The 142864-nt window shown below is 48.1% G+C and overlaps 3 protein-coding genes across 4 annotated transcripts in view; 1 reads left to right on the forward strand and 2 right to left on the reverse strand.

Annotated features, from left to right (window-relative positions):
• The window catches only part of PLCL1 (phospholipase C like 1 (inactive)), a 313880-nt gene extending 304821 nt beyond the window's left edge, over positions 1-9059 (forward strand). Inside the window, exon 6 of the mRNA XM_060256945.1 lies at positions 8330-9059. Within this exon, the coding sequence (XP_060112928.1) occupies positions 8330-8512 (183 nt within the window). The 3' untranslated portion in view covers positions 8513-9059. The remainder of the gene's footprint in view (positions 1-8329) is intronic.
• Positions 9060-60211: 51152 nt separating this feature from the next.
• Positions 60212-108217, reverse strand: MYL1 (myosin light chain 1). Of its 2 annotated transcripts, none has more exons than XM_060257406.1 (7): positions 108089-108217; positions 76615-76642; positions 68704-68847; positions 67405-67578; positions 65241-65318; positions 63340-63398; positions 60212-60629 (listed from the first exon to the last, which is right to left on the reverse strand). In XM_060257406.1, exons 1-6 carry the CDS (start codon positions 108200-108202, stop codon positions 63370-63372), a joined length of 567 nt encoding a protein of 188 aa, XP_060113389.1. In that variant the 5' UTR covers positions 108203-108217; the 3' UTR covers positions 60212-60629; positions 63340-63369. The 2 variants fall into 2 exon arrangements, with proteins under 2 accessions (XP_060113389.1, XP_060113390.1); XM_060257407.1 differs by lacking the exons at positions 76615-76642; positions 108089-108217 and adding exons at positions 76913-76937; positions 77859-77878.
• Positions 108218-128382: 20165 nt separating this feature from the next.
• The window catches only part of LANCL1 (LanC like glutathione S-transferase 1), a 14709-nt gene continuing 227 nt past the window's right edge, over positions 128383-142864 (reverse strand). The window contains exons 2-6 of the mRNA XM_060257309.1: positions 138822-138968; positions 137997-138179; positions 137354-137530; positions 131357-131429; positions 128383-129676 (exon numbers count right to left, since the gene is read on the reverse strand). Of these exons, the coding sequence (XP_060113292.1) occupies positions 129600-129676; positions 131357-131429; positions 137354-137530; positions 137997-138179; positions 138822-138968 (657 nt within the window). The 3' untranslated portion in view covers positions 128383-129599. The remainder of the gene's footprint in view (positions 129677-131356; positions 131430-137353; positions 137531-137996; positions 138180-138821; positions 138969-142864) is intronic.

Below are 142864 nucleotides of genomic sequence, written 5' to 3' on the forward strand. Positions count from 1 at the left end.
CTGACGTAACAGAGGAGCTCTCAAACTGAAGGCAGTGTGGCAGCATTTTAGGGAAGTGGCATCCTCCTGATGTTCTGTAGCACTTAAAGAGAATTGTTTTCTATTCCTGCGTCGTGACTGAATCCTGACAGCTGTCATGTTAGAACCATCAGCTAACAGGCATCCACTGCTTTTCGTCAGTGATGCAATTGCTTTTCCATCTGTCTACCCATGACATTTCGCTTTGATCAACATAGGGGTATATGAACGACTCGTAAACATCTATAATTGCCAATTATTTTTCCTGCATGAGGCCCAGGTAATTTGAGGCTACAGTGCTGGTAGCGTCAAAATTAAGGGACTTGGCGGTGCTGGCATCAGCAGAATTGTGCCCTTCTAAGTCTGTTGAAGTCACTGAGTGCAGATGTGTGTAACTCTGCTAAGGATGGTAGAATCATAGAATTGGAAGGGACCTCCAGGGCCATCTAGTCCAACCCCCTGCACAATGCAGGAAACTCACAAAAAGCTCCCCCTAAATTCACCGGATCCTTATTGCTGTCAGATGGCCATCCAGCCTCTGTTTTAAAACCTCCAAGGAAGGAGAGCCCACCAACTCCCAAGGAGGAAGCCTGTTCCACTGAGGAGCCACTCTAAACTCACAAACACCTCCCCCTAAATTCACAGGATCTTCATTGCTGTCAGATGGCCATCTAGCCTCTGCTTAAAAACCTCCAAGGAAGGAGAGCCCACCACCTCCCGAGGAGGAAGCCTGTTGCACTGAGGAACCACTCTAAACTCACAACCCCCTCCCCCTAAATTCACAGGATCCTCATTGCTGTCAGATGGCCATCTAGCCTCTGTTTGAAAACCTCCAAGGAAGGAGAGCCCACCAACTCCCAAGGAGGAAGCCTGTTCCACTAAGGAACCGCTCTAAACTCACAAACACCTCCCCCTAAATTCACAGGATCTTAATTGCTGTCAGATGGCCATCCAGCCTCTGTTTAAAAACCTCCAAGGAAGGAGAGCCCACCACCTCCCAAGGAGGAAGCCTGTTCCACTAGTGGTCAGGAAGTTCTTCCTAATGTTGAGTTGGAAACTCTTTTTGATTTAATTTCAACCCATTGGTTCTGGTCCTACCTTCTGGGGCCACAGAAAACAATTCCACACCATCCTCTATATGACAGCCCTTCAAGTACTTGAAGATGGTGATCATATCACCTCTCAGCCGCCTCCTCTCCAGGCTAAACATCCCCAGTTCCATCAGCCTTTCTTCATAGGACTTGGTCTCCAGACCCCTCAAGGCATTATTAAGGTGACTTCAGACAGCCTTCCAAAATGGGGGTTGCCAACCTGGTGGTGACGAGTGAACTGATCTCCAGTCCAGACTACAACTGATTTCCAGGAGAATATGGCCGCTTTGGAAGGTGGACTCTATGGCATTATACTCCATTGAATTACCTCCTCTCCCTAGGCTCCTCAGACTTCAATTCTCCACATATCACTCCCAAATCTCCAGGTATCTTCTAACCCGGAGCTGGCAGCCCTATCCAAAATGTCAACGCTTGAGAGAGTGTGGGGGATTCTAACTTTTTCCCTCACTACGTCCCGATCTGGTACGAAGAATTTTATGCCCTCCCTGAGATTTTATAGTTAGTGTGCCCTCACTGTTCGGTTCTGCTAAGACACAGTTTTGGTGTAGTGGTTAAGGGCGGCAGACTAATCCGGAGAACAGTTCGATTCCCCCCCCCCCTTCACGTGAAATCGGCTGAGTGGCCTTGGGTCAGCCACAAGTTCTGTCAGAGCTCTCTCAGTCCCACCTACCTCACAGAGTGTCTGTTGTGGGAAGAGGAAGGGAAGATGATTGTAAGCTGTCCGGAGAGAATGAAGGGTAGGGCATAAATCCAGTCTTCTCCTCCTCCTCCTCTTCCATTGACATGTCTGAGTGTGTGTTCCTGGAACAAAACCCCATGCATTGAATTTTGACACATTTGAATCAACACACAGGTTTCGTGCCAGTTCCTGTACGGCAGTGTGTCCAGTTGTGAAGCTTCTGCAATTATGTGTTTCCAGGGAGCCAAGGGTGGGATGGGGCCTTGGGAATGTTCAGTCTGGAGAAGAGGAGATTGAAGGGGGACAGGATATTTAGAGGAGGGCAAGGAGCTGTTCCACTTGGCAGCAGAGGACAGGGCCTGAAGCAAAGGGCTCAGATTACAAGCAGATATCTCCCTTGTCCCTTTCATTGAACAAGGGAGATATCTGGTGTTTTCTGGTTGCTTATTCTTTCTCAAAGAGCCCCGTGGCGCAGAGTGTTAAAGCTGCAGTACTGCAGTCCTAAGCTCTGCTCACGACCTGAGTTCGATCCCCAGCGGAAGCTGGGTTTTCAGGTAGCTGGCTCGAGGTTGACTCAGCCTTCCATCCTTCCGAGGTGGGTCAAATGAGTCCCCAGCTTGCTGGGGGGAAAGTGTAGACGACTGGGGAAGGCAATGGCAAACCACCCCCGTAAAAAGCAGAAAGGTACCAGCTGGATATTAGGGGGAGGAAATTTACAGTCAAAATAGTTCCGAGGTGGGACCAGCTGCGGGGGAAGGTGGGGAGCTCCCCTTCACTGACTGGGCGATTATTTGTTGGAGGTGCTTTAGGCTGATCATGCGTGGAGCAGGGAGGGTTGGACCGGATGGTCTGTATGGCCCTTTCCAACTCTATGATTCTCTGGGATGCGGCTGAAGGGTAGAGCCTCTGCTTGGCATCCAGCAGGTCTCTGGTCCAATCCCCGGCATCTTCGGTTCAAAGAACCAGGCAGCAGGTGATGTGGAAAGGCCACAGCGGAGGACGGCTGCCAGTCTGAGTAAGCAATACCTCGATGGGCTGAGGGCAGATTTGCAGGTGGCTGAGATGAGTCCCCATACCGAGGAAGGGGCTACCATCTCACCATGGCCCCTCAGTTGACTGGGGGGACTCCTTGTTTAGCAGAATGGTGAAATGTGAGACTGGATGTCCTGGGGCCCGATGCAATCTTGGATCAAACGGGTGTTCCCATCTGCTTTCGCCCGCAAGCGTTGTTTACTGGTGCCAAGCCTTCCCTGCTTCCATTGTCTGCAGGCTTGTTTACCCGGACTGAAATGATGCCATGAATGCGGAAATACAGGGCATGTTTCTGCGGAGAGAGGCACACTTGGTCCCCGGGGGTCAAATGTTTCCGGGAGATGATGATGGCAGCTTGCTAGTGGATGCCGATAACGTCATACTATGTAATACGAGAGACTCTAATGATGCGTGTTGGCTGGTCTAGTCATTGGTGCTTACCAGTCATCTGCCTGAGATTTGATCACCATCGTCGAGTACTTGAAGGGCTGTCGTATAGAGGATGGAGTGGCTTTCTGTTGCTCCAGAAGGTTGGACCCGAAGTAACGAGTTGAAAATAGAAAAGTTTTTGCCTAAAAATTATGAAGAGCTTCCTGACAGTTAGAGTGGTTCCTGACAGAGCCAGTTTGGGGTAGTTGTTTAAGTGCACAGACTCTAATCTGGGAGAACCGGGTTTGATTCCCCACTCCTCCACTTGCAGCTGCTGCAATGGCCTTGGGTTAGCCCTTGCTCTTGTACGAGTTGTCCTTGAAAGAGCAGCTGCTGTAAGAACTCTCTCAGCCCCACCTACCTTACAGAGTATCTGTTGTGTGTGTGTGGGGGGGGGGGGGAGGAAGGTAAAGGAGACTGTGACAGCTCTAAGATTCAGAGTATAGGGCGGGATGTAAATCCAATATCATCATCTTCTCCTTCTCCTTCTCCTTCTCCTCCTCCTTCTTCTCCTTCTCCTTCTCCTCCTCCTCCTTCTCCTTCACCTCCTTCTCCTCCTTCTCCTTCTCCTTCTTCCACAATAGAACAGGCTTCCTAGGGAGGTGGTGGGTTCTGGAGGTTTTTAAGCAGATGCTAGATGGCCAATTCTGAATCTGTGAACTTAGGCTCAGAGTCCCTTGCATAGTGCAGACGGCCAAGTGCTCCTCACAGACAAGGCATCCATATTGAACCGGTGGTCGGAGTATTTTCAGGTTCTCTTCAGTGCCAACCGCGTAGTTCAAGATTCAGCAATCCACCTCACCCCACTTCAACCGGTGAAAACAGAGTTGGATGAGATCCCCACCCTAGAAGAGACTGTTAAAGCCATCAAGCAACTGAAAAGTGGCAAAGCAGCAGGAGTTGATGGAATTCCACCAGAGATCTGGAAGCATGGGGGCACAGTACTACATAGCTCACTTCACAAAGTACTTGTCACCTGCTGGGAACAAGGCAAATTACCACAGGACTTTCGCGATGCAATCATCATCACCCTATACAAGAACAAAGGGGAAAAGTCAGACTGCTCCAACTACCGGGGGATAACCCTGCTCTCCATCGCAGGCAAAATCCTTGCCAGAATACTCCTGAACAGACTGGTGCCCACCATTGCAGAAGAACTCCTCCCAGAGAGCCAGTGCGGCTTCAGAGCTAACAGGAGCACCACCGACATGGTATTTGTTCTCAGGCAGCTCCAAGAGAAATGCAGGGAACAGAACAAGGCTCTGTATGTGACTTTTGTCGACCTTACCAAAGCTTTCGATACCGTTAGCAGGAAAGGCCTGTGGCAAATCTTGGAACGTTTAGGATGTCCCCCCAAGGTTCCTCAGCATGCTCATCCAGCTACACGAAGACCAGCGAGGCCAAGTCAGACACTGCAACGACCTCTCGGAGCCTTCCAATAGGCACAGGTGTAAAGCAAGGCTGCGTTCTCGCGCCAACTCTCTTTACGATCTTCTTTAGCATGATGCTTCAAAGAGCCGCAGTAGATCTAGATGAGGACGATGGTGTCTACATCCGCTATCGCACCGATGGCAGCCTGTTCAACCTGAGGCGACTAAAGGCACACTCCAAGACAATGGAAAAACTCATCCGAGAGCTACTGTTTGCTGATGATGCTGCACTCGTCTCCACTCGGTATCAGCTCTGCAGCATATGACGTCCTGCTTTGCAGAAGGCTGCCAAGCTATTCGGCCTAGAAGTTAGTCTGAAGAAGACAGAAGTTCTCCACCAGCCTGCACCCCAGAAAGATTATCACCCTCCCTGCATCACTGTGGGTGAATCAGTTCTGAAGACAGTCCAGCAGTTCAGCTACCTGGGGTGCATCATCTCCTCAGATGCCAAGATCGACAAGGAGATTGACAACAGGCTGGCAAAGGCAAACCGTGCATTTGGCCGACTGCACAAAAGAGTGTGGAGCAACAAGCATCTGAAAAAAGGCACAAAGATCAATGTTTACAAAGCGGTTGTGATGACAACCCTCATCTACGGCTCTGAATCGTGGTTTTATACCGTCATCACCTGCGACTCCTTGAGCGCTTTCATCAGCGCTGCCTTCGCACCATCCTCAACATCCACTGGAGTGACTTTGTGACCAACACTGAAGTCCTCAAGCGGGCGGAGGTTACCAGCATCGAGGCACTGCTGTTGAAGACGCAGCTGCGCTGGGCAGGGCATATTTCTAGGATGGAAAACCACCGCCTTCCCAAGATTGCCCTGTATGGCGAACTCTCCACCGGCCATCGAAATAGAGGGGCACCAAAGAAGAGGTACAAGGACTCCTTGAAGAAATTCCTTAGCACCTGTCACATCAACCATCACCAGTGGTCTGACCTAGCCTCAGATCGCAAAGCATGGAGGCACACCATCCACCAGGCTGTCTCTTCCTTTGAGAACGCACGCATAGCTGGTCTTGAGGACAAAAGGAGATTGAGGAAGAATCGCACTGCTACAGGACCAACCCTAAATCAGACTTTTCCCTGCAGCCGCTGTGGCCGGACCTGCCTTTCCCACATTGGTCTTGTCAGCCACCAGCGAGCCTGCAGCAAACGTGGACTATTGCACCCTTCTTAAATCTTCGTTCGCGAAGCCAAGCCGAGAGAGAGAGAGAGAGAGAGAGAGAGAGAGAGAGAGAGAACTTAGGCAGTTTAGGAGAGAGAGGGCAGGAAGGGAGGAGCCACTGATCGGCTCTCATGGCCTGAGGTAATGCTGATTGCCATTTTGGGGTCAGGAAGGAATTTTCCTCTAGGCCAGATGGGCCGAGATCCTGGTGGTTTTTGGCCTTCCTCTGGGCATAGAATAGAACCCCGTGGCGCAGAGTGTTAAAGCTGCAGTCCTGCAGTCCTAAGCTCTGCTCACGACCTGAGTTCGATCCCTGGCGGAAGCTGTGTTTTCAGGGAGCCGGTTCCAGGTTGACTCAGCCTTCCATCCTTCCGAGGTCGATCAAATGAGTCCCCAGCTTGCTGGGGGGAAAGTGTAGATGACTGGGGAAGGCAATGGCAAACCACCCCGTAAAAAGTCTGCCGTGGAAACCTTGTGAGAGCAATGCCATCCCTGAGTTGGAAACGACTGGTGCTTGCACGGGGGACCTTTCCTTTTTCCTGGGCATAGAACAGGGGTCACTGGGGGGGGGGGGGGCGGAGGAAGTAGTGGATTTCCTGCTTTGTGTGAGAGACTGGTCTTACATGACCTTTAAGGTCCCTTTCAGCTCTATGTTTCTCAAAAGATTTTAGCTACACAAACCTGTTTCTCCCCCAGACAGTAGCACTCTGCAGACTGCCTAGCAGATCCTCAGTCCACTGATCCATTGTTCACTCACTTTTAAGGGTACGTATCAGTCACTGGGTTTGCGTCACTTTCTGTAGGGCACAGAGGAAACTTCAAGAGGCATAAACAGTTCTTTTGAGTGCCTCGTAATACACCAGATGTGACAGCCCACCCTGGCACCTCTCATCTGCTGCAGTGTCTGGTGCTTCTTGTGAAAATTCGAGGGGGGGGGGAATGTTCGGAGAGCTGCCAGATTTTGCCTCTTGCTGCCCGAACAGAAGTGAGTAGCAGGCCCTCCCTGAAAGGGATGTGACGAGAGGTCAGTGGTCTTGTGCACCTTTGTGATTGTTGGAGGGAGTCACTCCGCATGCCTGGACATTGGGGGATGCTACGTCACTCTAAGAGTGTACGGGTGTCACCTCCCTTTCTCACAATACAAGAACTCGTGGGCATTGAATGAAATCGCTGAGCAGTCAAGTTAGAACGGAAAAAAGGAAGTATTTCTTCACCCGAAGGGGCGATTAACACATGGAATTCACTGCTGCAGGAGGTGGTGGCGGCTGCAAGCATAGATGGCGTCAAGTGGGGATTGGATCAATATCCGGAGCAGAGCTCCATCAGTGGCTATAAGCTGCAGCTTATTGTTGGAACTGTCTGGGGCAGTGATGCTCTGTATTCTTGGTGCTTGGGGAGGGGCAAAGTGGGAGGGCTTCTAGTGTCCTGGCCCCACTGATGGCACCTGGGGGTTTTGGTCACTCTGTGACACAGAGTGTTGGATTGGATGGGCCATTGGGCTGATCCAGCATGGCTTCTCTTACGTTCTTCTGATGCCTCTCTTTGTCTTAACCTGGGAGCTACCCTCTGACCTTTTCCCCCTCTCCCCCTTTGCCCTCTCATTCTTTTCAGATGGCCTTCCATGAAGACACACGTCTCTGCAGTTCTCTCCTGTAGAGGCAGTGTCCTCATACTCCCAGATATATGATTCTGGACAAGCTGGCCATTTCTGACAGGGAAAGTACTCTTTCGTTTTGGCTTTTCTCTGTCCTTTCGATTGCAACCAGAATGTGAACTGGGTCTAGTTGAATAAATTTAAGTTTACCTTTTTTTTTTTTTTGCAAATATACTTCTTGTAAGATTCATTTACTGCACTCAGTCTCAAGCTTCTATGACCTGGGCAAAGCTCTGCTGTATTAACCGAATAGCGCAATAATGCCGATGTCACCAAAAACATAACTTGAATTGGGTGAGAAGGGAAGCCAGTCCTACTTTACGCTTCAGAGGGCATAATACTCTTCTCTTCTCTGGGAGCCAGTTTGGTGTCGTGGTTAAGTGCATGGACTCTTATCTGGGAGAACCGGGTTTGATTCCCCACTCCTCCACTTGCACCTGCTGGGATGGCCTTGGGTCAGCCATTGCTCTCGCAGGAGTTGTCCTTGAAAGAGCCAGTCTGGTGCAGTGGTTAAGCGTACGAACTCTTATTTGGGAGAACCGGGTTTGATTCCCCACTCCTCCATTCACAGCTGCTGGAATGGCCTTGGGTCAGCCATAGCTCTGGTAGGAGTTGTCCTTGAAAAGGCAGCTTCTGTGAGAGCTCTCTCAGCCCAACCCACCTCACAGGGTGTCCATCATGGGGGAGGAAGATAAAGGAGATTGTGAACCACTCCGAGAGTCTGTGATTCGGAGTGGAGGGCAGGATGTAAATCCAATACCGTCTTCTTCTTCTCCTGCCTGATTGCTTGTTGTTGTCTGCCTTTAGGGACAAGGTGATCTACTGAAGAACGCCAAGAATGAAGCCCTGGAGAACATGAAGCAGATCCAGCTGGCCTGTTTGGCATGTGGACTGAGCAGAACGGGCAGCGGGAGCGCAGACACCAAGTCCAAGCGTTGCCTTGAGGCGATCGAAGAAAAGGAGACGGGAGACGAGAACGGCAGGCTGTGAACAAAGCCAGCGTCGTCTGCCATGGCGTGTATTTCAGTAGTCCCAAATTATTTTTTTAAAGCCTTTTGAAAACAAGATCACACTAGAATATGCCCTCTTCAGGCTGCTGGCAGTATTAAAAATCCTTACAACGCCAGTGTTCTCTTGCCGTTCATTTATCTAAGTTTAAACTCTCTAGCAGTGATATTTCTAACAAAGCCACCCTCTCCATGTGTCAGTCTGTGTTGGGGAGATCTTGCCAAAGGTCTGTTGTTTCATCCTGAGCCTTATTTCCTTATTTATTCTTTTGTCATCCTTGGTCAGATTTTTAAAAAATCATCCTGAAGCTTTTGAGAGAGTCCAGAACGCATCGGTTTTACGCTCCCGTGTAACAGGTCGATGTTTGAATGGCATGTTGTAATGCGGCGTTCCAATTCAAATGCTATTGTATAGATTTTACCAGCAAAGAAAAAAAAAGAAAAGAACCCCTGCCGTCTTTTATTGGACGGGATTAATAATGGATTCCTCGGCATAGTAGGCATAATAAATAATTGATTTGTGCATTAAATTAAGTGGATGAAATATTCAACAGCCGGAATTTGGGAAGGATCACAATTGGAATTCTGGTGAATCCGCGTCTCTCTCCCTCCCTCTCCCCAATCATGACCCGAAATGCATTTATGGGATACATATTAATGGTAGAGAACAGGTGAAAATTTCATTCTAGGAAGAATTTGAGCTATGTACAATGCACATAGCAAAGGACTGAGAGATTTTCATCTCTGGTCCTGAAGCGTGAACTATTGAGTCCTTGTCAGCCGCGACAGCGGTACGAAGGTGATCTTTCGCGATTGTGGAGTATTTCCTGGTGCTGTTATTGGAAGACAGCTGATGCACATGCCTCCAGAAGACTTTGCTCTGTTTTTCTTTTTACATGCAAATGATCCCGCCTAACGGAAAGGACTGCTTCTCCCATTTCTGTGCCTCAAGACGCCCTCTGCTGAGTTAAACGTTGTGTGCCTGAAAAGACAAGAAAAAGTAGCGCGGGAACTGCTGTTCACTCAGAAGAAAGACTTTGTGAATTGTTGGCCTCTTAGCACTCTTGCAGTTCTCGAGCCTCCCATCTTAACCTTAAGTATTGTAAACCTCTTGGCATTTGTTTCATGTATCCTCACAGATTACCGCAACCATTTTATCCATGTCCTTAATGCATAAAAGAATCCTTAGTCTTATAATGAAGGCCAGAGAGCCTCATTTGATTATGCCCCAGGGCAAGTTTGCATGACCAAAGTGAGTTGGGTTGAGCTGATTGGGGTTGACCAGGGCCCTTGACTGTGTTGTCAGATGACCTCTTAATAATACGACGCAGGGCTGCATTTGGTTCGAGAAGCGCCGTGAATCTTGAGGGTGCTGCATTAAAACGAATTTCCCACACCCGTGCAAAAGAGTGGTTCGGTTTGCAATACAGTAAATACAGGCCGCTTGTACTCGTGATGAATCAGTTGTGGGACTACTCCAGAGTGAAGAATAACAACACACTCACTCTGTGCAGAAAATAATTTTCAGTATAATCCACAGTGTGCATCTTCTATAAACTCTGAGCCAATGCAGTGATACAGACAGAAAAACATCCTATCATAAAAGAACCGGTCCAGTTTCGTTTCAGGAAAATCCTTCTTCAAGGGACCGTCTTTTACACTTATGGGTTCAGCAGTGTTGAAGTGCCAAAATTCATTTCCTGGCTTTCCAAATTAATACTTAATCTGAATTCTCTTCTTGGAACGCCACTGCCAGTCAAAATCCTTCAGCGTTTGATAGCGTTCCCATTTTGGCACTTCAGCACTACTGAACCCATAAGTGTAAAAGATGGTCCCTTGAAGAAGGATTTTCCCGAAACGAAATTGGAACGGTTCTTTTATTATTCATTGGACTAAAGTTAAATGATGCATGGTTCTTTGGACAGTAGACGTATTGTGCATAGGACGTTTTTTTGTCTGTATCATTGCATTGCTCATAGCTTATAGAAGAATACACATTGTGAATTGTACTGAAAATTATTTTCTGCACCGAGTGAGTGTGTTGTTATTCTTCAGTTTTGTTTACCGCCATGGTCCCGATCTTCGCTGATGTGGGACTATTCTAGGGCACAACAGAGCTCACCCCAGTCTGCTCAAACGCCATTGTCGACGCATCGCTTTGATTGTCTGAATTGGACCACAAGTGTAATGTATTGGAAATCTGAAGCTGGCGCAACAGAATTATTAAGACATTTGACAGCAGAAAAACTGATTGGCTTCCGGGAGCTATCAGTATTGCTTTCTACAACATCACGTGGAAATGGTAAAGATAGAACCGCTGCATTCTGCTACTGTCTAGGGACTAAATATTCATGCAGAAGGTGGAGATCAGCTACAAAAAAAAAATATATATTCTTGTTTCCCACCCTGCGGTGTCCAGCTTCAGTAGTCTTAAACAGTATCCTGAGATTTCAATCTTTCCAATGCTTGAATATGTATTTGCGTTACCTCTACTAGAAATGAGTGTTCTGTGGATAGAAGAGACTATATTTATTTAAAGCATTGCTTTTATTTTGAAAAGCTACTTTTTAAATTTATTTGATTAACAAATGTGCTGGTTTTTTTCTCTCAACTTAACAAAGAAGTGAATTGTTGAAAAGTTTGACAAACCTATATGCATTAAGTTATTTTTTTCCCCTTAACACTATTCTGTCCATGTCGCACATTTTCTGAGAGTAAAGCTATAGACAAAAATACGCTTTCACCCAGGTTTAACTCAGTCAATGGCTATTTGTTTTAAATGGGAAGTTTAAAAACTACTGGCAACAGCAATTCATTTAGGGAGAAAAAACTATTTTGAGTTTGGAAGGTTTCCCCTTTCCTCCCCTCTCCACACGATCCCAATCAGAGAGAGGTAAGTGGTAAAAACCAGGGCTTTTTTCCTGGGGGAAGGTGGCGGAATGGAGTTACAAAACTCCTTAGTAGAAACAAAATTCTTTTAAAAAGTTTACGAGTTCATGAGGAGCACCGGAAAAGCATGATATGATGATGGTGATATTGGATTTATATCCCACCCTGTACTCTGAATCTCAGAGTCAGAGCGGTCACAATCTCCTTTACCTTCCCCCCCACCCCCACGACACCCTCTGTGAGATGGGTGGGGCTGAGAGAGCTCTCCCAGAAGCTGTTCTTTCGACAACTCTGCGAGAGCTATGGCTGACCCAAGGCCATTCCAGCAGCTGCAAGTGGAGGAGTGGGGAATCAAACCTGGTTCTCCCAGATAAGAGTCCGCACAGTTAACCACTAAACCAGACTGGCTCTTCTGACATCACAAAATATTAAAATAAAAATTTAAAAAATAAGATTTAAACATGGCGATGCCCAGTAGTGGCTGTGAGCCAGTGGGGAAACAGCTAGACAGTGCAGGGGACTAGTTGCTTGCCCATATGATTGCTATTTCCTCCAGTGAGTGTGAAAGGGATTTTCCCAGAGGAAACTGATCGTCACTCAAGAAAGTAGAGGAAAGTCTGTAGTGCATGAGAAACGATATTGTTTCAAATAAGAATAAGAAGCCATGTTGGATCAGGCCGGTGACCCATCCAGTCCAACACTCTGTGTCACATAAGAATATAAGAGAAGCCATGTTGGATCAGGCCGGTGACCCATCCAGTCCAACACTCTGTGTCGCATAAGAATATAAGAGAAGCCATGTTGGATCAGGCCGGTGACCCATCCAGTCCAACACTCTGTGTCGCATAAGAATATAAGAGAAGCCATGTTGGATCAGGCCAGTAGCCCATCCAGTCCAATACTCTGTGTCACATGAGAACATAAGAGAAGCCATGTTGGATCAGGCCGGTGACTAGGGTGGCCAGACCGTCCCGGTCTCCCGGGACATTCCCGGATCTGGCCACCCAATCCCGGATCCCGGGCTCCCTATACCGGGACCATTAAAGGTCCCGGTTTAGGCAGCCCAGGAGCCGGTGGGCCGCGGGCGCGGGCGGGGAAGGCGGGGAGTGAGGGAGGGAGCGTCCCTGCGCCTGCGCAGGGCCCCTGCGCACGCGCAGGGACGCTCCCTCCCTCACTCCCCGCCTTCCCCGCCCGCGCGCGGGGCCGGCAGCGGTGGGGGAGGCCTCTCCGCGGCCTCCGCTGGTCGCTGGGGGCCTTCCAGAGTGTATGGAAGGCCCCCAGCGACCAGCGGAGGCCGCGGGGAGGCCGCGGAGCACCCGGCGCTGGTCCGGGAAGGCCTTCCAGAGCCTCTGGAAGGCCTTCCCGGACCAGCGCCGGCCAGCGAAGGCCTCCCCGCGGCCTCCGCTGGTCGCTGGGGGCCTTCCAGAGTGTCTGGAAGGCCCCCAGCGACCAGCGGAGGCCGCGGGGAGGCCGCGGAGCACCCGGCGCTGGTCCGGGAAGGCCTTCCAGAGCCTCTGGAAGGCCTTCCCGGACCAGCACCGGCCAGCGAAGGCCTCCCCGCGGCCTCCGCTGGTCGCTGGGGGCCTTCCAGAGTGTCTGGAAGGCCCCCAGCGACCAGCGGAGGCCGCGGGGAGGCCGCGGAGCACCCGGCGCTGGTCCGGGAAGGCCTTCCAGAGCCTCTGGAAGGCCTTCCCGGGCCAGCGCCGGCCAGCGAAGGCCTCCCCGCGGCCTCCGCTGGTCGCTGGGGGCCTTCCAGAGTGTCTGGAAGGCCCCCAGCGACCAGCGGAGGCCGCGGGGAGGCCGCGGAGCACCCGGCGCTGGTCCGGGAAGGCCTTCCAGAGCCTCTGGAAGGCCTTCCCGGGCCAGCGCCGGCCAGCGAAGGCCTCCCCGCGGCCTCCGCTGGTCGCTGGGGGCCTTCCAGAGTGTCTGGAAGGCCCCCAGCGACCAGCGGAGGCCGCGGGGAGGCCGCGGAGCACCCGGCGCTGGTCCAGGAAGGCCTTCCAGAGCCTCTGGAAGGCCTTCCCGGGCCAGCGCCGGCCAGCGAAGGCCTCCCCGCGGCCTCCGCTGGTCGCTGGGGGCCTTCCAGAGTGTCTGGAAGGCCCCCAGCGACCAGCGGAGGCCGCGGGGAGGCCGCGGAGCACCCGGCGCTGGTCCGGGAAGGCCTTCCAGAGGCTCTGGAAGGCCTTCCCGGGCCAGCGCCGGCCAAGGAAGGCCTCTCCGACGCCTCCCTGGCCTCGCCGCCGCCCCCGCCGCTGGACTCGCCGCCGCCGGACCCGCCGCCGCCGCCCGACCCGCCGCCGCCCGACTCGCCGCCGACCGCCACCGCAGGTAAGGGGGCCGAAAGCGGGGGGGGGGGGGCGGCCTTCCTTTCTTCCCTCCCTCTTCCCTTCTTTCCTTTCTTCCTCCCTTCCTTCCCTCCCTTCCTTCCCTCCCTCCCTTCCCTTCCTTCCTTCCCTCCCTCCCTCCTCCCTTCCTTCCTTTCTTTCTTCCTTCCCTCCCTCCCTTCCTTCCTTCCTTCCTTCCTTCCTTCCTTCCTTCCTTCCTTCCTTCCTTCCTTCCTTCCTTCCTCCCTTCCCTTCCCTTCCCTCCTCCCTTCCCTCCTCCCTTCCCTCCTCCCTTCCCTCCTCCCTTCCCTCCCTCCTCCCCTCCCTCCTCCCTCCCTTCCTTTCTTTCTTTCTTCCTTCCCTCCCTTCCCTTCCTTCCTTCCTTCCTTCCTTCCTTCCTTCCTTCCTTCCTTCCTTCCTTCCTTCCTTCCTTCCTTCCTTCCTTCCTTCCTTCCTTCCTTCCTTCCTTCCTTCCTTCCTTCCTCCCTTCCCTTCCCTTCCCTTCCCTTCCCTTCCCTTCCCTTCCCTCCTCCCTTCCCTCCTCCCTTCCTTCCCTCCTTATGTTCTTATGTGGCGCAGAGTCTTGGACTGGAGGGGCCACTGGCCTGATGCAACAGGGCTTCTCTTATGTGACACAGAGTGTTGGACTGGATGGGCCACTGGCCTGATCCAACAGGGCTTCTGTTATGTTCTTATGTGACGCAGAGTGTTGGACTGGATGGGCCACTGGCCTGATCCAACAGGGCTTCTGTTATGTTCTTATGTGACGCAGAGTGTTGGACTGGATGGGCCACTGGCCTGATCCAACAGGGCTTCTGTTATGTTCTTATGTGACAATACTGACTTTGGTGGACCCAAGCACTGATTCAGTGTAAGGGAGCTTTGTGTTTGTGTCTTCTGGTGCAATTTTGTTCTCAGATCCTGTATTTACTTCATCAGTATATGGGATAAGGCACTTTCTCAACTGTGCTGCATAATGCAGCCTATTTATTTTGTCCTGTTGGCTCTGTTGGCTCTATCTGCGCCACCTTCATCACTTTCGGGGTGTGGATCCCCCAGTGGGGTGGGCTCCCGACTCCCTCCGCCGGCTGTTTCTGATAGCCCTGCGCCCCCTCTTTCATTTGATATGTGTCCCGTGCGGGTGCCACCCTCCTGCCGGGAGATGCCGCAAAATGAGCCCCCTTGAGGCTTATGGCGGCAGGGCTCGGGGGAAGCGAGCTAGACTGCTGTTCTTTTGAGGGGTTATAGAGTGTTTCGAGCCCCTCCCTGTGGCATCGGTCCCATCGTTGTGGGACCCAGGGGGCCGGCGCAGCGGCCCGCTGAAGCAGCCTGTCAGTCACTTCCGCATCTCGACCTGTGTTATTAGTGACAGGCTGCTTCGGCAGGCTGCTGCGCCGGCCCCCTGGGTCCCACGACGATGGGACCAATGCCACAGGGAGGGGCTCGAAACACTCTATAACCCCTCAAAAGAACAGCAGTCTAGCTCGCTTCCCCCGAGCCCTGCCGCCATAAGCCTCAAGGGCGCACTCCTGCCTTCCCCCCCCCCCCCAAGGTGTCCCTGGCTGGCCTTCAGACATTATGGCCACCCTACCGGTGACCCATCCAGTCCAACACTCTGTGTCACATAAGAATATAAGAGAAGCCATGTTGGATCAGGCCAGTGGCCCATCCAGTCCAACACTCTGTGTCACATAAGAATATAAGAGAAGCCATGTTGGATCAGGCCAGTGGCCCATCCAGTCCAACACTCTGTGTCACATAAGAATATAAGAGAAGCCATGTTGGATCAGGCTGCTGACCCATCCAGTCCAACACTCTGTGTCACATAAGAATATAAGAGAAGCCATGTTGGATCAGGCCAGTGGCCCATCCAGTCCAACACTCTGTGTCACATAAGAATATAAGAGAAGCCATGTTGGATCAGGCCAGTGGCCCATCCAGTCCAACACTCTGTGTCACATAAGAATATAAGAGAAGCCATGTTGGATCAGGCCAGTGGCCCATCCAGTCCAACACTCTGTGTCACATAAGAATATAAGAGAAGCCATGTTGGATCAGGCTGCTGACCCATCCAGTCCAACACTCTGTGTCACATAAGAATATAAGAGAAGCCATGTTGGATCAGGCCAGTGGCCCATCCAGTCCAACACTCTGTGTCACATAAGAATATAAGAGAAGCCATGTTGGATCAGGCCAGTGGCCCATCCAGTCCAACACTCTGTGTCACATAAGAATATAAGAGAAGCCATGTTGGATCAGGCTGCTGACCCATCCAGTCCAACACTCTGTGTCACATAAGAATATAAGAGAAGCCATGTTGGATCAGGCCAGTGGCCCATCCAGTCCAACACTCTGTGTCACATAAGAATATAAGAGAAGCCATGTTGGATCAGGCCAGTGGCCCATCCAGTCCAACACTCTGTGTCACATAAGAATATAAGAGAAGCCATGTTGGATCAGGCTGCTGACCCATCCAGTCCAACACTCTGTGTCACATAAGAATATAAGAGAAGCCATGTTGGATCAGGCCAGTGGCCCATCCAGTCCAACACTCTGTGTCACATAAGAATATAAGAGAAGCCATGTTGGATCAGGCCAGTGGCCCATCCAGTCCAACACTCTGTGTCACATAAGAATATAAGAGAAGCCATGTTGGATCAGGCCAGTGGCCCATCCAGTCCAACACTCTGTGTCACATAAGAATATAAGAGAAGCCATGTTGGATCAGGCTGCTGACCCATCCAGTCCAACACTCTGTGTCACATAAGAATATAAGAGAAGCCATGTTGGATCAGGCCAGTGGCCCATCCAGTCCAACACTCTGTGTCACATAAGAATATAAGAGAAGCCATGTTGGATCAGGCCAGTGGCCCATCCAGTCCAACACTCTGTGTCACATAAGAATATAAGAGAAGCCATGTTGGATCAGGCCAGTGGCCCATCCAGTCCAACACTCTGTGTCACATAAGAATATAAGAGAAGCCATGTTGGATCAGGCTGCTGACCCATCCAGTCCAACACTCTGTGTCACATAAGAATATAAGAGAAGCCATGTTGGATCAGGCCAGTGGCCCATCCAGTCCAACACTCTGTGTCACATAAGAATATAAGAGAAGCCATGTTGGATCAGGCCAGTGGCCCATCCAGTCCAACACTCTGTGTCACATAAGAATATAAGAGAAGCCATGTTGGATCAGGCTGCTGACCCATCCAGTCCAACACTCTGTGTCACATAAGAATATAAGAGAAGCCATGTTGGATCAGGCCAGTGGCCCATCCAGTCCAACACTCTGTGTCACATAAGAATATAAGAGAAGCCATGTTGGATCAGGCCAGTGGCCCATCCAGTCCAACACTCTGTGTCACATAAGAATATAAGAGAAGCCATGTTGGATCAGGCTGCTGACCCATCCAGTCCAACACTCTGTGTCACATAAGAATATAAGAGAAGCCATGTTGGATCAGGCCGGTGACCCATCCAGTCCAACACTCTGTGTCACATAAGAACATTAGAGAAATCCTGTTGGATCAGGCCAATGGCCCATCCAGTCCAACACTCTGTGTCGCATAAGAATGTAAGAGAAGCCATGTTGGATCAGGCCGGTGACCCATCCAGTCCAACACTCTGTGTCACATAAGAACATAAGAGAAGCCCTGTTGGATCAGGCCAATGGCCCCTCCAGTCCAACACTCTGTGTCACATAAGAATATAAGAGAAGCCATGTTGGATCAGGCCAATGGCCCCTCCAGTCCAACACTCTGTGTCACATAAGAATGTAAGAGAAGCCATGTTGGATCAGGCCGGTGACCCATCCAGTCCAACACTCTGTGTCACATAAGAACATAAGAGAAGCCCTGTTGGATCAGGCCAATGGCCCCTCCAGTCCAACACTCTGTGTCACATAAGAACATAAGAGAAGCCCTGTTGGATCAGGCCAATGGCCCCTCCAGTCCAACACTCTGTGTCACATAAGAACATAAGAGAAGCCATGTTGGATCAGGCCAATGGCCCCTCCAGTCCAACACTCTGTGTCACATAAGAATATAAGAGAAGCCATGTTGGATCAGGCCAATGGCCCCTGCAGTCCAACACTCTGTGTCACATAAGAATATAAGAGGAGCCATGTTGGATCAGGCCAGTAGCCCATCCAGTCCAACACTCTGTGTCACATACGAACATAAGAGAAATCCTGTTGGATCAGGCCAATGGCCCATCCAGTCCAACACTCTGTGTCACATAAGAATATAAGAGAAGCCATGTTGCATCAGGCCGGTGACCCATCCAGTCCAACACTCTGTGTCACATAAGAACATAAGAGAAATCCTGTTGGATCAGGCCAATGGCCCATCCAGTCCAACACTCTGTGTCACACAGTGGCCAAAAAAGCCCCCCAAGTGCCATCAGGAGGTTCACAAGTGGGGCTAGAAGCCCTTCCACTTTGCCTCCCCCCCACAAGCACCAAGAGCATCACTGCCCCAGACAGTTCCAGCAATATGTTCTGGCTAATAGCCACTGATGGACCTCTGCTTCATATTTTTATCTAACCCCCTCTTGAAGCTAGCTGTGCTTGTAGCCGCCACCACCTCCTGTGGCAGTGAATTCCACATGTTAATCACCCTTTGGGAGAAGAAGGACTTCCTTTGATCCGTTCTAACCCAACTGCTCAGTATTTCTCTTTCATTTCCCTCTTGAGAGTTCCAGTATTTCTTTTTCTGTGGAAAAAAGCACTCGCTAAAACAATTCATCTTGTAGATTTAGAAATCAAGACAGGCTAAGTGCCAAAGTTCATGCCCTGACTGGATGGCTCAGGCTAACTCGATCTGATCTTTGAAGCTAACGAGGGTCGGCCCTCATCTAGGCTTGCCAATCCCCAGACCCAGCGGAGCAGGGATCTACTGGTCTGGCAAGCTCTTTCCTATCCCCAGTCAGCTGGCGGGGGGGGGGGGGGGGAAACACCCCTACAGCCTTCATGTGCCTTCAAACCTCAGAAGGCTTAAGAAGAAGAAGAAGAATTGCAGATTTATACCCCGCCCTTCTCTCTGGATCAGAGAGCGGCTCACAATCTCCCTTATCTTCTCCCCCTGTGAGGAGGGTGGGGCTGAGAGGGCTCTCACAGCGGCTGCCCTTTAAAGGACAACCTCTGCGAGAACTATGGCTGACCCAAGGCCATGCTAGCAGGTGCAAGTGGAGGTGTGGGGAATTAAACCCGGAGAGCCAGTTTGGTGTAGTGGTTAAGTGTGCGGACTCTTATCTGGGAGAACCGGTTTTGATTCCCCACTCCTCCGCTTGCACCTGCTGGAATGGCCTTGGGTCAGCCAGAGCTCTGGCAGAGGTTGTCCTTGAAAGAGCAGCTGCTGTGAGAGCCCTCTCCAGCCCCACCCACCTCACAGGGTGTCTGTTGTGGGGGAGGAAGGTAAAGGAGATTGTGAGCCGCTCTGAGACTCTTTGGAGTGGAGGGCGGGATATAAATCCAATATCATCATCTTCTTCTTCTTCTTCTTCTTCTTCTTCTTCTTCTTCTTCTTCTTCTTCTTCTTCTTCTTCCAGATAAGAGAGCTCTGGCTGACCCAAGGCCATTCCAGCAGCTGCAAGTGGAGGGGTGGGGAATCAAACCCAGTTCTCCCAGATAAGAGAGCTATGGCTGACCCAAGGCCATTCCAGCAGCTGCAAGTGGAGGAGTGGGGAATCAAACCTGGTTCTCCCAGATAAGAGAGCTATGGCTGACCCAAGGCCATTCCAGCAGGTGCAAGTGGAGGAGTGGGGAATCAAACCCGGTTCTCCCAGATAAGAGAGCTCTGGCTGACCCAAGGCCATTCCAGCAGCTGCAAGTGGAGGAGTGGGGAATCAAACCAGGTTCTCCCAGATAAGAGAGCTATGGCTGTCCCAAGGCCATTCCAGCAGCTGCAAGTGGAGGAGTGGGGAATCAAACCAGGTTCTCCCAGATAAGAGAGCTATGGCTGTCCCAAGGCCATTCCAGCAGCTGCAAGTGGAGGGGTGGGGAATCAAACCAGGTTCTCCCAGATAAGAGAGCTCTGGCTGACCCAAGGCCATTCCAGCAGCTGCAAGTGGAGGGGTGGGGAATCAAACCAGGTTCTCCCAGATAAGAGAGCTCGGGCTGACCCAAGGCCATTCCAGCAGCTGCAAGTGGAGGAGTGGGGAATCAAACCAGGTTCTCCCAGATAAGAGAGCTATGGCTGTCCCAAGGCCATTCCAGCAGCTGCAAGTGGAGGGGTGGGGAATCAAACCAGGTTCTCCCAGATAAGAGAGCTCGGGCTGACCCAAGGCCATTCCAGCAGCTGCAAGTGGAGGAGTGGGGAATCAAACCAGGTTCTCCCAGATAAGAGAGCTATGGCTGTCCCAAGGCCATTCCAGCAGCTGCAAGTGGAGGGGTGGGGAATCAAACCAGGTTCTCCCAGATAAGAGAGCTATGGCTGTCCCAAGGCCATTCCAGCAGCTGCAAGTGGGGGGGGTGGGGAATCAAACCAGGTTCTCCCAGATAAGAGAGCTCTGGCTGACCCAAGGCCATTCCAGCAGCTGCAAGTGGAGGAGTGGGGAATCAAACCAGGTTCTCCCAGATAAGAGAGCTCTGGCTGACCCAAGGCCATTCCAGCAGCTGCAAGTGGAGAAATGGGGAATCAAACACGGTTCTCCCAGATACGAGAGCTATGGCTGACCCAAGGCCATTCCAGCAGCTGCAAGTGGAGGGGTGGGGAATCAAACCCGGTTCTCCTAGATAAGAGAGCTCTGGCTGACCCAAGGCCATTCCAGCAGGTGCAAGTGGAGAGTGGGGAATCAAACCAGGTTCTCCCAGATAAGAGAGCTCTGGCTGACCCAAGGCCATTCCAGCAGCTGCAAGTGGAGGGGTGGGGAATCAAACCCGGTTCTCCCAGATAAGAGAGCTCTGGCTGACCCAAGGCCATTCCAGCAGCTGCAAGTGGAGAAGTGGGGAATCAAACCTGGTTCTCCCAGATACGAGAGCTATGGCTGACCCAAGGCCATTCCAGCAGCTGCAAGTGGAGGGGTGGGGAATCAAACCTGGTTCTCCCAGATAAGATAGCTATGGCTGACCCAAGGCCATTCCAGCAGCTGCAAGTGGAGGAGTGGGGAATCAAACCAGGTTCTCCCAGATAAGAGAGCTCTGGCTGACCCAAGGCCATTCCAGCAGCTGCAAGTGGAGGAGTGGGGAATCAAACCCAGTTCTTCCAGATAAGTGTCCACGCACTAAACCACTGCACCAAACTGGCTCTCTATGGCTGACCCAAGGCCATTCCAGCAGCTGCAAGTGGAGGAGTGGGGAATCAAACCCAGTTCTTCCAGATAAGAGTCCACGCACTTAACCACTGCACCAAACTGGCTCTCTATGGCTGACCCAAGGCCATTCCAGCAGCTGCAAGTGGAGGAGTGGGGAATCAAACCCGGTTCTCCCACATAAGAGAGCTCTGGCTGACCCAAGGCCATTCCAGCAGGTGCAAGTGGAGGAGTGGGGAATCAAACCAGGTTCTCCCAGATAAGAGAGCTCTGGCTGACCCAAGGCCATTCCAGCAGCTGCAAGTGGAGGAGTGGGGAATCAAACCCGGTTCTCCCAGATAAGAGAGCTCTGGCTGACCCAAGGCCATTCCAGCAGCTGCAAGTGGAGGAGTGGGGAATCCAACCCAGTTCTTCCAGATAAGAGTCCACGCACTTCACCACTACACCAAACTGGCTCTCCCAGAAGACACTGGGAAGTTTGCTCTGATGAGATCGGGCTTGCCTAGGACAACCCTATTTTTCTAACGCAAAAGTGAGACCGGGGTGGGGGGAGGAGGGGCTGTCCTGTTAAATTTTATGTGGGAAACATTGCTGTCATAAGAACAGGGCAGTTTTTCTTTTTAATTGGCAACCTGAATCCCTTTTGTAGTATCTGCATGTGGCCTTGTAAATCAGGGGTGCCCAACCACCAGTAGCAGTCCGTGGCCTGCAAGCAACCGGGCTGCAGAACAAGGCAGAGGTGCTGCACCACCCCTACCCGCCTGGGGACTGGGTGGACAAAAGAGGCAGTGTGGCCTTGCTCTGGGGCAGGGAGGTCTTTAAATGGGAAAGGAAAGGAACGGTCCCCTGTGCAAGCACCAGTCGTTTCCGACTCTGGGGTGACGTTGCTTTCACAATGTTTTCATGGCAGACTTTTTACGGGGTGGTTTGCCATTGCCTTCCCCAGTCATCTACACTTTCCCCCCAGCAAGCTGGGGACTCCTTTGACCGACCTCAGAAGGATGGAAGGCTGAGTCAACCTTGAGCCGGCTGCCTGGAAACCCAGCTTCCACCGGGGATCGAACTCAGGTCGTGAGCAGAGCTTAGGACTGCAGCTTTAACACTCTGCACCATGGGGCTCTTTAAATGGGAGGGGAAGGCAAATTGGACTGCCACCGGGTCCCCCCCACCGGGCCACCCCCCCATTTAAAAACCCCCATCGGTGGCAGGGACAGGGTTTGGGCAAGGGGCAGCCTGGGGTGGCAAAACCCCCAGTGCTGCCCTGCCCCTCACTGGTCTGTGGAAAAATTGTCTTCCATGAAACTGGTCCCTGGTGCCAAAAAGCTTATGAGCTCCTGTTCTAAATAGACATTCAATAGTTTTCAACCCTGAAGTTTCAAGGTAAGCGTTCTCTGCGAGTGAGCTGTGATGTGGGTGCCATCTAGTGGCAGAGAACATTTGTCTCCAAGCGGCTGATTCCATGCAGCCGCCCCCCCCCCCCCCCAGCAACTGACATTTCTCTTCTCCCAGTAGATGGTGAGGGGCGGTGGGGGAGACGGTTGAAGAGGGATGGCTCAGTGGTAAAGCATCTGCTTGGTAAGCAGAAGGTCCCAGGTTCAGTCCCTGGCATCTCCAACTAAAAAGGGCCCAGGCAAGTAGGCATGAAAAACCTCAGCTTGAGACCCTGGAGAGCCACTGCCAGTCTGAGTAGACAAGACTGACTTTGACGGACCCAGGAGGGTCTGATTCAGTAGAAGGCAGCTTCATATGTTCATGGGGAAGGACGGTGGCTCAGTGGCAGAGCATCTGCTTGGTAAGCAGAAGGCCCCAGGTTCAATCCCCGGCATCTGCAACTAAAAAATGGTCCAGTCAAGTAGGCGTGAAAAACCTCAGCTTGAGACCCCGGAGAGCCGCTGCCAGTCTGAGTAGACAAGACTGACTTTGACGGACCCAGGGTCTGATTCAGTAGAAGGCAGCTTCAAATGTTCATGGGGAAGGACGGTGGTTCAGTGGTAGAGCATCTGGTTGGTAAGCAGAAGGTCCCAGGTTCAATCCCTGGCATCTCCAACTAAAAAGGGTACAGAGAAGTAGGCGTGAAAAACCTCAGCTTGAGACCCTGGAGAGCTGCTGCCAGTCTGAGTAGACAAGACTGAATTTGATGGACCCAGGGTCTGATTCAGTAGAAGGAAGCTTCATATGTATATGTATGTATGTATGTATGTCTAAGACTGGAAAAGGCTGTGGTCGGGGGGCAGGGTGGGATGTGAAGGGAGTGTTCAAAGGACTGGACAGTAATTTCACTTAATGCTAGGATCTATTCCAACCACATGAAATGCCACGTATTTTGGATCCCAAAAGGCAGCTTTATTTCCTAAGGTAATCGTTTTACAACACTGGAAATCTCATGTATTTCCCTTGGTAGATGTCTGGGTCAATTATACATTAGGAAGAGGAAAGATCTCCTGTGCAAGCACCAGTCGTTTCCGACTCTGGGGTGACGTTGCTTTCACAACGTTTTCACGGCAGACTTTTTACGGGGTGGTTTGCCATTGCCTTCCCCAGTCATCTACACTTTCCCCCCAGCAAGCTGGGGACTCATTTGACTGACCTCGGAAGGATGGAAGGCTGATTCAACCTTGAGCCGGCTATCTGAACCCAGCTTCCGCCGGGGATCGAGCTCTGGTCTTGAGCAGAGCTTAGGACTGCAGTACTGCAGCTTTAACACTCTGCGCCATGGGGCTCCTCCTTTGTACAAAAAGAAAGTATAGCACATGACAGGTATGATATCGTGAGTCCTGCCAGCTTGAGGTCAGCAAGAACCTTTGCTGAAGAAGAGCAGAACTGAATTGAACACAAACAGGCAATTCTTTATACACATTTCAGCTGAATTAAACACGCCCCCTTATGTGAGTAGCAAGCCACCCTATTGGCCGCTCTGGGGACCTGAGATAAATGCCTCGCATCCCGATTTGCTGGTTCTAAAGAACAGCCAATCGGAATGTAGGCATCCAGATCCTGGAAGGGATGAACTATGCTTCAGGGTCAATGAATGGACACAACAAAGCAGCAGTCGAAACAACCAATGCACAACAACAGGGGAGAAGCTTCCAGAAGCTTCGCATCCATTTGGCATGAATTCTTGTACCTATTCGAGCAATGATATCTCCTCACATCTATTCCATTTGATTGAATCCATAGTTGCACCTCATGTTCCTAATTTACACACCTGCCCCACCTTTTTAATTGCTTTCCTTCTGTACTAAGATGACACATTAGAAGAAGAAGATACTAGATTTATATCCCGCCCTATACTCTGAATCTCAGTCTCAGAGCGGTCACAAGCTCCCCCCCCAAAAAAAACAGACACCCTGTGAGGTGGGTGGAGCTGAGAAGGCTCTGACAGCAGCTGCCCTTTCAAGGACAACCTCTGCCAGAGCTATGCTGACCCAAGACCATGCCAACAGGTGCAAGTGGAGGAGTGGGGAATCAAACCCGGTTCTCCCAGATAAGAGAGCTATGGCTGACCCAAGGCCATTCCAGCAGCTGCAAGTGGTGGAGTGGGGAATCAAACCCACTTCTCCCAGATAAGAGTCCATGTACTTAACCACCACACCAGACTGGCTCTTTCAAGGACAACTCCTGCGAGAGCTATGGCTGACCCGAGGCCATTCCAGCAGCTGCAAGGAATCGAACCCGGTTCTCCCAGATAAGAGTCCGCGCACTTCATCACTACACCAAACTGGCTCTTTAAAAATGCCAAGACAAGACTACATTTTACAGTGTAAAATATAGGGAATACTATTTTTCAGCATCTTTCTCCCATCTATTTCTTCAGCTGAGACCAGTAAGCGATACGTAAACTCAGAGATGTTCTAGTAACGTGTATTAAGCCGCGCGAAACCGTTCTAATAACCTAGCTTTGATTAATTGAAATATATGAGCGATGTTGTCTTGTTCGTGGTAGAATTTCTTCTTGATTCGTTGTCCGTGAACACGAACACCGTAAACGCACGTGTAATTTGGATGACCGTGGTTGCTGAGGATCTGGACCATCAGGTAGGGAAACTGATCTTCCTTTGAGCTCTGAAGAGAGGGGAGAAGGAAGAGAAGACGCAATAGATATTATACGTATTTTATTATTCTCAATATTATTCCTGAGGAAAAAAAGACACAACATACTTAGTATAAGCCCTTCACGGTTCCCTCACCCCCGAGCTTCACAAATCTAGTCAAGAGATGGCAGAATGAGGTAAATTATGGGATTATTTTACTGCGTTAAAATCCTGGCTGCCTGGCAAGGCAACTTTAGTTTCAACCAGGGCTTCTTTTTTTTTTGTAGCAGGAACTCCTTTGCATATTAGGCTACACACCCTGATGTAGCCAATCCTTCAGGAGCTTACAGGGCTCTTCTTACAAGGCCCACTGTAAACTCTTGGAGGATTGGCTGCATCAGGGGGTGTGTGACCTAATATGCAAAGGAGTTCCTGCTGCAACAAAAGCCCTGGTTTCAACACAGATTGTCTTTCAAGTTATTCAATAAGTCGTGCTGCATGAGCACCTGGATGCATGACAGGGTAAGTTATGCATGACAGGCAGGTTACTCTGCTCTGGGAAGACCTCACCTGGAATCTTGTGTTCAGTTTTGGGCACCACATTTTAAGAAGGATCTAGACAAGCTGGAACGGATCCAGAGGAAGGTGACGAAGATAGTGAGGGGTCTGGAGACCAAGTCCTATGAGGAAAGGTTGAAGGAGCTGGGCATGTTCAGCCTGAAGAGGAGGTGGCTGAGAGATGATAGGATCACCATCTTCAAGTACTTGAAGGGCTCTCCTATAGAGCAGGGGTGGCCAACGGTAGCTTTCCAGATGTTTGGCCATGCTGGCTGGGGCTGATGGGAGTTGTAAGCAAAAAACCCTGGAGCGCTACCGTTGGCCACCCCTGATATAGAGGATGGTGTGGAATTGTTTTCTGTAGCCCCAGAAGGTAGGACCAGAACCAGTGGGTTGAATAAATCAGAAGAGTTTCCGGCTCAACATTAGGAAGAACTTCCTGACCGTTAGAACGGTTTCTCAGTGGAACAGGCTTCCTCCTTGGGAGCTGGTGGTGGGCTCTCTTTCCTTGGAGGTTTTTAAACAGAGGCTAGATGGCCATCTGAAAGCAATGAAGATCCTGTGAATTTAGGGGGAGGTCTTTGTGAGTTCAGAGTGGTTCCTCAGTGGAACAGGCTTTCTCCTTGGGAGGTGGTGGGCTCTCCTTGGAGGTTTTTCAACAGAGGCTAGATGGCCGTCTGACAGCAATGATCCTGTGAATTTAGGGGGAAGTGTTTGTGAGTTTAGAGCGGTTCCTAAGTGGAACAGGCTTCCTCCTTGGGAGGTGGTGGGCTCTCCTTCCTTGGAGGTTTTTCAACAGAGGCTAGATGGCCATCTGACAGCAATGAAGATCCTGTGAATTTAGGGGGAGGTGTTTGTGCATTTTCTGCATTGTGCAGGGGGTTGGACTAGATGACCCTGGAGGTCCCTTCCAACTCAATGATGCTGTGAGGGTGTGGAGATTAGCATTTTCACCCAATTCCATCCACTGTGGATAGCTGGTCATGAGGTTCCTTTAAGATAGCCTTCTTGTTCACATGATGTGTGTTCTTTTGCGGTTCCTCACCTTCCTCTTGAGGGAAGACGGCACGATATAGCCCAGTCTCATGAGATCTCGGAAGCTAGGCAAGGACTGGACTTGGATGGGAGACCGCCAAGGCAGACTCTGCGAGGGAAAGCGATGGCCAACCGCCTCTGATGATATGGACATACGAAGGACATATGAAGCTGCCTTCTACTGAATCAGACCCTTCTTGGTCCATCAAAGCTGATATTATCTACTCAGACTGGCTCTCCAGGGTCTTAAGCTGAGGTTTTTCACGCCTATTTGCCTGGACCCTTTTTAGTTGGGAGATGTTGGGGATTGAACCTGGGACCTTCTGCTTACCAAGCAGATGCTCTACCACTGAGCCACCGTCCCTCCACCTTCTCACATGCCTTGAAAGCTCCTTGCTGGGGTGGCCATAAGCCAGTTGCTACTTGACGGGAATTACTAGACACGTACCTTCAGTCGGAACAACTGCACAGGAAAACTGTCGTTTTTATAAACGAATGATCCCAGCAGGGCTCCTTCCTTCTCTTGTTCAAGAGCATCTTTCAAGCCCTGAAAGAAGAGGAAGAATCAGAATCATAGAGTCGGAAGGGACTTCCAGGGTCATCTAGTCCAACCCCCTGCACAATGCAGGAAACTCACAAACTCCTCCCCCTAAATTCACAGGATCCTCATTGCTGTCAGATGGCCATCTAGCCTCTGTTGAAAAACCTCCAACGAAGGACAGCCCACCACCTCCCGAAAAAGCCTGTTCCACTGAGGAACCACTCTAAAGTCACAAACACCTCCCCCTAAATTCACAGGATCCTCATTGCTGTCAGATGGCCATCTAGCCTCTGTTTCAAGACCTCCAAGGAAGGAGAGGAGGAAGAAGAAAAAGAAGACTAAATCAATTTAGTTTTTGGCTAAACGTTAGGAAGAACTTTCTGACAGAGCAGGTCCCTCAGCGGAACAGGAGGCGGTGGACTCTCTGGAGGTTTTTAAGCAGAGGCTAGGTGGCCCCTGACAGCAATACTGATCCTGTGAAATAGGCAGATCATTAAATGGGAAAGGAAAGGTCCCCTGTGCAAGCGCCAGTCGTTTCCGACTCTGGGGTGACGTTGCTTTCACAATGTTTTCATGGCAGACTTTTTACAGGGTGGTTTGCCATTGCCTTCCCCAGTCTTTTACACTTTCCCCCCAGCAAGCTGGGGACTCATTTGACCAACCTCGGAAGGATGGAAGGCTGAGTCAACCTTGGGCTGGCTACCTGGACCAGCTTCCGCTGGGATCGAACTCAGGTCGTGAGCAGAGAGCTCGGACTGCAGTACTGCTGCTTTACCACTCTGCGCCACGGGGCCACTTCAACAATTAAAACAATACATATTATAAGTACATACATATTATAAATCATACTACTATCAAATCAATCATTTTTGTAATTAAAAACCTTCTAAGATTAGATTGGTGCTAAAATCTTGTTGTTATGCGTCATGCAGTTTTTCCACGCCGACTGTATTCCTTCAACAGTCAAACTGATTGCTGTGAAATTATTAGGTAAAAGCAATTTATTAGGTATGGGAAGGAAGGCAGGAAGGGTTTAGTTCTTGTGGCCTCTTCTTACATGAAAGGTCAATATGCCATTAAAGGGCCAAACGTTAAAAACAAACTGTAAAATAAATCATAAACCAACATACACGCATTTATCATCATCACATCATCATCATCACATTTTATTTATATCCCGCCCTCCCCCGCCGCGGCAGGCTCAGGGCGGCTAACAACAGGAATTCAATACATACATTGTGTTATAACTAACAGCATAAACCTACAATTAATTAAAAACTATTAAAATTCTAAAAACAATAAAATTAACATTAATATGTCAGTGCTATTATACAGATGGTGAGTTTACTTAGCAGTTTTAGTCAATGAAGGCCATTCGAAAGAGGACGGTCTTGCAGGCCCTGCGGAACTGTTCAAAGTCCCGCAGGGCCCGCATTTCTTCTGGAAGCTGATTCCATAGCTGTGGAGCCATAACGGAGAAAGCCCGAGTACGGGTGCTCTGGAGTTTTACATCTTTTGGCCCGGGAATAGTTAGCAGGTTCTTCCCTGCTGACCTCAGTGCTCTCTGGGGTTCATACAGGGAGAAAGCTGAAACCATTTAAGGGCCCATCATCAGCCTCTATCCTACGTACAATCATAAAACCACTATGGGGACCCACTCAACTTGACCTGACGCGTTTCGACCTAGACTGGTCTTCTTCAGAGGCCAGAAAGGTAAGTACACCTATTGGCTCATGCTACAGAACAGAACAAAACAATAGAACAATGCTGGACCACAAGGAGTTTTACCAGGGATCCTGGAGGGGGGGGGGGTGCGTTTTTTGACCATCTTTTGAATGTGGATCACTGGAGGTGTGCGTAGGGAGGTATTTGTGAATTTCCTGCAGTGTGCAGGGAGTTGTACTAAATGACTTTGGAGTCCCCTTCCAACTCTGTGATTCTAAGGGAAAGGCAGTGTGGGGTACAAGACTTGTTCAAAATCACTCGATGCACTTGAGCATGCAATTACGGTAATTTTAAAAACCAAGCCACCCGCCTGCTGCTACAACTAGGAAGCAGGGAGGAAGTTCTGATAAACAGGGAAGAAAAGTTACTCACGTAGATTGCAAATCCCCTTGGGGCACTGTGTATCGTTCCATACGGTGAAGCCATCTTGGAAATGTGGTCTAGCGTCACAGCAGTAGGACGGATGGCTTCTGACAGCTTAATGACGATGTAACCTTGAGCACCATCCATGGCCCAACAGTGCCCTGGTGTAAGACACCGCTGGAAAGAAAGCACATAGTTACTTCTAGAAAACGCCGGGCTGGAGAAAACCTTGCTGAGATGTGATCTGCTCTTGAAACCGACAAAAGAGCCAGAAACCAGAAGACGACCAACAAAATTTGTGGCAGGTAATGAGTTCTCATGAGTCGCTGCTCCTTTCAACTCACAAAACTCACAAAAACTCCTCCCCTGCCACAACTTTCCCTAGTCTTGAAGATGCGCCTGGATTCTTGCTCTTTTCTAGTGCTGCAGCCAGACTAACGTGGCTACCCATCTGGATCTACCTTCTTGGAACCAAGTGATGCTTTCAATCTAATTGTTATCTGAAGAAGGGAACAGTGATGGACGGAAGCTCATCCCCTGCCACAAATTTTGTTGATCTTTAAGGTGTTGCTGGACCCTATTCTTTTCTCTTAATGTTAGGGGCAATGTCAATTATCCCTCTGAGTCACACGTGGATGTGCTTTTCAATGCACACAAAAGCTATCAAGTGATTTTCTGTATTCTTGGTGCACTGTGAAGACTTCTAGTGCCCTGGCCCCACTGATGGACCTCCTGATGGCACCCGGGTTTTTTGGCCACTGTGTGACACAGAGTGTTGGACTGGATGAGCCATTGGTCTGATCCAACATGGCTTATGTTCTTATGGCTAGGACAGTGATACTCTATTCTTGGTGCTGGGGAGGCAAGAGTTGCGGGGTGGGGGGGCTTCTGAATTCCTGGCCGCACTGGTGGGCCTCCTGAGGGTCCCTGGGTTTTGCGACTGTGTGAGACAGTGTTGGACTGGATGGGCCATTGGCCCAATCCAATATGGCTTCTCTTATGTTCTTCTTATCTTCTTATCCTCAACATGTTTCATGACTGAGCGCATTGGGGCAGTTCTGTGCATATCTGGAATATATGTGGAGAGCTGCCTCCATATTCAGATTAAGGGGGGATATTTGTGTCTGTGAGGAGGCTGTAGAGGGGGCAAATTACATACAGTATTGGAGCCATCCTCTGATGGAACAATGCAGTTGGAGTAATAATACTCAGTTTTTGTTCTTAATTGTCCCATGAACAATCTTCATTGCAATTCCCACTACATTCAGTCCTCCTTTGAGGATTGTGAGATTTTTATTTTAATGAAACAAGATAATACACATTGGTGCTTTGGGGGAGCAACAGTGGGAGGGCTTCTGTAATTCTGACCCCACTGGTAGACCTCGTAAGAGCCCCCTAGCTTTTGGCCATTGTATGACACAGAGTGTTGGACTAGAGGGGCCATTGGCCCAATCCAACATGACTTCTCTTATGTTCTTAAGTCTGGGACAGTGGGGCTCTGTATTCTTGGTGCTCAGGGGAAACAGTGAGAGGGCTACTGGAGTTCTGGCTCCACTGGTGGACCCTCTGATGGCCCCTGGGTTTTGGCCACTGTGTGATACAGAGTGTTGGACTGGATGGGCCATTGGCCCAATCCAACATGGCTTCTCTTATGTTCTTATGTCTAGGGCAGTGATGCTTTGTATTCTTGGTGCTTGGGGGCAACAGTGGGAGGGCTTCTGGAGTTATGGCCCCTCTGATGGACCTCCTGATGGCACCTGGGTTTTTTTGGCCACTGCGTGACACAGAGTGTTGGACTTGATGGGTCACTGGCCTGATCCAACGGGGCTTCTCTTATGTTCTTAACATGCTAGTTAATGTGGTTGATCATGTAGGGATACAGACGGAACTGGGATTTACAAATGGAAGTGAAGAGGAGATGGCAGTTGTCTTCGACCTTCTCAGACCCACAATCCACCGACCTGGAAGGACTTAGGAACAGAAGAGGTTAGACACAGTTATGACCTTCTTGGGGTCAAGGCCAGGACCATGAGCAGCTACTCAAGTAGGACAGGAACCGCAAGCCAAACAAGAGCAGGTGTAGTGCAGTGAGCAAGAGTCCAGATGTCAAAGCCCTGCAAGAGAAATCTTCTCCACTGCTGAGTGTCCTCCTCTTGCTGCTCTCATAATGTGTGCAAAGAGAAGCAGGAACTAGGGTGACCTGGCTCTCTACGCATGAGCATCATGTGGAATTCACTGCTGCAGGACATGGTGGCAGCTACAAGCACTGACGGCTTCAAGAGGGGATTGGATAAACATATGGAGCAGAGGTCCATGAGTGGCTATTAGCCACAAGGCATAGATGGAACTATGTCTAGGGCAAGTGATGCTCTGTATTCTGGGTGCTTGAGGGGCAACAATGGGAGGGCTTCTGGAGTCTGGGCCTGCTGATAGACCTCCTGATGGCCCCTGGGTTTTGGCCACTGTGTTGACGCAGAGAGCGTTGGACTGGACGGCCAATTGGCCTGATCCAACATGGCTTTTCTTATGTTCTTATATCTGAGGCAGTGAGGCTCTGTTCTTGGTGCTGCGGGGTGGGGGGCAGTGGGAGAGCTCCTGGAGTTCTGGCCCTACTTGTGGACCTCTTGATGGCACCTAAGTTTTGGCCACTGTTGATGCACAGAGCGTTGGACTGGATGGGCCATTGGCCTGTTCCAACATGGCTTCTCTTACGTTCTTATGTCTGGGGCAGTGATCCTCTGTTTTCTTGGTGCTTGGGGGGGCCACAATGGGAGGACTTCTAGTGTCTTGACCCCACTGATGAACCTCCTGATGGCACCTGGTTTTTTGGCCACTGTGTGACACAGAGTGTTGGACTAGATGGGCCATGGGCCTGATTCAACATAGCTTCTCTTATGTTCTTTTATGTTTTCAAGTTCACCACTAGCCAGTCCTCCTAAAAATAACAATAAAGGGTATCCTGCCTGACGGCTGGACCCTGAGTTGGTAAACGCTGATGTTTGGAATTGTGTACCAGTTGACATAGTACAACATCACATACAGTTGCCCTTTCTCCAGTGGAATGGTTCTTAATCTCTATAACTCTATAAACTCTATAAAATGCAAGTCCACAGAGCCAGACATTCGACTCCTGCACAAAGCACACATGTGCAAATTAGGGTTAGATCCAATCCACTTTTTTACCGTACCTCACTTGCTTTCTTTTCTTGCTGCCCGATATGGCTTTTTACCTAAGCAAATCCCACAGCCTCTAGCATGAAGTTTTTGGTGGTTACAAGGGACTTGCTCCCCTGCTCCATTTTCATCGCCAACAAAGCTGGTGGGATCCAACCCATAGATACGTCTGGGGACTCACTATCTGCCTCTAGCAGCTCGTTTACTCTAGCAAATGCCCATCGGAGACAATGGATTTTCGGAGAGAAGGGATTTCAGTGCTGGATACTTAAAAGATGGCGGACAGGGGGGACAAACCATGCATTTCTCACAGATCCCTACCTCTAGAATGACGTCTGGTGACCTTGAATAGTTCCAACAAAAACCCAGCTTGCACAGCTTGGCTCCTGAGTAGAAGGGTTTGCTGTATCGTACAACCGAGGCACCTAAAGGCAGGATACAGGATGAAGGTGGAGTGAATTCCCCATAGATTGTCTCTTTAGAATTCTGAAGTAGCCCCACTCACCATTTCTTGCCTTCTGTTCCTCCTTCCAACTTAACTAGTAAGGTCAAGAAAGCAGATTTGATGCTCTGTGCAAAATTCAGAAACAAAACTGTGGAAACCGGGTAGCATTGGGCTATTCAGGAGCGAGCTGCTGTGGCAGATGAATGTATAAGAAAAGGGAAGGAAAGGAAAGGTCCCCTGTGCAAGCACCAGTCGTTTCCGACTCTGGTGTGACGTTGCATCATGACGTTTTCACAGCAGACTTTTTACGGGGTGGTTTGCCATTGCCTTCCCCAGTCATCTACACTCCCCTCCCCCCAGCAAGCTGGGGACTCATTTGACCCACCTCAGAAGGATGGAAGGCTGAGTCAACCTCAAGCCGGCTACCTGAAAACCCAGCTTCCGCCGGGGATTGAACTCAGGTTGTGAGCAGAGCTTAGGACTGAAGCTTTAACACTCTGCGCCACGGGGCTCTTTGAGAAAGAATAAGCAACCAGAAAACACCAGATATCTCCCTTGTTCAATGAAAGGAAAGGTCCCCTGTGCAAGCACCAGTCGTTTCCGACTCTGGGGGGACGTTTCTTTCACGACATTTTCACGGCAGACTTTTTACGGGGTGGTTTGCCCTTGCCTTCCCCAGTCATCTACGCTTTCCCCCCAGCAAGCTGGGGACTCATTTTACCGACCTTGGAAGGATGGAAGGCTGAGTCAACCTCGGGCCGGCTACCTGAACCAGCTTTTGCTGGGATAGAACTCAGGTCGTGAGCAGAGAGTTCAGATCACAGTACTGCAGTACTGCTGCTTTACCACTCTGCGCCACGGGGCCGCTGAAAAAAAGGGAACTGAGGCACCGATCCTCTGGATCCCAGAGCCAGGAGACAACATCATGGGAAGGCCTCAGCCTCCATGCCCTGTTGGCCATCCAGAGGACCCGCTTGGTCACTGTGCGAGACAGGGCCAGAGGTACATAGGTGCCCCACAAGTCCTTCTGCTAGAATGCATTACATTGCACCAGCCAGCCAGGCACCAAGGGGGTGGGCAAGCAAGAGGCTGACTCTCTACCTGTCGGCCAGGTGGCAGGGCAGAAGGTGAATTAATGGCTAGCCCTCTACCTGCCAGGCCGTGGGCTGCTCTACACCAGGACAGTGAGAGAGCAGGTGGGCGAGGAGGCTGCTGGGCTAATCAGGAAGGTACAGGATGCTGCCTCTCTGCAGCGTACCTGTGCCAGGGGAGGAGTCATGTGACCCAGTCAGGTGACCCAGTCAGGTGACCCAGCCACCGTAAGTCACATGAGTCTTCCCAGGCCTCATTTTGGGCTGGAGCTCACAGGAGTGGAGTTCTGGAACCTTGAAATTGTATTGTGCTCTTTGTTTCTTACAGTGGCCCCGTGGCGCAGAGTGGTAAAGCAACAGTACTGCAGTACTGTGGTCTGAACTCTCTGCTCACGACCTGAGTTCGATTCTGGCGGAAGCTGGGTTCAGGTAGCCAGCCCAAGGTTGACTCAGCCTTCCATCTTTCCAAGGTCGGTCAAAGGAGTTCCCAGCTTGCTGGGGGGAAAGTGTAGATTACTGGGGAAGGCAATGGCAAACCACCCCGTAAAAAAGTCTGCTGTGAAAGTGACGTCACCCCAGAATTGGAAACGACTGGTGCTTGCACAGGGGACCTTTTCTTTCCTTCTTTCTTATCCCCTCTCCAATACTTACTTCTGGGCTCCGTTGTTCAACCCCGCCCCCTTGGAAATTTTGCTGCACTCTTAAGATTTGCAAAACTTTTACCTCACCAAAAAAAGGAAAATAATCAAAACATATAAAGCAAAAAGATGGAAATCTTCATCACGCTGCTGTGACCACAGAGGAGAAAGCCATTTTAAAAGTCTGATGGGAGGAAAGTTTTGTGACAATTATGATTCAAGAAGCCATTTAAGGTAGATGCTGAGTTGATATAATTTCGTACACCTTCCGGTGATGTCAGCGGGTGCGGGGCATATGCAAAGGAGTTGTGCTAATGAGCTCCGGCACCTCTTTTTCTACAAAATGACCCCGACTCTTCCCCTGAAGAGAGGCGGCACCCGGCGCCTTCCTAATCAGCCGTTGGTTTGCGCATAGCATGGACTGTCGTTAATTAAATCAAAGGTAATTCAATCGACGTTAATTTAATTCTTGGAATTGAAATGCCCCCTAATGAGAAGAAAAAAAAACCTCGCTAGGGGCCTGGTGTGAGAGAGGATGACGGACTGTTGGTCTGATCCAGCAGGGCTCTTCTTACATTCTTATGACCAAAAGGGAAAGATCCGAAGTGACACAGCTGTGCTAAACAGAAGAAACTAGAAGCCTGCTGCAAAGATCTTGGCGGAGGAGGTATCTATGCGCCCTGCCCCTTTCCTGTCAACAGACCAACAAGGAATGTTTTCATCTCCTCATCAATATTCCCGCTAAGCTGTGGAGTCTCGTGTGAGCAAAAATTCTACTGGGTGAGCCACTGGCATGAAAGTTGAGCTGCTGCATCCAATAGCTTGCTCTGGGGCCATCTTTTCTGAGCTAAGACAGAAGTGTTTGAGCCGGGGGCTAAAAAACTCCCTGTGAGCTGGCACCCACTAACTCACCTTAGAGGGATTTGAACAAAGCAGGAGTCAAGTGGCACCTTTAAGACCAACCCGTTTTTATTCGGAACGCCAGCTTTCGTGTGCTCTTAAGCACACTTCGTCGGACGAGGAATCCAGCACAGGGAGCAAAGCCATACAGAGCTGAGCAGAGCCATACAGAGCTGGTAGGCAGTGGCCTCCCACTTAAAAAAGCATTACATTGCACCAGCCAGCCAGGCACCAAGGTGGCAGGCGAGCAAGAGGCCGGCTCACTTCTCCTCATATAGCCATCACGCCCCATATCCCTTCCTCCTCCGTCTTCTAGTATTTTATCTGTCTTTCTCTCACTGCAGGGTCTACACCACGTCAGCTTTCTCTTCCCTAAAGCTGGGCTCCTGGGCTCAAGGTTTCACCACCCAGAGTAGAAGGTGATATAAGAGGCTTGGGCGGCAATATGATGGGATAGCGTTCTATGGCGAAAAGCATCCCACCGTCCAGAAATGGGTAAAAGGCAGAGCAGGTTAGGGAAAAAAAAACTCTGCCCTTCTAAAGCAATTTCTCTGTGCCTTACCCGAAGACTTCAAAGCGAAATTTTCTTCTTGGGTCTGTCTTCCCGGGTTTTGACCTAAAATTTCCTGTAAGGGAATGCAAAGCTGAGGTCAGAGATCCTGTAGCACCTCTGCAAACACAGGCAATGAACTGCGGGAGATGGCGGCGGCAAGCTGAGCGTTCCTCTCTGGATAGCGCAAGTTTAATTGGCGATGAACTGCACGTGGAAGCTCATAGCCTTGAATAAAACATCGCTGGTCTTCAAGGTGCCACTCGACTCTAACATTATTCTATTGCAGGGGCTGACTTGGAGAAGGCGTTTGTCTCTTTAAATCACTGAGCCAAGCCAACTCACCCAGCAATTTGGAAAAAGGAAAAGGAAAGGTCCCCTGTGCAAGCACCAGTCATTTCCGACTCTGGGGTGACCAATGTTTTCACGGCAGACTTTTTACGGGGTGGTTTGCCATTGCCTTCCCCAGTCATTTCCACTTTCCGCCCAGCAAGCTGGGGACTCCTTTGACCGACCTCGGAAGGATGGAAGGCTGAGTCAACCTCGGGCCGGCTACCTGAACCAGCTTCCACTGGAATCGAACTCAGGTTGTGTGAGCAGAGAGTTCAGATCACAGTACTGCAGTACTGCTGCTTTACCACTCTGCGCCATGGGGCCGCTAAAGTTAAAGTTGCTCTTTTCCCACCTCTCCTTTCCTTCCCCTCCACCACCTTCCTTCCTTCGTGTCTTGTGGCTCTCAAACATCTGATGTTTATTCTATGTGGCTCTTACATGAAGCCAGTTTTACCATCTTCGTTCTGTTGCTTCGGAGCAACACGGCCACCCACCTGGATCTAGCACAGAGAGATGCTCAAGATGATTTCTCCAACCCACTGGAGTGCTTGTCACTCAGTTGTCAATGACACATCAGCACTGAAAACTGTCCACTGAACAGTATGCAGCTCTGACTTGACATAAAAAACGGGGTGGCTCTGTACTGGGATATTTGGTTAATATAGCAGATTTTGACAAGTCATAGAAGCTTGGTACTGAGTGTAATAGAAAGAGCCCCGTGGCGCAGAGTGGTAAAGCTACAGTGCTGCAGTCCTAAGCTCTGCTCACGACCTGCGTTCAATCCTGGCGGAAGCTGGGTTCAGGTAGTGGGCTCCAGGTTGACTTAGCCTTCCACCCTTCTGAGGTCGGTCAAATGAGTACCCAGTTTGCTGTAGGGGGGCGGAGAGTGTAGACAGCTGGGGAACACAATGGCAAGCCACCCCATAAAAAGTCTGCCGTTGAAACGTCGTGAAAGCAACGTCACCCCAGAGTCGGAAATGACTGGTGCTTGCACAGGGGACTACCTTTTCCTTTACTGGGTGTAGTAAATAACTCTCCTAAGACGTATACTGTGAAAAAGGTAAACTTATGGTTATTCAAGTAGATCCAGTTCACATTCAAGTTTCAGGTGAAAGAAAAGTCTAATCTAAAGAGTCCTTTCTCTCTCGCAAATGGCCATCTTGTCTGGCATCATGCATGTGGCAGTATGGAGGCACTGTGTCGACAGGAGAGACCTGCAGAGACAGGTGGCTCCACGGAAGGCCATGTGAAGAATGGGAACAAAGTGTGATAGAGGAGGGGTCAGAGGGCAGGTGAAGCTCCCAGGTTAAGACAAAGAGAGGCATCCCATTCAAGGAGAAAACATCCTTTAAAAACAACAACAACAACTTTGAATTACTCAATTACACAGCAAACAAATCACATTACAAAACTTCATTTGAAGAAATGCTTACTGTTTGTCTCAATGATTGTGGCCATCTGCTCCTTAACTTCTCTTTTGGCCTGCGTTATTGTCCACATACTTTCGTTTCGCCCAATCTGGTGCTCTTTTCTGTTCACCTTGACTGAGAAACTTTCAGTTTTTTTTTTTAAATCAGCCTTTTGGTCTTTTCCTAGACATGAGTGCTTAACCAGGAAGACATCCTTTGAGCCAGTTTGGTGCAGTGGTTAATTGTGCAGACTCGTATCGGGGAGAACTGGGTTTGATTCCCCAGTCCTCCACTTGCAGCTGTTAGAATGGCTTTGGGTCAGCCATAGCTCTCTCAGGAGTTGTACTTGAAAGGGCAGCTGCTGTAAGAGCTCTCTCAGCCCCACCCACCTCACAGGGTGTCTGTTGTCGGGGAGGAAGGTGAAGGAGATTGTGACCAGATTCAGAGTATAGGGCAGAATATAAATTCAATACCTTCTTCTTCTTCTTCTTCCTCCCCTTCTTGATTGGAAGTATGCATTCTATCAGTTTTAAATAGTTTCCAGGTGTCCTGGAGGAACTGGACTGCCTTATTTGTCCTATTTTAAGTTCCTCCACTCTAGTCCTTTCATTTTAGCAAACTTCCCTCTTTGGAAATCAAAAGCGATTGTGAACTTAATAGCATTGTTGTGGTTCCTGCTTTCCCAACAACGGTCCACAGGCATCACACCCAGGAGGTAAAACACCATGTAGTTTTCAACATGCCTGTAAGGCTGTCAGGAACTCCTTTGCATATTAGGCCACACACGCCCCCCCGATGTAGCCAATCTTCCAAGAGCTTACAAGGCTCTTTTTACAGGGCCTACTATAAGCTCCAGGAGGATTGGCTACATCAGGGGTGTGTGGCCCAGGGGTGGAATTCTAGCAGGGGCTCCTTTGCATATTAGGGCACACCCACCTGATGTAGCCAATCCTCCAAGAGCTTACAAGGCTCTTCTTACAGGGCCTACTATAAGCTCTTGGAGGATTGGCTACATCAGGGGTGTGTGGCCTAATATGCAAAGGAGCTCCTGCTACAAAATGAGACCCACATGCCTCTCCATCTTTCTTGGCTTTTTCAGGTCAGCAACACGAGGGTCAAGATTTTTAATTGGCCTGATTCAACATGTCTTCTCTTATGCTCTTATGTGACACAGAGTGTTGGACTGGAGGGACCATTGGCCTGACCCAACAGGGCTTCTCTTACGTGACACAGTGTGTTGGACTGGAGGGGCCACTGGCCTGATCCAACATGGCTTCTCTTATGTTCTTAACATACGAGCATTTAAAAACTCAACCCTGATGTCCACACTCACTTGGCTAACGGACAGAAGTTTTTGTGTGCAGAGAAGGGGAGCCACACCATCACAAAGGGCCAGCCTTGGCGGGACTTCTCCATGACCTGGGTGGGCAGGTCGTTCGTGTAGACCATCAGTGGTTTCTTGAAAGTCATCCAAGTTCTGGGTGCCTCCTGAAGTCTGGAAGGGAGGACAGAGAGGAAAATTGCATACAGATATTTGGTTATTGTTGACAGGCTGCAACAGCCCCTTCTTCTATTGGAGGGTGTTCAGCTCTACAAATACTCTCAGCCACCTAACCGGATGGCCACCAAGCAGCTGCTGAAAGCAGAAATCAGAGCTGCTTAGTGACAGGGTAGAGGCCTCAACGTGATTCCCAGCCTTTGGAAATGTACAATGGCCTTATTCAGGGGTCATTTTGTAGACAAATAGGTGGTGGAGCTCATCCAGGGATTGTTATGCAGCTGCACTTCCTATTCAATGGACAAGGAGGTGGAACTCTCCAAAGGAGGAGGTGGAACTCTAAGAAAGGTTCAGGAACTGCGCTCCTGTGAGCTCCCACTGATTCTGACGCCTGGCTTTATCCGTTTTAAAAGCAACTTCCCTTAACCCCCCCCCCCCCCCCCCCCCAAATCTATACTTCATATTGCCCTTACCTTTTGGATTATTTCTTTTCCAGGACGATCCAATGTCTCTGAGCTGTAGGGGGAGCAAGAGAAGCCAGTGAGCCCTGGGATGGTTTCCTCTTGTCTCTTCTAGAACAAAACAGGAGTCAAGTGGCACCTTTAAGACCAACCTAGTTTTATTCAGAACGTAAGTGTTTGTGTGCTCTCTAAGCACACGTCATCGGACGAGGAATCCAGATTCCTTGCCTGATGAAGTGTGCTTAGAGAGCACACGAAAGCTTTATGTTCTGAATAAAGCTAAGTTGGGCTTAAAGGTGCCACTTGACTCCTATTTTGTTCTACTACTTCAGACCAACACGGCTGCTCACTTGGGTCTTGTCTGTTCTACTTATTGGAGTGAGCAGCTCAGCATGCCTAGGCACGAGGCGGGGGCAGGGGGGCACTACATCCCTCTAAGTGTGTAGAGGTGGTTATCTCCTTGAATCGGATGCCTCTCCTTTTCTTAACCTGGGAGCTGCCCTCTGACCCCCTCCTCTCTCCCTTTGTCTTCTCACTCTCTTCACATGGCCTTCCATGGAGACATGTGTCTCTGCAGGTCTCTCCTGTAGAGACAGTGCCCTCATGCTCTCACCTACATGATGCTGGACAAGCTGTCCATTTGTGACAGGAAAAGTTCTCTAGATTAGGCTTCTTTCTCTTCTTTTGACTGCAATCTCATTGTGAACTGGTTCTACTTGAATAAATGTAAGTTTACCTTTTTTTTGCAATCTCCTTCTTGGGAGATTTCTTTACTACATGCTTCTAGGGCTTGGCAAAACTCTTTTATATCGCGGTGGCCAATGGTAGCTCTCCAGATGTTTTTTGCCTACAACTCCCATCAACCCCAGCCATTGGCCATGCTGGCTGGGGCTGATGGGAGTTGTAGGCAAAAAACATCTGGAGAGCTACCGTTGGCCACCCCTGTTCTATAGTAACCAAATATCTCAACACTACTGCTATCCTTTTGTTGCCCATTTTGTCAATGTGAACTGGTTCTACTTGAACAAATGTAAGTTTACCTCTTTGTTGCAATCTCCTTCTTGAGAGATTTCTTTGCTGCACGCTTCTATGGCTTGGCAAAACTCTGCTATATTAACCAGATATCTCAACACTACTGCTATCCCTTTGTTGCTCAATTTGTTAATCTCAGGGACCCTCCTTCCTTCCTTCCCTTCTCTCCTCTCCTCTCCTCTGTCTCTCCCCCCTACTCCAAATCATCCTAGAGCACAACATGTGACCCCACTCTTAGATAAATACCTAGTTAGGATGAGGTCCATGTTACAATCAGGGCTTTATTTGAGCAGGAACGCACAAGAACTCAGTTCAAGCTGATTTGGTGTCAGGAGGTGTGGCCTAATATGCAAATGAGTCCCTGCTGGGCTTATCCTACAAAAATAGCCCTGGTTAAAATAGTCTTTCCAAGTGCAGCCCTCCACAGAGAGTAAGCTCAGCAAACTCCTTTTCTTCTCTCTCTGAGCAAACGTGACCCTCAACAGTACCAGGATCCTTACGAAATCTGAGCGAGGGGGTCCCGAGACCCTTTTATAAGGGAGGGATGTCCACAGCATCCCTTTCTAATCAGAAGATCTCACATTTAGCAAAATGGGGTATCATTGAAGAGCATGCCTATTTAAGTTCCAGTAATGGAATCTAGAAAGAGCCCTTTCCTTTTCCTTCTGTCCTGTTTTGAGCCCATTCTCCATTCCAGATAGAGCCCCGTGGCGCAGGGTGGTCAAGCTGCAGTACTGCAGTTCAAGCTCTGAATTCGATCCTGATGAAAGCTGGGTTCAGGTAGCCAGCTCAAGGTTGACTCAGACTTCCATCTGGTTGGTAAAATTACCCAGTTTACTGGGGGGGAAAGTGTAGGTGACTGGGGAAGGCAATGGCCAACCACCCTGTAAACAAGTCTGCCATGAAAACGTGAAAGCAACGTCACCCCAGAGTCGGAAACGACTGGTGCTTGCACAGGGGACTACCTTTACCTTTTTAATCATTCCAGATGCCACAATTCAAAACTGACCTCTGGTCTCAGGTTCATAAGAACATAAGAGAAGCCATGTTGGATCAGGCCAATGGCCCATCCAGTCCAACACTCTGTACATAAGAACATAAGAGAAGCCATGTTGGATCAGGGCAATGGCCCATCCAGTCCAAAACTCTGTGTCATAAGAACATAAGAGAAGCCATGTTGGATCAGGCCAATGGCCCGTCCAGTCCAACACTCTGTGTCATAAGAACATAAGAGAAGCCATGTTGGATCAGGCCAATGGCCCATCCAGTCCAACACTCTGTGTCATAAGAACATAAGAGAAGCCATGTTGGATCAGGCCAATGGCCCATCCAGTCCAACACTCTGTGTCATAAGAACATAAGAGAAACCATGTTGGATCAGGCCAATGGCCCATCCAGTCCAACACTCTGTGTCATAAGAACATAAGAGAAGCCATGTTGGATCAGGCCAATGGCCCATCCAGTCCAACACTCTGTGTCATAAGAACATAAGAGAAACCATGTTGGATCAGGCCAATGGCCCATCCAGTCCAACACTCTGTGTCATAAGAACATAAGAGAAACCATGTTGGATCAGGCCAATGGCCCATCCAGTCCAACACTCTGTGTCATAAGAACATAAGAGAAGCCATGTTGGATCAGGCCAATGGCCCATCCAGTCCAACACTGTGTCACACAGTGGCCCATATATGTGTGTGTGTGTATACACACACACACACACACACACACAAACATATATAGCCACTGATGGACCTCTGCGCCATATGCTTATCCAATCCCCTCTTAAAGCTGGCTATGCTTGTAGCCGCTGCCACCTCCTGTGGCAGTTCACACCTTTGTCTCTGCTAACACCATGCAAGGCATACAAGAACCAGAGTGTGGTATGTTTTTTTCCTGAGGTTGAATATATCTAAACCACCCCAGTTTAGTATATAATGTCTAATTAATTTCCAAGTAAACGACATGCATTGCATTGATCGGAGAAGTCCTTTTTACCTCTGCTCTGACATCACTTTGAACCCCAGTCCTAGAAGGAGACACAAAGTGCATCAGTGGGTTTCTGAAATCAACCAGAAAAATCAAAATCTGAAGCTTATTCAGCAGAACATTACAGGGTCAATGTTCTAACTTGCAACCAATTGAAAACTTGTTTTCTTAGAAGTAAGGCTCATTGAATTCACTTTTGGAAGAAGAGCAAAATCCTTCAGGTAAAGTTCAGATTTCATTGGGGTTCATTCATAGGGTTGTCTGTCATGGGGAGAGGAGGGAAGGTGATTGTAAGCCTCGTCAAAACTCCTTTAAGTAGTGAAGAGTGGGTGTTCTATATCCCACAGAGATGTACAGGCACGGTGGTCAGTTAGAAGAAGAAGAAGATATTGGATTTATATCCCGCCCTCCACTCCGAATCTCAGAGGCTCAGAGCGGCTCACAATCTTCTTTATCTTCCTCCCCAACAACGGACACTCTGTGAGGTAGGTGGGGCTGAGAGGACTCTCACAGCAGCTTCCCTTTCAAGGACAGAGTCTCAGAGCGGCTCACAATCTCCTTTATCTTCCTCCCCCACAATGGACACCCTGTGAGGTGGGTGGGGCTGAGAGGGCTCTCACAGCAGCTTCCCTTTCAAGGACAGAGTCTCATTGCGGCTCATAATCTCCTTTATCTTCCTCCCCCACACCCTGTGAGGTGGGTGGGGCTGAGAGGGCTCTCACAGCAGCTTCCCTTTCAAGGACAACCTCTGCCAGAGCTATGGCTGACCCAAGGCCATGCCAGCAGCTGCAAGTGTAGGAGTGGGGAATCAAACCCGGTTCTCCCAGATAAGAGTCCGCACACTTCACCATGACACCAAACTGACTCCCATAAGATGTACAGCCCGTCCTTCCCGGTTTCCAAGGAAACCAAATCTAATTACACAACACACAAAGTCCCAAATGAGTTTTGGTTTTTGTCCCCTTAATCCACATTCATATTTTATGATGGGCAGAAAAGAAAAAGTGATACATCTCCTGGTGGTTGTACGTGCAAAACAAAACGGTGTAAAACAAGATGGAACTCACCGGCAAAGACGGCCAACGTGAGCACTGCTGTTGCCACAAGAAGACCGGAGTGGTTCTCTAGGAAAAGAAATGGAAACTGAAGTCATCATTTAATTTCTGAGTAGCTGGAACGGAAAACCCTGTATGCCTGAAAAAAGGCAAGTATCAGTGGAGCGCAGGGCTTTTTTTGGTAGCAGGAGGTCCTTTGCATATTAGGCCACACCCACCTGATGTAGCCAATCCTCCAAAAGCTTACAGGGCTCTTCGTACAGGGCCTACTGGAAGCTCCAGGAGGATTGGCTGCATCAGGGGTGTGTGGCCCAGGGGTGAAATTCTAGCAGGAGCTCCTTTGTATATTAGGTAGGGTTGCCAATCCCCAGGTGGGGGCAGGGGATCCCCTGGTTTGGAGATCCCACCCCTGCTTCAGGGTCATTAGAAAGCGGGGGGGAGGGGAGGGAAATGTCTGCTGGAAACTCTATTATTCCCTATGGAGATTTATTCCCATAGAAAATCATGGAGAATTGATCTGTGGGTATCCGGGGCTCTGGGGGGGGGCTGTTTTTTGGGGTAGAGGCACCAAATTTTCAGTATAGCATCTAGTGCCTCTCCCCAAAATACCCCCGAAGTTTCAAAAAGATTGGACCAGGGGGTCCAATTCTATGAGCCCTAAAAGAAGGTGCCCCTATCGTTCATTCGTACAGGGCCTCCTGCAAGCTCTTGGGGGAATGGCTACATCAGGGGTGTGTGGCCTCATATGCAAAGCAGCTCCTGCTTTAAAAAAAGCCCTGTGGCAAACAAAAGAGGGAAGCTGTGACAGGTGCCACATAACATTACACAAAGCAATGGAAATGAATACTGGGAAGGCAATGGAAGTTTTCGCTGGCCTCCCTTTGGGGTTCACATAATAAACAGGCCCTCCCCAAATTCCTCCTTTGCCTGAGAGTGGGGTAGACACATGAATGAACACATGGCCGCCTCCCACATGTTTAATTTGGCCAAAGGCATTGATTCATGCAACTGCATGCAACCTCTATGAGTCTATGACGAGGTTGACCCCTGGTCTGATCCAGCAGTGGTCTTCTTGTGGCTCATTTCCATACGCCTCTCAGTTTTTCTTTTTTTTCTTTTGTGTTGTGTGTGTGCGTGAAAAATGTTATCAAGGGTGTCCAGTATTTTTGTTGAGACCATCTAGCAACCCTCATGATAAACAGAGGCCAGTGGTCCAAATAGTGTAAATCAGGTTGGTTTTGGTGTCCTGGAACCTGCAGTTTTAGGAAAAACTCTCGTTAACCTTTTTTTTTTTAAAAATCTCTGGCTGTAAATGGGTATGTGGGGGAGATAAAAGGTGGTTCCCCTGAGGAGATTCTGCTATTCTGGACCCTACTCCAACCAAACAAATGCTCCTGTATTTTCACGCCAGGAGACCTGAGAAGCAGTATTTACTCTGGGCTCTGAGACTCACATGCGGATTTGTGTTGTCTATCCAGTAAGTGAGCGGTGCAGTTGCTTGAGTCTGTCTGGGGCAAGTGATGCTCTATATTCCTCAGGGAGGGGCAACAGTGTGAGGACTTCTAGTGTCCTGGCCCCACTGATGGACTTCCTGATGGCACCTGGGGTTTTTTTGGCCACTGTGTGACACAGAGTGTTGGACTGGATGGGCCATTGGCCTGATCCAGCATGGCTTCTCTTATGTTCTTATGTCTGGGACAGAGATGCTCTGTATTCTTGGTGCTTGGGAGGCACAGTGGGAGGGCTTCTAGTCTCCTGGCCCCACTGACGGACCTCCTAATGGCACCTTGGTTTTTTGGCCACTGTGTGACACAGATTGTTGGACTGGATGAGCCATTGGCCTGATCCAACATGGCTTCTCTTATGTTCTTATGTCTGGGGCAGAGATGCTCTGTATTCTTGGTGCTTGGGGGGCACAGTGGGAGGGCTTCTAGTCTCCTGGCCCCACTGACGGACCTCCTAATGGCACCTTGGTTTTTTGGCCACTGTGTGACACAGATTGTTGGACTGGATGAGCCATTGGCCTGATCCAACATGGCTTCTCTTATGTTCTTATGTCTGGGGCAGAGATGCTCTGTATTCTTGGTGCTTGGGGGGCACAGTGAGAGTGCTTCTAGTCTCCTGGTCCCACTGATGAACCTCCTGATGACACCTGGGTTTTTTGGCCACTGTGTGACCCAGAGTGTTGGACTGGATGGGCCATTGGCCTGATCCAACATGGCTTCTCTTGTGTTCTCTTATGTTCTTATGAGTGTTGGTCCAAGATGAAGACTCTGGAGGGCAGAGTTCCTTTTATGCACAGGTGAAATATTTCCTCTTATTGTCTCACTGAAGGAGACCATGTCATCTTTCCCCTCATCTAAGAGAGTCCCCTTTCTTGGATTGAGTTTCAGAGTATTTGGAGCAAACAAATTATATTTTAAAAACCACATTATTAATTGTCAGCAGGAGCCTGTTTGGGGGGATAGAAATGATTTCAGACTGAACAAATTTAATGTAGATTACAAAATTCAGGCCTGGGCAAAGTTCAGCCCTGAATTCTTCCCCATGGGTAAATTTAAGGATCAACACCCACCCTGCCCCAGGGGCAAATCAAACCAAAGGTCGCCCATCATTTGGTCAATGAACAGACTCACCAGAGCAAGGCGGCAACTGAACATCAGTTCTCTCTTCTCCTGACTCTACAACCCTTGGTCTTCTGCGCACCTTTTTGAACACCCTGAGAAGAAAAGACTTGTGATTCGGGTTGCCCTGTCCAACTCAGGAAATATCTGTGGACTTTGGGGGTGGAGCCTGGAGACTTTGGGGGGTGGAGCTAGGAGCAAGGTTGTGACAAGAACAGATGAACTCCAGAGGGAGTTCTGGCCATTACATTTAAAGGGACTGCAAGCCTTTTAAACGCCTTCCCTCCATTTGGAATAATGAAGGAGAGGGGCACCTTCTTTGGGGGCTCATAGAATTGGACCCCCTGGTCCAATCTTTTGAAACTGGGGAGGGGGGTTTAGGAGATGCCCAGATGTTATGCTGAAATTCTGGTGCCTCTAACTCAAAAAACGAGCCCTCCCGGAGCCCTAGATACCCACAAATTGATTCTCCATTGTACACTATGGGACTGGTCACCATAGGTTATAATGGAGTGCCCAGTGGACATTCAACTCCCACCTTCACTTTTTGATAACCCTGAGCAAGGGGAGGGTCTCCAAACCAAAGGATCCCCTGCCCCCAACTGGGGATTGAAAACCCTTCTTGTCATTTATATGGCCAGAGGATCTCTAAAACACCAGCACCTAAAAACATAAGAAGAGCCCCGCTGGATCAGACCAATACTCCATGCAGGATACTGGACTAGGTGGATTATTGGTGTGATTCAGCACGACTCTTCTTGTTTCTTTTCAAAAGGCCCTCCCACATTTTGATTATTCAAAACATTCCACTAGAACACCAATACAGTAGAATCTGCTCTGCAAACTTCCTGTTTTCTTCTCAGGGTACACAGCCACGTTTGCTGACACAGAAGTTTCCATACTGGCCCGTGGATATTCTGTCCGAACAAGACATTGGAAAGGTCCCCTGTGCAAGCAGCAGTCATTTCCGACTCTGGGGTGACGTTGCTTTCACAACATTTTCACAGCAGACTTTTGATGGGGTGGTTTGCCATTGCCTTCCCCAGTCATCTACACTTTCCCCCAGCAAGCTGGGTACTCCTTTTACTGACCTCGGAAGGATGGAAGGCTGAGTCAACCTCGAGCCGGCTACCTGAAAATCCAGCTTCTGCCGGGGATCGAACTCAGGTCGTGAGCAGAGCTTAGGACTGCAGCTTTAACACTCTGCGCCATGGAGCTCTCTAAAAGGAAAGGTCCCCTGCGCAAGCACCAATCGTTTCCGACTCTGGGGTGACGTCACATCACAACGTTTTCACGAGGAGACTTTTTACGGGGTGGTTTGCCATTGCCTTCCCCAGTCATCTCCACTTTCCCCCCAGCAAGCTGGGGACTCATTTTACTGAAGGATGGAAGGCTGAGTCAACCTTGAGCCGGCTACCTAAAAAACCAGCTTCCACCGGGGATCGAACTCAGGTCGTGAGCAGAGCATAGGACTGCAGCTTTAACGCAAGACTTCCAATCGATACCCAACGCCCCAAACTGGACACACAGGCTGAATTTAGGGTGCTAATTCCAAGTCAGGAGTTGGGGGGGTGCAGCCTTGGGGGCAACAAGGTGTAATGCAGAGAGCCCCTCCCCCAAAGCATTTTTTTCAAAGTCAGACAAAAATTCTTTCAGACCAATTGAAAACATGGAACCTGTAGCGGAACAGCGGAATGCTGTTTAGATCAAGAAATTAGTTGATCTCCCCTTACCTCTTTGGTCTCGTTTCTTTGTAGGAAATGGGTTTCAGAAGAAGGAGTACGGCCAGTCTGGGACTCCGCCGGAGCTCTGAAATCCCTCTGAAGAGGATGCAAAGATGATAGACCCCAATCAATGTTTTCAACAGAACTATGGCTTTTATAAACTTCTATGAAGTGTTACTATCCGGAGACAACCAGGAAGGAGACCGAATTCAAAAGTACTGTAAGCTCAGAATTGGGGGTGCCAGTTCTGGGTTGGGAAATACCTGGAGATTTTGGGGGTGGAGTCTTAAGGCGGTAGAGTTTGGGGAGGGGAGGGACTTCACTGGGGTACAATGCCACTGAATCCAACTTCCAAAGCAGCTATTTTGGTATAGTGTAGTGTAGAGAGCCAGTTTGGCGTCGCCATTAAGTGTGCGGACTCTTATCTGGGAGAACCGGGTTTGGTTCCTCCACACCTCCACTTGCAGCTGCTGGAATGGCCTTGGGCCAGCCATAGCTCTAGTAGGAGTTGTCCTTGAAAGGGCAGCTTCTGGGAGAGCTCTCTCAGCCCCACCCACCTCACAGAGTGTCTGTTGTGAGGGAAGAAGATAAAGGAGAAGAAGAAGAAGAACTGCAGATTTATACCCCGTCCTTCTCTCTGAAGCAGAGACTCAGAGCGGCTTACAATCTCCTATGTCTTCTCCCCCCACAACAGACACCCTGTGAGGTGGGTGGGGCTGAGAGGGCTCTCACAGCAGCTTCCCTTTCAAGGACAACTCCTGTGATAGCTATGGCTGACCCAAGGCCATTCCAGCAGCTGCAAGTGGAGGAGTGGGGAAACAAACCTGGTTCTCCCAGGTAAGAGTCCACACACTTAACCACTACACCAAACTGAGACTCTTGTGAGCCTCTCTGAGGCTCTGATTCAGAGAGAAGGATGGGGTATAAATCTATGTACTCCTCCTCCTGTTGGTCTGGATGGGCCATTGGCCTGATCCAACATGGCTTCTCTTATGTTCTTATGACACAGAGTGTTGGACTGGATGGGCCATGTGGAATTCACTGCCACAGGAGGTGGTGGCGGCCACAAGCATGGCCACCTTCAAGAGGGGTTTAGATAAAAATATGGAGCAGAGGTCCATCAGTGGCTATTAGCCACAGTGTGTGTGTGTGTGTGTATATATTTTTGGCCACTGTGTGACACAGAGTGTTGGACTGGAGGGGCCACTGGCCTGATCCAACAAGGCTTCTCTTATGTTCTTATGTGACACAGAGTGTTGGACTGGAGGGGCCATTGGCCTGATCCAACATGGCTTCTCTTATGTTCTTATGTGACACAGAGTATGTGACACAGAGTGTTGGACTGGATGGGCCACTGGCCTGATACAGCATGGCTTCTCTTATGTTCTTATGTGACACAGAGTGTTGGACTGGATGGGCCGTTGGCCTGATCCAACAGGGCTTCTCTTATGTTCTTTTGTGACACAGAGTGTTGGACTGGAGGGGCCATTGGCCTGATCCAACATGGCTTCTCTTATGTTCTTATGCTTCTTGTTTTCTCTGTCCTGGCCTGTTCTGATGTTCCAGTCTCTCTTCTGCTGCTGGTTTTTTGTTGATTGCTGGTTTTAACCTTTGGATTTTTCTGCTGGGGAAGATTATTCCTATGGCATCATTTCAGTATGTTTTATGAACTCCTTTAAAAAAAACACTGTATAATGTATTGCAGGGGTGGCCAACGGTAGCTCTCCAGATGTTTTTTGCCTACAATTCCCATCAGCCCCAGCCATTGGCCATGCTGGCTGGGGCTGATGGGGGTTGTAGGCAAAAAACATCTGGAGAGCTACTGTTGGCCACCCCTGATGTATTACTTTGTTTCTGTTCTTGCTAGCTGCATCAAGCAAAATGCGGAAACGTAGCCTCAAAATGTGTGTTCCAAATTAACAAGATGTTTATAACTGGATCCTGCTTTCCTTCCAGCATTCAGTGAACTTCATCTGAGTATCATAGAATCACAGAGCTGGAAGGGACCTCCGGGGTCATCTAGTCCGACCCCCTGCACATTGCAGGAAACTCACAAATACCTCTCCCTAAATTCACAGGATCTGCATTGCTGTCAGATGGCCATCTAGCCTCTGTTGAGGAACCTCCAAGAAGGAGAGCCCACCATCTCCCAAGGAGGAAGCCTGTTCCACTGAGGAACCACTCTAAACTCACAAACACCTCCCCCTATATTCACAGGAACTTCATTGCTGTCAGATGGCCATCTAGCCTCTGCTTAAAAAACTCCAAGGAAGGAGAGCCCACCACCTCCCAAGGAGGAAGCCTGTTCCACTGAGGAATCGCTCTAACGGTCAGGAAGTTCTTCCTAATGTTGAGGCTGAAATTCTTTTGGTGTAATCTTGACGGTGTTTATTTATGTCCAGTGCTTATCTTGCTTCTTCCCGAAGGGGTTAACAGGTTTAAAATACACAAATATGACAAAAAACAACAACAGTGCACCTAATATCAAACGTATGTTCACAATGCATAAAATTTCCTCAAGCTTGCTTAACCCCAACTGCTAAAAAAGCAGCACAAAACTCACCACAAAAGACAAACTCACAAAGAACTCATCACAAGAAATAAAAAGCAAAATGCCAGTCACTTACTGTGAATTTTCTTTGCTGGTGTTGATCTCGTCCAAGAGAGGCTTTTTGCTGACGCTGCCAGTCGGAACTGGGGTCCAGAGACTCACTGCCACTGAACATGGAGGTCGCCTTTAATTACCGGGGCTAGTAGCTACGGATAGACCTATTCTTCTAGGAGTCTCTCTAATCCCCTTTGAAAGCCATTTGTGCCCTTGGCCATCGCTACGCCCTCTGGTGGTGAATTCTACTCAGAAACTTAAATTTTAAAAACTGTCTCTTAACTGTATTTAATTTTGCTGTCCTTTCGACCGTAATAAACTTGATTGATTGATTGAATTTGAGTTTTCGATCATTCAATGCTCCTGTCCACCACTCAGAACCTCCTGCCCATCGACTTTATTGGATTCCATGGGGTTCCAGTTTGGGGTAGAGGTGAAGGGCGTGGACTCTTATCTGGGAGAACGGGGTTTGACTCCCCATTGCTCCACTTGCACCTGCTGGAACGGCCTTGGGTCAGCCATAGCTCTCGTAGGAGTTGTCCTTGAAAGGACAGCTTCTGGGAGAGCTCGCTCAGCCCCACCAACCTCACAGGGTGTCTGTTGTGGGGGAGGAAGGGAAAGGAGATTGTGAGCCGCTATGAGACTTGGAGATTCAGGGTGGAGGGCAGAATATAAATCCAATGTTATCGTCTTCTTCCAGGATTTTGGGAGAGGGAGAAAAAGTTTTTTCTCTCTCTGCCTTCCTTTAGTCATTTTTTTTAACCAAATGGAGAATTCCCAGACTCTTCAATCTTTCCACATTTGAAAGCTGCTCCAACCGTGTCACCATCCTGGTTCCCTTGCTCCGTTTTCCAGCCCTGCTGAGTCCTTTTGGAGGTATGCTGACATAAATGCACACAGAATTCCAAATGATGCTGCACCATAAATCTCTACAGGGACGTGGAAACACTGGCTGTCTTCATTCCAGGGGTGGCATTCTAGCACGAGCTCCTTTGCATATTAGGCCACACACCCCCTGATGTAGCCAATCCTCCAAGAACTTACAAAACAGAGCCTTGTAAACTCTTGGAGGATTGGCTACATCAGGGGTGTGTGGCCTAATATGCAAAGGAGTTCCTGCTAGAATTCCACCCCTGCTTATTTCCAACCCCTTTCCTACTAATCCCAGCTCAAAGGTAGCCATTTTTACCCATGTAATTCAACGTCTTCATTGAGCTACCCACTGCAATGGCAAGCTCTCTTTCCTGCTCAGTCTCAGCAAGTTGAGACCTCATTAGATTGTACTTACAGCTGGGGGGAGTTGTCCCAATACGCATCACTTTACACATGGCTACATTGAATGTCACTTGCCACACTGTTTCCCGCTCGCCCAATTTGTGGAGATCCTCTTGGATCTCTTGACAATCAACCTCCATTTCTTTCCACCATCCTAAATACTTGGGTGCACGTAGCCCCATGGTACAGAGCGGTCAGCTGCAGTACTGCAGCCCGCTTTCTCTGCTCACGACCTGAGTTCGATCCCGGCGGAAGCTGGGTTCAAGTAGCCGGCTCCAGGTTGACTCAGCCTTCCCTCCTTCCGAGGTTGGTAAATTGAGTCCCCAGCTTGCTGGGGGGAAAGTGTAGAGGACTGGGGAAGGCAACGGCAAACCACCCCGTAAAAAGTCTGCCGTGAAAACGTCATGATGCGATGTCACCCCAGAGTTGGAGACGACTGGTTCTTGCACAGGGGATGACCTTTACCTTTTTAAATACTTGGGTTTCATTTGCAAACTTGGTTGCTATGCTGCTCTCTCCCAGTTCCAGATTGCTGATGAACAAATTAAAGAGCAATTGCCCCAGTCTGGATGCTCGTGGGTCCCCACTCTTCCTTCCTTCCACTGAAAGAATTGTTTGCTTATCCCTATTTCCCTATCATTTAGCCAGCTTTTAATCTATAAGTCAACCCGTCTTCTTATCCCCCAACTGCTACGCTTACTCAGGAGTCTGGTGAGAGAACGCCTCAAAAGTCTTCGGTCAGCCCACGTCTCTACGCTGATGGATACCACCGGTAACAGCACAAGCTGCACCCGCTGCTCTCTTCAGGCGGCAATATAGACTCCCCAGAAACAGCCTGAAAGTTTATTTTACAAAAAAGAGCGACCTCATAAATGAAATGCCTAAGCTAAATGTGATGTCATCAGGAGTTTGAAGCTTCTGAGAGAGCTGACTCAGGAGGAAAATGCTCACCAGGCCTGATCAAATTCATCATTTTCATGGGGGCTTCCTCCCTCACTCTGAAACACAAGGCATTTATTACGTGGTTGGAGGACAGCTCCTTCTACTTGGCACTCCTGCACCCTTCTTTTCTTGTTTTTTTGGTTTTGGCCTTTTTTCCATGCCTGTTTTGGTGGCCTCTTTTTATGTTCCTCAGTTTGGTGTCGTGGTTAAGTGTGTAGACTCTTATCTGGGAGAACCAGGTATGATTCCCCACTCCTCCACTTGCAGCTGCTGGAATGGTCTTGGGTCAGCCATAGCTCTCATAGGAGTTGTCCTTGAAAGCCAGTTTGGTGTAGTGGTTAAGTGCGCGGACTCTTATCTGGGAGAACTGGGTTTGATTCCCCACTCCTCCACTTCCAACTGCTGGAATGGCCTTGGATCAGCCATAGCTCTCGTAGGAGCTGTCCTTGAAAGAGCAGCTGCTGGAATGGCCTTGGATCAGCCATAGCTCTCCTGGAGCCATTCTTGAAAGGGCAGCTGCTGGAATGGCCTTGGATCAGCCATAGCTCTCGTAGGAGCTGTCCTTGAAAGGGCATCTGCTGGAATGGCCTTGGATCTTGCCATAGCTCTCATAGGAGCTGTTCTTGAAAGGGCAGCTGCTGGAATGGCCTTGGATCAGCCATAGCTCTTGTAGGAGTTGTCCTTGAAAGGGCATCTGCTGGAATGGCCTTGGATCAGCCATAGCTCTCGTTAGGAGTTGTCCTTGAAAGGGCATCTGCTGGAATGGCCTTGGATCAGCCATAGGTCTCAGAGAAGTTGTCCTTGAAGGGGCAGCTGCTGGGAGTGCTCTCTCAGCCCCGCCTGCCTCCCAGGGTGTCTGTTGTGCGGAAGGAAGGTAAAGGAGATTGTAAGCCGCTCTGAGACTTTGAGATTCAGAGTGAAGGGCGGGGGTATAAATCCAATATCATCATTATCACCATCACCACCGCCACCATCTTCTTCTTCTTCCTCTTCCTCTGTGACTGGTTGGAACACCGAGATTGGGAAATGGCTGAAGAGTCTGGGACTTCTCTGTTTAGAAAAGAGATGACTTATGTGGGGGGGGGGGCATGATAGGGGGATATAGAATGATGCATGGGATGGAGACAGTGGACAAGGAGGACGGTTTCTTCCTCTCCAAAAATCCTAGAACTTGGGGCCATCCAATGACTGATAGGCAGGAGGTTCAGGACAGATGACAGGAAATATTCCTTTATACAAAAAGTGAATAAAATGTGGAATTTGCTGCCAAAGGCTGTAGTGAGGGCTGCAGGAATAAACAAGAACTGAAAGGGGATTTGATAGATTCATGGAGGAGAAGTCTGTCAGTGGCTCCTTGCTGTGGTGTCTATGGGGAACCTCCACATCCAGAGGCACTAATCCTCGGAATCCCGGATCCAGGAGGAAACCTCACAGGAAGGCCTCGGCCACTGTATTCTGTTGTTGGCTGTCCAGAGGAACCTTTTGGCCACTGTGTGGGGCAGGAGACAGAGCTAGATGGACCTCGGGGTGCCAGGTCCTACCTGGCTTTTGGCAGGGGAGTCTAGGATTTGGGTAAAAACTCTATGGTGCCATATTGTTTTTACCCAAATGCTAGAGCATCCCCTGTGTGACGTGCCCATCATGATGACATCAACTTCTACATGATTAGGAGAAGTGCTACTCATCGCTATTTTTTCTGGTAAACTTCACAGCAGACATCCTGTTTCTGCTCTTCAGCTTCTTTCAGGGTGGGTGGTGGGGCCCCTACATGAGATCTGATGAGATATTTTCCATATTCCCATGAGGCCTTGGGAGAATTCCCATGAGGCTCATCTTGCCCAAGAAGATGGATGATTACTCTGCCCACCCTTCTGTCAGGAAGTCCACGGCTGTATTTGTGGAATGTCACTTGCTTCTCCGTTTATGCTCTTGGAAGTACATCTTTTGTATCAGGGGTTCCCCCTTGGCAAAATACGCCTTCTTTCTCCCATTAAAGCTGGTTTCACTCCCCAATCATCTTGCTTAGGCTTGTATCCTTCAAAGCTACAAAGAAGGGTGGCCAAAGGATAGCTCGGGAGCCACATGTGGCTTTTTACACATATTTTGTGACTCTTGAAGCCTCCACTGTCCCGTTGGCTGACTTGGGAAAAGCATATTTCTCTTTAAATCACTTCTCCAAGCCAAACCAGCATTTAAAGTTAAATTTGGGTTTTTTTCCACGTCTCCCTCCTTCATCTATTTTCCTTCCTTCCTTCCTTCCTTCCTTCCTTCCTTCCTTCCTTCCTTCCTTCCTTCCTTCCTTCCTTCCTTCCTTCCTTCCTTCCCTCCCTTCCCTCCCTCCCTCCTTCCTTCCTCCCTCCCTTCCCTCCTTTCTTTCCTCCTCCTTCCTTCCCTCCTTCCTTTCTTCCTTCCCTCCTTCCCTCCCTCCTTCCTTCCCTCCTTTCTTCCTTTTCTTTCTTCCTTCCCTCTTTTCTTTCCTCCTCCTTCCTTCCCTCCTTCCTTCCTTTCCTCCTTCCTTCCCTCTTCCTTCCCTCCCTCCCTCCTTTCTTTCCTCCTCCTTCCTTTCCTCCCTCTCTCCTTCCTTCCTTCCTTCCTTCCTTCTTCCTTCCTTCCTTCCTTCCTTCCTTCCTTCCTTCCTTCCTTCCCTCCTTCCTTTCCTCCTCCTTCCTTTCCCCCTCCCTCCTTCCCTCCTCCCTCCTTCCTTTCCTCCTTCCTTCCTTCTTTCCTTCCTTCCTTCCTTCCTTCCTTCCTTCCTTCCTTCCTTCCTTCCTTCCTTCCTTCCTTCCTTCCGGCTCTCAGATGTTTATTCGATGTGACTCTTACATTAAGCATGTTTGGCCACCCCTGCTATAAAGAAAAAAGCTGTCCCCATTTTTTAATTACAAACTGTAAGAGTTAATATTTTACTTGCACCAGGTTTTTTAAAATATATTTCTGCAGCATCCTTCCATGAAAGTTGCCTAGACTTCATTATATAAAAATAATAATTGTTTAGAAAATCTTCCTCCACTTCTAACCTCAAGTAGCGAAGACAGAGAGTATGAAATTGTCTTGTTGAGCCAGTTTGGTGTAGTGGTGAAGTGTGCGGACTCTTATTTGGGAGAACTGGGTTTGATTCCCCACTTCTCCACTTGCACCTGCTGGAATGGCCTTGGGTTAGCCATAGCTCTCGCAGAGTTGTCCTTGAAAGGGCAGCTGCTGTCAGGCTCTCTCAGCCCCACCCACCTCACAGGGTGTCTGTTGTGGGGGAAGAAGGTAAAGGAGATTGTGAGCCACTCTGAGATTTGGAGTGGAGGGTGGGATATAAATCCAATATCCTCCTCCTCCTCCTTCTTCTTCTTCCAGCTACCTGCACAGAAAGATTTCTGCTGTATTGGGGAGTATTGTCCTTTCTTTGCAAGAAACAGCAGACTTCTTAGCACCCACCCTAGGGGAAGACGACTGTACAAAAGGTGTCCTTTCACTGAAAGATATTTATAACTGAGAACACATTTTTAGAAAGGGAAACCCTGCCGCAGGGTTAGCAACAAACATTCAAAGGGGTTGCTCTAGATCAGGGAAATGGCTCTCCTGCCAGTGGGCCACTCCATGGAACAGTCCTGGGTGACTATGAACAGCGGCTTGGATCACTTCTAGTGTAGCCTTCGATGAGGCCCCTCACCACAAGATGGCAGTAAAGGAATACAGATACAAAAATCCAAAACGACGTGGGAATTTCAAAAAATTTATTTTACCCAAGAACACATGAAGCTGCCGTAGAATGAATCAGACCCCTTTGGTTCCTCGAATTTGGTATGGTCTACTCAACTGGCAGCCGCTCTCCAGGGTCTGCTTCAGCCCAAGGCAGCTTCACGCGATGTCCTTCCTCACTTGCAGCCACCATCTCATGCGCCTTTCATCCACACAGCTGCCGTCAGGGACTTGCCAGAGGTCATACAGATGCTTTTGCCTGTGCTGGTGCCGACTTCAACAGTGTCTGAATAAAACTTGGTTGGTCTTAAAGGTGAACTTGACTCCTACTTTGTTCTACTGCTTCAGCCCAACACGGCTGCCTGCTTGGATCTACCTCACAGAGTCTTGTGTCCGTGTGAGGAGAGATAATTCAGGAGGGCAGAATGAAATTGTACACTGCGTTGTGTCCTCGGTCAGGAGAAAAGAGGAGTACTATTGTATGTGCGTATATATAAATATATAAAGCCTATATCTAAAAACTATGAACCCACTATATCTAACCCTGGATCGCTGTGAAGCAAAAACTGAGGAAATCCCATGTCCTGTTGAGGAAATACAGACTGCAAATCAAACCTAGTAATAATACAAAGAGTTTAAATTTTGTCTCCATAGGGTCCGTCTGATCTGTGTTTTGAAGGAGGAGGAGGAGAGATTGGATTTATACCCTGCCCTTCACTCAGAGTCACAGAGCAGCTTACAATCGCCTTTCCCTTCCTCTCCCCACAACAGACAGCCTGTGAGGCAGGTGGGCCTGAGAGAGCTCTGAGAGAACTGCTCTGGAGAGAACAGCTCTGAGAGAAATGTAACTGGCCCAAGGTCGCCCAGTTGCCTTCATGGGGACAAGGAGTGGGGAATCAAACCCAAATCTCCGGATTAGAATCCGCCAGTATTAACCACTACACCAGGGATGGCCAATGGTAGCTCTCCAGATCTTTTTTGCCTACAACTCCCATCAGCCCCAGCCGTTGGCCATGCTGGCTGGGGCTGATGGGAGTTGTAGGCAAAAAAATCATCTGGAGAGCTACCGTTGGCCACCCCTGCACTACACCAAACTGACTCTCCAGCAGAAGTGGACAAGCATCCTTTGCACTGTAATTCACTTAAAATGATTTGAAAGGCAGGCATCTTTTGAAGCGGGGAGCGATTTTGGCTTCCTAGGTAGTTTTTAAATTTCTCTGGGGATGTTTTAACTGCATCCAGTTTCGTGTAGTGGTGAAGTATGTGGACTCTTATCTGGGAGAACCGGGTTTGATTCCCCACTCCTCCACTTGCACCTGCTGGAATGGCCTTGGGTCAGCCAGAGCTCTCTTATCTGGGAGGACCGGGTTTGATTCCCCACTCCTCCACTTGCACCTGCTGGCATGGCCTTGGGTCAGCATAGCTCTGGCAGAGGTTGTCCTTGAAAGGGCAGCTGCTGTGAGAGCCCTCTCAGCCCCACCCACCTCACAGGGTGTCTGTTGTGGGGGAGGAAGGTAAAGGAGATTGTGACTGTTCTGCGACTCTGAGATGCAGAGTAGAGGGCGGGATATAAATCCAATATCATCTTCTACTACTACTTTCGTAAGCCAGTGTGAACCACAAGGAAAAGGTGGGTAGAAATGTTCTACTAAATCTATTCAGCGTATATCATGTTGAGGACCCATAAGGAAATAGTCTCTTGGTTGTCCTCAACTGAACATGACGGAACTTACTTTGTAATTATGGAAAGTTGTGTCTACATTTTCAGCTGACGCTGCCGAAGAGAAGCGGGCCCAGGGAGGTCCACGCTGAAGCTCAAAATAGGAGCCTGGGTTTCTTCGGGTGGAGGAAGACATGGAAACCGGACCCCGATCTCGTCTCCAGCTGGCCGGCCTGTCAGGATTATCCTTGCTGCTCCAATCCGGCGTCGCCTTTTGCAGCTGCTGGGGCTTGAATTATTGCCGTTGCACACATAGAAACTTAATAAGGTTAAGCCAGACGGTAATAGAACAAGCTGACGGTAGGCGAGGGGATTGAAACGGTTTTATGCGTCTCCGGGGGAAGGGGGAAAGGGGTCCCCTCGAGACCAAAGGCATGCCAACAACGATGTACCTCGCTTGCTCTTTAATTGCTTCGCCATCAGCCCTCAAAGAGTGAGATTAAAGCAGGCATGCTTACTATGTGCTGTGAGATCACGGGGCCACATTTTGTTGCCCCCGGGATGGAAACGAATGGCAAGTTTTGATTTTTGTTCTAGGTCGTCGTGGCGGCCCCCTACCTGCTGGTCATAACAGTGTTGAAACTGTTGGCTGGCTTGGAGAAAGCGTTTGTCCCTTTAAATCACTAAGCCAAGCCAAGTCAGCCAGCGATTTGGAGAATGCATTCAAAGTTAAAGTTGCTTTCCCCCCCAACTCTCCCTTTCTTCCCCTCCTTCATCTTCCTTCCCTTCCTTTCCCTCAGACATCTGACGTTCATGTCTTGTGGCTCTCAAACATCAGACATTTATTCTGTGTGGCTCTTACATTAAGCACATTTGACCACCACCCCTGCAGGAGTCTATGGAGAAACCTTGTGTTGGGTTTCAGATTTTGCTTAATGTTCATGTGAGTGACAAACTTCCTACCTCAAGGGATGACACAAAAATGTATGGAATTGGTTTTATTGTATAGTCTGTTTCTTTAAATATTCGATGTGGTTTTTAACTGTTGTTAGCCCTGAGCCCATTAGGGGAGGGTGGGGTATAAATTTGATAAAATAAAACAAATAAAAGACTTGGGTATGCAGAAGATTCAGCCTGACGCAAACTCCAAACTGGGAATTTTGGAATGGAATTCCAATTTAGGTGAGTGGAATTGTTTGATAAATTCCTTTCATTTCAACGTTGAGAATCAGGACTTTTTTAGTAGAAAAAGCCAAGCCAGAACTCATTTGCATATTAGGCCACACCTCCTGGTGGCACCATTTCCCCACGCAGGGCTTTTTGGTAGAGAAAGCCTGGCAGGAACTCATTTGCATATTAGGTCGCATCTCCTGGCGGCAGCATTTTTCACACAGGGCTTTTTGATGGAAAAAGCCCAGCAGGAACTCATTTGCATGTTAGACCACACCTCCTGGCACCAAGCCAGCCGGAACTGCATTCCTGCTAAAAAAAAAAAACCTGTTGAGAATAACCTTTGAACACATGACCCTACTAATTTTGTTTTTCTTGCCATTTCCTTTGGAGGGAAGACGCATTTTGTGGCAGGTAATTAGCCTGGATTGGTTTCCTTCCCTTCTCATCTGTCGTGCTACGTCTGTGGAAAGCAGAATTTTTTAACTTGTTCATCGGTTGCCTATAATGACTAGTGAGGAAGTTATAAGATAGAGCAAAGGAATCCCTGTCATTTCCCTCTGAAAAGAATCCAGTAAAAATTCAATGTCTGCCATAGGAAAGTTTGCAGCCATGCCATTTTACCAGCCTCATTTTTTTTTAAAAAAAGATCCACTTTAATCTGGATTGAAGCAAACCAACCCCTAGAAGCTACCTCCTTTTCTCCACGAAACTTTATTTTATGGAATACAGCATGCAGAGAAAATAAATTAAGACTTCAATGATCAATTTAATTTGGATCACTGTCAATAAAGATTGTCCAGCCATTCACTGACCACAGGGATTTATTCTCTTTTCTCTCCCCCCCAAAGAAGATAACATTGGTTTCATGATGGACAGAGAATGAAAAAAAATATTATTGGACTTGACAGCTGTGGGCAGGGAGTCTTTCCTGGCTTGCCTCAGCAAGTGCTTTATCTGCGAAGTGTAAAAATGTTGAGATTCCGTAGGCATCTCTTGCGGATGGCTCTAGCGGGGGGGATGGTTTGGAGTCAGATAATACAGTCTCTCTTAGATTCCAGAGTGGTGGTTCTGGGTAGAGCAGAAGATTCGTAGATCCCCAAATGCCAAGTATCTGCTGATTCTCACTCTGTCGAAAAAGCAACAAATACATCTTGTGATTGATGATGGCAAGATTTTAAAACGTTACACGATTATGCATGGGATGGAGAAAATAGAGAAAGAAGCACTTTTCTCCCTTTCTCACAATATAAGAACTCGTGGGCATTCAATGAAATGAGCAGTCGAGTTAAAACGGATAAAAGGAAGTACTTCTTCACCCAAAGGGTGATTAATGTGTGGAATTCACTGCCACAGGAGGTGGTGGCGGCTACAAGCATAGCCAACTTCAAGAGGGGGTTAGATAAAAATATGGAGCAGAGGTCCATCAGTGGCTATTAGCCACAGTGTGTGTGTGTGTGTGTGTGTGTATAATTTTTTTGGCCACTGTGTGACACAGAGTGTTGGACTGGATGGGCCATTGGCCTGATCCAACATGGCTTCTCTTATGTTCTTATGTTGTTTAAATTGGTAATGAAAAAGGGCAGCCACAGACACTAGGGCTGCCAATTCCCCTGCAAGTGACATCATCACACCAGCAACGTTGCGGGCTGGCCGCTCTAGGCATTTCTGGGAAAACTCTATGGTTTTCCAAGATGCTCTAGCAATTTGGGAGAGAAAAACTCTATGGCACTTATTGTACTGTAGAGTTTTCCCTCCCAAATTGCTAGAGTGTCCAGGAAAACCATAGAGTTTTCCCAGAACACCTAGAGCAGCAGGTGCACGATGTCATTGGTGCGATGAGATAATTTGCGGGTGATGTCATCATGCCGGCGATGTGAGGGGAGGTTCCCCTGCCGACCCAATGTGGGCCAGGAGGTTGGGAACCTCCAGGGTGGGAGAACCACGCCTGGCCCCGGGACTTGGCAACCCTAACAAACACCCATCTCAATTAAACTGTGAAATCACTGCCAGAAGATGTAGCGACAGCCACAGGAAAAAACAGCTTTCAAAGGGGATTACAGAGACTCATGTAGGATAGCTCTATCAATGGCTACTAGCCAGGATGAATAAAGGGAACCTCCACATTCAGAGGCATTAAGCCTCTGAATCCCAGAGCCAGGAGGCAACATCAGGGGAAGGCCTCTCTGGCCTGTTGTTGGCCCTCCAGAAGAACTGGCTGGCCACTGTGTGAGGCAGGATGCTGGACTAGATGGACCACTGGTCTGCCCTAGCAGGGTTCTTTTAATGTTCTTAGGATGGCCATGGCCTCTATACCCTGCTGTTGGCCCTCCAGAGGAACTGGTTGGCCACTGAATGAGACAGGATGCTGAACTAGATGGACCCTTACTGGTCTGATCCAGCAGGGCTGTTATGATGTTCTTCTCAGGGGAAGGCCTCGGCCTCTCTGCTCTGTTGTTGGCCCTCCAGAGGAACTGGTTGGCCCCTGTGTGAGGCAGGATGCTGGACTAGATGGACCCCTGGTCTGACCTAGCAGGGCTCTTTTAATGTTCTTAGGATGGCCATGGCCTCTATACCCTGTTGTTGGCCTTCCAGAGGAACTGGTTGGCCAATGTGTGAGACAAGATGCTGGGCTAGATGGACCTAGTCTGACCTAGCAAGGCTCTTTTTATGTTCTTGTGGTGATGCCAGACAAATGAATCCAATTGGTGGACTCTGTTTGCATTTGCAAGCTGGAGAAATATCATTCAGTTTAGGCTTCTGAGGTTAACAAATAACAACTCAGATTTTGATTTGCTCTAGGAATGCACTCCCCTTGACCACATGTTTTGATGGTGGATTATTTGGCCATCAGAGTGAAATGATATATTGTTTCTGGATGTCTAACAACCACAGGAGGGGAGGTGGCCTGGTATAGCCCAGTCTTGTTAGATCTCAGGAGCTAAGCAGGGTCAGAACTTGGAAGGGAGACCACCAGGGAAGGCTCTTTCTTGGTGGTCTCCCATCTAAGCACTGACCCTGCTTAGCTGCTGAGATCTGAGAAGCAGAGGTGGTTGGCCATTGCTTTCCTCTACAGAGCCTTCCTTGGTGGACTCCCATCTAAGCACTGACCCCGCTTAGCTTCTGAGATCTGAGAAGCAGAGGTGGTTGGCCATTGCTTTCCTCTGCAGAGCCTTCCTTGGTGGTCTCCCATCCAAGCACTGACCCCGCTTAGCTTCTGAGATCTGAAAAGCAGAGGTGGTTGGCCATTGCTTTCCTCTGCAGAGCCTTCCTTGGTGGTCTCCCATCCAAGCACTGACCCCGCTTAGCTTCTGAGATCTGAGAAGCAGAGGTGGTTGGCCATTGCTTTCCTCTACAGAGCCTTCCTTGGTGGACTCCCATCTAAACACTGACCCCGCTTAGCTTCTGAGATCTGAGAATCAGAGGTGGTTGGCCAGTGCCTTCCTCTGCAGAGCCTTCCTTGGTGGACTCCCATCCAAGCATTCACCCTGCTTAGCTTCTGAGATCTGAGGAGCGGAGGTGGTTCACCATTGCCTTCCTCTGCAGAGTGTTCCTTGGTGGTCTTCATTCTGAGTACTGGCCCTGCTTATCTGGTTTCCAAGATCTGACGAGATCAGTTATACTATGCCACCTTCCCCCCTGTTGTCTTGCTATGTGCTTGTATCATGCCCTTCTTTCAGAGTTCTCTTGGGAGTTTTGGCAAAACCGACTGGGTTCTTCATGGCCATGCATGAAACTTCAAGGGGGCCTCCATAACAACCATACACACATTTCCTGTTTCACCTTGTTCACAGTCTGTCACTAAGAGCCAAAGAAATGCCCCCCAAAGGAACTTACCGAACTGTGTGTCTTGAGAATTCCATTTAGACAGACATGATGTGCCTCACAAATGCTACAGAGTAAGAAATGATCAATACAGTGTTATTAAAAAAGATTCCAGGTGCGTGATGATGATTCTTTAATAACAAAAGCGGCATTCACCTTTAAATTTTGCTCAATCCCACTGAAGAAATTTCAGAGGGCAACTGTTCTGGTCTTCAGTAGAACAGCTAGATTTGGGTCCAATAGGAACTTAGAGACCAACAGGGGTGGGATTCTAGCAGAAGCTCCTTTGCATATTAGACTACACCCCCTGATGTAGCCAATCCTCCAAGAGCTTACAAGGCTCTTTTTTGTAAGCTCCGGGAGGATTGGCTACATCAAGGGGATGTGGCCTAAAATGCAAAGGAGCTTCTGCTAGAATTCCACTCCTGGAGAGCAATAAGATTTTGAGGAATAAAGTTTTGCAAGTCATTGCTCCTGTTGTCAGGTATCTGATGAAGAAAGCTGTGACTCCTGGGAGCTTCTACACTGGAAATTGTGTTGGTTTCTGTCCTCTCCCTCTCTTCACATGGCCTTCTGTGAGACACATGCCTCTACAGGTCGCTTCTGTAGATACAATGCCCTCCTTCTCTCACACACACGATGCTGGACAAGCTGGCTATTTGTGATAGGGGAAGTACTCTTTAGAATAGGTTTCTTTGGATGATAACAGACACACACACACACACAAAAGCCGGAACCGGCTTGGGGTGGCTTGGTGGTTTCACACCGCTGAGCCGCCTCACATCTGCCCTGTCACTTCCAGATGCTGACGGGGAGACTGGCTGTTTGCTCAGAAATTTGCTACCACCTTGGAAGTGGTAGCTCTTTGAAGAAGAAGACCACATATTTATACCCCACCCTTCTCTCTGAAATAGAGTCTCAGAGTGGCTCACAATCTCCTTGATCTCCCTCCCCCACAACAGACACCCTGTGAGGTGGGTGGGGCTGAGAGAGCTCTTACAGCAGCTGCTCTTTCAAGGACAACTCCTGTGAGAGCTGTGGCTGACCCAAGGCCATTCCAGCAGCTGCAAGTGGAGGAGTGGGGAATCAAACCCGGTTCTCCCAGATAAGGGTCCGTGCACTTAACTACTACACCAAACTGGCTCTTTCAAGGACAACTCCTGCGAGAGCTATGGCTGACCCAAGGCCATTCCAGCAGCTGCAAGTGGAGGAGTGGGGAATCAAACCTGGTTCACCCAGATAAGAGTCCATGCACTTAACCACTACACCAAATTGATTCTTTCAAGGACAACTCCGAGAGCTATGACTGACCCAAGGTCCTCCCAGCAGCAGCAAGTGGAGGAGTGGGGAATCAAACCCGGTTCTCCCAGATAAGAGTCCACACACTTCACCACTACACCAAACTGGCTCTGCAGACTGTGGAGGCTGGAAGACGGGATGAATGTGGGATGTTTATGTGTGGAAGGATTTTTTGGGTCGATTTCAGAGCCGTCTCTGAGTTGGCCCAAAGTGCCGGTCTGTAATCACCCTTTCTCTCCTTTTGACTGCAACCTCAGTGTGAACTGGATCTTCTTGAATAAACGTAAGTTTACTCTTTTTTGCAATACGCTTCTTGGGAGATTGATTTACTGCCCTCAGTATCACATTTCTATTCCTGGGCAAATGCTGCCATATTAACCAAATATCCTATTTGAGATCACCAGGGGTGGAATTCTAGCAGGAACTCATTTGCATATTAGGCCACAACCCCCTGCTCTAGCCAATCCTCCAAGAGCTGACACAAAAGAGAATTGTAAGCTCTTGGGGGATTGGTTACATCAAGGGTGTGTGCTCTAATATGCAAAGGAGCTTCTGCTATAATTCCACTCCTGGAGAACACGGTATGTTAGTGAGGTACAGTGGCCCTTACCTTCATAATTGATGCAGCCGTTGGAGTCTTCCTGCCCCTTCATCAGTTCTTCTACATCTTCTTCCCTCATCTTCTCACCTAAATTGAAGGGAGACAAGTATTACCCTCTGCTCACTGTCTCTTGTAAGCTGCGGTAAAAGTCATTGGTCCCTTTCACTCTCAAACAATTTTGCAGTCAATATTCCCTCCCCCTATTGTGTTATGTAAACATCATGGAGCAGGTGAGTCAGGTACCAGGCACTGAATCATGCTCTTAATTCCAAAACAAATCATAGGTAAATCCAAAAGGTGGTCATGGAGTCTCTCTGTGAATGCTTCACATTAGCTCAGGAACACTATGGACATAAGTAAGCCTTTAGGAGCAAACTGTTCTCTTGTTGGGGATGTAAGAAGTCAAGAAGAGACCTGCTGGATCAGACCAGTGGTCCATCTAGTCCAGCCTCCTGTCTCACACAGTGGCCAACTAGTTCCTTTGAAGGGCCAACATCAGGGCAGAGAGACTGAGGCTTTCGTAAGAACATCAGAAGAGCCCTGCTGGATCAGACCACTGAGGGTCCACCTAGTCCAGCATCCTGTCTCACACAGTGGCCAACCGGCTCCTCTGGAGGGCCAACAACAAGGCATAGAGGCTGAGGCCTTCCTAAGAACATCTGGAGAGCCTTGCTAGATCAGACCAGTGGGCCATCTAGTCCAGCATCCTTTCTTACACAATGGCCAACCAGTTCCTCTGAAGGGCCAACAACAGGGCATAGAGGCTGAGGCCTTCCTAAGAACATCTGGAGAGCCTTGCTAGATCAGACCAGTGGGCCATCTAGTCTAGCATCCTTTCTCACACAATGGCCAACCAGTTCCTCTGAAGGGCCAACAACAGGGCATAGAGGCTGAGGCCTTCCTAAGAACATCTGGAGAGCCTTGCTAGATCAGACCGGTGGGCCATCTAGTCCAGCATCCTTTCTCACACAATGGCCAACCAGTTCCTCTGAAGGGCCAACAACAGGGCATAGAGGCTGAGGCCTTCCTAAGAACATCTGGAGAGCCTTGCTAGATCAGACCAGTGGGCCATCTAGTCCAGCATCCTTTCTCACACAATGGCCAACCAGTTCCTCTGAAGGGCCAACAACAGGGCATAGAGGCTGAGGCTTTCCTAAGAACATCTGGAGAGCCTTGCTAGATCAGACCAGTGGGCCATCTAGTCCAGCATCCTTTCTCACACAATGGCCAACCAGTTCCTCTGAAGGGCCACCAACAGGGCATAGAGGCTGAGGCCTTCCCAAGAACATCTGGAGAGCCTTGCTAGATCAGACCGGTGGGCCATCTAGTCCAGCATCCTTTCTCACACAATGGCCAACCAGTTCCTCTGAAGGGCCAACAACAGGGCATAGAGGCTGAGGCCTTCCTAAGAACATCTGGAGAGCCTTGCTAGATCAGACCAGTGGGTCATCTAGTCCAGCATCCTTTCTCACACAATGGCCAACCAGTTCCTCTGATGGGCCAACAACGGCATAGAGGCTGAGGCCTTCCTAAGAACATCTGGAGAGCCTTGCTAGATCAGACCAGTGGGCCATCTAGTCCAGCATCCTTTCTCACACAATGGCCAACCAGTTCCTCTGAAGGGCCAACAACAGGGCATAGAGGCTGAGGCCTTCCTAAGAACATCTGGAGAGCCTTGCTAGATCAGACCAGTGGGCCATCTAGTCTAGCATCCTTTCTCACACAATGGCCAACCAGTTCCTCTGGAAGGCCAACAATAGGGCAGAGAGGCTGAGGCATTCCCCTGAAAAGAACATCAGAAGAGCCCTGCTGGATCAGACCAGGGAGGGTCCATCTTGTCCAGCCTCCTGTCTCACACAGCCAACCAGTTCCTTTGGTGGGCCAACAACAGGGCAGAGAGGTCAAGGCCTTCCCCTGATGCTGCTTCCAGGCTCTGGGATTCAGAGGATTAGTGCCTCTGAACATGGAGGTCCATTTTAGACACCAGCCACTGATAAAGTCCAGCCAATTCCCTTTTGAAGCTGTCTGTGGCTGTGGCCATCACTACATGCTCTGGCAGCAAATTCCACATGTAACCTGAACAAATAACCTCTTCTCTCTTCTTATCCCCTGTAAAGCCAAAAGACCTCTTTCTGAGGTCCGGGTCTCCCTTTGATTCCCTGATATGACTTACCCAGGGCAGCCAGCACGTGACGGAGCTCAGCGCCCATCACGGTCCCGTTGCCCTCCTTGTCAAAGACACGCAGACCCTCAACGAAGTCTTCAAAGCCTCCCTGGTCCTTGTTGTTGGCAGCTGCCTGCAACATGGGCAGGAACTCGTCGAACCCAATTTTCTTGGCGTTCATCTCTGTAACGACATTATAAGGCTCTTTACTGGGATGCACTCGCAACGTTTCACAGAATTAAAGTTTCTGTGCTGCAGTTTTGACTAGACTGCTGTAACGGACCGTTAAGGGTTAACACCTCACACAGCGAGAACCTTTGAGTGATATGGGATTCTATGGAGAGTGTTAGTTAAGGAATGACAGTTGAAGAAGAGACAATTAATTACTGACAGTGGACTGGGAGGGAGGTCAATGGAGTGAGAAGATCAGAGGGGATCCCATTCAAGCCGAAAAGGAACAGAGCTTCTAGTGAAGAGAAATAATCCCTGCTCAGTGAAAAGGGAGATTGCTCTTAAAAGAGGAGTGATCCCTGTTTCGTGGATATAGGATCTGGGGAACTTGGTTGTATGTTCCTGCCTTCTTGACTTCAAGAGTCAGTGAAACTCAGAAACCTATGCTCAAGTGTTTAGGCAGAAACTGTAAATAAGCCTCTCTCCTCAAAGTATTAAAATAGCTTTTTGAATCGCAGGAACACTTACTTGTTGGCAATAAATTTTTTGGAGTTATTGTGATAACAAAAATTATTTCAGTCTTATTATTGGTTTATATCCAACCCTGATTCCACCTGTCCTTTTCTTCTCTAAGTTAAATTAAACATTATGTTTATTTTGAACTTTCAAAAAGCTCTTGTGTGCATGGATAACTGAAATCCACAGGACACTTCATTGGGAATAATGGAGGGTGGGGGCACCTTCTTTTGGGACTCATAGAATTGGAGCCCATGGTCCAATCTTTTTAAACTTGGGGGGCAGGGGTTGAGGAGAGGCACCAGATGCTATGCTAAAAGTTTGGTGCCTCTACTTCAAAAAAATAGCCCCCTAGATAGGGTTGCCAAGTCCAATTCAGGAAATATCTGGGGACTTTGGGGGTGGAGCCAGAAAACTTTAGGGGTGGAGCGAGGAGACATTGGGGGTGGATAATCCTGAAGTGGGCAGAAGGCCTCCAAATCAGGGAATCCCCTGCACCCACTGGAGATCGGCAACCTTAATCCCTGAAGATAGATCTCCACTAGATTTTAAGGCCCACACAAAGATTTGGAAGAAACGCTCGGTGGATGTAAGGGAGGCAAGCAACGAGAGCCATCTCACCCTCATTGCTGGGGTTGCCTAGGATCTTCTTGACTTCAGCATTGGTGGGGTTCTGTCCCAGGGCACGGATGACATCTCCGACCTGGCTGAGGGAGATCTTGCTCTCACCAGTCCTGTCAAAGAGGAGGAAGGCCTCCTTGAAGTCTGCAAGACGGAAACGCTAAGGTTACCAAAGTCAAACAACTGAACCATAAACTAATCAATATCCATGATGGTGGATGGTGGGTCCAGATGCTTTACAGTCAAGAGACCCACAGTCTCAGACATGCATCCCTTCCCTTCTCCTATCCCAAACAACCATCAACATCTCCGGGTGATGGAAAGGGTCATCCCACTGCAGCTGATATCTGGTGATCCCAGAGGGCTTACCAGGACAAGAGAGTGGTGTTTTGCCATTGCCTCCCTCTGCACAGCTCTGCTCATGACCTGAGTTCGATCCCCAGCGTAGCTGGGTTTTCAGGTAGCTGGCTCGAGGTTGACTCAGCCTTCCATCCTTCCGAGGTTGGTCAAATGAGTCCCCAGCTTGCTGGGAGGAAAGGGTAGATGACTGGGGAAGGCAATGGCAAACCACCCCGTAAAAAGTCTGCTGTGAAAACGTTGTGAAAGCAACGTCACCCCAGAGTTGGAAACGACTGGTGCTTGCACAGGGGACCTTTCCTTTCCCTCTGCACAGCAACCCTGGACTTCCTCGGCAGTTCCTCACCCAAGTACTAACTATTTAATACTAAATAGTAGTAAGCAATATAAGCCAAAAAAACCCCTCTGCGATGCTCACTTTCCCTTGGAGTCCTAAAACTGTCATTATTTTGATTAATGGTTAATCAATTATTGCCCCAAGAATAGACTAAATGGTTCAATATGTATTTGGACATAATATGGACTAGTCTGCAATTGTTTATACGGCTTCTCCCCCCCCCCCCACGGGAACCCACACTGCTCTTCCCCAAACCATTAAGTTTTGCTGCATGTGTAAATATCAGGGCTGCGAAAATATCAGGGCCCTGCGGGACTTGTAAAATAGGTCCTGTAAAATAGAATTGTTTAAATTAACTTTTAATAACTAACAGGGAAGCGACCACTGAACCACAACATGGATATCTAAACCAATCCCAGTATAAATATAGAACGCCAAACATCATTTGACAACATTACTTTATGCAGCGCTAAATACGAACTAATAATACGGACGCCATCTTGGATTTTAGGAGTGACATTGTAAATGTATGTGTACAATGATTTTTTATGATTTTACTGTATTCTGTTTTAACATTATGTATTTTTAACTGTCGTCAGCTGCCCAGAGCCCGATAGGGGAGGGCAGGATATAAATATAATAAAATATAAATAAATAAAACCTTCCTTCTTAGGACAGACAGGGGATTCTGTAACCCCCCTCAAGTGTTGAAGCGATGAGGCTCCATTCATTTTCCTCAGGAGCACATGTAGCGGTGCTATTTTGGTGCCCTCTCTGACTCTCCTTATTCTGCTTTGGGAGGCTTCTCCGCTCGCCTCAAAACTGCTGCGCTGGGCGTGTGGATGTCGGGCGGTAACCTGAGATTAATCCCCTCACAATCCGAAGTGTGGAGGGCTGTGGCTCCTCTCCTCTTACAGCTCATAAAAATTGTGGCCTTTGAGTGCTGGAAAGAGCTAGAGGTTCTCCCCTGTGGTGGCCAACAGCCCCCCTGCTCCTTCACACATCCCTGGAAAAGCGGACCTCCTCATTTCCTTGTCGCTTTTAAAAATGGTCTTTATTTCAAACAGGCTTCTCTCTGTCTATCATCTATGCATATCTGCCAATAGGGTTGCCAGCAGGGCTCTCCTCAGGCAACACACCCTCCCCAATTTGTCCAGCCCAGCCAGAAGGTTGATTGTGAGTGTCTGATCTGAGAGACTGAAGGGGGGAAAAAGCCCTTTTGTAGGTAAAACCTATTTCATCTCCCTGCTAGCTGACAGTTTATAGCTGGAAGTGTGAAAACTGGCAATTGTCAGGGAGGTAGTCAGCATATCCAAACTGTTGCTGGGCTGGAGTTCCTGGAGGTGTGAACTGATCATGTCATTGTCTCTGGCCAGGGAGGTTAGCATTTCTAAAGGGTTAGCCTTGGAAAAACATCGGCTGCTCAGTCAAAACAAAACAAGAGCAACTTCACACAGCCTTAGAACCACTTAGAAGGTTTCCTCAGAAGTAAGTGCCACTGTGGTAAACTGCCCCCTGCCAGCCCTCCCAAGAAAAAAATGTTCCTAACTATGGAGTTGGTTGCCAGTCTCCAGGTGGGACATGAACACCTCTCAGAATGACAACAGCTCCCCGGGTTCCAGAGACAACCAGTTCCTCTGAAGAACTGGCTGCTTTGGATGATAAACTCCATGGCATCACAGCATCATTACTGAGCTCCCTCTTCCCTCAAATCTGTAGAAGTGGTAGTAGTAGTTGTAGTAGTAGAAGAAGATGATGATATTGGATTTATATCTTGCCCTATAATCTCAGAGCAGTCACAATCTCCTTTATCTTCCTCCCCCAAAACAGACATCCTGTGAGGTAGGTGGGGCTGAGAGAACTCTGACAGAAGCTGCCCTTTCAAGGACAACCTCTGCCAGAGCCATGGCTGACCCAAGGCCATTCCAGCAGGTGCAAGTGGAGGAGTGGGGAATCAAACCTGGTTCTCCCAGATAAGAGTCCATGCACTTAACCACTGCACCAAACTGGCTTTTTCAAGGACAACTCCTGCGAGAGCTATGGCTGACCCAAGGTCATTCCAGCAGCTGCAAGTGGAGGAGTGGGGAATCCAACCCACTTCTCCCAGATAAGAGTCCATGCACTTAACCACTACACCAAACTGGCTCTTTCAAGGACAACTCCTGCGAGAGCTATGGCTGACCCAAGGCCATTCCAGCAGCTGCAAGTGGAGGAGTGGGGAATCAAACCCCGTTCTCCCAGATAAGAGTCCGCACACTTAACCATTGCACCAAACTGGTTCTTTCAAGGACAACTCCTGCGAGAGCTATGGCTGACCCAAGGTCATTCCAGCAGCTGCAAGTGGAGGAGTGGGGAATCCAACCCAGTTCTCCCAGATAAGAGTCCATGCACTTAACCACTACACCAAACTGGCTCTTTCAAGGACAACTCCTGCGAAAGCTATGGCTGACCCAAGGCCATGCTAGCAGGTGCAAGTGGAGGAGTGGGGAATCAAACCCGGTTCTCCCAGATAAGAGTCCGCACACTTAACCACTGCACCAAACTGGCTCTTTCAAGGACAACTCCTGCGAGAGCTATGGCTGATCCAAGGTCATTCCGGCAGCTGCAAGTGGAGGAGTGGGGAATCCAACCCGGTTCTCCCAGATAAGAGTCCACGAACTTAACCACTACACCAGACTGGATTTCCCAACTCAGAGTTGGTATCCCTCTGCTTGTATGTCTACATTTAGCTGGCCTGAAGGGAGATTTCTGCACATCTGACAAACTGAACTCTGACCATTTTTTGTGCAACTGCAATTTGTTGTTGTTGTTGTTATTGTTGTTATTATTATTATTATTACTACCACTACTACTACTGCTACTACTTTTACTGGACTAACATTATTCCCCTTCTCCCTATTACAATCATTCCCTTGATTACAAATATCCACTTTCAGAGGAGGGAAGTCTAAAAATTCCCAACTTGTAGCTACTGGCAACTCCTCTTTTGGGGTGAGGTGGCTTATTTCAGCTGGTGGGGAATGGGTTGCCATGGCTCCCCGAGTCATATCGGCTCAGCTGTTAATTCTTGTCTGCGCGTAGCTGCTTCAGCGAGTATATTATACTCGAGCGTGTTCTCCTGTCCCTCAGACTTCCTTTTGATCACTGTACCATTGACTCGGTTTCACAACAGGTGGAAGTGGCTGAAATAGTTTCCCCCCAAGGCTAGGAATGTGTCTTCTCTGCTCCGCACGAGCACACTACAACGGGTCTGAGTCCGGTGGCACCTTGAAGATCAACAAAGTTTAATTCTGGGTACAAGCTTTCACGTGCGGGCACGTGAAAGCTTATGCACAGAATTAAACTTCGTTGGTCTTACACCAGACTCAAACTTTGTTCTGTTGCTTCAGACCAACAACAAACAAATTATCCCCTCCTGAATTTACACTACAAATGATGTCATTCTTCTTTGGGGTCTCTATACAACTAACAGGGCTCTTTTTTTTTGCAGAAAAAGCCCAGCAGGAACTCATTTACATATTAGGCCACACCCCCTGACATCACCATTGTTCCACACAAAGTTTTTTCATATAAAAACCCCAGCAGGAACCTATTTGCATATTAGACCACACCCCCTCATATCACCATTGTTCCACACAGAATTTTTTCATAGAAAAAGCCCAGCAGGAACTCATCTGGAGACCCTGTGACAACAAGCCAGCTGGAACTCTGTTCCTGTGCATTTCTGCTAAAAAAAAAAAGCCCTGCAACTAAAGATGCTTTTGCATTAGCTAGAATTGTGTACATCCAAGAACTTGGGGGTGGGGGATGAAAAACTCTACCACAAATTGCCCCCTATAGCAGGGGTGGCCAACAGCAGCTCTCCAGATATTTTTTGCCTACAACTCCCATCAGCCCCAGCCACCATAGCCAATGGCTGGGGCTGATGGGAGTTGTAGGCAAAAAACATCTGGAGAGCTACCGCTGGCCACCCCTGCCCTACAGGATTCTTTCAGCCACAGATTTGCAAACCTTTTGAAGTGGGACCCATTTCTAAATTTCCTTTACTTTGGGCGGGGGGGGGGGGGGAGAGAAACCATTGACAAAACAACTCCCTAATACTTTTCACACAGAAATCTCAAATGATAAAAAGCAAGAAGACATAAAGGCTACCAGCATTTGCTTCTTAGAATCTTTTTTTTAAAAAGTTTTTTATATTCTGCCGTATCCCAAGCGGGCTCAGGGTGGATCACATACATATATCTTATTCTGTTCCTACCTCTGACCCAGCAGGGAGAAATCCACAGCCTGCTCGAGGGTCCTGACTCACAGTGCGGGAACTATTGCGGTGAGCAATCGGGAGTTTCAGTACCCACCACCTGTTCCCCTCCTTTTTTTGACACTCAGATGCTCACTATGTTTGGCCCTCTCTCACTCCTCATCAGCCCGGTTTATTTTAGTCATTTCTTTCCACTTTGGATTAATTTACAAGCCCTATTCCTCTGCAAAGCCCTGGGGAATTGCCCTTATCTGTCGGAGCCCTGCCTTGATTATAGATGCCCCTGTTGAACTGTTATTACCATCTGCACAGGGACAAGTAACTTTGCTATTAGATACATTCACAAAATCAGAACAGTGGTACCCCCCACCCTGGCCCGAATAGAGATATCGGATTCCTATCTCACTACACAGGCTAATATTCTGTCTCTAAGCATTTCTCCTCTGAACTAATCAAACAGATCACGATATGCATGGTACCTTGGCACCCTGAGTCCTTTACAACACCCCTCCTACCATCTGCCTGCAATATAAGGACTGAGGGATCCCCATTTCTGCTTGTATCTGAGAAAGGGAGCTTTGTCTCTTGAACACTCTTACCCCCAAAATTCTGTTGTTCTCTAAAGTGCTCCTGGACTCAAATCGAGCTATTAGATACTGTCCTTCTGAATGACTGCCCGTGTGTCGCCTAGACTGGAATTCTCATCAGGTCTCTTCTAACTGGACAGAGCATTAGCAGGTAACATTTGAAACCTGCATGAAAACCAGCAGCAAGTTCCGAAACGAGACCTGCTATCTTACAGCTGCAATATCTTTTTTCCCATTAAAGAGTTTTCGTATAACGTGTGCTGCTTCATCAATCATACCAGTTCTTCAAAGAATTTCCATTTCAGTACCTCCTTCAAAGAACTGAGCAGGATTTCGTCTAACCTCGGTTTCCTTCTGCCAATACTATGGGTCCATTTGGAAGTGTAACGTATCTTCTAGCCAATGTAGATTTTTTCACTTAGTCACAGAGGCAGGTAATGCACAAAGCCAGTGTCAACATTCACAAGGACCAGGGCTTAAAGAATCAAGGAATAATTCCAGAACACCGGCTATCCCTTGATTTTTCTTTGTCGCAGAGTAGTGAATGTTAACCTTAAGCTTTTGTGAATGCTGACAATGACTATGAATCTAATGCAAGAAATATTTTCTCCCTTTTTGGACCTGAACCACTAAACACCGATGAACAAGTCTGGTGACTGTCTGCATTCACCATACTCGTGCTGTTATTCAGAATGCAAGCTTTCGTGTGCATGCACACTTCTCCAGACGAGGGATGAGGTACAGTAAGCAGAGCTACATATAGCTGGTGAGGTTTGGAATGCAAAGTGGCACAAAGTTAAAATCCAATAGCAGAATAGTAAAATTAGCAAATTCAGAAAACCTTTGATTTGGGTTGCATTAGCGTGAGAAACCAATAAAACAGTAACATGTCAGAACGTGAGAATGCAAAGTGATACGCAGTTAAAATCCAATAGCAGAATAATATAATTAATGCAACCCAGATCAAGCAGAGCTATAAATATACAGTATGTAGCTCTGCTTACTGTACCTCATTCCTTGTCTGATGAAGTGTGCTTAGAGCACATGAAAGATTACATTCTGAATAAAAGTTTGCTGGTCTTAAAGGTGCCACTTGACTCCTAATTTGTTCTACTGCTTCAGACCAACACGGCTGCCCACCTGAATCTATACTCTATAACATCTAATGGGAGAGGGCTGCCACCACATCTGGATCCATAGTGCTTTTATTACTAACTGCCCAGGATCTGTGCATGTGAGAAAGAAAATATTATATGATCTGCCTGAAGTAGCACCATTGCTATTTATCTGATTGTTTTAATATTGTTTTGTTTACTGTCTATTTTATGCTGTTAGTCGCCTTGAGTCCGTATGGAATGGGCGGGATATGAATATAACATAAATAAATAAATACTCGTGCTTTTTAGACATTCGCACAATGTCATTGGATTGCTATAAATTGACATATTTCAGGGATTCGGTGCGACTTAACCCGAATCACAAATGATTATTTTTGTCAAAGATGTACTTCACATATAACCTTGTAGGCAGATTCTCAAACTACCTACAGCTGTTTGTTTGTTTGTGGTACCTTTGTTCTGCTTATTTGCCCTTGAGTGACACAGCCAACCTGTCTAGCAATGCACCATTGCAATAGTGCGGCTTTTGGGACACAGCATCCTGTGTCCTTCCAAAAAAGGCTGACGATGCCATCCGAGTCAGAGTTATCCCCTTCTAACCCTCTCTGGCTTCTGGGACTTAGAAGGATGTAACTTGGAAAGCATCACCCGGTTAGAATCCCACAATCGAACAAGAAGGGGTTTTGTGTTTATCTGAATATTAACTTATCAACCAATTCAAATAAAATTTTATTGCAACAACAGTTCTATTTTAGAGTATTTAAATGATAGGTGAGGATGATTGTCTGATGGACGAGTGATTTATTACTGGGGAAAAGAGGACTGTTACCTGAATTACACACTCAGCCTGGTTTGTTTGTTTTTAATCAGTAAAAGCTTGATTTTCTTTTGAATGCTTTTTGAATGAATTGGCATGTATTATTCGCTGGACAGTCCAGAATCCTTCATCTGCTTACAGACATCTTTAAAATCAAGCAAGCAAGCAAACAAACCCTGTTTCCTTCTTTACGTTAACCCCCTGTTCACCAACCACTGCCTTCCTAAAGTGGCTGAAAGAGAGCACAACAGTCTGGGTGAACTTTGCTTTCCTGTGCTCAGTTTCAAGTTCAAACACCTGAGGAAATGCTTTGATAATCTACTGTAGCTCTATTCAAATCAACGAACTTTTACAGTTTATACCAGTGGACATACTCCAAAGGCACCTTGCATGAAAATGTCTCTGCGTGTGCTCCCTGCCTACCCCGTAACACTTACCATCCTGTTGTTCCCTGGAGAACTCTATCTGTGAGAGAGAAATCAATCACAAAAAAACCCTTTTTAAAAATAAAGAGACTTGCTGGAATGTAAAGTCTCCAGGTCATCCCTTGAGACTTCTTCCCAAGATGCAAAAGCAGAGAGGCGATCCTTTTCTTTTTTCTTCAACGGTTGCTAAGATGCCACGAGATGGCTCATGGGGTGATTCCCACTCAAATGACCGAGCAACCACAATGGACGTGCTTTGGAGTGAAGCATACATTTAAGTTGCACAGAGTTGAATTTGTGTGCCACTTACCGGCAATCTGATCAGCGCTGAAGGACTGCAGTTGGCAAAAGAGAAAGGAAAGAAAACGACTAGTATCGTCGGGGGGCGAAATGCATTGACAGAAAAAAGGTTGCATATGCCTTACAACTAATGCCTGTCCGACTCGTGTGAACTAGGCCACAAATGTTGCTGTTTGTTCCTAGTAACTAACTATTAAACAAGGCACTTGATACAATTTGAAGTGCATTATTAAATATCTTTAACAGTCATGGAAACAAATACAGTAGGACTTGCAGTCTAATGGGTCAAATACCTTTTTTTGTTTAAGAGTGAGAGAGAGAAAATCACTACATTTTGTCACAAACAGAACCTTAAAATAACTGAAATGCCATTTACAAGAACTATTGACAAATATTTGCAAGTACATTCAAAGAGCAAGCTCAGAGTCCAGTATCACCTTAAAAGATCAACAAGATTTCCAAGGTACAGACTTTCAGAAATCAAAGCTGCCATCGTTGGATATCTTTAAGATTCTACTGGACTCGAATATTCCTCATCTACTGCAGACTGAAACAGATACCCATTGAAGCTACATTAATAACTCATTCATCCTGTAACTCTTTATTGTAAAAGTGTCCTTTTCATTACTGGCTTGTTGTGCATTTGTATTTAAATGCACAAACATTTTCATTAATGCTAATAATACATTACCACTAACTACCAGTTACAACCTTACAGAAAACATGTCAGCCACTCCCCAACGTCACAGTTGCCTAGATATTTCAGTCAACTTCTAATTTACTCTGAAAGATCAGCCACTGCATGCACAAACATCCCTTCTTCCCTTGGCAGGACACTACATGGTACGTGAAACCAGTTTTCCCGACTGTCTTAACCCAAAGCAGTCAGAAGCTGTGCATGCTAATTTCCCCCCACTGACTCCCTTTGCAGAACTTAAATGGTCTTGTGAACCCACCATGATTCAGAAAGGGAAGAGCAGCAGCAGCAGGGAGACGGGCGGAATTAGCCGCGAGCTGTCTGAATCCCTGAGAGTGGTCCTCACTTTCTGGCCTGCCACCTTCTTATTTAAGTGGGGGTGGTGACGTTGGGAGCAGGATTAAATGTCATCCAGAAGTGGCCACTCCCCCTTGGAGAGCTTTTTAGCTTTCTTAGGGCAAAGGGGAAAGAGGGATCCATTTCTTGATGGACCTCTTTCGAGGGGCTATTTTTAGTAGGCAAGGGGAACGGGTCGCCGCTTCTCTGCATTTGGATCTCGTCAGCACTTTTAGGTCTGTGACATAAAGGTGGAATATTCCTTATCCAGTCCTCCTGGTGGCCTCTCTTTGAAGCAGGATGCCTGTTTAAGGGGCTCCCCAGTCCACTTTCCAGACATTGGAGCGTCACGTGGTTCGACAAACATTTCGCTTTGGTTTGACATCTCCGGCATTCGGAGAGAATGACGTTTGCAAGCCAACGGATTTGGTCCTGACTTATCGCATGCCAGCGGAAGGATCTTCCTTGATTTCTGCCAGATTAGTCTTTTCTATTCAACCAGTGACTCTGAATGAGAGCGGTTTAATTTAATTTCTTGGATTCCACTGTGTCGGATCCATTTTTAAAAACACAGACGTTTGGCTAAACTGGTTTGTGGGCTGTAATCTTGGCCTTGGCTCCACACTATAATCCCACTGAAGACAATGGATCCAAGTGAGTGCAATTTAAGGGCAGGACTGTAGACCCAAGGTTGCAGTTCAGGGTTTCCATGAGGAATGCCCACTGATCACTCTCCCTGCGCTCTCCAGCCAGGGCCAGCCCTGCCAGTAGACAAACTAGGCAGCTGTCTAGGGCACCGGTCTTCTGGGGGCACCAGATTGGGCACCCCCTCATGTGACTCGGAGATGTTATCGGTGCAGAGAGGGTGCCAGAAGTTAGCCTCGCCTAGGGTACCAGACAGTCTAGGGCCAACCCTGTCTCCTGCATTGGGTTTACTTGTATCAAGATCAAGCCTGTGGAGGCTTATGTGGAAAGTAGTCTACAAGGACTGCAGGTTGCCAACCTCCAGGTAGGGGCTGGGGATCTCCTGGGATTAGCTCTGATCTCCAGAATGCAGGGATCAGTTCTTCCTGAGAAAATGGCTGCTGTGGAGGGGGGACTCCGTGGCACTGTAACCTGCTGAGTTCCCTCCCCCAAACCTCCCCTCTCTTCAATCTGCCCCCCAAATATCTAGGAATTTCCCAACCCAATCCCAGTGATCAGGGGAGGGGTGTTAGCCCTGTCCACCCATTACAGCGAACGTTTATACAGCCTGCATGCAGGACTTTTTTTGTAGCAGGAACTCCTTTGCATATTAGGCCACACGCCCCAATGTAGCCAATCCTCCAAGAGCTTACAGTAGGTCCTGTAAGAAGAGCCCCATAAGCTCTTGGAGGATTGGCTACATTAGGGAGCGTGGCCTAATATGCAAAGGAGTTCTCGCTACAAAAAGAAAGCCCTGCTTGCATGTATTTGTGTACACTTTGTGCTCTCTTTACCAATGGTACTAAATTCCAATACTGGATAAATATGGGATTTCCATCACACCTTTTGCTCTACATGCATTGAATCTAACTTGAGAATTACTCAGCACACATATATGGGGAAGTCAGGTGTAGATTGTGCACAGATTGTATGTGCATTCACTGTAACTTGTGAACGGGGATGTTGCGTACACAAGAAAGCTGGCCTAATTAAGCTGACCTCCAGTTAAAGTCTGATTACTTTTTAACATGGCAAAGGCCCATGGATGTTCGCATTGTGGCTGCATGATGAACTTGCATTTGTGTCGAGCATTCTCACTTAACAAAAGCTGATACATGCCCTGCAAAGTCAAGATGGGTGACTGTGTCTGTAGCAGCAGAAAAGAGCCAGAGTCCGTGAGCGCCTTAAAGACTAACAAAACTTGTGGCAGGGGAGGGGCTTTTGTAAGTCATGGCTCACCTCTTCAGAATTCTGCTTATCTTTAAGGCGCTATTAGGCTTTTACTAGTCTTTTCACAGGGGACTTTAAGGACAAGTGAGAAGTGGAGGTGGCTTGCCATTGCCTTCCACTACAGAGGGCCGGCACATGGGAGTAGGCCAAGTAGAACTTCTGCCTTCAGAACTTCTCCGAGGCCTCCTGAGGCTCGGGAGACCTCGGCGAAGTTGGGGGGGGGGTGTGCGGCAGTGCACGTTCTCAGAGCTGGGCTCTCAGTGCACGCGCTGCCTTCCAGACTTTGCCGAGGCCTCCTGAGGCTCGGAAGACCTCGGCAAAGGGGGTGGGCATGACATGACATCATCGGGACGCCATTGGGGTATGCTGGGGGGGGGGCGAAGGAGCGGGTTTTGGCCTGGGCGTAGAAAACCCTAGCACTGGGCCTGCCACTACAAAGTCTGCCCTGGTGGATCTCCCATCCAAATACTGACTTGGCTTAGCTTCCAAGGTCTGGTTATACCATCTTTAAGGTGCTATTGGACTTTTACTCTAGTCTTTTCAGAGGGGGCTTCCCTCCCTCCAAATATATTACTGAGTCATAATGAAATCTTCATGATGTCTGTGGTGGGTGCATTCACAAAGGTTTCACGCTTACAAGGAGGTTTCTTCTTTAGCGATCCTGCAGCTAAAACCCGCCAATCTTTTATTTATATAGTGAATTTTTTTAGAGCTCGCTTTCCCCCCAGAGATTTAAGACAGATTACAAAATATCAAAACGCATTCAATCAGACACCATGCTGTGGAATGATAGGAGTGAAGGGTCATAACTTTGTAAAAAAAAAAGAAAATTGGTGTCTTCGCTGGGCTTACAAATGTGGAAGAGTCAGAACAATTCCCCACTAGCCTTACCCTGCTCTCACGCTCCTCTTCTCTGCGGGGCTTCCGTCAGATTTCACACAAGCTGCCCCAGGGCTCAAACTCGCTCCGCCTTTTTCACACGGCAAACAGGAACCAGGTTTTAGAGGATCTTGCTTGCTGAACGAAAGAGGCAGAGCGAGTTGCAGTCTCAAGGCAGATAATGTGAAATCCGACAAGCCCTGCGGAGAAGAGGAGTGTGAGAGTGGCATAAAGCCACGGGGAACTAGTGGAAGAAAGGCAGAAAAGATCCATAATAATTTTTGGGAAAAAAATATGTTTATAATGTTTTGCAAATACTGCTGTTCAACAACGCGAGAGGAGGAGGTTTTTTTGAAGTGGATGGGAAGATTAAACACGTAGGTGCCAAAACCGAGCAAATCAACTGTAAGGCGTTTTGGGTTTTTTGCACCAGAAGGTAAAAGCATCATGAAGATGGCTGCGTTGTATACAAGGCAGAAGGCAGAGAGGTCCATGCATTTCTGCACAACTCTCCACCCCACCCCCCAACCCCACACAATTTCAGCTGCTAGGATGGTACTTCCTCCTGAGTGTATTGTGGGCTATTAAGCAGCCTGGAGAAAAAGTGTCCTGTCCCTTTAAGAGAGGCTTAAAGGGATGTTAATTCTCTGGTGTTGCTTCCTACTCCCAGGCCACATTTCTGCATATTAGGACTCTGTTAAAGACACAGAACATATTTAGCTCCAGGTTGCAGCCAGACAAATTACAGGCACTAAACAACTCAATCCACTTACAATGCACTTTTCAACGGGATTTTGACACTTCACACAGTAAAATCCAGATGGAAAGTGCACTGAAAGTGGATTGAAAGTGCATTATTTAGTGCGTGTGATTGCAGCCTATATGTCTCTACAGCCAGGTTCCTTTGACTTTGAGCCTCCTGTCTTAGGTGCAGTCCAGCACAGTCCAAGTGGGAGGCGGGGTGGAATTCTAGCAGGAGCTCCTGTCAAGCACGCTCAATTCTGAATCACATTTTACTATGTAGAGAGCATGTCATCAGTTCTCCAGCTCTCCCCCAGAGGGCGAGGGAAAACATTTGGCCCTGGGATGTTTATACTATAGGCTGGCCGTTGGTATCTCAAAGCTGCCCCCCCCCTCCCCCTGTTTCACACAGACAACCCTGATCTCTTCACAGAGAAGTGTGAGAAGGTTTTGGTGTTTTCAATAGCCTAAGATTCCTTAGTAATAAAATAGATAGTCGCTTCGTAACCTTTGAACCTGTGACTCAAGTATGCATCTGTAATGTAACCTTTGATGATATCCTATATAGCAACGGTGTAACTGTTGGGACTCCATTACTCCCAAGGCTTGTCCTTGGTAAAGCTCCTGAGTTTCCTACAATAAACCTATCTTTTGATTCAAAACAAAAGGACTCTGTTATTGGGAAATATTGGCGCTTGACAGCTCCTTTGCATATTAGGCCACACACCCCTAATGTAGCCAATCCTCCAAGAGCTTACAGGGCTCTTCTTACAGGGCCTACTGCAAGCTCCAGGAGAATTGCAGGAGTGGAATTGCAGTGTGTGGCCCAGGAGTGGAATTCTAAAAAGAGCTTCTTTACATATTAGGCCACACACCCCTAATGTAGCCAATCCTCCAAGAGCTTACAGGGCTCTTCTTACAGGGCCTACTGCAAGCTCCAGGAGGATTGGCTACATCAGGGGTGTGTGGCCCAGGAGTGGAATTCTAGAAAGAGCTTCTTTACATATTAGGCCACACCCACCTGATGTGGCCAATCCTCCAAGAGCTTACAGGGCTCTTCTTACAGGGCCTACTGCAAGCTCCAAGAGGATTGGCTACATCAGGGGTGTGTGGCCCAGGGGTGGAATTCTAGCAGGAGCTCCTTTGCATATTAGGCCACACCCACCTGATGTAGCCCTTCCTCCAAGAGCTTACAGGGCTTTTCATACAGGGCCTACTACTGGAAGCTCCAGAAGGATTGGCTACATCAGGGGTGTGTGGTCCAGGGGTGGAATTCTAGCAGGAGCTCCTTTACATATTAGGCCACACCCACCTGATGTAGCCAATCTTCCAAGAATTTACAGGGCTCTTCTTATAGGGCCTACTGTAAGTTCTTGGAGGATTGGCTGCATCAGGAGGTGTGGCCTAATATGCAAAGGAGTTCCTGCTACAAAAAAAGCCCTGCTGAGATCTGATGAGATCGGACTGGCCTTGGCTAACTAAATCAGGCCAGATGTTCAGAGGTGGATTGTCATTGCCTGCCTCTGCATAGCAGCCCTGGGCTTCCTTGGTGGTCTCCCATCCAAGTAACAACCAACCAGGGCTGAAGATCTGACAAGACTGGGCTAGCCTGGGCTATTCACGTCAGACCTGATGTTCAGCGGTGACAACGCTGGACTTCCTTGGTCATCTCCTACTAAACACTTGTCCTTTCACCTTTACAAGCAGGAAAACAATTAATTTCCATCTTCCATCGTATCTATTTGGTAGTTTTTCTGGATGAAGCGGTGATGAGAGAACAGTGGCCCTGTTTCATCCTGCTGTTTAGAGATGAGGAAAGAAAGGAACAAAATCAAAATGGCTGCCTCTTGCCATTCCGTATGCAGTTGCAAAACAAAACACAACCCCAGGGACTTGTTTTCTTTGTGTACTGTTATTTGTTGCAATATTATAAATTTTGTCATCATAACCTTGAGGTTGTGTTTTGTTTTGAAATTCTGTGGTGACTTCTCTCTTTATTTAACATGCTGTATGCAATGGCAGGGAACACTGATGTCTTAGGACCCTTCTGGAAATTACGGTTCCTCCTTGTGTTTTGGAACATGCGCAAATGGCTGAGGAGAAGGAGGAAGTGTATTTTGTAATGTCGGAGTTGTTGGGCTGAGAAGCCCCCGGTCCAAGTGGGGTTCGCCTGCCTGGGAGGTTCCCAACCTCCCCCTATGTCGCTGGCACGATGACGTCACCCGGAAGTGATGGTGATGTCCCATTGGTGATGTCCCTATGCGGCTGCTCTAGGCATTTCCAGGAAAACTCTATGGTTTTCCCTGACGCTCTCGCCATTTGTGAGGGAAAACTCTATGGCACAATGGCTAGAGCGTCCCAAATGGCTGCAGCGTCTGGGAAAACCATAGAGTTTTCCCAGACGTGCCTAGAGTGGCCACGTAGGGACACTGCTGATCTGGCAACCCTACAGGGACCCTGAGGATATTTTAAACTATTATTGCAAGCTGCCTTGAGCCAAGAGGAAAGGTGGGATATAAATATTTTAATGAACTAATATAAAAAAAAAACATAACAGGCCAAAATCCACAAATGAAGCTTTTCGTAGGATGGTAAGAGAAGAGAGGGAGGGACGGTGGCTCAGTGGCAGAGCCTCTGCTTGGCATGCAGAAGGTCGCAGTTTCAATCCCCAGCATCTCCAGTTAAAAGGATTTGGCAGGTGAAAGACCTGGTGAGGTGAGGTGAGGTAAAAGACCTTCAACTGAGACCTTGGGGAGATACTGAGAGTCAGACAATACTGACTGTGGTGGAACGAGGTCCAAATGAGTTAGGGTTGACAGATCCTCTCGCCATTGCAATGGCGGGATTTGTGGGGTGTTCTGGGGGTGGGTGGGATGTCGCATGCGACATCCACGTCACGATGACATCACCTGGAAGTGATGTCATTGCATCACAGCATCATGTGCAACATTCTGGTTTTGGGGCAAAACTCTATGATTCGTTGCCTTCAAATTATAAGAAACAACAACATCCGACACTAGGCAATATACATATGAATAAGTCCCATGTTGCGATCTGTTCTGCCCAATTGGTCCCAAACAGAGATCTGGGTTTTATTGCTCCATTTCAATATTTTTTCTTCAGTGGTACAAGCTTCAATCCATTAATCAGGACGCCAAGAAAATTGTTAGTTTAAGCTATCAAGTCTTTTTCTGCTATCAAGTACATGGAACAATAAAGGAATTATTTCTGAATTTCCTTCTCTTTTATGCCCACATTTAAACAATGATGAAGATGCCCATTTGATCAAATGTTGGCTTAATTCTGCATACTGCATCATTGTTTAAATGTAATTTAATTCCACATATTGCATCGTTGTTTAAAACATGCAGCTGCTGGAATGGCCTTGGGTCAGCCATAGCTCTCGCAGGGGTTGTCCTTGAAAGGGCAGCTTCTGGGAGAGCCCTCTCAGCCCCACCCACCTCACAGGGTGCCTGTTGTGGGGGAGGAAGGGTAAGGAGATTGTGAGCCGCTCTGAGACTCTGAAATTCAGAGTATAGGGTGGGATATAAATCCAATATCATCACCATCATCATCATCACCATCATCATCATCATCATCATCATCATCATCATCATCATCATCATCATCTTATTATTATTATTATTACTGCATTGTAATATATTTACAAATTACAATATATTACAAATATTGTAATAATATTTACAAAATTATGCATGGGGTAGAGAAAGAAATACTTTTCTTCCTTTCTCACAATACAAGAACTCATGGGCATTAAATGAAATTGCTGTGCAGTCAGGTTAAAATGGATAAAAGGAAGTACTTCTTCATGTGGAACTCACTGCCACAGGAGGTGGCGGCGGCTACAAGCATAGCCAGCTTTAAGAGGGGGTTGGATAAAAATATGGAGCAGAGGTCCATCAGTGGCTATTAGCCACAGTGTGTGTATATATGTGTGTGTGTATATAATTTTTGTGGCCACTGTGTGACACAGAGTGTTGGACTGGATGGGCCACTGGCCTGATCCAACATGGCTTCTCTTATGTTCTTATATAATGAAATAATTATACAACTCACGGCCCGGTTGCTAACAGGCTACGGACTGGTACCGGTCCATGGCCTGGGGGTCAGGGACCCCTGATCTAGGGGGCAACCCCAGCTATTATGGCCACCAAGGCCCAAGGCCTGCCCACAGGAGGCTCCAAGACTCCAAATCCTTTATGACAGGGTGGACTCTGTGGTTAGGGTTGCCAAGCCTCCCCAAGTGTCTGGCGATGACATCACTTGCAACATCATAGAGTTTTCCCAGAAGCTCCCAGAGCGGCCAGAACGCGACATCGCAGGCCCGATGACCTCATTTGCAAGTGATGTCATCGGGCCAGCAATGTCGCGTTCCGGCCTCTCTGGGAGCTTCTGGGAAAACTCTATGGTTTTCTTAGACGCTCTAGCAATTTGGGACAGAAAAACATAAGAGTTTTCCCAGAAGCTCCTAGAGCGGCCGGTGCATGACGTCACTGGTGTGATGATGTCACTATGAAACCCTCTATGTAGAGATTCCAGTCCTTTACTTCGGAAATGGGAGTAGCTTGGGCCAGTTTTATATTTAATGTAACTTTTCCATGGGCGGCTTTTTTAGTAGGTTTGCCAGTCTCCAGGTGGGAGAAACAAAAAGCCAGTGGCGGCACAGTGAGAGTGAGTTTCCTGCATTGTGCAGGGGGTTGGACTAGATGACCCTAGAGGTCCCTTCTGACTCAATGATTCTATGATTCTAAGAAAAACAAGTGTGCCCACAAAACAGACCTTGTAATTGACTAGGAAAATATTTCTATTAAATAAGCATAGCAGCATTTAAAAAACATCCCTACGGTTTCATAGCAAATCCACAAAGTCCAGCGTCTCTTAAAGCAACTTCTTCTTTCCCAAAGGCTCCAAAATTCAAGGTGCCGGGAGGAGTCAATCTGCAGAATTCGGCTCCAAAGGATAAGTTTCCTTGCCAGCTAGAAGATCCACCTTCCGCTATGCAAAGCTTTTTCGCAAGCCGAATAACAATGTTGGGAAAGGAGAAGTCGTTTTCATGAGGAGTCACACAGGAAGAACTTGTCCATTGTTGCTTTAAGAGATGCTGGACTTTGTGGATGTGCTATGAAACTACAGGGATGTTTTTAAATGCTGTTATGCTTATTTAATAGAAATATTTTCCTAGTCAATTACAAGGTCTGTTTTGTGGGCACACTTGTTTGTCTTCCCTCAATCTCCAGGTGGGGTCAGGGGATCCCCCGCTTTGGAGGCCTTCTGCCCACTTCAGGAGCATCAGAAAGTGGGGGGGGGGGATATCTGCTGGGCACTCCATTATTCCCTATGGAGACAGAGTCCCAGAGTCCATGGGGATCTGGGGGGCTATTTTTTGAGACAGAGGCACCGGATTTTCAGCATAGCATTCACTTCCTCTCTCCAAAATACCATCCAGGTTTCAAAAAGTTTGGACCGGGGGTCCAATTCTATGAGCCCCCAAAGAAGCTGCCCCTATCCTTCATTATTTCCAGTGGAGGGAAGGCATTTAAAAGGTGTGTGGTCCCTTTAAATGTAATGGCCAGAACTCCCTTTGGAGTTCAATTATGTTTGTCTCAACCTTGCTTCTGGCTCCACCCCAAAATCTCCTGGCCCCACCCCCAAAGTCCCCAGATATTTCTTGAATTGGACTTGGAAGCCTATTTTTTTTTTTAGTAAGCAGCTCAGAAGAGAACCCACAAGCGTTTCCAGGCTGGTCCTAAACCCACAAGTCGTCAAATGCCGAAGAAGCATTTGATGGGAGCAGCCAGACTCTAACTGCTCTGACCTGCGCCCCAGTGGACAAGTTGAGGCATTAACAGGGTTTGAGCTGCTGCCGTTCTTCACGTCGAACAAAGCAAGGCGATCGGAGCCTTGCTCCATCCAGTCTGTGCTCAACGCAAGAGCCAAAAATAGGGTCTTCAAGGAAGATGCTGAGTCTGGTATCTCCTTACATCTGACATGCCTCTTGGGTCCGTTTCTAAATACGTCTAGGCAGATCGCTGCCCTGCTTCAAAGCCTGGCTTCTTCCCCGACAACGAGCACTTTTCACCCTCGGCTCAAACAGGCAGCTCAACTGACAGGCAGGGGTGGAATTCTAGCAGGAGCTCCTTTGCATATTAGGCCACACGCCCCTGATGTAGCCAATCCGCCTGGAGCTTACATTAGGCCCTGTACTAAAAGCTCTCTAAGCTCTTGGAGGATTGGCTACATCAGGTGGGTGTGGCCTAATATGCAAAGGAGCTCCTGCTAGAATTCCACCCCTGGGCCACGCACCCCTAAGGTAGCCAATCCTCCTGGAGCTTACAGTAGGCCCTGTACGAAGAGCCCTGTAAGCTCTTGGAGGATTGGCTACATCAGGGGGTGTGGCCTAATATGCAAAGGAGCGTCTGCTAAAAAAAAAGCCCTGTTGTTATTATTATTAGCTTCATTTATAGTCCGTCTTTCTCAGTGGAACTCCTTCCTTGGAGGTTTTTAAGCAGAGGCTGGGTGGCCATCTGACAGCAATGAAGATCTTGTGAATTTAGAGGGAGGCATTTGTGAGTTTCCTGCATTGCGCAAGGGGTTGGACTAGATGACCCTAGAGGTCCCTTCCAACTCTATGATTCTAAGTCCAGGTTGGTTACAGTTATGAGTAAAGCAGCAAAACGATCCGTGTAGATAGCAATGATCCCTTGTAGAAAACAATTCTATGTGACAGAAACAATCCTCAATAAAACAAAATAATACAACGAGCTGGGAACTGAAGAACAGTTGCCTAAGGCAAATTTCTGCTCACTGTGTGCATGCTGTTTACTGCCCATGTCTGTAAGACTGTTTACTGTGCTGCCCCTGTTCTGTAATGTCTCTTTTTATGGTATTGTTCTAACTCTGTTGTTTTATTGTTGGGGGCCGCCCGGAGCCCGCTTGCAGGATAGGGCGGGGCATAAATCTAAAAATTAAATGAAATCAAACCAATCATTGTTGTATTTGGAAACCGAGCTATATGGGATATATCTCTAGAGAGCCAGAGAGAGTGGTATACTGGATAGAGGGGCAGACTTAGCACCCTGGGGTTCAAAATCCTCACTTCTATCATGGGAGCTTGCTGGGTGACTTTGGGCCCCCCAAACTCTGAGCCTGGCCGACCTCTCAGGGGTATTGCTAGAGAACGGAGGAGGGGAGTGATGGCCTAAGTCACTTTTAGGTCCTAGCGGCAGGGAGGAAAGCAGGAGCTTTAGAGAAGGGGGAAAGATGGCCCTCATATTCACATTATCAGGAAATCTGTCTCTTTTCTACTTGGCTTCTGTCGGACAGGATATAGGGTATCAGCGTTGCTTATGCAGCCTTCTCGTGGTGGTTGCTGACCACCTTTTCCAAAGTACCAATTCCCTTGAAAACACCGGTTTCTGCAAGGGGTGGCTGTCATCTTGGTGCTTGGGGGGCAACAGTGGGAGGGCTTCTGGAGTTCTTGCTCTGCTGGTGGACCTCCTGATGGCCCCGGGTTTTGGTCACTGTGTGACCCAGAGTGTTGGACTAGATGGCAGGGTTGCCAAGTCCAATTTAAGAAATATCTGGGGACTTTGGGGGTGGAGCCAGGAGACTTTGGGGGTGGAGCCAAGATCAAGGCTGTGACAAACATAATTGAACTCCAAAGGGAGTTCTGGCCCTCGCATTTAAAGGGACGGCACACTTTTTCAATTCCTCCCTTCCATAGGAAATAATGAAGGATAGGGGCACCTTCTTTTGGGGCTCATAGAATTGGACCCCCTGGTCCAATCTTTTTGAAACTTGGGGGTTATTTTTGGGAGAGGCACTAGATGCTATACTGAAAATTTGGTGCCTCTACCTCAAAAAACAGCCCCCCCTGAGCCCCAGATACCCGTGGATCAATTCTCTATTATTTTCTATGGGAATAAATCTCCATAGGGAATAACAGAGTTCCCAGCAGACATTTCCCTCCCCTCCCCCTCCCTTTCTGAGGACCCTGAAGGGGGGGGCCCTCCAAACCGGGGGATCCCCTGCCCCCACCTGGGGACTGGCAACCCTAGGGAGGGAAGGGAAGGGAGCGGGCGAAGGGGAGTGGGGCCAATCACCTGCCTGGCTGAGCTTGGATTGGCAACATTCAAGGGCAGGCCGTCGGAGACCTTCGGGATGGAGTCTTGGGGAGGGAGCGTCAGGATCCAGCCAGCCAGCCGTGCTGCGAGCAAGGAAGAGGCTCTGCCTGGCGGTAGGGTCTCCTCGGGAGGAGAGAGAAGGGGGGCTGCCCGGGGAAGGGGTTGGGAGCGCGCTAGGATGGGGGCTGCTGCACTTCTCTCGAGCTCTGGTGCCTTCGCCTTCCCCCCACCCCCGACGGCTCTTTCCCTCCCGTCCCCTGCCCTCTTTGCCATTTGGGCTCGTCCTGATTGAGAGGCGAGCTACTACTACACCAAACTGGCAGGGACTCCTCGGGAGGAGAGAGAGGGACTGTCTCTTTGGCGGCCGCTGGGCAGGGGCACTCCTGCTGGGCTGTGTGTGTGTGTGCTGCCCTTCTCCAGTCCAGAGCTCCTGCACGTTGGCCTTCCCTGCCCCCACCGCGAAGGCTCCCTCCCTCCCGTCCCCTTCCCTCCTTGCCTTTTGGGGCCTTTTTGATCGAGAGGCCAGTGGGCTCCTGAGCGCCCCTCCGGCTGGCCTGGGGGGAAGGAAAGGGGGGGTTGCCCTTTGTGGCCGGCGGGGCCTTGGAGCGCAGCAGGGCGCGGAGGGGGGGGGAGGAGCCAGCCAGCAGGTGCCCGGGCCGTGCTGCGCTCGAGGCACAGCCTGTGCCTGGTGGTAGGGTCTCCTCGGGAGGAGCGAGAGGGGCTCCCTCCCGCACCGTTTCCTGAGGAATGGCTTGGGGTAGGGTTGCCGTTTCCCCCTTCTCCCCCCGCTTCCATTTTTTGGGGGAGCGGGAGAAGAAGGTGGAAATCCTGGGGTCCCCCGCCAGGGCGGGAGGGTTGGGACCCCTACTAGATGGGCCATTGGCCTGATCCAGCATGGCTTCTCTTATGTTCTTATGTCTGGGCAGTAATGCTCTGTCATCTTGGTGCTTGGGGGGGGGGGGCAACAGTGGAAGGGCTTCTGGAATTCTGGCCCTGCTGGTGGACCTCCTGATGGCCCATGGGTTTTGGTCACTGTGTGACCCAGAGTGTTGGACTAGATGGGCCATTGGCCTGATCCAACATGGCTCCTCTTATGTTCATAAAATCATCAAAAGAATTCAGCTTCTCCCCTTTAAATACCCACATAGGTGAAAAGGGAGTTTTAGCCATCACGGAAATTGAGCTGTTGCATTTCAAATGCCATCTTAAGCACTTGACTCTCTTAGTATTTTCCTAGATGTGCTATAATAACCGCTATTGTGCCTTGGTGTCTCTGGTGCCTGCGCACTTTTACTAGTTTGCAACACACAGAAGTTCCTCGTCCTTCTCAGGGTTTTCTATCAATGCATTTTACCTGGTTACCTTCTCTCTTTGTACCCCTAGCAGGGCCGGTTCAGCGATGACCTGTTTGAGTAGCAATCGTTAACAACCATTGAAGAAAACATTCAAAGTGATGCAAACGCTTATTTGAATGACAACATGCACGGAGTCATGACCCAGTTGCAGCATGATGCAGCGTATCTTTTTGGGTACTGTGCGGTAGTCACTACATTTCTTTTTTTTAAAAAATGCAGTGGTGCAAATCTTCTATAGAGGAATAATTTAAGGAAACCACCATTGCAGGTATTGCAATCTTAACCCTCTTTTCTGCACTGCCAAAGGGTTATTTGCCATTGGTAGTTGCAGAAAGTGTCACATACAGAGGCCCTTGGAGACTTAGCATGCATTCATGCAAATTCATGCATTTATGCCCCTCTTGATCATTTCTCACTGTTAACCTGAGTGCTGTAGCAATAAAAGTGGCCCTATTTCCCACCTCCAGTGGGATTGTTACCTCAATACTCCTTTGCATCAACAAACAGTTTATTGAGTAATCTATTTTCTAAGCCAGGATTCCCTAATGTGGACTCCATGAGCAGCACTTGCTGGCGCCTTTTCTAGCACCCATGAAGTGTTTTTAGAAAGTAGGTGGAGCCAGGTAAGGCTTTTGCGTAGCCGGGCTTCTGATTGGTTGTGCCTAGCAGGACTTCTGATTGGCTGTGCGTTTTAAGATGGTTGGTTTGGCAGCAGCTGCCACCACAAGACAAGGATCTTCACTACATGACCGAAGGTCAGCTGTGCATATGACCCCCCCCCCCCAAAAAAAACACAACCTTTAAAACAATATTCATTTTAAAAGCTCTGTTGAACAGAGCTTCTGTCTGAAATGTTGAAGATTTACAGTTAGAATTACACAGAACCTGACTCCTTAACATTTTGTTGTTTGCTCCGCCTCCTTCAGCAACCATGTTGTGGTTCGCTCCATCTCCTTCAGCAGCCATTTTCTGACACATTTTACCCCTGGCAGCAGCCATTTTGTGTGTGCACCCACCCCCCTGTGTCAAAATTCATACGTGCTCATAGGCTTAAAAAAGAAAGGGGAGCCCTTTTCTCAACTCTTTGTGGCCGTTTAAGCTGGTTGCCGTGAAACTTACTGGATGAATTAACCGTTTTACTGCAAAGGAACTTCAAGAACAGGATGGAGAGAGAAATCGCTGAATTACAAATTATTATGAAACTTGGAACAAACACCTCCCCGGGACTGAACAGGGATATTGGCTTTTTATCTCATTACACATGCTAAACCCGCTCTCAGTGAGTATAGCTATACATCCACAGTATTCCAATGTGTTTCTCTTTTATAATAGTGTCTCAGAATAATGTTTTATATTGACATACTCAAATAAGGGATATTGACTGTTTATCTCATTGCATGTACTTAACCCATTTTCATTTTATGTATTCCTTTTTCTATTGGCAAACTAGAATGACATTTATAATGTATAGATGAATGTTGAGAAGTAAATTAGGTGGACGAGAACAAGGAAATACATGTCCTTTTGTAATTTACCTAGACTTGCAGAAACACCAATTGGCAGACAACTTTTATTACCTTTTACGGCCAGCCAGACCAAATGGTCTTCTAAATCGTCAAAAGAAAAAAAAAAGAAGGGAAAGAAACTTAACCCAAAAACTGGAGTACGAAACCTAAAAGGTTAATATTCAATTAAAGGGCTGAACATTAAAAACAAAGTGTAAAAAAAATCATAAAACAGCATACATGTATTTATTGTTGAAAGCTAAAACCATTTAAGGGCCCATCATAAGCCTCTATCTTATGTAAAATCATAAAACCTCAATGGGAACCCACTCAACACGACCTGACGCATTTCGACCTAGATTGGTCTCCTTCAGAGGCCAGAAAGGTAAGTACACCTATTGGCTCAGAATACAGAACAGAATAAAACAATGGAACAATGCTGGACCACAAGGACATTTAGTGAAGTGACAAAGGCTTAGAGATATTCTTGAGGCCTCTTGTTCTATAGCCTGATGTCTTTCAATCCACTGTACCCGATTCCCTCGTCTGAAGAAGTGTGCTTTGAATAAAACTTTGTTGGTCTTAAACACCCTAGTAGTATTATTGCTTTGTCTTCTGCATGCCAGAATGACATCAAAGTTAAACACACACACAAGGTATGCTTTAGCAACAGAAACAAAGCAGGAGTCAAGTGGCACCTTTAAGACAAACCAAGTTTTATCAGAACTACTTCAGACCAACGTGGCCACCCACTTGGATCTATCTGGATGAATTTGTGTTAGTCTCTTTCCCTCAACTGTGAATGAGGACAGAATAAAGAAGTGAGACCCGCGTCCATCTTCCGAGAGCCTTTCAGGAAGGACGGACAAGAATCTAGACATGAAAAAAATGTGTAAAATAAAAAGCTGCTCTCTCCTTTCCTTTTCTTTCCTCTCTTCTACTTTTCTGTTTAGAAATATAGGGTACAATCCAGCCCAAAGAAACAATCTTCAATCCCGCAATGTTAGGAAACATGCCACTGGCACTGCACTCACCCTAGTCCTGCCACCACTCTGTAAGCTGGTGGGGGTAAAAAAAATCGCTGTTTCATCAATGACATGATGTCATTTCCAGGGGCAAACCTGGAAATGGCATCACGCTGCTCTAGGATTCCGAAAGAGTTAATGTCATGAAGGTAGAACAAAGCAGGAGTCCAAGTAGCACCTTTAAGACCAACAAAGTTTTATTCAGAATGTAAGCTTTCGTGTGCACGCACGCTTCATCAGACGATAAAATGGGGTACCATTTCATTATAGGCATTGAGTTTACTCTAGTACTTTAGACAACTCCATGTCATGCCGAGCTGAAGGAGTAGGGGAGGGATGGTGGCTCAGTGGTAGAGCATCTGCTTGGTAAGCAGAAGGTCCCAGGTTCAATCCCCAGCATCTCCAACTAAAAACGGTCCAGGCAAATAGGCGTGAAAAACCTCAGCTTGAGACCCTGGAGAGCTGCTGCCAGTCTGAGTAGACAAGACTGACTTTGAAGAACCGAGGGGCTGATTTAGTAGAAGGCAGCTTCATATGTTCTTAAATTCAAAAGCATTAATCACTATTAATGAGAGATGTAGAAAATTCCAGCACAAGGCTATTGCACAAGGGAGGGATAATTAGGTAATCTAGTTTTGCTGAAATAAGTCCTCTCTTCTTGTTCTTCACAGCCTCGAGGGAAGATAAGATAAGATAAATTTATTTTTATATCCCGCCCTCCCCCGCCAATGGCGGGCTCAGGGCGGCTCACAGACACGGAACACCGTGATATAAATAAACACCGTGATGGTGGAATAGCCTGAAAGAAATATTTTCTTCCATCAGCCAAGGGTGCGTTTACTCTATACGAAATAATGTGTTTTGCAACTGGGTTTTTGCTATTCTTGCCAGTAAAAAGTCACTTGCAAAACACATTTTTTTGTATAGTGTGAATGCACCCCGAGTCTCTTATACCAGGAATATAGCATAGATTTTCAGGAGTTCCCCTGTTCACTTCATACTAATTTGGTTATTCCATCCAGTCATATTCCAAGAAATAATGTGTATTTTCTGTTTATTTAGCTGGTCCTTCTTGCCTTAAAGTTCCCTTCCTCTCTCAAAGAAACTGAGTTGGGACTCAGTAGGAACAAAAGAGATCAAAGCACTGAAAGCTTTATGTTCTATAGGATTCTAAAGAAATTTTTAGAGCAGGGGCGTCAAACATGCAGCCCAGGGGCCAAATCAAGCCCCTGGAGAGCTCCTATCAGGCCCCCGAGCAACTGGCTGTCATCTGCTTCCTTTCCCTTCTCTCTTGCTTTCTTCTGCATCACAGCTTGCTTTGCCAGGCTTCCTCAATCGCGCAAGAGCTACATGTCAAGCATGATATTTCTGGTTATTGAATCAATATGTATTATTGAACTCCCCTTTCTCTTTCTCTGTTCCTCCTTTGCATAAAACTGCGCTTCAAAGCTCCCCCCCCTTTTACTGGTAACTCTAAAGGATTCAGAATATGCAAGTATCCTTGTCTTTGTAAGTAAAATGCCTCTCCCACCAGTTCCCATGCATAGGTCTTATCAGTAAGCCAGGATTGTGTGGGAACTAGGAGATGTTGTAGTGACCAAATGAATAGTTGATAGTACCCTTTGAACCATCCCTGCAATTCACATTGTATGTTATGCTTTTGAAATTATCTACTATGGTGCCTTTGAAGTAGCCTTTAAGATTCCATGTCTTGTGAAACTATGTATCACTTCCAAGGTATCGTTCCTTGGAGCAAGTATTGGATTATCAATAAAACGAGTCTTTGAATTAAACAAAAGCTTGGTTATTCGAAATACCGATGCTTGACACTACAGAGCAAAACCTCTATTTTCTCAATTGGTTGAGGCTCTTCCCTTGGGGAGGAATAGTTTGCTTTGTCAGGCACAACACAGCTACTGAGCCAAGCCTCTCTTCCTTCTATTGACTGAGGCTCCTCCCTCTCCGGGTCCCCTGGGAAAGGATGGAAAGACCTAGTTCCCTGGATCCTTTGCTTCCTTTGCCCAGTTCCCTGGATCGCATGAGAGAGATACAAAGAAAACACCTTTAAGACCGATAAGTGCTAATGTTTTAAGCATGTTTTAATTGTGTTTGTCTATGTCCTTTATAAAGTTTTATATCTCTGCTATCTGGCAGTAAATTTTACGACACATGGCCCACCCAACAAGGTCTAATTTATGTCAGATATGGCCCTCATAACAAATGAGTATGACACCCCTGTTTTAGAGTTTCCACTGAATCCTAGAGTGGCATGATGTCACTTCCAGGTTCATCCTAGACATGACTTCACTTTGGCAACATGACCGAAGGGAAGGGGACATAGGAGGCACTGTTGCCTGCGCTTTAAAGCTTAAACCAAGAGCCCTGCTGGCCACAATCCAGTGCGCAACCTCCCTTCTGTGCAACAGATGAAAAGGAGCAGTTTGCTGCATGGCTGAACTCTGCTAAAATTTCTTTCCAGTTTGATGTAGTGGTTAAGTTTGCAGACTCTTATCTGGGAGAACCGGGTTTGATTCCCCACTCCTCCACTTGCACCTGCTGGAATGGCCTTGGGTCAGCCATAGCTCTTACAGGAGTTGTCCTCAAAAGGGCAGCTTCTATGAGAACTCTCTCAGCCCCACCCACCTCACAGGATGTCTGTTGTGGGGGGAGAAGATATAGGAGATTGTAAGCCGCTCTGAGTCTCTGATGCAGGGAGAAAGGCGGGGTATAAATCTGCAATTCTTCTTCTTCTGGGAGAGCCCTCTCAGCCTCACTCACCTCTGGGTCAGAGAGAAGGGTGGGGTATAAATCTGCAGTCTTCTTCTTCTTCCTTCACCCCATTTTTTTTTTACAGCCTCCCAAGGAATGCTTAAGAAATAGAGTCAGGTGAACATTCCAGCTCTGGGGGTGTGGAGCTGAGACTCGGCCAGCTGTTGAAGCAATTAAAAGGGAACATCCAGAACGAGGTTGACAGGAGGGCAGAGTTATATTAGTCCTCCCTAACCACATCGCCGATGATATCCAATATGTGTGTGAAACGCGCATAATTCGCATTCCGCAAACCAATCGCATTAGCGATGGAGGTGCTGTACATGGGGCGAGGAGGGGGTAGAACCGCATCCCTTCATTCTTAGGCCCCTAATGTAGGGCGTCCTTTTTCCAGTAAACGCAACGCAGTGGCAATCTCAAGGGAAGAGGTGGGCACCAAAACTCCCTCTAAGCTATGGAGTTTTGTGAGCAAAAATTCTAATTCATCTTTAAACAATTTTATTGATAACATATGGTAATAATTTCCATTAATAACTTCTTTTCATCTATCCCATATGCTTCTTTCTAATCACCCCAGAAAATATCAGAAAAATGGGATTGGATTGTAAAAGTTATGACACGGAGTGAGATGGACAAATTAACAAGAACTTTAAGAGACTATGATTTAGAAGATTTTAAAAGGGAGTGGAAAAAATTTAGATGTAGAAGACGAGTGGAAAGTAAAAGGACATTGGACAATTTTTGATAATGATTAAACTTTAGAAGAAAGAAGTATATTAATTTTAGTTCTTAGAAATTAAGGGTACCTTTTAATGTTAGTATTTTGAGTAAATAACACTGGCGGGGGTCAAGTAAAAATTCTAATTCATGAGCTACCAGCATGAATGTTGCGAGCTGCTGTATACATTTGTTTGCTCTAGGGCTATTTTTCCCGAGCTAAGACAAAATCTGTGAGTTGGAGGCTAAAAAAAACCCTATGAGCGAGCTCACACCAACTCAGCTCAGAGGGAACACCGGCGGGCACCACACACTTTGGGCATTACAACATTCCTTGAACTCAAACCGATGGTGAACATATGAAGCTGCCTTCTACTGAATCAGACCCTTCTTGGTCCATCAAAGTCGATATTATCTACTCAGACTGGCTCTCCAGGGTCTCAAGATGAGGTTTTCCACTCCTATTTGCCTGGACCCTTTTCAGTTGGAGATGCTGGGGATTGAAGCTGGGACCTTCTGCTTACCAAGCAGTTGCTCTACCACTGAGCCACCTTTCCTCCCCTTCTTTTTTGAACATATGAAGCTGCCTTCTACTGAATCAGACCCTCGGTCCATTAAAGTCAGTATTGTCTACTCAGACTGGCAGTGGCTCTCCAGGGTCTCAAGCTGAGGTTTTTCACGCCTATTTGCCCAGACCCTTTTTTAGTTGGAGATGCTGGGGACTGAAGCTGGGACCTTCGACTTACCAAGCAGATGCTCTACCACTGAGCCACCATTCCTCCTCTAAACAAACTTTGTGCAAACAAAAGGTTCGAAATAAATGGCTTTTGGGGCCCTTAGAAAGTACTAACTTTATTTTGTTTATTTTAATATATAGATAATGGGCCATTCGGCAGTACAGTAGAATACATTAACAGACAGCTAAAACAGATTTAAAACATAATTTAGAACAGTTACAGTTTAAAACTAGCGTCAGGACAGCTAAAAGGGCCAGATTTATTGTATCCTGCTTTATCTTAAAGCCAAAAAGCAATCCACTGTGTGTACCAAAACTATACCTGAACACACCACACACACACACACACACAAGAACTAAACACCTCCTGATACTTCCATCTCAAAATGCATTTTTCAAAGTCAGGTGCCAACTCCAAGTATTGGTTCTGTGGTCTCTCAACCACCATTCAAACAACAGTTCTTATAATTCATCTGCACAATGATCCAGCAAGGTAGAATTTCTCCCACTTGACAGAGAAAGGGGAACTGAGGCTGAACCCTGGAGGCTGGCCTGGAGGCACCCAGTGAATTTGCAATGGAAAATATTCATCTATTGACATCTGGAATTTAAGCCATCAGGGATGTAGCTAAGTACACCTTAATATCCAGGCCAATTTCAGCAGCTTAGAACTGATCCACACAGGCCTGTTTATCCTTTGGCATCTTTTGTCATTCAACAGCTTGTTGCAGAAAGTGTGAGCTGGCCTCAGCTCCAGCATGCCGGTCCCAGTTTAGATATCTCTGTGTGTAGTACTGCAAATACAACTCTCTGCAGAATAATTGAGTGTTGCCAGGCAATGGGCAGGAGTTAGGATTTAGAGAGGGTCTGGGCACCAGTAGTGACATCATGCCACTCTCAGAATTGCTGGAAACTGTGGTTTCCCCTGGAAGTGATGTAACATCGTCACCCTAACAGATTTTTTTTTTGTGTACTTTTCTTCCACCTCTGTTCAGAGCAGTGGTGGGAAGAGCCAGTTACTAGTAGGGATGGGTCCAAACCACTTTTTCTTCTTCTTTGGTTCATGGTTTGTGGCTGAACCATGATCCTATACAAACCAGGAAGCTGGTTCGTAAACAAAACAGTTCATATGGGTTCGTGACCTCTGCTTTCTGCTCCTTGCTGCTTTTTGTCATGAGCAAAAGTGGTGGTTTCAATGGTCCTCAGCCATTTAAACCACTGCTCCCTGTGGAAAGCCACCTCCCAGCCATTTACACCAAACAGCAGAGCAGCAGTCTGTCACTCAGATTTTTTTTTTTTTGTGAAGAGCAAAAGCAGGGGTTTAAATGGCTTGGAACCATTTTTGTGAAGAGCAGAAAGCAGGAGTTTAAATGGCTTGGAGCCATTTTTGTGAAGAGCAGAAAGCAACGGTTTAAATGGCTTGGAGCCATTTAAACTTCGGCTTTCTGCTCTTCATGAACAGCCACAAACTGCATCAAAATTTGTAGAAGTTCATGGCAGTACTTCAGTTTGCAAACCATCGACTGACCCAAAAGCATGATGAACTTTAGTGCTTTAGCTTTGTGCTCATCCCTAGTTGCTACTGGGAGTTTTCCCACCATAGTGGGAAAAATGGCAATCCTAGCTATCAGTTTTTCCAATATGGATGATTTTTCTAGGAGAAGACTGCAGTTTTTCCAATATGGATGATTTTTCTAGGAGAAGACTGCAGTTTTTCCAATATGGATGATTCCAATATGAGAGACATCAGGTGCCTGGAATCAGCTCCCCCCAGCAGATGAGGTGCCAGAGCTTAAGACACGGGCACTACACACATGCCCCCACATGTGTAGATACCAACTTCCATGTACTGAATTAGGGACTTTGTGTTTTCATAGCAGCTGGCATTTCAGAGACTGTCTGCAAGGAGGGGTCAATCATGGCTTCTCCCACACTCACATCCACAGTTTTTAATGTCATGAATATTTAAGCTTCAATTCTGCAGCTTCTAGTGACATGTTGCCTGCATTTTGAAGATCTGGTACCTGCGCTCAAGGGATATGGGTGAGCTCTCACCCCAGCCAGTTTGGTGTAGTAGTTAAGTGCGCAGACTCTTATCTGGGAGAACTGGGTTTGATTCCCCACTCCTCCACTTGCACCTGCTGGAAGGGCCTTGGGCCTTGAAAAGGGCAGCTTCTGTCAGCTCTCTCAGCCCAACCTACCTCACAAGGTGTTTGTTGTGGTGGGGAGGAGGTAAAAGAGATTGTGACCACTCTGAGATTCAGAGTTTAGGGCGGGATATAAATCCAATATCTTCCGGTTGGCTTTCGACTGATGCGGAGCCTGGATCGTAGGGAAATGGAAGAAACACCGTCGCCATTGAAAACATATAATATCAACAAGATTAGCACCAAATTATTTGGATTATTCGGATTATTAACTATTGAATGTGTGATTTTTATAATATGTATTGATTTTAATAGTTTGTTGTGATTTTTATACTGTGAGCCGCCCTGAGCCTGCTTCGGTGGGGAGGGCGGGATATAAAATAAATAGATAAATTAATAAATCTTATTATTATTATTGCAATATTTTTAGTTTGGGCTTCAGGTTTGCCCCAGACTTCTCATTCTGCTTGCACACCTACACTTACATACATGCACATACAAACGTGTACACACGCACACACACATTCAGGGTTTTTTTTTTTGCTGTCTGAAGGAATGCATGTTCTTCTTTTAAGTTAGTTCCCTTAGCATTAAACTCAGAAAAAAATAAATCTTCATCAAAATGAAGAGCAGAATATCAGGAGGTACATGGACACAGAAGGGGGGAACTCTGTTCCTGTTCTCACTTCCACCTACAGAGCTATTTGTATGAGCTGTGACACACGTAGAAATTAGTTAGTCCTAGTCATGTGTTTTGTCTGATGGATGTAAAGAACGTCTGTGGGTGAGGCCCTGTCACTGGACAAACTAGACGATTTCCTACGCGCCAGCCTTCTGGGGCGCACGAAATTGGGCGCCCCTATGTTATTTGGTGATGTAATCAGTGCAGAGGGGAGCAGAAGTTAGCCTTGCCTAGGTTGCCAGACAGTCTAGGGTAGTCGCTGCCCATTTGTGTTGGAATGTCTACACATAATGTCATGAGAAATATCTGGCCATTATGTCATGCCCCTGTATAGCTCTAGGGTGTGGCCTCAGTTGGAATCCTGTGTACAGTTCTGGTCACTGTAGCTGAAAAAGGTTATTGCAGAGCTGGGGAAAGTCCAGAGGTGGGCGACCAAGATGACTGGGGGTTCAAGGCCTTTATGTACGAAGAAAGGCTGAAGAGTCTGGGACTTTAGGGAAAAAGATGACTATGGAGAAACATGATAGAGGTTTACAAAATCATGCATGATGTGGGGAGAGCTGACAAAAAAACCTTTTTCTCTGTTGGTTGTTGTAGGTTTTCTGGGCTGTGTGGCTGTGGTCTTGGCATTGTGAGAACTGACGTTTTGCCAGCAACTGTGACTGGCATCCTTAGAAGTGTAACACAGAAAAGACCCAAGATCGTCCACAGGCACACAGCCTGGGAAACTGAAGGGAACCTCCACATTCAGAGGCACTAATTCTCTGAATCCCGGAGCCAGGAGGCAACATTAGGGGAAGCCCTCAGCCTCTATGCCCTGATCCAGCAGGGATCTTCTCAGGGAAAGGCCTCACCTCTCTGCCCTGTTGTTGGCCCTCCAGAGGAACTGGCTGGCCACTGTGGGAGACAGGATGCTGGATTAGATGGACCCTCACTGGTCTGATCCAGCAGGGCTCTTCTGATGTTCTTAACATTGGAAAAGGCCTCAGCCTCTCTGCCCTGATTTTGGCCCTCCAGAGGAACTGGTTGGCCACTGTGAGACCAGAGCTGGACTAGATGAACTATTACTCTGATCCAGCAGGGGTCATCTTATGAACACATACTACAAACATTGGGTGACATACCAAAAATATGAATTTGATTGTTGGAAATTCAGTAGATTTTTAATGGCAAGAGTATGGCCAGTATGGGTTGGCATCATTGGGCTACCAGTGCCCCTCCACATTTCTTATGGAATGGCTACAGCTCTGCTCATCCTCTGGGCTGCTGCCTGGCCCTTCCCATTGGTGGCAACGCAATGGCCACTCTGCCTGGTTGCCCCTCTGCTCCTCCCATGTTTTTTGGGGGTTGCATCCGTACTTCCATTGTTGCTCCTGCTGCTACCACCCCCTTAGGGCATAGCCCAGGGGATTGGGAGGGCAATGCCTGCAGAAGGTGGAGTTTCCATAGGATACCGTGTCCTCCATGATGTTCTAGGAATTTAACAAATTTCTATAGTCTTTACCATAGAGGTAGGGAAAATTCCTGGAGCAGCACAGAGGAAGTGACATGATTTCTGGGTGGACAGTTGCTGGCTGTGGTAGCATTTCTGGGTGATACTTTAGGAATTCCCCTGATCTCTATGGTAGGGTTGCCAAGTCCAATTCAAGAAATCTCTGGGGACTTTGGGAGTGGAGCCAGGAGACACTGGGCTGGAGCTAGGAGAAAGGGTGTGACAAGCATTATTGAACCCCAACGGGAGTTTTGGCCATCGCATTTCAAGGGACGGCACACCTTTTAAAATGTCTTCCTTCCCTCCACCCTTCCCTTCTCTGATTTCACCTCAGAGGCGGAGCAGAGCGGGCGATGCCGCTGTGCTGCTGCCGCCTCTTCTCCGATTCACCTTAGCTGCTCCTCCAAGATGGGGCGGCTTGCCACGCTCCTTGGCACCGTTTCCCCCCTCCCCCCGCTTCCGTTTTTTGGGAGAGCGGGGGAAGAGGCTGTAAATACTGGGGTCCCCCGCCAGGGCGGGAGGGGTGGAAAGTCTACTCTATGGTCTTTATCAAAGAGGGAAGGGGGAAGTTCCTAGAATGTCACTATCAATGCTGTCTCTTCCACAGTTTTTCTCCTACCAGTATAATGAGCGAGAGTGGCAGCCTGAGGGTTGGAGTGGCTGATCACCCTCTGCCGCTGAGAGGTCAACCTTGTGGGGCCAGAGGAGAGATAGCAAGGGCACAAACAAATATCTGTGTTGTGGAGGAAGAATTGCAGCGACTGTCTAACAGGGGTGGGGAGTGGGGAATAAGCACAGCCTACCACTCTGCTCAACCAAAGTTTCCTCCAGTCTAAGGCACTTTCTTCCAATGGAAGCCTGGTATCTAGAGAGACCAGATATTACCAGATCTGGGTAATTCTATTGCAATAGGGTTCACAGCCTCCTGCTGGGGGTGGGGGGTTTCCCTGGTTTTGGTTGGGCCATGAGGGGGATCCCCACCCTCAAAGTGCTCTGCTGCACTTCATGTGCCCAGCATGATGACATCACCCAGAAGTGACGTCATCATGCTGGGCATGTGTTGCTGAGGGTGGTCTAGCAATTTGGGTAAAAGCTCTATGGTACCATAGAGTTTTAACTGATAATGCTAGAGCATCTCCACATAACCTGCCTGGCACAATGGCATCATTTCCACATGATGTCATCACGCTGTGCACGTGAGGATCTGTCCCCCACCAGAAGCTAGGTAAGACCTGGAAACCTATATTGTAGTTTTAAATATCTGGAAATGCTCAAAGATCAACTCCCTTGGAGAAAATGACTGTTCTGAAAGGTGGACTCTATGGCATTGTACCATGCTGAGACCCCACCTCTCCTCAAACCCTGCCCTCTCCTGGACCCCCCCCCCAAAGTCTCCGGATATTTTCCAACACAAACGTGACAACCCTACGGGGTCCTTGGCTGTTTTGCCATGTGCTCCAGTCCTTGCATGACTGAGGGCCAAGGTTTCAATCCTCAAGGGATCTGTTGACAGAAGGGGGAAACAGAAGGGTTCCACCTGCTCTGGTGGGCCAGCTGACTGTGGCTTAGCCCCTCAATTAGAGCCATTCATCTCTCAGGAACAGACAGCTCTTGCTGACCACCTGTTCCATGTGCCTTACCAGCAGCCCTGGCAGAGAAGAATGATTTTCTCTGTGACAATCTGGCATATTTCAGAATCATGGGCTCACAAAGGGCGATTTCCAGTGTGAGAGGAAATAACTGTTCCTCTGAACTCCCTCTGAACATGAAGTAAAAACTGTGGCCCATCCAAAGGAAATCTGTGGGCTGTGGCAAGATGGGACGCAGTTTTTACACATTTGATTCGAGTCCCAGTAGCACCTTAGACACCAACAAGATAAGTAAGGGCAGAGTGGAAGAAACTCAGAGGAATGTTGTAGGGAGCGAGAAGGCGGGAGTCAGTGAGCTCTACATCTCTTTAGCTTGGAGAAACATCGACCGAGGGGTGATATGATAGAGGTTTACAAGATTATGCATGGGACAGAGAAGGTAGAGAAAGAAGTCCTTTTCTCCCTTTCTCACAATACGAGAACTCGTGGGCGCTCCATGAAATTGCTGAGCAGTCGGATTAGAACAGATAAAAGGAAATCCTTCTTCACCCCAAGGGTGATTAACATGTGGAATTCACTGCCACAGGAGGTGGCAGGGGCTACAAGCATCGACGGCTTCAAGAGGGGATTGGATAAACGTATGGAGCAGAGGTCCATCAGTAGCTATTAGCCACAGCGTATTGTTGGAATTCTGTGTGGGGCAAGCAATGCTGTGTATTCTTGGTGCTTGGGAGGGGCAACAGTGGGAGGGCTTCTAGTGTCCTGACCTCACTGATGCACCTGGATTTTTTTGGCCACTGTGTGACACAGAGTGTTGGACAGGATGGGACACTGGTCTGATCCAACATGACTTCTCTGATGTTCTTATGAGTAGAACTACCATCAGTAATACAATGTAATTTATTTAACTTTGCTTTATTGAAGACCACTTCTCTCGTGCTTCATTGTGCAGTCCTAATCTGTTGAGAATCAACCCTCCCCATGGTTCATTTCTACCACCTCTGTTTGTTCCCTGGTCTCACAGGTAAAGGTGTTTTGGCCTCTTATTACTGAGGCCAAAACAGTGAGATAAAGAAAAATTATTCTCTCACTTGGGATAGATCAAAACGGAAATATCTGTTCCTCTGCTGGTCTATCTGTAGCAGTAGAAAAGAGCAAGAATCCAATAACGTCTTAAAGACTAACAAAATCTGTGCCTGGAGATGAGCTTTCAGGAGTCACAGCTCATTTCTTCAGATATCAGAGGAGTCGCTGCTCACGTCTTCAGAAACCTGAAGAGATGAACAGTGGTTCATGAAAGCTCCCCCACCACAAATTTTGGTAGTCTTTAAGGTGCTACGGCCCTTTTCTCCTGTTCTCTTAGCGGAGGGACGGTGGCTCAGTGGTAGAGCATCTGCTTGGGAAGCAGAAGGTCCCAGGTTCAATCCCCGGCATCTCCAAAAAAGGGTCCAGGCAAATAGGTGTGAAAAGCCTCAGCTTGAGACCCTGGAGAGCCACTGCCAGTCTGAGAAGACAATACTGACTTTGATGGACCAAGGGTCTGATTCAGTAGAAGGCAGCTTCATATGTTCATGTATTTCAGGTGCTCCTAAGTCAGCGCCTTCTGGCCCCAGTGGAACAGTCTCCATAACATATTTAGAGTCTAAGCAGAGCATCTTACTTACACAAAAGGGCTCTCAGAAATGCGAATGACTCTAGTGCTTGGCATTTTATTCATTTGGAGGGATCTTGGACTTGAACTCTGGATTCTCAGCATTAATCCTTAGAATGGCAACCATCTCTGTAGGTGACCTTGACCAAATGAAGCCTCACTTATGAAGACAAGAATACCCATCTACCTCACTGGGGTATTGTGAGGTAAAGCACTCTCAGACATGAGAGAACAGAGCCATATAAGTAAGGGCAGAGTAGAAGAAACGCAGAGGAATGCTGTAGGGGGTGAGGAGGTGGTGGGAGCTGGCAGTTGGAGCTCTGGGTTTGAGTAGAACTACCATTGGTAATTCAAGGTAATTTATTTAACTTGGCTTTATGGAAGACCGCTTCTCTTGTGTGTTACTGTGCAGTCCTATGTACATTTACTCAGAGCTAAACACCACTTTGCTGGATAAGGCTTACTCTCGAGTAAACATGCCTAGGACTGCAGCCTTAAAAGAGTCATCAAAGTGTGGCATACTGAAATAGGAAAAAAGAAATCTATGGCTCCCTAAGGACTAACAACGTTTATTTCAATATAGTTTAGTTTATTTGATTTATATCGCAGCCTCCCTGCCAAAGCAGGCTCAGGGCCGCTCACAAACACAATAGAATAACAATTGAAAAACAGTTAAATTAAACATTAAAATAAACAATTTAAAACAGTTTAAACAATTTGGTGCTAATTCCGTGTGATTTAGGATGGCATTCAGTGTTCTTGGACATCCAATATGAGCTTTTGTGCATCTCAGCCGATTTCGCACTACCTATCTGACAAGGCGGGCTGCGGCCCATGGAAGCTCATATTGAAATAAATACTGTTAGTCTTTAAGGGGCCATAAGATTTTTCCTCTATTTTTGTGAGACAGTGCCAGAGAAGTGCTATGGACACTCCTAAAACCCTATATAGATTCTGGAAGAAAGTTTGAGTCCGGTGGCACGTTTTAAGACCAACAAAGGTTAATTCTGGGTATAAGCTTTCATGTTCAGACACACTTCTTCAGATACGTTGATGCCCAGAATTAAACCTTGTTGGTCTTCAAAGTGCCCCTGGACTCAAACTTTGTCCCGTTGCTTCGGACCAAGAGAACAACCCATCTGAATATATAAATGCCAGGCATTGTTCGGCAATGCAACATATCACAAAATTTCTTTGAATAATTCGGTGAGTTTCTCCTTCTATATCCCAGACAAATTAAAATGTTCGCGTTAATGGAATACAGATTAGGGTGCCCTGGGGTCCCTCACGGTACCTCTTCCTTGGCTCTTAGCAGGTCAGTATAATATACGAAAGTCTAAAGAAGGTCGCTGCGGTGGCTGAAATCACAGCATTTTGTTTTCCCCAACGATGTATATCCCACTTAGTCTATTTACGTAAAGATAAATACGTTCAAAGTGCTAGAACTGAAATTCTATTTTCTCCTAATGAGTCCGATCCATGCAGTCATCTAACGAATGTAAATTACTTCAGCAGGAAATCCAACTTGCCTCCTTCCTGAAGCGCCGCATCTAATCTAATTACTTGACCACATGTTGCTGTCAGAGAAAAGCTTCTTGGTTCTGATCTGGGTTCCTTTCTAAGCATTTTTTTTAAAAATCCCTTTTTCTTTCTCCACACTGATGCTGTTGTTGTTTGGAGGGGCCTCAATCTGACCCCCGATTAAATTTCATGCTGCCCTCCCCCGCCACGCCTTATTTTACAAATGAAAATCTATCACACAGCCTTTAGTGAAGATCAGCTTGTGTTAGCAGGACAGCTCCAAACTGCACACACCCAGTTAAACGGAGGAGAACTCATTAGCAGGATCTGGTGATGCAGTTGAGGGGTAATTAGAATTCTTGCCTCCCTTGCAATTTTCCCCACTGCTTGGTTCTCCATATTAGGTTGGATTTCTTAGGTAGAGTCCTAAATTGGTATTCTGATCAATCAAATTTCCAGGTAGGTGGGGGAATGATGCTCTAATTAGAGATGGATGCTTGGGGAACCACTGGCTAGATCTTCCCTTCTGCTTTCTGACCACAGATAGATATCTTCTTTGCAGACTGCACTCAGGGCAAACTGCTCAACCATCCTGAACACCATGCGTGGCATAGATTACTTTTGAAAAGTCAAAAAGGAAAACACTTCAAAGTTCTTTCTTATTAGTCAGGAAACACCACTTTTCCAACAATTTGCAAGCCGCGAGCCACCAAGATGAAAGGTTGCAGTCACAGAAACACTTCTCTTGCTTTTCTTGTCTAATCTAGGAACCATCCTCTAGTTTTAAAGCAGAGTATAGAAAGAATTACTACTTTTCTTTGGTTTAGACAACAGGCAAAGCGATCTATCCAAAATGTCTGGGTAATTCGCAGTTTACATATTATAAAATTCAGAACGAAATTTGCAAATTGATCTTTACTTTAAAAAAGAGATCCAGGTTCATTTTTTTTAAAAAAGTCAAACGTGATTAATCCCAAAATCCAATCATACACAGACTTTACTGAGAGGACAATAATCCAGGTCAAATTAAAAGAGGTTAGAAACCAGATTTTTTTTTAAATAGAAATTTTGTACTTTGGCCAGGCTCAGCTGCTGTTTATTCAAACGTTCGCTTTGCCTGTTAGAGCTGGAAGCGTTCAGCATTTCCAGAGATTCCTGCCAATTCTTTCCTAGCTCAGTTTTCAGGAATGTCCTCAAGCCAGAAACAATCTCGAATGCCGAAGCGTCGCTATGTTTCCCGGCTCAAGGGAGGGTTTTTCGGTGACTGCATGAGTTCATCCCTTTACCTTGATGCTGGAGAGATCAATGGGAGGGTCTTTGGGTTTTGGTGGTGGTTCTGCGGCTGGCTCTGGTGCCGGTGCAGCTGCAGCGGGTTTCTTAGCGTCCTTCTTTGGTGCCATGTTAAACACTAAAACTTAAAAGGTTCCCCCCCCAAAAAAAACCTTGACCAGAGATTCTCGGATGAGGAGCAGGGAGCGCTCAGGAAGACCAGTGCCTTGGAGGTGGACCCCGTGTCTTAAGCACCATAAGGGCATATATATATTTCACTTAGTGCCTAATACAATCTTGACACTTGCGGTTGGATTGGACAGTTTGCCGGCGGAGGGGTATGTCATTCTCAGCCAGGCTATAAATGGAATATCAGGGGCCCAGAGCATCGTCATTCAAGGGGACTTCAGTGCCCTTTTTTAAAAAGCCCCCCTGTGCATTTTTGTCATGGATAAGGAGGGGGGGATATGACAAAGCCAGGTGTCATTCGATGCAAAACCGACAGCCCATTTTTTCTTGAGAGAAGTACAGTTCTGCTGAAGTTATAAATCTTGATTCCCATGCCTGGGTGTCGTTAGGGAGGGGATTAAATTTCCAGATGGAATTTCGACTTTCGGGGTTGGGAAATGATCGCCACTTTCCATCCACCCTGCCTCTTCCCCCCCCCCCCGCTTTCCTCCATGACATGTCCCCCCGCCTCCCTCTTTTTCCCCTCCCCGATTTCCTTCCTTTGCAAGAAGAAAGTGTTGATCCAGCAAGGGGGAGGGAGTTTAAAAATAAGAGCAGACGTATATGGATAAGCCCGCCCTAGTTTTGCCTCCATGTCTCTCTCTTATTCCATAGTCCAAGATTCTTCCATCTGTTTTTATTCTTCCTGGAATCTACAGGAAAGCACTCTCTGATAGCTTACAAGCTCTTCCTATAACCTACTTTCACATATTGACCTATCAAGTCCTATTTATAAAGAAGACTTACAGAAAGACACTTAGAATATTTTCTCAGGGGAGACTGGCGACTTCCCTCAGTTTATACGAGCAAACTAGCTATCAGTCAAAGGGCATTTGTCTTTATCATCTCAGATTTAATGGCAGCCTTCCAACTCTTATTTTTCTTTCTTCACTTCCAGCCTTCCCCTTTCTCTCCTAAACACGTCTCTGGGTTTTGACTGATTGGTCTCAGTCACGTCACTTCTTGTTGCGACTCCAGGGGACTGACGGAATTAGAAAGCAATGCCTTAAAGACCGATATAATACAAATAACAAACCATGCAATGAAACTGGATCGCACAATGATAAAAAAGTATAGTATATCTAATAAATAAATACGAGGGTTAGGGAGACAAACTGCTTGCTTATTTTGTAGACAAACTACAATCTGATACCCTTTATTTTTTAAAAAAAACTTCCCTCCTGGACAACTCCATCTGGTTTCCTTTATAAGAATATCCTCCTGAACTGCTAAATCCAGTGGATGTTTCATTTCTTTAGACTTTTCTAGGAGACGAGCTAGTGTGGAAGATACCAAATCTATTCCTAAACTATTTTTAAAGCAAAGGGTTGAGTGTTGGATGGGATGGGCCATTGGCCTGATACAACATGGCTTCTCTTATGACCTTATGTTTTCTTATGTTCACCGGTTTTATTGCTTTATTGCTCCTGCCAGTTCTGATTAATGTGAAGTCTCTTTCAGTTTGCCAAGGGTTACCATCTGAAGATTGTTAACGGGCTTCCACCAATACTCCCTGTAAGCTATGGAGTCTTGTGAGCAGGGGTCTCTCTAGCAAGAGCGCCTTTGCGTATTAGGCCACACACCCGTGATGTAGCCAATCCTCCAAGAGCTAGCCTTGTAAGCTCTTGGAGGATTGGCTACATCAGGGGTGTATGGCTTAATACGCAAAGGTGCTCCTGCTAGAATGCTACCCCTGCTTGTGAGCAAAAATTCTGTAAGCTACTGGCATTAAAGTTGTGAGCTATTGAAGAAGAAGAAGATATTGGATTTATATTCCGCCCTCCACTTCAGAGGCTCACAGTCTCCTTTAACTTCCTCCCCCACAACAGACACCCTGTGAGGTGAGTGGGGCAGAGAGGGCTCTCACAGCAGCTGCCCTTTCAAGGACAATCTCTGCTAAAGCTATGGCTGACCCAAGGCCCTTCCAAGCAGCTACAAGTGGAGGAGTGGGGAATCAAACCCGGTTCTCCCAGATAAGAGTCCGCACACTTAACCACTACACCAAACTGGCTCTTTGAAATTTTTCAATTAGTTTTCAAACTAATTGAAAACATTAGTTTGCTCTGGGAGCCATTTTCCCTGAATTAGGGCAAAAATATGATAACTGGGGGCTAAAAAACTGTGAGCTAGCTCACACTAACTCAGCTCAGAGTCACTGGCTTCCACCACTGTGTCCCTTACATTTTCTCCCCCCTATTCCAGTCTGAGGGAGCAATCTGTGAAACTGGGAAAGCGACTTGCTCATTCCTCGGTGAACTTTAATTGATCCTAATAAATATTATGTTACTACCGCTGTTTGGATGGCAGCCATTCAGTTTGTCTCCCTCGAGGTCATTGTGGCGATTAGCACTTGATACATTCAGTGTGTGAAAATGGCTGTCTCTGGTGAGTTATCGCAGGCCATTGTAGTTTGTGGCTAGAGGCAATTATCTGACAATGGAAGTCAAGCTGGGAAGGGGGGTATTCTTTTCTGTCATTGCTATAACTTCACTGTTCAAATTTGCCCTTTCATAATGAGGAAGAACATTCATTTAAAATGGCAGTTTTGTTAACGGCAATCATGAAAAATATATCATGCAAATTAGATAAAGCAATCCAATAAATCAAATTTTCATTATCAAATGTGGACGTAGATTGCGCCAAGCATCATCCACAAAGATGGCAGGCTGTTTGTACAGGTTCTCCTTGGAGAGATGGTATCTGTCCTGTCTTGAAACAGCTGCGCTGGCTGCCGATTGAATTCTGGATCAAATTCAAGGTGCTGGTGATTACCCTAAACAGTCTAGGGCCTTCATACCTGATGAGCCGCCTCTTCCAACATCTCCCCCTAAAATTTGGATTCTTGAACCCACAACCTGCTAGTGGTGCCTGACCCCGAGATGTTTGCCTGGCACCCACAATTCCTTCCCTGCACTGGAAATAATGAAGGATAAGGGCACCTTCTTTGGGGGTTCATAGAATTGGACCTCCTGGTCCAATTCTTTTGAAACGTGGTGCCTCTATCTCAAAAAACAGCATCCCCAGAGCCCCAGATACCTGCAGATCAATTCTCCATTATACCCTGTGGGAATTGATTTCCATAGGGTATAATGAAGTGCCAAGCAGACATTTCCCTCCCCCCCCCCACTTTCTGATGCCTCTTAAGTGGGGAGAAAGCCTCTAAACCGGGAGATCCAGGGGAATGGTAGCCCTATTTGCAACTGGATTTTTACTGTGTAAGAATAGCAAAATCCACTTTGCAAACAGTCGCCGTGTGAAAGGACCTGTAGTTTAGTCTCAGGGAATGGCTGGAAGTTTGCGGTAAGCAAGCCGGTCTTCGGCCAGGTTTTGGATGGAGAACCTTCTGACATGAGCTCTACAGTTTGGTATAGCGAGTCAGAGAGGAAGTTGGTGTAGTAGTTAAGAGAGGAGGGCTCTAATCTGGAGGACTGGGTTTGATTCCCCACTACTTCAGATGCAGTCAGCTGGGTGACCTTGGGTCAGCCACAGTTCTCTCAGAGTTCTCTCCACCTCACTGACCTCACAAGATGCCCATTGTGGGAACAGGAAGGGATGGCGATTGCAAGCCACTTAAGAGATTCTGAGTTAAGGGCAAGGTTTAAATCCAATCTCTTCTACACCAGAGCCAGATTGGTGTAGTGGTTAAGTGTGCAGACTCTTATTTGGGAGAATCGGGTTTGATTCCCCACTCCTCCACTTGCACCTGCTGGAATGGCCTTAGGTCAGTCATAGCTCTGGCAGAAGTTGTCCTTGAAAGAGCAGCTTCTGTCAGAGCTCTTTCAGCCCCTCCCACCTCACAGGGTGTTTGTTGTGTGGGAGGAAAGTAAAGGCGATTATGAGCCACTCTGAGATTCAAAGTGGAGGGCAGGATATAAATCTAATATCTTCTTGATCATCTATAACAGGGAAAATAAAATTAAGGATACTTGGTCTAGAGGTGTTCTATTGATCACATTTTTAAAATTGTGGCCTCTCTCCATGGACTCAAGGAAGCACACACAATCCCCCCCTCCATTTCCTCCTTAAAACAACCCTGTGAGGTAGCTTATGCTGAGAAAGAAATCACTGGCCCAAGGTGAACTTTACGGCTGAGGGGGGGATTCGAACCCAGGCCTTCCCAGTCCCTGGCCGACACACTAGCCAGCGTTTCTAATCCCTAAAAGAAACTTGACGCCATTGAGGATTTCACACTGAATAGCTTGCTATGTCAAATTAATAAGACGAACAGCTGCAAATTTAGATTCTGTCATGTCTGGTGGCCCAGAGAAGAAATCTTGATTGGCGCTGGGGGCAGTTGGCATTTGCTGCGCTTTTGGCTGGGGGAGGGGGGCGGAAAAAAAGGAGCAACTGTTTCCCTGACAGCTCTGTTTCATGTTTGACCTGAGTGACTGCTGGCAGATGCATATCCATTTTTTAAAAGTATTAAAGCAGGGGTGTCAAACATGCAGCCCGGGGGCCGAATTAGGCCCCCAGAGTGTTCCTGTCAGGCCCCCGAGCAACTGGCTTTTGTCTGCTTCCTTCTCCCTCTCTCTTGCTCCCTTCTGCATCTCAGCTTGCTTTGCAAGGCCTGCCCAATTGCACAGGAGCTCAAACCTCAATTTTTTCCATTGGTTGAGGCTCCTTCCCCTCCTGGTCCCCTGGGGAAGGAGAGAAGAGCCAGAACTTCCTTTGCCCAGTTTCCTGGATCCCATGGGAGAAATACAAAGAAAGCACCTTCAAGACCAACAAGCATTAATGTTTTAAGCGTGTTTCATTTTAAGGTTTATTTTTAAAAACATCTTTAGTTGTGTTTATCTGTGTCTTTTAAAGACTTTATATCTTTGCTGCTGTTGTTGTTCGGTCGCGCAGTTGAGTCAGACTCTTTGCGAACCCAGGGACCAAGTCACGCCAGGCCCTCCTGTCTTCCACCATCCTCCGAAGTCTGCTCAAATTCGTGTTTGTTACATCAGTAACGCTATCCAGCCATCTCCTCTTTTGCCGTCCCGTTCTTCTTTTGCCTTCTGTCTTTCCCAGCATCAGGATCTTCTCCATTGATTGCTCCTTTCTCATTGGGTGGCCAAAGGATTTGAGCTTCAGCTTCAGCATCTGACCTTTCAGGGAACAGTCTGGGTTGATTTCCCTTAGGACTGACTGATTTGAAATTTTTGCAGTCCAAGGGACTCTCAAATATCTCTGCTACCTAATCTTAAATACGTACACACAAGGCCCGGCCTGACATAGTCCGGTCCATCCCAGCTAGGTCACATTTATATCAGATCCGACCCTCATAACAAATGAGTTTGACACCCCCGAAAAGCTACATTTCTTGTCTACCTTTGGCTTAATCATTATTTCAATAGCAGCATCATTCCACCACTGATTTCTTTTAAACATCTGGCAGAAAGACCTAACAAGGAGCTCTTGTAATGGAAGCAGAGGGAGAGACGGAGGATTCGGGTCCTCTGCAGCGGCTGATGCTTTTTTGTGTTCTGCACCCCAACATGGTGCCCATGGGCACTTGCGTTGCCACGTCCAAAGAAGAAGCTGGTGGGGGACTTACCAGGATACTCCAGGAGAATGACCATCCCAAACGCGATGTGCCCACCTCACCTGGAAGCGATGTAGGCATTTCAGTGACGTCAGGGGGAAGCTCTGGTTTGGGGGCAAAACTCTATGGCGGGGGGGGGGGGCTAAACTTGCTTAATGTAAGAGCCACAAAGAAGAAACGTCAGTTGTTTGAGAGCCGCAAGACATGAACATCAGATGTCTGAGAGCCGTGAGACAGGAAGGAAGGGAAGGAACGAAGGAGAAAGGGAAGGAAGGAAGGAAAGGAAGGAAGGAAGGAGGGAAGGAAGGAAGGAGGGAGGGAAGGAAAGGAAGGAAGGAGGAAAGGAGGGAGGGAGGGAGAGAGGGAAGGAAGGAATGGAAGGAAGGAGGAAAGGAGGGAGGGAGGGAGAGAGGGAAGGAAGGAAAGGAAGGAAGGAAGGAAAGGAAGGAAGGAGGAAAGGAGGGAGGGAGGGAGAGAGGGAAGGAAGGAAGGAATGGAAGGAAGGAGGGAGGGAGAGAGGAAAGGAAGGAAGGAAGGAAGGAAGGAAGGAAGGAAGGAAGGAAGGAAGGGAGGGAGGGAGGAAGGAAGGAAGGGAGGAAGGAAGGAAAGCATATAGATGAGGGAAGAAGTGGAAAGAAAGTGATTTTAACTTTAAATATATTCTCCAAACCGCTAACTTGCTTGGCTTGGAGAAGTGATTTAAAGAGACAAAATGCCTTCTCTAAGCCAGCCAATGAGGCGGTGCAGACTTTGAGTGTCACACAATATATATGAAAGAGTCAAATGTGGCTCCCAAGCTATCGTTTGGCCATCCCTGCTTTATGGTTTGAAGCTAATTCTATGATTGAGTTTTGCCCCCAAACCAGAGCACCGCCCCTCTCCCCCCCAACATGACTGAAATGTGCGTGTCACTTCTGGGTGAGCTGGGCACATCATGTTTGTGGTGGTCACTCTCCACCACTGGCTGGTGTCCAAAGGGGTGAGCAGGAAACCAGGAGGCCTGGCATCCCTAATAGTCACTGTGGGAACATGGACTCTATTGCGGGAAAACAAGGTTTGATTCCCCACTCTGCCACATGCACCTGTTCATGTGACCTTGAATCAGTCACAGGTTCTTACAGAGTTGTTCCTCTCAAGAGCCGTTTCTGTTAGAGCCCTCTCAGCCCCACCTCCCTCACAGGTTGTCTGTTGTGGGGGGGAGAAGGGAAGGAGAGAAAGTCGCTCTGAGACTCCAAGTGAAGGGTGAGGTATAAATCCAACTCTCTTTTCTCTCTCGATTGTCTACTCAGACTGGCAGCAGCTCTCCAGGGTCTTAGGTGGAGGGCTCACACATCACCTACAACCTGATCCTTTCAAATGGAGCTGCGGGGGATAGAACCTGGGATCCTCTGTGGGCCCAGAAGGAGCTCTACTACTGAGTCCGCCCCCTCCTCCTCTCCTGAAAGCTCATATCCAGGGATTGTTTTGTAGAAAAATAGGTAGTGGAGCTCATCCAGGGATTGTTATGCAGATGCACCTACTATTCAATGGGCAAGGTGGTAAAGAGGAGTTGGAACTCGCAGAAGGTTCAGGAGCTGTGCTCCTGTGAGCTCCCGCTGAATCAGAGGCCTGCTTATATCCTAAAAACCTTATTGCCAGTTTGGTGTAGTGGTTAAGTGTGCAGATTCTTATCTGGGAGAACCGGGTGTGATTCCCCACTTCTCCACTTGCAGCTGCTGGAACGGTCTTGGGTCTCACAGCTCTCGTAGGAGTTCTCCTTAAAAGGGCAGCTGCTGTGAGAGCCCTCTCAGCCTCACCCACCTCACAGGGTGTCTGTTGTGGTGGGAGAAGATATAGGAGATTGTAAGCCGCTCTGAGTCTCTGATTCAGAGAGGGCGGGGTACAAATCTGCATTCTTCTTCTTCTCTGAACTGCAACTGGACTCAAATCCGGGTTTTGAGAGAGGAGGATCGAAACCGTAAGGGTCGGGGAGAGGATTAGAATTGTTTTTCAGTATTACCCTTCTGAGGTGCAGGGTTATATGTGAAGCATGTGTGGTTGTGTGTGTCCGCTACCCGCAAGGTGGGACGCCAGCTGCTGCACCGCTTATAGCGGAGGGCTGACTTTGCACTTGCACCACATTGCCCTCTGGTTCAAGGTTTTCTAATTTGGTCTCAAAGCAATATTAGCGTCTCCAGGCAATCCGTGCCGGAGGAATGTAAATTATTCCTTCTAGATCTCTCCAGCAGCTCCTCTCAAGAGGCCCTGCCAGAAGACAAATAGCTTCCTACAGCTGCAGTTGTTGACTGGAACTCGGAGTACAATCAAGAAGTCCAAATTCAGCAACTCTCGGGGCTAGGCCCCTTCTCCTCAGAAGACGTCCCACGGAGTAGCCTTGAGGAGGATTCTGAGGAGACCTTCATAGGGTTGCTTTCCGCCAATTTCCACTTTCAAAAAGCCAGATCCTGTTAATCAGAGACAACGTATATGAGTCTGAGTCATGAAAAGTGTATATGCTTTATTATGAACTCAGCATTACTCATGAGTTTCTTTCTAAACGGAGATATCCACAAAGGCTTTCTCTTTCTCCATGTCTTTAAAGATAGAAACTAATAGAATTATTTTTTGTTTTTCAAAGAAAAATCGCGGCATTAGGTATTCAAAGGGATACCGACTGATACGCAGAACTGCAAAAGAAGCACCACTCAACATCCGAAACGTTCATTCTGAACAAAGCAGAATATTAATCTCATGCCCATGAATTCCCAGAAGGACTTTGTTGCTTCCTTTAACAATCCTGAGAGCCAGTTTGGTGTAGTGGTGAAGTGCGCGGACTCTTATCTGGGAGAACCAGGTTTGATTCCCACTCCTCCACTTGTTCCTGCTGGAATGGCCTTGGGTCAGCCAGAGCTCTCTTATCTGGGAGAACCAGGTTTGATTCCCCACTCCTCCACTTGCACCTGCTGCAATGGCCTTGGGTCAGCCATGGCTCTCTTATCTGGGAGAACCGGGTTTGATTCCCCACCCCTCCACTTGCACCTGCTGGAATGGCCTTGGGCCAGCCAGAGCTCTCTTATCTGGGAGAACCGGGTTTGATTCCCACTCCTCCACTTGTTCCTGCTGGAATGGCCTTGGGTCAGCCAGAGCTCTCTTATCTGGGAGAACCGGGTTTGATTCCCCACTCCTCCACTTGCACCTGCTGGAATGGCCTTGGGTCAGGCAGAGCTCTCTTATCTGGGAGAACCGGGTTTGATTCCCCACTCCTCCACTTGCAGATGCTGGGATGGCCTTGGGTCAGCCATAGCTCTCTTATCTGGGAGAACCGGGTTTGATTCCCCACTCCTCCACTTGCACCTGCTGGAATGGCCTTGGGTCAGGCAGAGCTCTCTTATCTGGGAGAACCGGGTTTGATTCCCCACTCCTCCACTTGCACCTGCTGGAATGGCCTTGGGTCAGGCAGAGCTCTCTTATCTGGGAGAACCGGGTTGGATTCCCCACTCTTCCACTTGCACCTGCTGGAATGGCCTTGGGTCAGGCAGAGCTCTCTTATCTGGGAGAACCGGGTTTGATTCCCCACTCCTCCACTTGCACCTGCTAGCATGGCCTTGGGTCAGCCAGAGCTCTCTTATCTGGGAGAACCGGGTTTGATTCCCCACTCCTCCACTTGCACCTGCTGGAATGGCCTTGGATCAGGCAGAGCTCTCTTATCTGGGAGAACCAGGTTTGATTCCCCACTCCTCCACTTGTTCCTGCTGGAATGGCCTTGGGTCAGCCATAGCTCTCGCAGGAGTTGTCCTTGAAAGGGCAGCTGCTGTGAGAGCTCTCTCAGCCCCACCCACCTCACAGGGTGTCTTTTGTTGGGGGAGAAGGTATAGGAGATTGCAAGCCGCCCTGAGTCACTGATTCAGAGAGAGGGGCGGGGTATAAATCTGCAATTCTTCTTTTCTTTTTCAGAAAGTTCCCTGGTTTCCATCAGAAACTATCCGGCCTCCTCAAACCAACTCTCGTTTATTGGTCGTGACTCCAGCGGAGCTTGCAAAGACACAGCGATCACTAAAATGGAACTACGGAATCCGTGACAGAGACTTCCCCCGCACCTGTTCACAGTTTCTTTGGCGAGATCTGCAGTCGACACAAAACACATATAAGACGTTCTTTGCGCAGCCCTTCACAGGGAAAACGAGTTTAGCTGGCAGGCCCAGTGGGAGGGTTCTCACTTGACAGTGCAAAATGTGAAGATTACGCACCGTGCGGCATGCTGATTCCAGCATTAGGGGATGCCTACTTAAACATAAAATCCCTGGGTAATTCTTTCAACAATTAGAATTGGTGCAGCTCGAATGCCTTGCAGCTCGCTCTCCTGACTCCTTTCTGGAAAGCTTTGCGAACAATTACCCAGATTTATTATTTAAATGAGCAGGATTTGAGCATTTGTCTGTGAAAGGGCAGGCCTTTGGGGCATGGCACAGAAACACAGAGCTCAGCTACATTATTCGTATGAACGGAACCCCATCGGTGCATCGCTCCCATCCGCACAACCCCCAATCCTGTTTGTTTGTTTGTTGAATTTGACTTGCATCCCGCCCTCTCCTGCAAGCCAGCTCAGGACGGGTCACAACGCATCAAGAAAATAAAGTACATAGAATTAAAACATTAAAAGCAGTAATAATGCAAATTTATCAGATCCAAGACGGCAGCTGTCCTCGGACTTCATCGCCTCCTGGGGAAGCTGTCCTATTGCCTGGTGATGCTTGAAGATTTTGCAAGCTTTAGACGGACTGGAAGGTGTGAGGAGAGGGGGGGAACTCCAGTTAGAGGTCTCACAGTATGATCTTAATGTTGAATATTAATGCACATGCAGAAGTTACATATTTTCAGATGGCTTAAGAATCCATTCATATTTCATGTTTCTTTATTTAAAAAATCCTTTTCAAATCCAGAATCTGAGAATGAGACCATCTAATATAGTTTAGAACGGCGGTCCTCAACCCCCCCCCCCCGGTCTGTTAGCAACCAGGCTGCACAGCCTTGCTCCCCTCCCCCCCTCTGGCCCCATGCAGCCTCACCCCCGCACAGTGCCTCCTCCTTCCGCCATTTGCACCATGTTAAGGCCAGGAAAGGGGCGGTGAAGCGCCTCCTGGGCTTTGTAAAGGCTGATCCAACCGCCGATCAGTGGATCGGTGGGGAAAATCACGGCAGCTGCGGTGAGCAACCTGCTGAAAAAGCGACATCAGTTTGGTGTAGTGGTTTGGTGTAGTGGTTAAGTGTGCGGACTCTTATCTGGGAGAACCGGGTTTGATTCCCCACTCCTCCACTTGCACCTGCTAGCATGGCCTTGGGTTAGCCATAGCTCTGGCAGAGGTTGTCCTTGAAAGGGCAGCTGCTGTGAGAGCTCTCTCCAGCCCCACCCACCTCACAGGGTGACTGTTGTGGGGGAGGAAGGTAAAGGAGATTGTGAGCCGCTCTGAGACTCTTCGGAGTGAAGGGCGGGATATAAATCCAATATCTTCTTCTTCTTCTTGCCTCGTCCCCACTTCCTTCCTGGGTGTGGGGAAGGAAGTGCGGAGGAGGCAAGGGCAGTACTGCTCGCCCCTGCTGCCATGGTTTCCCCCACCAGTCAGCTGATCGGTGTGTGTGGGGGTTGGCCTTTAAAGGGCCCAGGGGTGTAATTTTACTTTAAAGAAAAGCTGTACTGTATTACATATATAAGATAATTTGCATTAATGCAATACTTCTTTTGTTATTCTTATGTATGATGCACTATTTTTTTCAATAAAGTTTTTTGAAAAATTAAAAAAAGGGCCCCTATCCCGGCCCTAAAATGGTGAAAATGGAGGGAGGATGAGGCACCATGGGGGATGGGGCGGGGGAGAGGCTGAATACGGTGCCAAAAAGGTTGGGGGCCACTGCTCTATATGACAGCTCTTCAAGTCCTTGAAGATGGCAGGTGATCCTATCACCTCTCAGCTGCCTCCTCTCCAGGCTAAACATGCCCAGCTCCTTCAGCCTTTCCTCATAGGACTTGGTCTCCAGACCCCTCACCATCTTCGTCATCCTCCCCTGGACCCATTCCAGCTTGTCTATATCCTTCTTAAAATGTGGTGCCCAAAACTGAACACAAGACTCCAGGTGAGGTGTTACCAGAGCAGAGTAAAGTGATACCATCACAGCATGTGATCTGGACACTAGACTTCTGTTGATACAGTCCAAAATTGCATTTGCCTTTTTAGCCACCGCATCACACTGTTGACTCAATGTTCAACGTATGGTCCATTAAGACCCCGAGATCCTTTCCGCACATACTTCCTCTTTTCTCTGTGACTGCCCAATATTTTTAGTTGGATGCAAATAATTGCAAAGGGATGTAATAAGTATCTTGCCACTGAAGTATTTTTTTATAAGCAGTCAGAATACAAAGGCCTTTTCCCACCCTGGTCTGACATAGCTGCCTTATTCTCTCAGATTTATAGATCTACATTTCAATGTAAGCTGTTTGTACAGCTCCAGCTAACGACCTCCAATCACATGGGGAACCTGAGATGCAGAATGACATTCTTCAGCAAAGTGCCACTCAAACTCCATTGCTAAATAAGGTCTCGGGGCCTTGCGGTCATTTAAAGAAGGCTAATAAATCTACACAGGAACAGAGGTGTGCTGAGAAAGAACAGATCTTGTCGGCAGTTGTGCTCCATAAAGACAATCACGAAATATATCAAGCTCTTCCAAGTGCTTCCTGCATATTTTTTTTCCAAATGTGGATAAGGGACATATTTACAATAAAAATTGTTTTTTTAGAAATGAAATAAAAATCATTTTTTAGAAGAAAGGTTGAAGGAGCTGGGCATATTTAGCCTGGAGAGGAGGCAGCTGAGAGGTGATAGGATCACCATCTTCAAGGACTTGAAGGGCTGTCATATAGAGGATGGTGTGGAATTGTTCTCTGTGGCTCTGGAAGGTAGGACCAGAACCAATAGGTTGAAATTAAATCAAAAGAGTTTCCGGCTCAACATTAGGAAGAATTTCCTGACCGTTAGAGCAGTTCCTCAGTGGAATGGGCTTCCTCCTTGGGAGGCGGTGGGCTCTCCTTCCTTGGAGGTTTTGAAACAGAGGCTAGATGGCCATCTGACAGCAATGAAGATCCTGTGAATTTAGGGGGAGGTCTTTGTGAGTTCAGAGTGGTTCCTCAGTGGAACAGGCTTCCTCCTTGGGAGTTGGTGGGCTCTCCTTCCTTGGAGGTTTTTAAACAGAGGCTAAATGGCCATCTGACAGCAATGAAGGTCCTGTGAATTTAGCGGGAGGTGTTTGTGAGTTTAGAGTGGTTCCTCCGTGGAACAGGCTTCCTCCTTGGGAGGTGGTGGGCTCTCCTTCCTTGGAGGTTTTTCAACAGAGGCTGGATGGCCACCTGACAGCAATAAAGATCCTGTGAATTTAGGGGGAGGGATTTGTGTGTTTCCCGCATTGTGCAGGGGGTTGGACTGGATGACCCTGGAGGTCCTTTACGATTTTATGATTCTATGATTCATGAAACATGCATTTTACCGTGGCCTTATTAAAATGCTAGGTTGCCCGCTTTTGGGGATGGGAGGGAGTAGGTATAATATCATCGACTCCGCCCTGAAAATCAGCCATTTTCTCCAGGGGAACTGATCTCTGTTGTCTCTAGATCAGCTGTAATTGCAGGCGATCTCCAGGCCACACCTGGAGGTTGGCAGCCCCAATAGAACAGAGGTGCGCTAATTAAAACAGGATCTAAGCATCCGGTCCCTTCCACTGTCCCTTGTTCTCTGAGAACCAACAAAGTGGAATTATCTACTCAGGGTGACCCAAGACTCTGAAACGATCCTGTCCCTTCTTTCATGGAAGGAGGACCATTTATCACCGTCACACACATCATTCATTGGGGAGGGGCTGTGGCACAGCGGAAGAGCCTCTGCTTGGCATGCAGAAGGTCTCAGGTTCAATCCCTGGCATCTCCAGTTAAAAGGAACAGTCAGGAGGTGATGGGAAAAACCTTGGCCTGAACCCTGGCACAGTGGAAGAGCCTCTGCTTGGCATCCAGAAGGTCCCAGATTCAATCCCTGGCATCTCCAGTTAAAAGGACCAGGCAGGAGGTGATATGAAAGACCTCTGCCTGAGACACTGGAAAGCCAATGTCAGTCCTGAATAGACAATACTGACTTTGATGGACCAATGGTCTGATTCAGTAGAAGGCATTTTGAGAGGGGCCATGGCGCAATGGTAGAGCCTCTGCTTGGCATGCAGATGGTCCCATGTTCAATCCCCGGCATCTCCAGTTAAAAGGACCAGGCAGGAGGTGATGGGAAAGACCTTGGCCTGAGACCCTGGCTCAGTGGAAGAGCCTCTGCTTGGCATTCAGAAGGTCCCAGGTTCAATCCACAGCATCTCCAGTTAAAAGGACCAAGAAGTAGGTAATGTGAAAAACCTCAGCCTGAGTCCCCCCCGCCCCACTCCTCTTGCGCTATTGCACTTTTCTGTATGTTATTTTGAGGAATTGCTGTTTTATCATGGAAATAATGGATCCACCGCCAGATGGTATTGTGGTGTGCCTTCCTAACAAGATACTTGGCAGCAGTGTTCCCTCCAAGCTGAGTTAGTGTGAGATAGCTCACAGTTTTTTAAGCCTCCAACTCACACATTTTGGTTTTAGCTCAGGAAAAATGGCCCCGGAGCAAATGAATTGATGCTGCAGCTCACAACTTTATGCCAGTAGCTCATGAATTAGAATTTTTGCTCACAAAGCTCCACAGCTTGGAGGGAGTATCGCTCAGCAGTGAAGCGGCGATTCTACCCCTCCCTTATCCTGAGACCACTTGAGGCGAGGGAAAGGAATGCTGGGAGCACCCAAAGCCCAATGCTGGAAATATGATTGACGCCACCACAGATCTGATTAGGCCCAACAGCCGTTATGTGAAGCACTTGTTCCCGTTCTCCTGCTGCCTGCTGAAGGTGGGCTATTTATGGGCCTGGCTCCAACCGGATTTGCGGACGATGATGAAGAAGAAGAGGAGCCGCCCACAAGTTTCAATTTCAGTCACTGCGAAAGCGGTGATAAATGGCACCGGCTGCAGACTGCGCTGGCACGAGGCCCAATCAAAATGCCCACTGCTGAACAGATATTTTTGAGACATGAGGAAACAGCTTTTGGAAAAAGGTTGAGCCTTTTACTTCACTGTAGTCAAACTTGGAGACGTTCATAAGAGAATTTAAGGATGTCAGATGAGCCACGTTGGATCAGGCCAATGACTCATTCAGTCCAACACTGTCTCACACAGTGGCCCAAACCCAGGAGCCTTCAGGAGGTCCACCAGCAGGGCCAGAACTCCAGAAGCCCTCCCACTGTGCCCAAACACCAAGAATACAGAGCATCCCTGCCCCAGACATAAGAAAAGCCATGTTGGATCAGGCCAATGATCTATCCAGCCCAACACTCTGTGTCACACAGTGGCCAAAACCCAAGGGCCATTAGGAAGTCCACTTGTGGGGCCAGAACTCCAGGAGACCTCCCACTGTTGCCCCCCAAGCACCAAGATGACAGAACATCACTGTCCTAGACATAGATGGAACATAAAAGAAGCCATGTTAGGTCAGGCCAATGGGCTATGCAGCCCAAAAGTACATCTCGCAAAGTGGCCAAAACCCAGGTGCCACCAGTAGGTTCTCCTGTGGGGCCTTCATTTCTTCTGTAACACTATCTGCTCCACCCATTCAACTGTATCAGTGCTTAAGACATAAAAGTAATTGCATTTTTTTCTTTCATTGCTGGCCTTCTTAAGTGCTTATAGTCAAAAGGCCAGGGACAGTTTTTATCTTACATTATTTCCCATAAACAGCGGGATCCTTCTAAAAATGTAGGTGAATTTGTGCAGCTGAAAAGCATAGACAGCTTTAAGAGGGGATTGGATAAACATCTGGAGCGGAGATCCATCAGTGTCTATTAACCACAGTGTATTGTTGGAACTCTCTGTCTGGGGCAGTGATGCTCTATATTCTTGCCGCTTGAGTGGGAGGGCTTCTAATGTCCTGTCCCCACTGGTGGACCTCCTGATGGCACCTGGGGTTTTTGGTCACTGTGTGACACAGACTGTTGGACAGGATGGGCCACTGGCCTGATCCAACAGGGCTTCTCTTATGTTCTTATGTGACGCAGAGTGTTGGACTGGATGGGCCACTGGCCTGATCCAACAGGGCTTCTCTTATGTTCTTATGTGACGCAGAGTGTTGGACTGGATGGGCCACTGGCCTGATCCAACAGGGCTTCTCTTATGTTCTTATGTGACACAGACTGTTGGACAGGATGGACCATTAGCCTGATCCAACATGGCTTCTCTTATGCTCTCATGTCTGGGGCAGTGATGCTCTGTATTCTTGGTGCTTGGGGGGCACAGTGGGAGAGCTTCTAGTTATTCTGGCCCCACTGATGGACCTCCTGATGGCACCTGGATTTTTTTGGCCTTTGTATGACACAGAGTGTTAGACTGGATGGGCCATTGGCCTGATCCAATATGGTGTCTCTTATGTTCTTAGGACTCCTTTTAATAGCAGATGCTCCAGAGAGCTTCACCTGTTGAACTCCTTTGTGGCTGTTCAAGGCAAAAGCTCCTTGCCAGAAAAAAAAGGACAACCACCATAGAGTCTTCCTTGTACCAGAGGTGCCTTGAGACACGGAATGACTTCAGCCTCCATCTAAGAAAGCATTTTATTCTGCATTTCAGCGCTGAGCACATTTCCGCGGAGGGACAAGGCTGGGTCTATAATAAGCTGTGGAGGAGGGCTCGAGCATTCGCCTTGTTTGGGAAAATGCTGCCACCTTTCGCCGTCTGTATGCAGCTGTTAGCAGGAAGCATTCATAGTGCGAGGGGAATGTGGAAGGCTCGGCTATTAAATAGGCCACAAACCCTCTGAATCTCTGGCAATTTTGGTAGGAATGTAAGTGGGGGAGGGAGAATATTAGCTTGCTGAAGAGAATGTGGCCTATAACAGCTGTTAATGACAGGAAGGATTCCCCTCCATTAGCTAAAATGGCTGAGACCCTATTAGCAGGGCTTTTTTCTTGTAGCAAGAACTCCTTTGCCTATTAGGCCACACCCCCCTGATGTAGCCAATCTTCCTGGAGCTTACACTAGGCCCTGTGCTAAGAGCCCTGTCAGCTCTTGGAGGATTGGCTACGTCAGAGAGGCATGGCCTAATATGCAAAGGAGTTCCTGCTACAAAAAAAACCCTGGGCCAACTATCATTAGCTCTATTTCCTCATAACAATGAACACATGCAACAATGCACATTCAGTGTATGCTTCAGTGTTCTTTATTTGTGCTGAGTGCTTTTCAAGTTACATGCAGTCCATCGGGGCTATGAGCCACAGGGTATAGGTGGAACACTCCATCTGGATGGTCCAAGGGTCTAATTTGCTATAAGACAGCTTCATATGTCTGGGACAGTGATGTTCAGTTTTCTTGGTGCTTGGGGGGCAACAGTGGGAGAGCTTCCGGAGTTCAGGCCCCATTGGTGGACCTCCTGATAAGCACTTTGGTTTTGGCCACTGGGTGACACAGAGTGTTGAGCCAGATGGCCCATTGGCCTGATCCAGCATGGTTTCTCTTATGTTCTCATTTCTGGAGCAGTGATGCTCTGTATTCTTGGTGCTCAGGGGCAACAGTGGGAGGGCTTCTGGAGTTCTGGCTCTGCTGATGGACCTCCTCATAGCACCTGGGTTTTGGCTACTCTGTGACACAGAGCATTGAACCAGATGGGCCACTGGCCTGATCCAACATGGCTTCTCTTATGTCTGGGAGTGATGCTGAATCTTCTTGGTGCTTGGGGTGGGGTGTCATGGGTGCTGGGGACCCTGTAGAGGAAGTTGAGCCTGCAGCAGAAACTGTGCCCCTGCCACCTGCACCAGTGCCCCTGCCTCCTGCTGGAGAAGATCCCAGCCCCCCTGCCTCGCCCTCTCGGGTGGCGCGTGTGCGTGACCGCCTCCGTCAGGACCTCAGGGATCGGAGGAGGGCGGCACGCTCACAAGCAAGACGCTCCCTGAGCCCTGAGTTTTGAGAGGATTCTGGCCCTTCTAAGAGCAAGGATGCTTGAGTTGCAACAGGATCCTGGCTGCCTCTCTGAGCCAGCAATTAGCCCAAATGGGCAACAGCCAGCAGAGGGCTATATAGCTGTAGGCTTTGGGAGGAGGCTTTGTGGAAGCAACTAGTCATCTACCTGACGTCCTAGCATCCACTTCGGCTTTTGACTTTGGACCTCCTGACCTTGGCTTGACTTCTGGACCCCCTGACTACGGCTTCTGAACCTCTGACCTACGATACCTGGACAACGATTTGGCTTTGGCACCTTGGACACTCTTGCTCACCGGTTACAGACCTTGGACTGCCCCTGGACTTCGCCTGGCCTGGCCCCAGCTCGTGACATGGGGCAGTGATACAGTGGGAGGGCATCTGGAGTTCTGGGCCTTGCTGGTGGGCCTCCTGATGGCATCTGGATTTTGGCCATTGTGAGACACAGAGTGTTGGACTGGAGGGTCATTGGCCTGATCCAACACGGCTTCCAATATGTTCTTAATGCATGTGCCGCTGAACATGTGAATTTAAGCCCCATGTTTATCCAGGTAATGATCCCTCAGTTCAAACTGCAAAGTGAATGTGTACTGGCTATTACTTACAGACAGATGTATGCACACATTCACAGAATGTATGTGCATTCACAATGTGAATAGGGCTACTGCAAAGTTGTTTCAGTTTTCCATTGTCTTATCCATTTATGAAACCTTTATTTTTAGGAGATGATAAATACCGGCAAAAACAGTTCCTGCACAGGCACAACTCAAGATTAAAAGATGATAACACAGCACAGTGGCTGCTGGAGAGCTAGTTTGGCGTAGTGGTTAAGTGCGCGGGAGAGCCAGGTTTGATTCCCCACTCCTCCTCTTGCAGCTGCTGGAATGGTCTTGGGTCAGCCATAGCTCTCATAGGAGTTGTCCTTGAAAGGGCAGCTGCTGTAAGAGCTTTCTCGGCCCCACCCACCTCACAGGATGCTTGTTGGGGGGGGGGGGCAGAGAAGGTAAAGAAGATTATCTTCTTCTTATTGTCTTTGAACTTGGACCACAGGATTGGGGTCTCTGACTTGTGGGAGGAAAATATGCACTGGCTGTAGAGAATTTTAGCAGAGCATGTTTTTTCATTTCCTCATCCCAACACAAAGCGTGCACAGGGCTGGAGGGGAAAAGCCACAGTCCCACTGTAGCTCATAGCAGACCGTCTGCTTGGCATGCAGAAGGTCCCAGGTTCAGTCCCCGGCATCTCCAGTTAAAAGGACCAGGCAGTAGGTGATGTGAAAGACCTTAGTCTGAGACTCTGGAGAGCCCCTGCTAATCTTGGCAAGGGATACTGCCACTGATGGACCAAGGGTGCGATTCTATAGCAAGGCAACTTCATGTGCTCAGTCTAGGCCCTAGGGGTGGCTAAACTGCGGCTCTTTCACACATATCGTGTGGCTCCTGAAGCCTCCACTGCCCCCGTTGACTAACCTGGAGTAGCCATTTCTCTCTCTGAATCACTTCTCCAAGCCAAGCCACCCGGTGGCTTGGAGAATGCATTTTAAAGTTGCTTTCTTTCCACCTCTCTCCCTTCCTGTTTTGCAGCTCTCAAACATCTGGCGTTCATATCTTGAGGTTCTCAAACCCCTGGCATTGATTCTCTGTGGCTCTTGTGTCACGCAAGCTCAAGATGGACCCGTTCACTTGTTCGTACTGCAAGCCACTCTGGGTCGTCATAGGAGAGAAACGTACAGCATAAATATCTAAATAAATAAGTTCGATGCATCATTTTCCTCGCTCTTTAGAAGCTGTGGAATTTTGTATTGAAAAGCAAAATGCAGGAAACGATGAATAAGTCCTAATTCACAGCATACTCTTCTCTCAGATAATTTTAAATCAAATTCTTTGCAGCGGATCCACACTATATCTTCCTCTAACGGGGACGGCTGTGTGTGCACATGGGGGTAATTTCCATCAATTCCCCCATCCGGCTGTAGACCCCTGGTTTGCTTCTCACACTGTTCAAGAGGTCCTTCTGGAGCAACATTTTGGGTAGGTGACTGGAAGAGGGAGGGACATTCTGTGAACAGATAGCTTAGCTTGATTCCAACCTTCTACCTGGAAAGCGTCGTTTTCTTTTATTCACAGGCAGGGCTTTTCTTTGTAGCAGGAACTCCTTTGCATATTAGGCCACACCCCCCCTGATGTAGCTAATCCTTCAAGAGCTTACAGGGCTCTTAGTACAGGGCCTACTGGAAGCTCCAGGAGGATTGGCTACATCAGGGGTGTGTGACCCAGGGGTGAAATTCTAGAAGGAGCTCCTTTACATATTAGGCCACACCCACCTGATGTAGCCAATCCTCCAAGAGCTTACAGAGCTTTTAGTACAGGGCCTACTGGAAGCTCCAGGAGGATTGGCTACATCAGGGTGTGTGTGGCCTAATATGCAAAGGAGTTCCTGCTACAACGAAAACCCCCGTTCACGGGACACGCAATGTTCAGAAAGAACACAAAACAAGACACATATTCAAACGGCTTTAATTTCTACAACTTAACGTCACTCGGCCAAAGGCAGAAACAGCCTGACTTACAATTAACCGCCTATACAAAGCAACGCAGAAATCGTTTGCAAAAATGTCCAAGGGGATTTTTAATGCCTGCCCCACCCAGCTTAAGAGTATAGGCTCACCAAAGTGAGTTTAATATGGCTTTCTAAAAGAGATGGCGAATATTCTGAAACCGGCATCTTTTTTTTTTTTTGAAATTTTTAGCTGCCTAGCGTCTTAACACTGGACGATCGGAAATTGTTAATGCCAGCGGTGGATGAGCGTGTCAGAGGAATGAGCGGGCCCGTCCGAAATCAGTGGGGTTAAGAGAAGAATAGCAAATTAGCTGCCCGTGCTACTTCGGCCTTAACTTGGCTCAAGATCAGCTCAATCGTTGGTGCCAAACAGCGAGCTGACACTTCCCTTGTGTATCAGAATTAGCTGCAGCTAACTAACACCAGGCTGAGAGGGTGTTTTCTACAGTGTTCCCATAATGCACTGCTGATGACAGGGAACAAACGCATCCAAAATCTGTTGCAAGGCAGACAGAGCTAGCTGAACGAGAGCCTCACCTGGATTGCCGAAGAGATGTTAAAAGTATCTATCAAAAGCATGCAACTCAAGGTCTCCTTCCTATCCGCTGATGGTGCATGCAGCAATACAGCAAGCTTGTGCGTACAGAGGTGAACCCCCAAGAACGAACTTTGGTATGTTCCCACCACAGGTGTGGCCTTCGTAGCCCATGAGGTAAACATTTTAGCCAGCTTTGCCGGCTTCTGAAGAAGTTTCTGTCCTGGGGCTGACATCTCCCAAAGACGCTCTCCAAAAAGCCGCCAGAGTCAGTTAAAATCCTCCAAAGCCACATGCAAGAGAAAAGTTCCCCTCCACCACATCTATAAAATACCAACTGTCTAACAATTACTTTAAAGAGCCTCTTAAAAATATTATACCTTTTCCCCTTCCAAAAGAACCAAAGCTCTTCTTTTGTGAAACCTAAACAACGCTCAGGGAAAAAACAAAAGGCAGGGTACTAAAGTTTAAGCAGGCCGGACGTAGGAAACAACGTAAACCAAGCGGGAGCCCCGAAGATTTTGCTCTGTTAGCTGAGAAATGAGACAGCGAGAAATGAGTCCGCCTTTCCCAGTGAAGAGGAGTGCAGCAAAAGCGACGTGATGGTCACTGCAAATGTGGCTCTAGAGTTCGAAAGCCGGGAACTTGGCCTTAGCCGGGATCAGGAGGTCAGACAGGAAATAGATGGTGCCCGCCATGCCTGCGAAAACAGACAACCATGACTACAGACAGAGGAACTAATGCAATGCCATTTGCTAGAGTCAGTTTGGTGTAGTGGTTAAGTGTGCGGACTCTTATCTGGGAGAACCGGGTTCGATTCCCCACTCCTCGACTTGCCCCTGCTGGAACGGCCTTGGGTCAGCCATAGCTTTTGTAGGAGTTGTCCTTGAAAGGGCAGCTTCTGTGAGACTCTCTCAGCCCCACCCTCCTCACAGGTTGTCTGTTGTGAGGGGGGGGAGAGGGGGAAGGTAAAGGAGATTGTGAGCCGCTCTGAGACTCTGAGAGTCAGAGTATAGGGTGGGATATATATCCAATATCATCTTCTTCTAGAACTAAAGCAAGTCAAATGGCTGCTACAAAAGCCTTCCCATAGGTTTTTTTACTGGGCCTGGCAGCAGCCGAAAGATAGGGCCTGCCAAAAACAAAACAACACTTCAGGAAATCGCACTTCTGCTGAACACTCAGAACCAAACAGTCTGGAAGGAAAACTTTCTCCAGTAGAACACGGCACTTGATCCCGAAAGACTCTACAAACCCTAATGATGTTACCAGTCGTGAAAACCTGAAGTGTGGACACTCTCTGGTTCTTTATCAAATGTGTCACTATCTCCACATTTGTACAAAAAAATAAATGTTATAATACCTCGGTTCCCAGAGATTTATTTAACTCACGAAGATGTTCTTCCTCAGAACCCACTCTATGAAATCTTGCGATGCTTTTAATTTTAAGAAAGTATGCAGTGACTGTAAACCTTGCTATTTTATTCTTCGACTAATCTGTGCCTTGTTTTTTTCCTTGATAAAAATTATCGCTTTAAAAAACGTGCAAAAGGAGCAAAACAAAGCAGAAATAAATAGCCGTACTGCCAAGGCATTGGCAGGGCGAACAGCCAAGTGAGCCACTGAACTTTGAAGGGCTTTCAGCCTATTGGTGTGGATCAGAACTGGAACTGCCAATCCTACTGCTCTGTGGTGTTCTCTGTGATGTGCAAACAAAGCTGGTTTCGTTAGGCACCACGTGGCTGCCATTAAAAGCCAGGTGAGCTTGAGTGAGGGATGCTCAGATGCAGGCTTTTTTGTAGCAGAAACTCCTTTGCAGATTAGGCCACACACCCAATGTAGCCAGTCCTCCTGGAACTCTTAGTACAGGGCTCTTAGTACAGGGCCTACTGTAAGCTCCAGGAGGATTGGCTGCATCAGGGGTGTGTGGCCTAATATGCAAAAGAGTTCCTGCTACAAAAAAGCCCTGCTCTTATGGCACAGAGCCCCATGGTGCAGAGTGTTAAAGCTGCAGTACTGCAGTCCTAAGCTCTGCTCACGACCTGAGTTTGATCCCCAGCGAAAGCTGGGTTTTCAGGTAGCCGGCTCCAGGTTGACTCAGCCGTCCATCCTTCCGAGGTGGGTCAAATGAGTTTCCAGCTTGCTGGGGGGAAAGTGTAGGTGACTGGGGAAGGCAATGGCAAACCACCCCGTAAAAAGTCTGCCGTGAAAACATTGTGAAAGCAATGTCACCCCAGAGTCGAAAATGACTGGTGCTCGCACAGGGCACCTCTCCTTTCCATATGGCACATCTTTTGTAATTCATCCTTCTTGTTCCTCTTAAGCAGATGTATTCACATTCAAAACCAGCAGTTAAGTTAAACGGGAGAACAGAGTTTACCTTCGAAGAGAGAAAAGGGAGTATCTGGTGTCCGGCACCCGTGCTGTCCATAACTCAAACACCATTCGGCAAACTAAGAGAAAGAAAATAAAAAAAAGTCACACCACAAGTTTTAGAAGGCCTGCTTGTAGATATCGGACATCACCTGGAACCATTTTCTACCTTCTGAGAGACAGCTGTCTGAATCCATTCCGTTCTTATTTATGGCCTTGACCAGAGGTCTCCAGCCTTTTTGAGCCTTTTGGAATTCTGACGCTTGGTGGGCACAGCCACAAAATGGCTGCCGCAGGAGGCAGAGCCAGCCACAACATGGCTGCCACAGGAGGTGGAGCCTGCCACAAAATGGTTGCCACAGCTTCCCTTCAGTCACATAATGAAGATACTTCCTTGTGCTGTGGTGGCAGCAGCTGCCATAGCAACACTGTTAAAAAATCTGCACTGTCAATCGAATCTCCAATGGCCAATCAGAACCCTTGCTGAGCAAAAGCTCCACCCACTTCCTAGAAACACTTGGCGGGAGCCAGGATGGAGGGCATCACATTGAAGACACCTGGTCCAGACCACAAGAGGCATCTCAGGATATTTTGAGATGGAGACAGGGATGCTCCTGGACTGCAAGCCCCTCTTACCAGTTATGCCAGCCAAGTCACAGAGTGTTCAGAAACATTTTAACTTCTGAAACTGTTCAGAGAAGAGAATGTCCATCGAGTATCAGCTGCATTGTGAAAAACTCTCACATGCCGTTCTTTGCACAGCCCCGGGCTCTGGAGTGCTGGGAAACCAAAGGGCAGGCAAGCCCAGGAGATGGGGAACCGAAGGGAAGGGATGTTGAGCGGGTGGGGGGCTCACCAGGAAAGGGCAATGCTGACAGCTTAATTTCAGCCATAAGAGACGCTGCGGCGGGAACGGCCTAGGAAACGTGACACCTGTCCTAAAAATGTGCTTTCCTAATAAGCAGCTGGGCAAAGCCTTTGTGGCAAATGAGAAAAAGAGCCCCCCCCCCCCGCACAAATACAAGAAGAAGAAGAAGAAGATGAAGATGATGATATTGGATTTATACCCAGCCCTCTGCTCCGAATCTCAGAGCGGCTCACAATCTCCTTTCCCTTCCTCCCCCCACAACAGACACCCTGTGAGGCGGGTGGGGCTGAGAGGGCTCTCCCAGAAGCTGCCCTTTCAAGGATAGAGTCTCAGAGGGGCCTACAATCTCCTTTCCCTTCCTCCCCCCACACCAGACACCGTGTGAGGTGGGTGGGGCTGAGAGAGCTCTCCCAGCAGTTTCCCTTTCAAGGACAACCTCTGCCAGAGGTATGGCTGACCACAGCTGCGAGTGGAAGAGTGGGGAATCAAACCCGGTTCTCCCAGATAAGAGTCCACACACTTAACCACTACACCAAACTGGCTACACCAAAGAAGTGAGCAGTGACTCACGAAAGCTCATCCGCTGCCACAAATACTGTTAGTCTTTAAGGTGCTCCTCGGCTCTGGCTGTTTTCTGCTTCTCAGGCCTCAGATTCAGCAGGAGCTCACCGGAGCACAGCTCCTGAACCTTTCTGAGGGTTCTCCCTCCTCCTCCCCACCTACCTTGTCCATTGGGTAGTAGGTACAGCTGCATAACAATTGCTGGATTAGGAGAGTGGGCAGCCAGCCTTTGCCACGCCCCCAGCAGCTCTCATTAACCCCTGGAGAAGCCTGTGCCACCCTTTCTCCACTTCTTATGTGCGTTTGGGTGGCAGGTGGCTTGCTGGTCTTTTGACTGGTGGGGGGGAGCAGCCCAGAAGAGACCCAGGTGAGTGAGGCCTGCTTGGGCTGGCTGGATCTCCAGGCAGCCAAAGCAGGTCTCATTCGCCCGGGGTTCTCCTTTCTTGCATTGGGTTGCTTTTGGCTGGCGCGCGCATGTGTGGCATATGCTAATGAGTTCTGCTAATGAGCCCCACCACTTATTTTTCTACAAAACAACCCCTGCTACTGCTACAGACAGACTAACACGGATACCCATTATCAAGGCTTTTTTTTCTTAGTGTAGCAGGAACTCCTTTGCATATCAGGCCACAGACCCCTGATGTAGCCATTCCTCCAAGAGCTTGCAGGAGGCCCTGTAAGAAGAGCCCTGTAAGCTCTTAGACGATTGGCTACAGAGGAGGAAAGGAAAGGTCCCCTGTGCAAGCACCAGTCGTTTCCGACTCTGGAGTGACATCGCTTTCACGTTTTCACGGCAGACTTTTTACGGGGTGATTTGCCATTGCCTTCCCCAGTCATCTACACTTTCCCCCAGCAAGCTGGGTACTCATTTGACTGACCTCAGAAGGATGGAAGGCTTCCCCAGTCTTCTACACTTCCCCCCTAGCAAGCTGGGGACTCGTTTTACCGACCTCAGAGGGATGGAAGGCTGAGTGAACTTCAAGCCGGCTACCTGAAAACCCAGCTTCCGCTGGGGATCGAACTCAGGTTGTGAGCAGAGCTTAGGACTGCAGCTTTAACTGTGCCATGGGGCTCTTTGAGAAAGAATAAGCAACCAGAAAACACCAGATATCTCCCTTGTTCAATGAAAGGAAAGGAAAGGTCCCCTGGGCAAGCACCAGTCGTTTCTGACTCTGGGGTGACGTCATTTTCACATTTTCATGGCAGACTTTTTTACAGGATGGTTTGCCATTGCCTTCCCCAGTCTTTTATGCTTCCCCCCCAGCAAGCTGGGGGCTCATTTGACCGACCTCGGAAGGATGGAAGCTGGAGTCAACCTCGGGCTGGCTACCTGAACCCAGCTTCCGCCGGGGATTGAACTCAGGTCGTGAGCGGAGTTCAGACCACAGTACTGCAGTACCGCTGCTTTACCACTCTGCGCCACGGGGCCGAACGCACTAACGAGTTCCTGCTACAAACATTGTCCTGCCCATATCACGTGCGAGGATTTTAGATTTTAATTCCAAGCTGAAGCAATGCCACAGCAACTGGACGGTCAGCATTTGGCCCAGCTGAGGCCTGGCAAGGATTGGGCCCTGAAAACATCCAGGCTGGCAGGGGAGGTGGGAGGTCAAGAAAATGGCAGAGAAGAGGGAGAGGGTTAGGATGGCTTTGAAGGGCACCTGGGAGGCAGATCTTGAGTAACAAGGTGCCAAAGATGTTCAGGGATCATTTTGTGGAAAAAGAGGTGCCGTAGCTCATTAGCACAACTCCTTGGCACACGCCACACACCCCTGGAAAGCGAACTAAATTAGATCAGCTCACCGTCTACCTTCTTAAAGTGCTTCTTGAATTAGAATTGTCCTAATAAAACCTTACTCCCATCCACTGTTCCCTCTCTAAGCTGAGTTAGCGTGAGCTAGCTCACAATTCTTTAGCCTCTCCGGCTCACGCATTTTTGCCTCAGCACAGGAAAAATAGCTCCCGAGCACAATAACGTCTGCAGTCGCTCACACCTTTAATGCCGGGAGCTCACAAAGTAGAATTTTTACCCACAAGGTTCTGCCGCTTAGAGGGAACATTGCGTCCCATCATTTACTTTCTCCTGTGTGGCCCCAGAGGCATGAGGAGGATTTCCATCTGTCTGCTTGATCTGCTTTGGTGATTTCCCCATTTGTGTGTTGTGTGTGTGGAAAATACTAGAAAGTTTGTCAAATCTTAAGAGTTCAGCAAAATTCTCACAGGGGGTTTGAAGCACAGGGGAGCCCAGAAGCAAGTATTTTTTTTTTGGGGGGGGGGGGTAAGTAAGAAAGAGCACACTAAAATTTAGAGGTTCTGAACATATGAAGCTGCCTTCTACGGAATCAGACCCTCCTGGGTCCATCCAAGTCAGTCTTGTCTACTCAGACTAGCAGCAGCTCTCCAGGATCTCAAGCTGAAGTTTTTCATGCCTGTTTGCCTGGACCCCTTTTTAGTTGGAGATGCTGGGGATTGAACCTGGGACCTTCTGCTTACCAAGCAGATGCTCTACCACTCAGCCACCATCCCTCCCCAAATATATGAACATATGAAGCTGCCTTCTACTGAGTCAGACCCTTGGTCCATCAAAGTCAGTATTGTCTACTCAGGCTGGCAGCGGCTCTCCAGGGTCTCAAGCTGAGGTTTTTCACGCCTCCTTGCCTGGACCCTTTTTAGTTGGAGATGCCAGGGATTGAACCTGGAACCTTCTGCTCACCAAGCAGCTGCTCTACCACTGAGCCACCATCCCTCAAGTTCCGCTCCTGTGAGCTCCTGCCCAAAATGAGGCCTGGATGCAGTTGAGAGGCAAGGGAGACAGACTGCAGGCCTGAAACGTACTTCACTAATCTCCAAGCGCCACCAGGACAGGACGTGAGCACAACAGAACCAACAAACAGGTAATCCACTTTCATTGCCGCGCCATGCCTGCAGGGTGTTCATTAACAGATGGGGCTTCCCCTGCATGTGTTTTGCAATAAGCAATGGCCGGACTTTCCAAAGGTTATCACAATTTGTGCTCTTTCCGCTTTTGGGAAAAACCCAGAAAGCAGAGAGGACCTGAATTGGGTGGAAAAGGGGGGGGGGGTTTAACGTATATTGTGAATTATTAATAAACAAACATGACGTTCGTGAGCCAGAGGAAGCGGGCAAATTTCTAATGAGCCCTTTTTCTTTTTAAAATGCCACCCCAGTTAAAATTAACAGCAAACACAAAATGAGCACCAATGTTCTAGCTTTGGGATCTGCCATTTAAGTGATTCTGCTATGTAGAATGATCAGAGCCAGTTTGGTGTAGTGGTTAAGTGCGCGGACTCTTATCTGGGAGAACGGGGTTTGATTCCCCACTCCTCCACTTGAAACTGCTGGAATGGCCTTGGGTCAGCCAGAGCTCTCTTATCTGGGAGAACCGAGTTTGATTCCCCACTCCTCCACTTGCACCTCCTGGAATGGCCATGAATCAGCCATAGCTCTCGTAGGAGCTGTCCTTGGAAGGGCAGCTTCTGGGAGAGCTCTCTCCTCCCCACCCACCTCTCAGGGGGTCTGCTGTGGGAGAGGAAGGGAAAGGAGATTGTAAGCCACCCAGAGTCTCTGATTCAGAGAGAAACGCGGGGTATAAATCTGCAGTCCTCTTCTTCTTCAACATTTACTTGGCACACAACACTTATCTCCATGCCTTGAGGGAATTCAAAGAAGCTGATAGCAGCGGGTTGAGGATGGTAAAAAGGAAATACCACTTGACACAGAGAGTGATTAAAATGTGGAATTCACTGCCAGAGGGTGTAGTGAGGGCCGCAGGAATAAAGAGCTTTCAAAGGGGATTCAGCAGATTCATGGAGGATGAGTCTCTGAATGGCTCCTGGCCATAGCGGCTGAGGGGAACCTCCACATTCAGAGGCACTAAGACTGAATCCCAGAGCCAGGAGGCAGCATCAGGGGCTGGAAGGCCTCGGCCTCTATGCCGTTGTTCTGGCCCTCCAGAGAAACTGGCTGGCCACTGTGTGAGACAGGAGGCTGGACTGGATGGACCATTGGTCTGATCCAGCAGGGGTCTTCTTAGGAAGTCCTCAGCCTCTGTGCCATTGTGTTGGCCCTCCAAAGGAACTGGTCAGCCACTGTGTGAGACAGCATGCTGGACTAGGTGGACCCTCCCTAGTCTGATCCAGCAGGGCTCTTCTGAGGTTCTTAGGAAGGCCTCGGCCTCTCTGCCCTGTTGCTGGCCTTCCAGAGGAACCAGTTGGCCACTGTGTGAGAAAGGTTGCTGGAATGGATGGACCCTTGCTGGTCTGATCCAGCAGGGCTCTTCTGATGTTCTTCTCAGGGGAAGGCCTCAGCCTCTCTGCCCTGTTGCTGGTCCACCAGAGGAACTGGTTGGCCACTGTGTGAGATAGGATACTGGACTGGATGGACCACTGGTCTGATTCAGCAGGGCTCTTAGGATCTTGTTGGGATACTAAGACATCATTTTCTTTAAAGACTTGGGTTTTAGTGACTTGGGAAATGCGTCTCCCCCCGTCCCCCCACAAACACACAAAGAATATTCTCCAGCACTCGCATGCCTGCCTCCAAACTGCTGTTCACCTTGCAAGCTCTGTAGAGATATTTCACGTCTTGAGTGAGGTTGTAGAGGGTCAGGAAGGCATACGCGTTGCCAGCTGTCCCGTGGCACAGCCCGTAACCTTTCTTCAGCAGCCCCCACTGCCAGATCACCTCGGCGCACTGCAAGGCATCGCTGAGGTACTTCTGCTCCCCGAACACCTGTAGAGACAAGCAGTGCCTTTTCCGGCTGTGCGGTTCGCGCCTCATCCAACCCTGGGACGGGGACGTCTCGTGCATACGTGGCTAATTAGACCTTCTATCAAGGAGTGCCCCCACCCATCCTTCGGGAGAGAACACAATGACTTTGCCGTCTACCTTCAGAGATTTTTTCGGAGTGATAAATGAAACAAAACGTCGTCATTATTTAAGCCCCCGCTGACGGTCGCCATTAGTCAGCCACCGAAGAGCGGGACATGCGGCCACCTCTCCGAGCAATACGGGCGCCCTACGTTCAGGAGGCATGACAGGGACGTCTCCAGGAATCATTTGTAAAAGTCTCATTTCCATTTTAGTTGCAGGTGGAGAAGTTATTGCGTTTAAATATGATAAACTGGCTTGGGGGGGTGGCGGGGGGAGAGGGAGGGGTGACGAGCACCAGCTCTCCGCCTCGGCCGTTGCTGCTCACCTTGTAGGCCTGAAGGAGCATGTAGATGACGCCTGGCGCACCGTGGCACCAATGCACGAGCAGGTCTCTGGAGTCCTCGATGCACGGAGGGAAATTGCCAGAGGGGAACTTCAGCTGGCAGACGTAATCCACGCTCGGTTTGACGGCATTGTGCAACTTGGGTTGGCTCACGCCAAGGCCGGGCTGAGAGGGACAGAAAAGCACAGGGTTAAAAGACGGACAGACGTCCTGGCTTCTTCTGGCTTTTGAAGACAATGATGTCACTTTTATACCAGCAGGGGGTGGCTCACGGGTCTAGGGATGGGCACGAATCAGCTCACAAACTAAAGTTCATGATGAATTTTGGCTGGTTCGTGGTTCAAGAAGTGAAGCTCCCTGCAGGTCCACTGACATGAACCTTCAATGAACTTTCAAGCTATTTGTGACAGTTTGTAAATGGATACGTTTCCAGACAGACCCTCTCCGCTCAATCTGAATGTTCACCAAATTTCAAAGTAGAGAGTGGTGGAATTCGGAGAGCATGTAGAGAGCATCTAGGGGAAGTCCTCTGCAACTCTGATGTCTCTAGCTTGCATGGGGGTGTGCTCTATACACTCCTGAACCTGCTCCTGTCAAAATGACTGCCGGGGCCATCTGGAGGTCGACCAACAGGGCCAGAACTCCAGAAGCTCTCCCACTGTTGCCCCCTAAGCACCACGAATACAGAGCATCGCTTCCCCCACAAAGAGTGTTCCATCCATCCTTTGTGGCTCACAGCCACCGAAGGACCTCTGCTCCAAATGGGCCTTCCCAAAGCAATCTCTTCATGGCAGGACACCCTTTTACCTGCATGAGATAGTAATAAATCCCTGCTAAGCCATGTGCTGCTCCTACGTAGTATTCCTGGTACCATTCATACATCAGGGGGCTCTTTGCCATGAAGTTCCGCCTTTTGGACAGGCTCTCCCCAGAAGCCAGAACCGCCTCGCAGACCTGGAGCAAAAAAATCTAAAATCAGTGGCTGCTGTTCTAAAATGGCCCTTTCACACATTTCCCCTCTGGCCATATGGGTTCTACATCGCCCAACTCAGAATCTGCAGCAGGTGCAGATGGGTCTAGCCGACAGGAATGCGTGTTGCCCATTTTGAAATGGCTACATCAGCTCAGGAACCTTGAAGGCTGAGTGACTAAAACACAGAACAAAATATATCGCTTTATCAACATTGGAGGGAGGGGGGATTGAAATGTCATACGGATTAATATTGCGATAATTAAGAAATAACTAAGTTGTATAACCGTATGATATCAATAAATTGTTAAAAGAAAAAATATATCGCTTTACTGCAAAGTGTACAGCATTCGTAGAATGGAGATAAAAAACCAAGGAGTAGTGGGTGTAACATCACATCTGTTACAACATAAGAACATAAGAGAAGCCATGCTGGATCAGGCCAATGGCCTGTGTCACACAGTGGCCAAAAAACCCAGGTGCCATCAGGAGGTCCACCAGTGGGGCCAGGACACTAGAAGCCCTCCCACTGTGCCCCCCAAGCACCAAGAAGACAGAGCATCACTGCCCCAGACATAAGAACATAAGAGAAGCCAGGTCGGATCAGGCCAATGGCCCATCCAGTTCAACACTGTGTCACACAGTGGCCAAAAAAACCCAGGTGCCATCAGGAGGTCCACCAGTGGGGCCAGGACACTAGAAGTCCTCACACTGTTGTCCCTCCCAAGCACCAAGAATACAGAGCATCACTGCCTCAGACAGAGAGTTCCAACAATACGCTGTGGCTAATAGCCACTGATGGACCTCTGCTCCAGATGTTTATCCAATCCCCTCTTGAAGCTGTCTATGCTTGTAGCTGCCGCCACCTCCTGTGGCAGTGAATTCCATGTGTTAATCACCCTTTGGGTGAAGAAGGACTTCCTTTTACCCGTTCTAACCCAACTGCTCAGCAATTTTATTGAATGCCCACAAGTTCTTGTGTTGTGAGAAAGGGAGAAAAGGGCTTCTTTCTCTGCCTTCTCTATCCCATGCATAATCTTGTAAACTTCGACCATGTCACCCCTCAATCGACATTTCTCCAAGCTAAAGAGCCCCAAGCGTTTTGACCTTTCTTCATAGGGAAAGTGTTCCAACCCTTGAATCATTCTAGTTGCCCTTCTCTGGACATTTTCCAATACTATAATATCTTTTTTGAGGTGCGGTGACCAGAACTGTACACAGTATTCCATTATTCCCGTAATATATTACTGGCTCAAACTCCATTTTAGAGCTGAACTGGGACCCCTGTTAAATTTTCTGAAAAACGAACTGGGATGCTACAAACAGATTTAAGCTCAACCAATAACTAGGTTATTTTTTAATCTGACGAATCCTACATCTTTAAATCCACCAAGCAACGTCTTATAGATACTGAACAACCACAACAACTCCCAACTGGCCCAACCTCAGATTCGTTTGCCTGCCAGGATAGCCCAATAGCTCCACGTTCTTGACGACCCTTTATAATGTAGAGCCTTTTTGTTGACTTGGGTATACGCATTCCCCTCTGGGACGCTTTCTGGTAGATATCTCCAGATCCCGAGGCAGGAGCGTTTATGTCCTTGAATCATAGAGCTGGAAGGAACCTCCAGGGTCATCTAGTCCAACCCTCTGCACAATGCAGGAAACTCACAAATACCTTGGATCTTCATCGCTGTCAGATGGCCATCTAGCCTCTGTTTAAAAACCTCCAAGGAAGGAGAGCCCACCACTTCCCAAGGAGGGAGCATGTTTCACTGAGGAACCGTTCTCACTGTCAGGAAGTTCACAGAATCACAGAGTTGGAAGGGACCTCCAGGGTCATCTAGTCTAACCCCCTGCACAATGCAGGAAACTCACAAACACCTCCCCCCTAAATTCACAGGATCTTCATCGCTGTCAGATGGCCATCTAGCCTCTGTTTAACAACCTCCAAGGAAGGAGAGCCCACCACCTCCCAAGGAGGAAGCCTGTTCCACTGAGGAATCGCTCTAACAGTCAGGAAGATTTTCCTAATGCTGAGCCGGAAACTCTTTTGATTTAATTTCAACCCACTGGTTCTGGTCCTACCTTCCAGGGCCACAGAAAACAATTCCACCCCATCCTCTATAAGACAGCCCTTCAAGTACTTGAAGATGGTGATCATATCACCTCTCAGCTGCCTCCTCTTCAGGCTGAACATCCCCAGCTCCTTCAACCTTTCTTCATAGGACTTGGTCTCCAGACCCCTCACCATCTTCGTTGCCCTCCTCTGGACCAGTTTCAGCTTGTCTACATCCTTCTTAAAGGATCCTTTAAGAAGGATGTCTACATCCTTCTTAATTCTTTAGACACAACTGATCACATAATTTTCAACTGCCCTCTTTAGGACTGCCCTAAGAAAAGGCTGCTTTCTAATTTGATACATTCTAAAAGTCACCCGAACAATCATCTTAAATGTCAGTTTCTTTTGAATGATTTGATTCCTGAAATTACGGACGTGGTCACCAGATTCCTTGTGGAAGCTCTTAAAGAAAATTTTACATAGTGTTGCTTCTGTTTTTCCCTTTCTGCCCTGGATTATTACTTAGTCTATGGTTCTGTATTCTATTGACTGGATTGTTACTTATTTTGTGATTGCTGATATGCCAATAAAAGTATATGATGCAATACGATTAAAGCAGTTCGTAAAACCTGCGAATAGCAGCAAATTAGCATGGAGAACAGAATGACTTCAAGGCATGTGTAGTGAGATAAGAACCCAATATCTCTGTTAGGCCCTGGTGGCTCCACTGTCCTGAGTGCTGTAATAAATCACACGTACAATAACTGCTAGAACAAAACACTGGTTGCACACAAAAATCACTAGACCAAACGTGTTTCGGTCTTGAGGGCCTCCTTCAGTGGTCTAAATCAGGGGTGGCCAACGGTAGCTCTCCAGATGTTTTTTTGCCTACAACTCCCATCAGCCCCAGCCATTGGCCGTGCTGGTTGGGGCTGATGGGAGTTGTAGGGGGGGGGAAACATCTGGAGAGCTACCGTTGGCCACCCCTGCTCTAAATAATAACAGCACACACTGAAACTATATCTGTTCCAGGAAGTATGTGAATCAATGGAACAGCTTAACTCCAACTAAAGTTCGGCTGTCAATCAAGCTCGTGTATACAGAGGAGCCCACCCATCAGAGAAGATAACTTTGTACAACCACGTTGGTCTAAAGCAGCACTTCATGAAATGTGCATGCCCACAAAAGCTTATACCCAGAATAAAACTTTCAGACCAGAACTTTGTTCTATAAAGCAAGCGTCCCCAAACCCCGGGCATGGACCGCTCCCCGTCTGTGGCCTTGAGTTGTATAATTATTTCATTATATATTACAATGTTGTAGTAGTAGTAGTAATAATAATAATAATAAGACAACAACATTGGATCTATATCCTGCCCTCCACTCCGAATCTCAGAGTGGCTCACAATCCCCTTTATCTCCTTCCCCCACAACAGACCCCCCTGTGAGGTGGGTGGGGCTGGAGAGGGCTCTCCCAGCAGCTGCCCTTTCAAGGACAACTCCTACAAGAGCTATGGCTGACCCAAGGCCATTCCAGCAGCTGCAAGTGGAAGAGCGGGGAATCAAACCCGGTTCCCACCAAACAAAAATAAAGTGCGCAACTGTATCATCCTGAAATCATCACCTAACCCTCCTCTTGGGTCTGTGGAAAAATTGTCTTCCGCAAAACTGGTCCCTGGTGCCAAAAAGGTTGCTGCAAAGGAAGTTACTGTGACTTCCCCGCTGCAAACAGCGGGGCAGGACCAGGGGTTCGTTAAGGGGCAGCAAGTCCAGGACGGATCTTGGACATGGAGGGGGCACATCCCGTTTCACTTCACA

This window comes from Heteronotia binoei, chromosome 16, assembly GCF_032191835.1.
Source record: "Heteronotia binoei isolate CCM8104 ecotype False Entrance Well chromosome 16, APGP_CSIRO_Hbin_v1, whole genome shotgun sequence".
NCBI classification, from domain to species: Eukaryota; Metazoa; Chordata; class Lepidosauria; order Squamata; family Gekkonidae; genus Heteronotia; species Heteronotia binoei.

Bases quoted from the DNA above. Each gene is read 5' to 3' on its own strand.
- MYL1 (XM_060257406.1), bottom strand. From the start codon at position 108,202: ATGGCACCAAAGAAGGACGCTAAGAAACCCGCTGCAGCTGCACCGGCA. The intron at 76,643-108,088 runs GTAAAGGGATGA...TCTCTCTCACAG, and splicing joins TTGATCTCTCCAGCATCAAG to ATAGAGTTCTCCAGGGAACA. The intron at 67,579-68,703 runs GTGAGATGGCTC...ATGTCGTTACAG, and splicing joins AGGCAACCCCAGCAATGAGG to AGATGAACGCCAAGAAAATT.